The following is a 144,179-nucleotide window of genomic DNA, read 5'->3' on the forward strand; positions in this document are numbered from 1 at the left end:
AGTTTTACTCCACTAAAGAGTTGGTGCAAGAAAGTGAAGTAACATTTTATGATAAAAGTATTAAACTTAAAATGCCCCTAATTTATCAATCATTGTGTGACTGTTATAGCAACTGTCTGCACCCACCTCCTCTCCAATTGATGGACATGGCCACGCTGCCTTACTGACCCACTCCATGGCTTCAAGGCTCTGGCAATCCAGTCCTGTCGGCATCTCCCTCTTCCTGCTCAGTAATCCCGGCCACCAGAGTAATGATATCCCTTCCTTGCAGGCCGAGGTCTGCTTCCTGCTAGCAATGTCTCTCTCTGCCCATAGGGTGCATGTGCTCTCTCCGGATCTTAAAAGGCCATTGTGTGCACATCCTAATCTTCCCCAACTAATGGCTGATTACCCTGGGGTATTTTCTGCACCTTCCCCTGTAGGAAGGTGCTTGATCAAGGACTTCGAGTTCACTAGTTTCCTACAAAGGTAAGCTCTGTTTGTTTGCCTGTTCCGGGTACCGACTTCTGCTTGATTTCTGGATCCCCTTCTCCATCTGACCTGACTTCAGACTGTTTATCGTGTTGTCATTTGCTGACTGCCCTGACCTCGGCCTGTCCCTGACTATGGTTTTGTCTTTTGTATATATTAGGCTCAATGACCAAGTAGTGAAATACTTTAATGAAGTTGCACATGGTAGAGGTGTCGTCAAATACATTTGTATGCTTTTTGTAAACAAAATGTGTCCCTCAACTAATTTGGGGCTCATAATGTAACATCTAGAACTTTTTCATAGTAGTGCTGCATCTAAATAATATGCTAATTTAGTACCCCCATCTGTTACCCAGCCTGAAGAGCAGCTACAAGGTGCATCTCTCACTCTGGAGAATCCAGCATTATTTTAATGGGCATTATGTAATGCTTCATTTCCCCTACGGTTGCTCTGCAGGAGAATTAAACTCTTGCTGCTGAGTGATCTTATCATAAGAGAAGGTGAAACAGAATGCAGTCGGCACTCGATCTTGCGTACAGGTTGCAGCAGGAAGGAGCAAGCCCCACGTGGAATATGTGAAGGAATCCCGGCAACCGTATCTTACGTCAAAGTATATTGCTTTATTCTTAATCATTCAATATATGATAAAGACAGCGTTTCGGCACAAAGCCTTTCTCAGTAGGTATACCTACTGAGAAAGGCTTTGTGCCGAAACACGCTCTTTATCATATATTGAATGATAAAGAATAAAGCAATATACTTTGAAGTAAGATACGGTTGCCGGGATTCCTTCACACACTTACAAGGGAAGGCAGCACCACTCTGATATCACTGAAAATATCCTAAATAACCATTCAAATCAATCATGCCTTTGCTTCGAAGGTTCTACCAGAGATTTGCAGTATACAGTATGACATTCCTAAGCAATGCACAGCATATTCTTAACATGATGGTGGCCCAGGCTTGTGAATTTGGACACTGGATCTAGACTCAAAGCGGTTATTCACCCCTGTTTCTTTGGGGGCGGACCCCCTGGACCTCCAGGCTTGGCTGGACCAACAGGAGGCAATCATACTTACCTGATCCCCACCACTGGGTTCTGGCTCCTTCAATCCCCAACAATGCCGCTGCTGGCAGGTCTTCCCGTGTCTACATCCTCTTTCACACAGATCATATATCCCCCATATGCATGACACATGGGGGACACATCATTGTTGCAGCCAGTCACTGGCTGCAGCAGCCACATGACCCATGTCAAACCAGATGTTGACATGGTAAAACTGGTGAACAGCAGCATGGAAACGACAAAGCAGGAGCGCAATGGTGGGGAGCAGGTAAGTATTCTTCCCTCTGCAGGTCCGACCACAGTGGGGGGTTTACCTTAAAGACCCCTGGTTGTGAACAACCCTTTTAAAGGGCATTAGAGGGATTGGATGAGTTTTGGTCTCAATTAGGTCCTGTTCACACTGCCATTACAAAACTGTAGTGACTGGCATTACTGATGCCTGATACTGGAATTGTTAGCTTTAGGTGTTTAAAAAAAAAAAAAAAAAAAAAAAAGCTTAAAATGAACTAAAGCTTAGGTAGTTATACAGTAATAAAGAGAAAGAATATACAACAAGGCCATTCATTTCTGATGTGTACCTAACTATGTCAAATGTTACAGTTTTCCAATACACTGGTGCCCGGTAACTTTCACTTATTTCTGATTTTCTTGTGAACGGCTTGGCTGTACATGGAGATGTGTGCATAACTCCTGGATGAAATTGTTCCCACTTTGTGTATAATTCCTGATGATTTTTTATAAAAATGGATAACAACCACAAACTACAAACACAAGGTAAAAACAAAGGGAATTGTCACAAGCCAATGAATGAAACAACATACACACGGAGTTTAAAAGGAAGGAATAAAAGTACATTGATACTGTGTTACTTGTGTATTTACAGCACATATTCTTTTTTGGGATAACCAGATTAAATTGACAACGATTGCCAAAATCATTTTACAGTTTTCATACTTGTATATGTGTCATTAAAGATACATACATACACAATGGACACAATTTATCTACAGGAATTGAATCCTGGATCACGGAGGGTGAGATTTCACTCTGTTACAATACATGATAATGGTGTAAAAATAGCAAAGCAACATTATTTCAACTCAAAATGCATCTTATGTTGGTAAAAACACAAATAATTTGTTTCTGTGCCCCATTAAGAATGCCTTCTGGTCTGTCACCAGGACAGGTTCCCTTTAGCTTATATTACCTTACATTGTTCTTTCCAGGTTGAACTAATGCACAACTACAATGGGCCAAAGTGCTAGTCAAGGAAAGAGAAATAACGCCCTTTATTTTTAGAAGTTTTTAGAAGTCAAGTGTGCAGTTAAGAGTCGTGTGACCCCTGGTCTTTTGCTGGGGGTTTGTAGTTAGAAAGGGCATATGTTCCAAGCCATTACAAAGCCCTCTGCTTACCACTATGGAAGGCTGTTTAGTAGATACAATTGCACTTACTACAGCAAACATTATTGTAACCTGTTATAGATGTGGTGTATCCTTTGATCTCATCTTTAAGATGATGCACATGTTCTAATATAAGAGAATCTGATGCCTAAATGTTTTTTTTCCCTATGTTTTGGACCAATAAGTTAAAGTGTACATTCAGTGAAAACGCCATTGTGCTACAGACCTCTACTTGTTCTTAAAGAGGTTCTTCATGAATGATTTAAACCTTTGAACAGAACTTGCTGCCAGCACTTGCCTAGACGGATGAGGGAGTGGGGCCTCATTACACACTACGCTATGGCACTTGCCTATACTACATACTGGTGAGTTTTTCTCTCAGGCTGCTCAGTCATGATGGCGTATCATAGAAGGATCATGTTATTACCATCTTTTGTAGAGCAGTGTAGTGAGGTCCCACCCCTTTACTCCTAGACATTACAAGTGGTGGCAACCAGTCCTGCTCACATTCTAGGATCGATTACTGGCAGCCATTTTAAATAATTCTCAGAGAACCCCTTTAATTCACAAACAAAATGTTATTAATCATCAGCCTGTTTAAATCAGTGCCCAGGCTGCTGTAATCACAGGATTTTTTGGAACAATAATCTTTCTCTACAGACACACAAAGATTGTAATTCAATGTTTGGGTAACGTGTTCAAGATATAGCTATAGTCTCATTCAAAAGTTTGGACACATCTTTTTATTCCAAGTTTTTTTCGTCTTTTTGTTTTCTACATTGTAGATTCATATTAACTCTTTGAGGACTGGACAATTTAATTTTTTTGCCTTTTTATTTTATTTTAATTTTTTAACTTCATGCCTTCAAGGAGCCATAACTTTTTATTTTCTGTACACATAGCCATATGATAGCTTCTTTTTGAGGCAGAAGTTGTGCTTTCTAATGGGACCATTTACTATTGCAAACAATGTAGTAGAAAGCTGGGTAATTCCAAATGAGGCTAAAGTTTTATGGGTTTTGTTTTAACGGCATTTCCTTTGCAGTAAAACTGATTCATGCCCTTCATTTTCTGAGTACGATTATAACAATACCACATTTGTATAGTTTTTTTTAAATACTGAAAATAAAATTTAAACTTTGTAAAATGAATGTTTTCTTTTTATCACCATATTCTGACCCCCATATTCTGTATTTAAGTCTTTGGAGCTGCTTGAGGCTAATTTTTCGCGGGATGATCTGTAGTTTTTACGGATACTATTTTGGGAGGAGAGTTACTTTTTGATCACTTTTTATTAAATTTCTGGGAAGTGAAGCAACAAAAAAAAATGGCAAATCAGATTTTTTTTCCCGTTACTCTGTACGGAATAAATATTTTTATATTTTAATAGTAGAGGTGTTTTAGGACGCGAAAATGCCTATGATGTTTATTTTTATTTTTTTTTTTATCATTTAATCCGGGGGGAAAGGGGAGGGGGGCAATTCGAGTTTTTTTTAAAACTTCTTTTTTAAGCCCCAAGAGCTTAACAACGTGCAATCATCAGCTTGCCATTTCTATTTAGCAATGAAATTTAATCCATTACGAAACAGAAAATGTAATGCAATCCAAGGTAGTGCTGCCACCTGCAGGCCTACTTTGGAATATACCTGTGATAGGCACAGGACAGCAACAGCTACCCCGATGTCAGCGAGGGGAAATTGTTTCAGTTGACCTTAAAGGGAATCTGTTACCACCATCAAGCGTATTTAAAGGGAACCTGTCCCCTTCCCCGCCGCCCACAATTTTAAACCTGATGTGAGCGGGACAAAGTAATTTGGGCATATTTCAGCTTAGTAAATGACCCCTGAAGTATTTTCTGGTTTAACATTATTCTGATATCTTTTATATGTGTGTTCCTTCATCAAGTCTTCAAAATGAATCTACAAAGTAAAAAATAAAACAAGAAAACCAAACTTTTGACTGGTACTGTGTATCGCTATCTATTCCTGCATTTGGGAACTGTATTTCCTACGTAACTGACATCAGCAGAACAGAAGCAAAGGCTTAAAGGAATTCAAGTCTCCTAGACTGTCTCCCATTGAAATAAATAACCTGATCAGGCTGTAGGTAAATGAAGCTGACAACATACAGCACTGATATTTTTTAAGATCTACATTCTTCACATAACTTGCATTCTGATCCACCTGAAGTTCATCTATGTATTTTAGTCAGTGGATGTCAATATATATTCATTAGAGGTTCAACTCTTGTCCAGCCTTCTTAGGATACATAATTATGCAGCTTTCTCTACATGCTGACAGTTGACTGACCGGTCATGTAACCTCAATAAACTAGCCTACAAGTTCCACCAACAGAGATTCATTCGGAAACAGACAAAACCTTTTTAGATTTAGATTTCCTGAAAAGAGCTCATCACTCTACATAGTCCTGATGGCATCCATTATCAAAAGACTGTTATTGATTCGAACTTAAAGGGGTTCTCCAGGCATTATGAAAAATATAAGCATTACCATGCCACTGTCCCCGCTGCGAGCTCTTCCGCTCAGGCCCTAACTGGATGTGTGCTCTTCTTTTCCCGTTCAGCTGCATTTACTACTATACAGCTAACCAAGAAAAGAAAAGCACATATGTGGTTGGGAACCAAGCAGAAGAGCCCGCAGCCTGTGTGAGTGCAGCAGGGACGGCGGATAGGTCATCAATATCAGATCAGCAGGGGTCCGACACCCAGCACCCCCGCCGATCAGCTGTTTGAAGAGGAGGCGCGCGCCATGCCAGCGATGCCTCCTCTTCACGGTTTACCTTCTCGATGTCGCCTCTGCAGCGGTGAGCAGGTGTAATTACACCTAACCGTCCCATTCATTTCAATGGGACGAATCGTTCCCATACACTTGTATAGGAGCGATCCGTCCTATCGGCTTGCGTGTAATTACACCTGCTCACCGTTGCAGAGGCCACGGCGAGAAGGTAAACCGTGAAGAGGAGGCAGCGCTGGCACGGCGTGCCGGATATTGATGACCTATCCTGAGGATAGGTCATCAATATTAAAAGCTTTAACAAAAACATCCTTCCACAGTTCCGCAGACTGCTTTTTATTTTCACAGTGTCCAGAGAATCCCTTTAAAAACAAGTGATAAATGCTCTACAAGTTTTCATTAAAATGAACCTTTCACTTGATTTTCTACTCCTAAACCACCACCATAGTGTTATCCTGTACCTAGTGTATGAGCAGTGCACAGATGAAGCTGCGTCAAATCCTGCTGGAGCTGGCTTGTAATGGCCAGTGTATTATACATAGATTTTCTACATAATGCTAAAACTGTTTATATAAGGGAATGTTTATCAGGTTATAAACATAAGACTCTAGTGATGACTTAGGGGCAGAAAAATCAAGTGAAAGGCTCCTTTTAGGGAAAGTTTAAGGAAATCAAAAACTATAATTGATAAGTAAGTTCCTCCCATAAAATGTTACAAAACCATGATACTGTTGTCATGTCTAAGAATGTCTGATGTGACGGAATTTCACCAAAGACTTTCTAAACTTCAACACACTTTGGTCCCATAATTATTCCTATAACCAAACTGCTATGCACTCGATCTACCAAATCCAATCCATCTGGGGATTTTTCTACTGTCAATAACTGTTAGATGCAAGAGTTTTACATGTATTTCATTTGTTTCCCAATGTGGACATTACCAAGAGGACCTGGACCCAGAGCAGAAGCACCTCATCTCAGTAACCTGAGCCTACAAGTACCTACAACCAATTAAAATGGAGACAGTCTTTTAAAACTTACATTTGTTCTACAGAACACTGCATCTCACCCACAGAGTACAGAGGTGGGTATGTGTGGAAATCAAAAAATCAAGTCATTTAATACGCCTAAAGTGAGTTGCACAGGCTGCATTCAAGGTAATGTCAAGTAACCTAATAGAATGGCATATTTTCAGTCTGCCTAGTCCCTATTAGCTCAGTAGTCGCTTGTTAAATCATTTGCAGCAGATGCTAACATCGGATCTGAGCAGCACGGTCAGGCACCAAGGACACTGCAAGCTTCAGAGCAGCAGCGGGCAAATTACCCCATATTGATCAGTTTGCTCCTGCTTTTGGTGTAGAGTAGCCATGATGTTACTAGATGAAATAAGAAAACTAGCATTCCACTCAGAGCAAACTTCCCATTCTATCATCTCAAAGTGCGACGTTATTGGGCAACACTAGTTAAGCTGCTGGATGAACCGCTCATTCCGTTTTCAGTCTTCTGAAGTGTTCTGACGGCGCTAGGAACCTGTAATCCTGTGCATATTGTGATACCGCCACACCACACCTGGAACCAAAGAAAGACAAAGTGAATGTCACAGAATTTTTTGTTTTGTGGTTAAAGGCTATGTACACCTTCGGGGGCAATTTTTTTATGATTGCTTTTTACTCATTTTGAGCTAAAAATATTTTTTTCAATTGGTCTTTATTAAAGATATTGAGCCGTTCTGCCACAAAGGGTTAAGTGTCTAGCTGGGTGAATCGTACTTTCACTTTGTGTTGGTCATCTAATAACCCTGATCTCTAAGTTACTAAGGTCAAACACTTATTTAGGCCACATTATGATCATTAAAGGGGTTGTCTAAGTTCAGAGCTGAACCTGGACATCCCTCCATTTTCACCCAGCCCCACTGACTTGAGCATCGAAGCAGGTTATTCTCTGATGCTCTCCTTTGCCCTGCGCGATTAAAGGCATTTTTTGGAGATCCAGTGATGGGGCTGCCAGGAAGCCCGGTGACATCACCGGCACTGATGGGCGGGATTTAGCGCTGCCCTAGCCAGTAAAACGGCTAGGGCAGCGCTAAAGCCCGCCCATCAGAGCCAGTGACATCACCGAACACACTGCCGGGGGCGGAAGCTTCCACCCGGCAGTGTGTGTTATGATAAACAAAAGAGCCCGTGCCCTGCGCGATTTAGTGCAGGGCAAGGGAGCGCATCGGAGCATGAGATGCTCCGATGCTAGCCTCAGGGGGGGTGCCTGGGTGAAAATAAGGGTATGTCCGAGTTCAGCTCTGAACCCGGACAACCTCTTTAAGATAAGAATTGAGCTATAATGAGTGTTTATAATGTCATAGAACAGAGATATGGAGCCGTTAGCTGAGCTGCCTGACAGAGCAAAGAAAAAATTCTGAGCCTTCTACTAGAGAAACTCAAGGCTGCAGAGAGACAGGGGTTAAACACTTTTAATAAAAAAACAATTGAAAAATGTTTTCTATCTCAAAATGAGTACAATATAATCATCAAAAAATGCCCCAAAGGTGTACATAGCCTTTAATGTACTTATTACTTAGATAGCACTAACATATTCCAGTACTCTGTACAGAGATTAGCATCCTTTCCTGTCAATGGAGTTCACAATCTAATGTGCCTATCTCACACACATACAGTCATGTGAAAAAATTAGGACACCCTTTGAAAGCATGTGGTTTTTTGTAACATTTTTAATAAAAGGTTATTTCATCTCCGTTTCAACAATACAGAGAGATTAAAGTAATCCAACTAAACAAAGAAAACTGAAGAAAAGTCTTTTCAAGATCTTCTGTAAATGTCATTCTACAAAAATGCCTATTCTAACTGAGGAAAAAGATAGGACACCCTCACATGTATTCCCTCTTAAATTGGCTCAGATCTCACACAGGTATATCACACCAGGTGCACATAATTAGTAGATCGTTACTCTGCATGTTGAATGAGGCTTGCCCTATTTAAACCTCAGACATTTAGTTTGGTGTGCTCCTGACTGTTGAAGTGAGAGTGAGCACCATGGTGAGAGCAAAAGAGCTGTCAGAGGACTTCAGAAAAAAGATTGTAGCAGCCTATGAGTCTGGGAAGGGATTTAAAAAGATCTCAAAAGATTTTGAAATCAGCCATTCCACTGTCCGGAAGATAGTCTACAAGTGGAGGGCTTTCAAAACAACTGCCAACATGCCCAGGACTGGTCGCCCCAGCAAGTTCACCCCAAGAGCAGACCGCAAGATGCTAAAAGAGGTCTCCAAAAACCCTAAAGTGTCATCTCGAGAACTACAGCAGGCTCTGGCTACTGTTGATGTAGAAGTACATGCCTCTACAATCAGAAAGAGACTGTACAAGTTTAACTTGCATGGGAGGTGTGCAAGGAGGAAACCTTTGCTTTCCAAGAGAAACATCGAGGCCAGACTGACATTTGCCAGATATAAAGTTGACAAAGACCAGGACTTCTGGAATAATGTTCTTTGGACAGATGAGTCCAAAATTGAATTATTTGGACACAACAGCAGAGGACATGTTTGGCGTAAACCAAACACAGCATTCCAAGAAAAGAACCTCATACCAACTGTGAAGCATGGAGGTGGAAGTGTCATGGTTTGGGGCTGCTTTGCTGCAGCAGGACCTGGTCAGCTCACCATCATAGAATCCACGATGAATTCTACTGTGTATCAGAAGGTGCTTGAAGAACATGTGAGACCATCAGTTAGAAAATTAAAGCTGAAGCGGAACTGGACCATGCAACATGACAATGACCCAAAACATACTAGTAAATCAACCAAAGATTGGCTGAAAAAGAAGAAATGGAGAGTCCTGGAATGGCCAAGTCAAAGTCCAGATTTGAATCCCATTGAGATGCTGTGGGGTGACTTGAAAAGGGCTGTACGTGCAAGAAACCCCTCAAACATCTCACAGCTGAAAAAGTTCTGCATTGAGGAGTGGGGTAAAATTTCCTCAGACCGATGTCGAAGACTGGTAGATGGCTACAAGAACCGTCTCACTGCAGTTATTTCAGCCAAAGGAGGTAACACTCGCTATTAGGGGCAAGGGTGTCCTATCTTTTTCCTCAGTTAGAATAGGCATTTTTGTAGAATGACATTTACAGAAGATCTTGAAAAGACTTTTCTTCAGTTTTCTTTGTTTAGTTGGATTACTTTAATCTCTCTGTATTGTTGAAACGGAGATGAAATAACCTTTTATTAAAAATGTTACAAAAAACCACATGCTTTCAAAGGGTGTCCTAATTTTTTCACATGACTGTACATCCTAGGACCCAATTACATAGTAAGCCATGTAACCTATTGGTACAGTATGTTTCTGGTATGCGGGAGGAAACCAAAGTATCCCAGTCAGAATGAAACCCAGGCGCTAAGTTCTGCAATAACCATAACACTACTTTTTGTTCTTTTCTGCAAAAACGCAGCATGTTACATTTTGGGCAATAGTAAAATATAAACCAACTTACAAACACTGAGTTTGTTTGGGTGGTATTTTATGATCGTTTCTTGTTGTTCTTTTGCCCCTTGACATTTATTTTTGTTTAATCGCAGCCTGCTCTGTGTGGAATTATTTTTTTCAGGCATTTTCCTATAGACTTCTCTATAGGAAAAATAGACTTCTGCAAAATGACCACATAAATGTTGTTTGAATAAAAAAAATAAAAAATAAAAGCCAACCCAAAAAAGCTCGGTATGACAAAAAACCTATAGATGTATCCATTCAATTTATACTCAGGAAAGGGAATCTGTTACCAACATTTGCCCTTTATAAGTAATGCTACCATGCTGTTGTGCAGTCAGACTTGGTGTAAAACATACCTTTGGTATTCCTTTGTCAATTTACTTTGTCCAGAAAACAAGAGACCGTGGAGTTCCCACAGTGAACAAAATAGCTGCAATACCCTTACTATATACTGTGAAGAGCAGGCCAAGGCAGAGACCAGGGAGGCGACATTAGGAGTGCATGGGGGGAGGTTCTGGGCTCTGTGAATGGATGGCTCTTAAAAGGTTTGGAAACGCCATTCTGTGCATTTTGTACGTAATTTGCATATAGAATAAACATTGTTTTCTGGAAACTTTCTAAGAGCCCAAGTCTGCATATTCAGTGATTCGAAGCCCACCCATTCACAAAGCCAAGTACTTCCCCCATGCACTCCTAGCATGTCTCCTCCATGGTCTCTGCCTTGCCCTACTCGTCACAATAAATAATAAAGGCATCATCCTCATTATATTTGCTGTGCATGCGCAGCACAGCCAGTATCTTCACTGTGGGAGCACCATGGTCTCTCATTTTCTGGACACAGAAAATCAATAAAGGAATACCAAAGATATGTTTTAAACCAAGTATGACTGCACAACATCATGGTCGCATTACTTATATATGGCAAATGTTGGTGACATACTTTTTAGCAAATCTGACATGTGTCACTTTATGTGGTGATAACTTTAAAACCCTTTTACTTATCAAGCCATTCTGAGAATGTTTTCTCGTCACATATTGTACTTCATGACAGTGCTAAATTTGAGTCAAAATATTTCATTTTTATTTATAAAAAAATACCAATTTCACTTTTTAGGCAGATTTTCCATTTTAATCCATTTTTTTCCAGTAAAATAGCAAGGGTTGCCAAACAAAACTCTATTTATTGCCCTGATTCTGTAGTTTACAGAAACACCCCATTTGTGATCGTAAACTGCTGTATGGACACACGGCAGGGCGCAGAAGGAAAGGAAACGCTATATGGTTTTTGGAAGGCAGATTTCACTGGGATAATTTTAAGTAGCCATGTCACATTTGAAGACCCCCTGATGCACCCTTAGAGTAGAAACTCCCCAAAAAATTACCCCATTTTGGAAACTACAGGATAAGGTGGCAGTTTTGTTGGTACTATTTTAGGGTACATATGATTTTTGGTTGCTGTATATTACACTTTGTGAGTCATGGTAACTTGAAAAAAATAGCTGTTTTGGCACCATTTTTATTTACAATGTTCATCTGACAGGTTAGATCACGTGGTATTATACAGCAGGTTGTTACGGATGCAACAATACCAAATATGACTTTTTTGGGGTTGTTTGTTTCAGTTTTACATAATAAAGCATTTTTGAAATTTTTTTTTTTTTTTAGTGTCTCTATATTCTGAAAGCCATATTTTTTTTTATTTTTTGGGTGACTGTCTTATGTAGGGGCTAATTTTTTTTGGTATGGGATGACGGTTTGATTGGTACTATTTTAGGGTGCATATGACTTTTTGATCGCTTGGTATTACACTTTTTGTGATGTAAGGTGGCAAAAAAATTTTTTTTTTTTACACACTTATTTATTAATACATTTTTTCACCTGAGGGGTTAGGTCATGTGACATTTTTATACAGCAGGTTCTTACGGACATGGCGATACCTAATGTGTATACTTTTTTTAATTTAAGTTTTACACAATGTTTTAGTGTCTCCAGATTCTGAGAGCCATATTTTTTTTTTTTTTTTGGGGTGCGTAAGACTTTTTGATCACTTGGTATTATACTTTTTGTGATGAACGGTGACAAAAAATTGCTTTTTTTAAGCAGTTTTTTAATTTTTTTACAGTGTTGACCGGATGGGGTGGATCAAGGGATATTTTTATAGAGCAGGTTGTTACCGATGTGGCGATACCTAATATGTGTTTTTTATTTTACTTTTTCTATTTTTTACAATTTTTTATGTCTCTTTTTATGGGAAAGGGGCTTTTTTTTTTTACTGAAACAGATTTTTTTTTATTGTTAAAAACACTTTTATTTCACTTTTATAATTTTTTATTTTTGTCCCACTATTCAACATTTCAGGGACTGATCCCTGTTTCAATACAGCACAATACATATTGTGCTGTGTTGAACTGTCAGTGCTTTACACTGTAAGACGCTGACAGTTGCCTAGGTGACCCAGCCCTTGGGCTTCCGTAGCTGGCAGTCCCGATGCCTGTGCAAGGCATCGGGACTGCCCTAGCAACCATCGGGTCCCCGTCACCGCAGCACAGGTTGCCGCAAACCCCCTGTATGCCGCGGTTAATCCGCCGACTTTTGTGTTTTCACAGATGCTGGCAGATATAGCAGGTGCCTGGCTGTCAGTATCAGCTGGGCCCCTGCTGTTGATCGCGGCAGCGCATGTGGGGCAGCCAGTTAAACCTAGGACGAGAATGCTCGTCCTAAGGCGTTAAGTACGGTCAGTTAGGACGAGCATTCTCGTCCTAGGTCGGCAAGCGGTTAACCCGAACTGACTTACGCATACTGTATATACATAAGCGGTTGGAACTTTAAATATAGCACCTGCTCACGAGTGCACCCGAGGCTAATGTATGCAATCGACGATAATGTAGGCCAAATGTGACCACATCATCTGGGAGAATAAAAACTGGGAGCGCGCTCTCCTGACCGTACACCTGCTCTCCCTAGCAGGGCTCCATAGGAATTTAGTGTAATTCTCATAGACTCCAATAGCTAATGCACTGGAGGCTAGGTGAAACGCAATCTAATGAAGTAAAGTCTTAAAAAAAAAAAATATATCAAATCACCCACCTTTCCCCAAAATTAAAATACATAAACATTCAAAAAAGCAAAATCATAGGTATCGCCACATGCGAAAACACTTTATTAATTTATATATAATATATAAATATTTATTCCATACAGAAAACAGTGAAAAGGAAACACTCCAAAATGGCAATAAAAAGTACAGATCGCCCCCAAAAAATGAGCCCATACAGCTCCGTACACATAAAAAGAAAAAAGTTATGGGGGCAAGAATATGGTTATGCAAAGAAAAAATACCTTTTCCCAAAGTTTATATATATATTTTTTTGTATTAAAACACAAGAAAAATTATACATAACCCACAGAATGATAGTAACAGATCAGTTTTACAGCAGAGGAAACGCTGTAAAACCAAAACCCATAAAACTGTGGCAGGATTGTGTTGTTTTCTTTTTATAATTCCACTCTATTTGGAATTTTTTCCCTGCTTCCCACTACAAATGGTGCTATTAGAAAGTACAACTTGTTCCGCAAAAAAAAAAAGCCCTCATCCAGCTATGTGAAAGCAAAATTTAAAAAGTTATGGCTTTGGGAAGGCTGGGAGTAAAAACTAAAATGGAAAAAACTAAAATAAAATGGAAAATCGCCTGGTCTCCCTAGCATCGCGGGTGACGCTAGGGAAGCTCGTCCCCATTGTGGCCTGCTATTGGCTGCTTCCCCCGTCACCGGATGTTTTCATACACACGACAGGAAGATGCAGCGGCGGCCGTACAAATGTCAGAAGTGACGTGGGTGCCGGGGAGCAAGGTGAGTACAATCAGTGTGAGGGGCGCGGGCATTGGGGGAGGCATTAAAGGAGTTGGATAATCCCTTTAAATAATCTAAGTCTTCCTGTACATAGACATCTTTTGATCAGGTTTTCAGATGCCATTTTGAAGGTAAAACCAGGTGTGGATTTACAAAAGGGGAGAGGTAGAATCTCTCTCTCCTAATGATCCCTTCCTGATCGACACCTGGTTTTCGTTTCAAAACTGGATCAAAAAACCTGACCAAAACCTGAATGTGTACAGGCAGCCCAAAACAAAGATAAAAGCAGATCTGCTTATAAGAAAAAAAAAAAAAACTTCTGACTTGTGTGTTAAGACCCCCACCAATCTGTAAAACAAAGGGCCAGAAGCACTAAGCTGAGCGCCGTGCCCCTTTATTTCTGCGAGGATCTCCTAGAAGAGACCCAGAAACTTTCTATCAGTCCGTATATTGCTTGCTCTGCTCTCTGAGAAGACCCACTCAGAAGCTAAGGGGCACTGCCTTCAGCTAACTGCTCTTGTCCCTTTACCAATTGGTTGGGGACTCTGCATCTGGACCTCCACCAATCAAAACTCCTAAAATGTTCATAGCTCATTTTAGGGAATTACATTCTAAGTATTCTCTCTAATACACAAGTTGTGTCATGATACTTGCTACCGACATAACTGCAGCTTTTATACTAACCATGAATCCAGGGACAACTGGTTGTGTAAACTTTGTTTTAAAGCTATGCAGTAACTGCTTTTTGTCTGCGTTGTAAAATGAGAGATGACCTACAAAAAAGATGAATACATATATAAAGTTATAGTAGTATAATCAATTTTACAAATGTAACAAAGGTTGAAACAATTGAAATGTGTTTTATGCCATAATGTTATTCCTTATTGAAAATCTGGGGTATATCACATCAATAACAAAGACTGTGGCTACTATCTATCCACTAAATGCTTTCCTACTTGCCCAGTACTAATCTATACCAGTGTTTAACCTTTTTAAGCCAAGTACTTGTGACAAAAACCCCAACCTAGTACCCCAAGAAGCAATCAGTTAAAAATGCTAACAATACAAGGCTATACTCACACTGACGCCAGAAGCTCCATTAGTGGCCAACGTTGGCAATGCCATCAAATTTGATGGGAAGAACAGTGCAACATGCAGTGCTGTTCCTTCCCATCAAAGAAACAGACACCACGATGAAAGCCTGATGGATGATGGTATGGTTACAGTGCCTTCTGAAAGTGTTCACCCCCCTGGTGTTTTGTTTTATTGCAACCTAGAATTAAAATGCATTTGGGGGGGGGGGGTTTGATTTACACATGTCTACCGCTTTGAAGGTGAAAAATATTTTTTACTGTGACACAATAATTATTAGCTTTGTGAAGCTAACTTTTACTGCAATTACAGATTTATGTGTCTTGGGATATATCTCAGCACATCCAGACACTTATATGGGTTATGTCGGTGTCCGGTAGTCTTTGATTGAAGTCTGGCTCTGACTAGGCCATTCCAAGACATTTCAATGTTTTCCTTTAAACCACTCCAGTTTAGCTTTAGCAGTGTGTTTTGGGTCACTGTCCTGCTGGAAGGTGAACCTTCATCCCAGCCATAAATCTCTGGTAGACTGAAACAGGTTTTCCCTCAAGAACAGCCCTGTATCCATTTTTCCTTCAGTCTTGACCAGTTTTCCAGTCCCTGACCTCATCCCCACAGCAAGATGCTGCCACCACCATGCTTCACAGTGGGAATGGTGTTTTTTGGGATCATGGGAAATGTTCCCGTGATAGTCTTTTCTGACCAGAGAACCTTTTTCCACGTTCTTGGGGGGTGGGCGAACATGCGATCTGGTGAACTCCAAACATGTTTTCTTATGTTTTTATTTACCCTTGGCTTTTTTTTCGGGCCACTCTTCAATACAACCCCACTGTCACGGTCTCTCAGGTGACTGATGTCAGGGAATCGAGGAGATTGGCTGAGCGTGGAGGAATTTAACAGCCTCCTTGATTTCTTCTGATTCAGTGTTGATAGGGTTAACGACCACTTCCCTTTTCTCAGCTGTTGCACAGTGGTTATCACTTCTACCCTTTATAGTCTGACCCCACCCTTCTGACTATGCGGTAGATAGCTTCATTTGGGTTTGGCTGAGCTGGTGTGAGTTTTTCTCTGGTGTTCCTGCTCGTCCGTCTCTACAGAAGTTAAGTGTCGCGTTTGTTTGTGTTTGTTATATTCCCTGTTGTTTGTATCTGGGCCGGAGACAGAGACTTCCATTCATCCATCTGGGGAGGAATGGGTTGTCTCTGGTCCTAACCTTTTCCAGGGCCTAATAGGGATATAAAGGCCTAGGTATCCTGCATATGAATAGTCCTACCTTCAGGGTCTATTCATATTGATAGATAGTTAGGGCCTGGATTAGGGTTGTCTAGGAGGTGACCTGTTTCTTCCCTAGTTTCCAGGCCCAGTTACTGTTCCCCCCCCACACTGATCGTGACACCCACTTTGTGGAGTGTGCGGCTTATAATGGTCCTATGGACAGATAATTCCATCTTCTCTTTGGATCTCCTTCAGTGTTCTTGTTGGTGTCTTTGTTGAATCTCCAATGAATGCCCTCCTTGCTTAATCTGTGAGTTTTGGTAGAAAGCCTTCTCTTGTCAGGTCTGTAGTTGTGCCTTATTCTTTCCATTTTATCATAATGGATTTAATGATGCTCTGTGGGATGCTCAAGGGGTACCTTATTTAACTAATTATGTGACCTATAAATTTAATTGGTTGGACAAGATCGTATTTAGGCAGTTCATAACAAAGGGCTTGAATACATATTACAATACTTGCAATGCTGATACAGTGCTCCAGAAGAAAAAAAACTGATCATTTGGTTAAAAAAAAATAAACTGTCAGGCACAAAAAGGGTGAATTAAATAATTGCACAGCCCTAGGTACATCTGAAACCATATAAAATTTGCACCATGGCGCATACACATTCCTGTACAAAAGTCTCCAGTGGGAAGATACATGTGATCCTCTGGGGTGACCACGCACATTGCTCATATAACACAGGGACACACCCCAGCACTACCAGATCAACGTACTTGATGGGCACAGTGTTTCTCCCGAGTCAGGGAAAACATAAATAATCCTGCGTGAGCTGCCACAATGCCCTCCACAATTGGCCAACTTAAAGAGTATTCCAGTTGGTTCAATTTATCCCCTGTCCTACAACCAGGACCCTCACTACTCACGAGAACGGGGGCCCCGTACCCCCTGGAGCAGTCCCGGCAGCTCTATTCATTTATATGGGAGTTCCAGAGATAGCTGAGCTCTGTTATTTTCAGGGTAGCTGCAGGAAGTACGGGGCCCGTGTTCTCGTGATCAGTGGGGTCCCAGCGGTAGGACCCCAACCGATCTGATTTAAGTCCAGACTACTGTCCTGGATGAGCTGTACTCGAGCAGTCCCTTCAAACCGCCCAGTCGCTGCTTATAAATGTGAAATCTCCTTACTCACCGCTGTCACTCAATGGCTCTCCAGCACAGTGAAAGAATGAACTAGTAATATATTGCTGTGTCTCTCCACCTTCAGTACATATATTATTGTGACCTCTACTTTTTCTTTTTGTTCTCATCTATGGTGCATCCGCCCTGACATAATAGAACATACCCCCTGCGATACTCATAGCAGTGGTTGAAAATGGCTAATCTATATTGCCTAATATCCCATTCAGACATATATAAAATGAACCCAATACAATCAGTTCAATGAAAAATATTACCTCCATCAAAGTCACAGTATACACCTATTCTATCTGGTACTGCTATTTCCAGGGCTTTGGCTTTGTTGTTATGCTTTGCAGCAAATGTTGCCTGTAGCCAGTTGTTCACATGTAAGCACCAGCTTGTATTTGTCTTTCCGAGCTGGTCGAACTTGCCAATTGTTCTGTAGGAGATGCCCATGCTGTATGATTTGCAATCCTTTTGAGCTTTCACCTCCCAGTAATGTTGACCACTTTCGATTGCTGTGTCACCTGTTTGAAGGACCATTGAACAGCCATTACAAAAATCAAGTCGATGAATTAGTTAATCATTTCAGTGGCTAGTTTCACACATTACCTATGATAGGAGTATCTGAGATTTTTTTTTTATCTCCAAAGGACCTTTTTAGTTAAAACACTACCTCAGTCCATATGTCCTATCAGCGAATTTGGACATCATAGAAGGGGGTTGGCTTGGGATCCCATTCTATGAACCATAGGGGAAATCCCATAAAAGGCAGCAGCTCTATCTAAATGGTCGACTACAAAAAGTAATTGGGTGATGGCAACTTCCCCCAGAAAAAAAAAATCAACTCGACTCTTGGGAGTCAGGCTTATAGCAATCAGCTGATTGATGCTGCAGCTCCAATAGAGGCTGTTTGTGATAACAGGCTGTGGATGTTCGAAAGAAAAACAGGTCCTCCCTAAATATTGCATGACAAGGGCATTTGCTAAAGGAGAGCCTCAGTGTGTATACAGACTTGTGATAATACATTCAAGTGGAAAGTAAAAGGAAAAATTCCTAAGAAATGCAACTGCATCATGAGTAGCCGAATTTGTGATTAATAATGATGATTTGCCTGCTTTTGCTACGAATGTCATAGAAGCGAAAGGACTTGTGAACATTATATTGGTTGGACCGGGTAGACACTAAAGGAAAGTGTGAGGTTGTGAACGTTTATTTGATGCACCAAATACACACAGTGGTGGCTCTTCTTGCTGATGTCTTCTGGGCAACCCCTGACCAGGTTCCACTGCTTTAGGTATTGGTGGTAAACACCAACAAGTCACCAGAAGGATGAAGTGACACTTAAGGTGGGTATACACGGCTCAATGTTTGGACCAATTATCTAGAATGAACGTTCGTAGGAACGCTCATTGCAGATAATAAGCCCGTGTAAAGGTGCCACAGATCACCTGATGGACAAGCAAAATACTCATTCATTGGGTGAATTGATTGCTGGTGCAGACACTTCAATCATCATTTCAGGGCAGCAGATTGTGCTGTATGAACAGCGATCTGCTAATCAGAAACAATGGATCTATATAGGGACAAGTGATAGCAGTAGCCATCGCTCATCTCTATATGTAAATACAGCTTTTTACCTCCCCTGAACGCTTCCTTCCCGACAATCACCTGCTCCATCGGGCAGTGTAAACCTGCCGTAAGTCTAATGCTACAAAAATGTCTCAATTTATAATATTATTATGAACTTAATTATTAATAAAGCTCCACTTCAAATCCATAAACAGCAGATAAAGTGAAGGTCATATTAAAGAGACCCTTATAGACAGGGATTATACTTACCTTGCATGTAAATAGCAGTACTTACCCAGCACTGTATAAGATTCTCCTGTGAATCTGTCTCGGCTGCCTCTACCCATTGATGGCCGAGAAGTGACAGATGTTCTCTTCGGTGAAGGAGTCGCACTTCTACGAGGAAGAATCAAGACAAATGATATTTATGAGGAAATCGATAACTATACTATGTCACCAGCTCTTTTACCCTGGATATACTGATTAAATGCAGTGTTCTCCATTATTAAAGGGGTTATCCAAGAATTTGATATTGATGGTCTTATGCTCAGGATGGGTCATCAATATCAGATCGACAGGGGTCTGACTCCCGCAAACCCCCCCAATCAGTTGTTCGAACAGGCGGCTGCGCTCTGTAAGCGCTTAGGCCTCTTCCTAGGCCAGTGACGTCATTCTTGATTGGTCAAGTGGCCTTGGTGCAGCTCAGTCCCATTCAAGTGAATCGACCTGAGCGGCAATACCAAGTATAACCGCTATATAATGTACGTCACTGTGTTTAGTAAGCTGTGAATAGACCGCAGTGCTCGCAGGAACTTCAGTGAACACAGTGGCCTCTTCAAACAGCTGATTGGCAGAGGTCCCACTCCCAGGACCCCAGCCAATCTGATATTATGTTTCTTCTTGTGTCTTTCTGATAAAAAAAGGATAGTGCTTGCTCATCACACACATGATGGAGATTCAAAGACATCAGAATGATTTACAGTATATGTCCCTATTTTAAATGATGTTTTTAAGTAGTTTGTTCTGTTAATATTCCCCCAAAATTGTAGCCTCTAATTCTCCCACACCTAGCAATGCAAATATGAATGACATTGCTCTAGAACGAGAAGTCCCCATGTAATTTTATGATGAATCTTCCTCCATTAGCATTAGACCTAGCCTCAGCACATGGGTGATCATCAATAACTGAAGGCACAGGAGTATATTGATTCTTGTCAAAAATTACTGGTGGAGATGGGGGTGTGTGAGCTCTTTATTTTTTGTTTAGAGGAGGTTTACTTTATTCAGTGTTTTTCTATTAAAGGGGTTGTCTCATGAAAAATATTCCACATTTCTCAAACCAGCCCCTGGATCTGAATACTTTTGTAATTGCATGCAATTAAACATTTTGTATAGCTACTGAGTTATTCAGTAAAACGTATCTTTATAGCGCCACTTAATTTCTTTGACCTGCTTAGTTTCATCTTTCAACTACCTCCTAAACGGTGATAGGGAGAGCATGGACACGCCCCCTTATCTGCATCCCATGTGAGGTACAGGGCTGGTTCTAACTTTATTAGAAAAAGATTGTCATGGACTATATGATGTCTGATTTTAATTTATTTTAATCTTTTTAACAATTTACTATATTTATAAAGTGGTGATTTTACATATCTGGTCTTAGGTTAGCACGTGATCTGTACACAACTAAATGCAGGGAAGTTCTCGAGCCCAAGGTGATCAATGTGGTCATGGGTTTCCCTGGCAAAGCTTAAATGAACAAGCAGCAACACACCAATCAGACACTTCTATACACTGAGATTTATCAAACTGGTGTAAAGGAAAACTGGCTTATTTGCCCATAGCAACCAATTAGGTCCCACCTTTCAATTTCTAAAGGAGTTCTGAAAAATGAAGGGTGCAATTACAACGGGAGAGGCACACGTGGAAATACACACACACACACACACACAACAGGGACACTTCTTCGGCGCAACTATACAACCATGCGGATGTGGAGTTAAACTTCTTTTTATTTTTAGAAAATGTCGGAATTTTCGTTTCAGAGCAACAGAGCTCCTTTTTCAAGTCTGCTCCACTCTCAGTTCAGCTCCTTAAAAACTTCACTTCCTGGTCTGGGAAACATCCGGATTGGTGGATGCATGTAGCTTTAATCTTTCTGTCAAATCTGAAGGAACTGCTGTCAGATGCTTAGAACAAAGCCTTTGACTGTGGCATGAGAATGGCCTCATTGGCTTAACATTTATCACCCTTGGGGGTAATCAGTTTGAAATTCTTGGCTTAAAAATGTTGAGAACCACTGCTCTAGGAGACACAATAAATCCTGTGCATAATATTGAGAGCATCTAAGCATCTTCTTGACTAGACTGCCACATCAAATTATATGGCTACTAGTGTTGATCGAGCATGCTCGGCCGAACACCTGTTCGGCTCAAGCATCTCGATGCTTAGCACATGGCGGTACTTGGCCAAGTACTGCATGTGCTTGAGTGCCATGCTTGAGTCTCCTCCCCTCAAGTTTCTTGGCTGCTAAGTACTGCCCTCACTGTAATGCCAGTAGCCATGTTGGCTACTGGCATTACAGTGATTGGCTGGCCGGAACGCGTCATCGGGTGCTATATAGCACCCGATGACGCATGTTCAGCTCTACGTCGATCAGGGTTTCTGCCAGCACCTACGTTAGTGGCTCCAAATCCCACTTCTCCGCCTCCTCCTCCACTTCCACCTCCGAATTATCCACGTGCAGCACCTCTCAGTCATCAGTCGGTAGCTGGAAGCAGTGTAGCACTGCAGTGGGGAAGCAGCAACAGGCCGTGCTGAAGCCGATATGCTTAGGGGACAAACAGCACACCGCCGCAGAGCTGTGGCAGGGAATGAGAGCAGACTGAGATGTGGCTCTCGCTACTCAACCTACAACCAGGCATGGTTGTCTGATAATGGCCGTAACTTGGTGACAACTTTGGAACTCGGCAAGCTCAGAGACATCCCATGCCTAGCCTACGTGTTCAACCTTGTGGTTCAGCGGTTTATCAAAACCTACCCCAATTTGCCTGAGCTACTGCTAAATGTGCGCCGCGTGTGTGCACATTTCTGCCAGTCATCGACCGTTTCAGCCAGTCTGTCAACGCTGCAGCAGTGCTTGAAATTGCCAGTTCACCGGCTGTTGTGTAACGTGAGCACGACCTGGTACTCCACGTTCCACATGTTGGCCAGGCTTTGTGAGCAGCAGAGGGCAGTAGTGGAATACCAGCTGCAACATGGTCGTCACCTTTCCAGTCAGCTACCGCTATTCACAAGCGAGGAGTGGGCATGGATGTCTGACCTCTGTGAGGTTTTAAGAAACTTTGCGGAATCAACACAGATGGTGAGCGGCAATAACGCTATTATCAGCGTAACCATCCCACTTCTGTGTCTACTCAAACGCTCGCTGCTCACAATTAAGGACGACGCTTTGCATGTGGAAGAGGTGGAAATGGGGGAAGACACAGGTTGATAGCCAGACCACCCTCAGTTCATCTTCTCAGCGCGAATTGGACGATGAAGAGGAGCAGGAGACGGTGGCGGCAGAGTCCGTAGTTCCTTGGCCAACCAAGGAGGGGAGACAAGGGGAACACACAGCAGTTCCAACAGAGGCAAGGCAACACTCTCCAAAGCCTGGGACAGTTTCATGACACCCCGTCAGCACCCTCACTCTGATGCGCGGCCTAGTGTCACAAGGAGGAAAAGATTTTGGAAGATGGTAAAGGAGTACATAGCAGACTGTGTCAGTTCCCTCAATAATCACTCAGTGCCTTACAACTACTGGGTGTCCAAGCTGGACATGTGGCAGGCGCTCTACGCCTTGGAGGTGCTGGCCTGCCCTACCACCAGAGTTTTGTCTGAGCTGGTATTTAGTGCTGCTGGTGGCATTATAACAGATAAGCGTATCCGCCTGTCAACTGAAAATGCTGACAGGTTGACTCTTATAAAAATGAACAAGGCCTGGATTGACCATGACTTCTCTTATCCACCAGAGGAAAGCTGATGAACATAAAGGCACTTTAAATGTGTTGTTTATAATGTACTGAATACACTGTATTCCCATGCACCCTTTCCACCACAAACAAGTGTATACGGCTGAATCTTCCTTTTTTCATCCTCCTTCTCCTCTTCCATCATATCAACACATACTAATTTGTTGCATATAATGTTTTACAGGGTCAGCTCACCTGCAGGCCCTCGCATGTAATGTTTTACAGGGTCAGCTCACTAGCATTCCTTCACCTACAATCTTTTACATCAATCATAATTTTTCACGGGTGTGTATGATGCCCTCCTTTATGTGTAAAAAAGGGTGTATTGTAGTGCCGGTTCCATGTAATTTTTGGCAGCCCTTTCACTTAGCGCATAGGCTGTATGAGTGTAGAAGTCCTACTACCTGATCAATTGTACCACAATGTGAATGAGGCCCCCCTTTATGTGATATACAGGTTGTATCGGAGTGCCTCTTCCTTGTAATTTTTGGCAGCACCTGCACATTATATACAAGTAAATATACAGGAAAGAATGTTTCCTAACAATTTTTTCTCTAAAAATCGATTTTATCTTCAGTTTGGTGCGTATTATTGTCAGTCTGTAAAAGTGGAGTACTTCTCAGACATCATCGTTTCCAGCAGCGACCTGGGAGTCCAAGATGCATCCAGACATCCTCCCCATGCTGTTCCCGAACCATTTCAGTGGTGTTTCCATCTAATTTCTGACCTTTTCCTGTGAACCAGGCACCCTCCCCTCTTCAGAGCAGGGGGTGCCTGGTTTAATGCTCAGGTTCTCCCATTGACTTCTATTATACTCGGGTGCTCGATCAACACTAATGGCTACCTTAATGACAGTCATTGAATAAATCAACATTTTCCCCAAGTTACTACTGACATGCTATCTATCATATTATTTTAATGTTTATTATATTACTTCTAGTCAGCAACAATATTCACAGCAGCAACAAGCTAAAGGCAAAATAATAAATAAAAAAAAGTCATTCAACAGGCCAAATTCAACTGTCACATTCCAAAAGCAAATGAAAGCTTGAGAAGAGGACTAGAACACAAAGTTTACTTACCAAATGAAAGGGTAGCATACGAAAGCATGAAAAAGAAATAAAGATACAAGCCAGGCTAAGAACCAAAACGTAACACAACCTGGAATATATGTTTTCAGTTTATGGAGCGCCCTCTTCGGGGGAGTCCTGCTTCCCTGGTATAGAAGGTGAAGGCAGGGCACTTCCCTAATATAGGAAATGATCATTTATGGGCAACATTTTCACATTGCTTAGGTTACCGCTTACAAGTGGAGGTAAATAATGCGTTTTAAATGTAACCTATGAAGTCAGCAAAGTATGTGCCCATAGACGATGAATATATACAGGGGAAAAAAAAAAGTTACATTTCCAGCAACAGAAATCCAGCAGCCTGCCAGAGATAAAAGAAAGCAACTATTTTTTAATTAGCAAAGTAATGTTGAAGGCTTATGTACTTAGAAATAAGCTGCAAATAAGCTTGTAAATAGGACCAGGCTTAATGACTGTAGATACCTGTAGCCTTCCAGATTTGTCAAATGGCTCAGACATAGCCGAGATGTGTTAACCTGTGACATGGAGGTAGCGTTTATGCACGTACCATTATCTCAGACATCCCCAAACGTTCAAATGCCTTTGCGATATATACAGGACAAACTTTCAAATATACTTTGTTTCATTGTCTCAAGATCCCTGTTCGCTGTCAGTGAACGGAAACATGCATTGTTCACCACCAGAGGCGGATCATGTGCTGCAGATCTGTTCACAGCAGTTTAACCACACCGTGTGTGAATTCCATCATAGATTTCCATTTCCTACATGCTACTAATTTGAATGATGGAATCAAAATCATTATTTCTGTAGATCAAACCCAAGACGAATGCTTTCTGTGATCTAAGGAAAGGCTGGCCAGACTGTTTGCATGGAGTATTAAAAGGAAACTAGTGTTAGAAACAGGTTTTATGCTAGAAATTCCAGGCAAGCCAGAAGATAGGTCCTAGTGCTAGTCATATCTACATTCTCGTCACCTGGGGTTGTTCTTCAAGGTAACATGGCCACTGTCAGACAACAGAAACAAGCACAATGATGAGTTACTTGAAGAGTACATGAGCAGATTGATGATATGAATAGAGATGTGTCAGTCTGCATTCCAGCACAATCGTATATCCACTTTTATTGGTGTCAATTTACTAAGGAAGTAATATTGAATAATCCCAACATATTGTTTGATTTCAAGACAGGTGGGAGGGAAAATGTACCATAAAACCCTGACAGCCACCAAGTACCTTCAAGAATTTTTGAGGATACGGTCAACGTAGTAGTAAAAATAAAACTTTGTGCTTTAAATATGATTCTCCACACTTGAATGTCATTTCTATGTCTAAATACAGCTAAAATTGTGTGTTAATTACATTTTTAATAAGAACCTGAGCCTTTTCTGTATTGACACAGAATTAAATCATCAAATTCTGTCTGCTCACAAGAACCACAAGGGGGAGCTTAGGAGCTGACTGCATACTGTTTATTCACTAAATTCAGTAACAAATGTTTGCACTAAGCTCCCCCTGGTGGTGAATTGTGTATACACAGGATTTGGAGCTCTCTAACAAAAAAAAACACTATTAATAAATAAATCTGCCTGGAGTTTTGTATTGTAAAATGACAGCTTATTAAAAGATGGAAATATGCTTTGGTGATATTTGTCTGTAATCACAAATTTTCACTGTTATCTATATAGACAGAATATGAAAATAAATATTTACATGACTGCAACGGAAACATGATTATTGGTTTTATTATACTCCTCATTCACTTAATTTAAAGCAATCAAGTCACTATAATGAAAAGAACGCTAGGTGTGTCCATAAAGGAGCCCATAGCCTCAATGTGCCCTCTACACTGTGCATGCCTACCTAAAAATCCACTAGAAAATACAGTTGCAAGAAAAAGTATGTGAACCCGTTGGAATGATATGGATTTCTGCACAAATTGGTCATAAAATGTGATCTGATCTTCATCTAAGTCACAACAATAGACAATCACAGGTTGCTTAAACTAATAACACACAAAGAATTAAATGTTACCATGTTTTTATTGAACACACCATGTAAACATTCACAGTGCAGGTGGAAAAAGTATGTGAACCCTTGGATTTAATAACTGGTTAAACCTCCTATGGCAGCAATAACTTCAACCAAACATTTCCTGTAGTTGCAGATCCGACGTGCACAACTGTCAGGAGTAATTCTTGACCATTCCTCTTTACAGAACTGTTTCAGTTCAGCAATATTCTTGGGATGTCTGGTGTGAATCACTTTCTTGAGGTCATGCCACAGCATCTCAATCGGGTTGAGGTCAGGACTCTGACTGGGCCACTCAAGAAGGTGTATTTTCTTCTGTTTAAGTTATTCTGTTGTTGATTTACTTCTATGCTTTGGGTCATTGTCCTGTTGCAACACCCATCTTCTGTTGAGCTTCAGCTGGTGGACAGATGGCCTTAAGTTCTCCTGCAAAATGTATTGATAAACTTAGGAATTCATTTTCCCTTCAATGATAGCAATCTGTCCAGGCCCTGACGCAGCAAAGCAGCCCCAAACCATGATGCCCCCACCACCATACTTCACAGTTGGGATGAGGTTTTGATGTTGGTGTGCTGTGCCTCTTTTTCTCCACACATAGTGTTGTGTGTTTCTTCCAAACAACTCAACTTTGGTTTCATCTGTCCACAGAATATTTTGCCAATACTGCTGTGACATCCAGGTGCTCTTGTGCAAACTGTAAACGTGCAGCAATGTTTTTTTTTGGACAGCCGTGGCTTCCTCTGTGGTATCCTCCCATGAAATCCATTCTTGTTTAGTGTTTTATGTATCATAGATTCGCTAACAGGGATGTTAGCATATGCCAGAGACTTTTGTAAGTCTTTGGCCTCATGCACACGACCGTTGTGTGCATCCGTGGCCGTTGTGCCGTTTTCCGTTTTTTTTCACGGACCCATTGACTTTCAATGGGTCCGTGGAAAAATCGGAAAATGCACCGTTTTGCAGCCGAGGCCGTGATCCGTGTATCCTGTCCGTCAAAAAAATATGACCCAACGGTTCACGGACCCATTCAAGTCAATGGGTCCGTGAAAGAACACGGATGCACACAAGATTGGCATCCGTGTCCGTGATCCGTGGCCGTAGGTTGCTTTCATACAGACGGATCCGAAGATCCGTCTGCATAAAAGCTTTTTCTGATCTAAGTTTTCACTTCGTGAAAACTCATTTCCGACAGTATATTCTAACACAGAAGCGTTCCCATGGTGATGGGGACGCTTCTAGTTAGAATACACTGCAAACTTTGTACAAGACTGCCCCCTGCTGCCTGGCAGCACCCGATCTCTTACAGGGGGATATGATAGCACAATTAACCTCTTCAGGGGTTAATTGTACTATCATATTCTCCTGTAAGAGATCAGGGCTGCCAGGCAGCAGGGGGCAGACCCCCCCCCTCCCCAGTTTGAATATCGTTGGTGGCACAGTGTGTGCCCATCGCCCCCCCCTTCCTCCCTCTCTAGTTAAAAATCGTTGGTGGCACAGTGTGCGCCCACCATCGCCCCCCTCCATCTCCCCCCCCCCCCCCATCATTGGTGGCAGCGGAGTTCCGATCGGAGTCCCAGTTTAATCGCTGGGGCTCCGATCGGTAACCATGGCAACCAGGAAGCTACTGCAGCCCTGGTTGCCATGGTTACTTAGCAATAGTACAATAGTAGACGATTCATACTTACCTGCTTGCTGCTGCGATGTCTGTGACCGGCCGGGAGCTCCTCCTACTGGTAAGTGACAGTTCTTTAGCAATGCACCGCACAGACCTTTCACTTACCAGTAGGTGGAGCTCCCGGCCGGTCACAGACATCGCAGCAGCAGGCAGGTAAGTATGAATCTTCTACAATTGTACTATTGCTAAGTAACCATGGCAACCAGGGATGCAGTAGCTTCCTGGTTGCCATGGTTACCGATCGGAGCCCCAGCGATTAAACTGGGACTCCGATCGGAACTCCGCTGCCACCAATGATGGGGGGGGGGGGGGGAGATGGAGGGGGGCGATGGTGGGCGCACACTGTGCCACCAACGATTTTTAACTATAGAGGGAGGAAGGGGGGGGGGGGGGCGATGGGCACACACTGTGCCACCAACGATATTCAAACTGGGGAGGGGGGGGTCTGCCCCCTGCTGCCTGGCAGCCCTGATCTCTTACAGGAGAATATGATAGTACAATTAACCCCTTTAGGTGCCGCACCTGAAGAGGTTAATTGTGCTATCATATCCCCCTGTAAGAGATCGGGTGGTGCCAGGCAGCAGGGGGCAGTCTTGTACCAAGTTTGCAGTGTATTCTAACTAGAAGCGTCCCCATCACCATGGGAACGCCTCTGTGTTAGAATATACTGTCGGAAATGAGTTTCACGAAGTAGCTCATATCCGACAGTATATTCTAACGTAGAGGCGTTCCCATGGTGATGGGGACGCTTCAAGTTATGTTCGGGTGTCCGCCTGGCCGTGCGGAGGCAAGCGGATCCGTCCAGACTTATAATGTAAGTCAATGGGGACGGATCCGTTTAAAGATGACACACTGTGGCTCAATTTTCAAACGGATCCGTCCCCATTGACTTGCATTGTAATTCAGGACGGATCCGTTTGGCTCCGCACGGCCAGGCGGACGCCAAAACGACTTTTTTTTCATGTCCGTGGATCCTCCAAAAATCAAGGAAGACCCACGGACGAAAAAACGGTCACGGATCACAGACCCACGGACCCAGTTTTTTCGGACCGTGAAAAAAAACTGTCGTCTGCATGAGGCCTTTAGCTGACACTCTAGGATTCTTCTTCACCTCATTGAGCAGTCTGCGCTGTGCTCTTACAGTCATCTTTACAGGAAGACCACTCCTAAGGAGAGTAGCAGCAGTTATGAACTTTCTCCATTTATAGACAATTTGTCTTTCTGTGGACTGATGAACAGCAAGGCTTTTGGAGATACTTTATAACCCTTTCCAGCTTTATGCAAGTCAACAATTCTTAATCGTAGGTCTTCTGAGAGCTCTTTTGTGCGAGGCATCATTCACATCAGGCAATGCTTCTTGTGAAAAGCAAACCCAGAACTGGTGTGTGTTTTTTATAGAGCAGGGCAGCTGTAACCAACACCTCCAATCACATCTCATTGAATGGACTCCAGTTGGCTGACACCTCACTCCAATTAGCTCTTGGAGATGTCATTAGTCTAGGGGTTCACATACTTTTTCCACCTGCCCTGTGAATGTTTACATGGTGTGTTCAATAAAAACATGGTAACATTTAATTCTTTGTGTGTTATTAGTTTAAGCAGACTGTGATTGTCTATTGTTGTGACTTAGATGAAGATCAGATCACATTTTATGACCAATTTGTGCAGAAATCCATATCATTCCAAAGGGTTCACATACTTTTTCTTGCAACTGTATGCAGCATAAAAACCCTCCCACTTTATCCCATAAGGTTAAAAAGTGTCAATCCCCGTCCTGTGTTCCTCTGTGAAATAATATTCTGCTGCATAAATAATGATGTGTTATGGCTTTTCTGCAGCAGAATGTCTCCATTTATTTTAATGGGGAATGTAATCTGCACCGAAATCTGCATTAAAATTCACAGAGAAATACACATCCTAATCCACAGGTAAAAATCTTGTGAAGGCACCCTAGTAAGTATATCTGGGCTCAGCTTTGGCTTTGCCATCAGCACACTGTTATAGCAGTTTATAAACTAGCATAGACATCTCCAAATGCAAATCACTGATGAAGTCGTTTTTAAATCCACATGATATAAGACTACACTAGGTGCAAAACTGTGCTGTAGATTCTTTGAAAGTCATATTCCGGACATATCATGTAGCCTACACAGGCTATGTCCACATACAGTACTGCACACAGTGATTGGCAAATTGACACATTCCCATTGAACAGGATAAGTATGTGGTGAACCAGCCAAATCCATTTCTGCTTACCTGCCTTTGTTCTCTTTTCCTTTCACTTTACTTTCTTGACTTTTTCCACCCATCGGATCCCATTCTACATAGGAGTCCTCGACTTTTAAGTTAAGATGGGACGATGTGTTGTCCAGGCCGAAGATCAGTGCTGAAACACAATGTATGGATGGATAACCTTCACTCTATATTGGGCTCTTCAGGATATTACAGAAACAAATGCCTGACATGCATTTATACTACGAATCGCCGATTGCAGACATTAGCCCCTGGTGTCTGCTGTTTAAAACGGCAGAAACCCGGTTGCTATGGCGCCTGCTGCTCTTGCGAGTGGGCACCATCTTCAAAACCCAACTTCCACCATACATGTATGGTGGCAGTCGGGAAGGGGTTAAAATTCATAGACGTATATAGCTTTAGAATATCGCTCACTAGAAAATGGAATAGGGGGAAGAGGTATTGCATACTATAGTGCTATTTATTAGTGGAATCGATGGGGCTGTGATTGAGAAAGGGTTAACAAGAGCTGATGAGCTGCTGCCCTCACACGGAAACTGAAATGACCAAAGCTGGTCTGGTTTGCATTGATGTAGTTATTTCCATGTCTTTTTTTTTATTATTTTCTTAATTTGTGCGATGGCTAGCAAAATATTTCAATTTGTGTCCTAAATGAGGTAAAAAATATATTGGTAGACAAATAAGGGTGACTAAAAAATACCTTTGGAATGCCCCATCACAGAAAGAGTTAAACAACTCTCACAGATGCCGAAATGTAGAGATAAAGCCAAAAATGGACAGAGACACAACTCTGGTCTTTTCTCTAACACTTGCTAGTGCTCACCAGTAGTCTGCCTGGCTGCTACTAATGTGAAGTGACTCGTTGGCGTGAAAGCTGGAGAACACGATGACAAGTCTTCAGCCCTCTCTATCTTGGCCTGATTACTGTAGTTTAGACATAATCCCTCAGGGTAAATTAGTTTCTACTAGAAAGAATCTCTAGAAAAACTCCTAGAACTGGAACTAAACTCATCTTATCAATGCCACCAGTAAAGGGGCTTCTAAGGAAATAAAGTACAAACCCCTCAAATATCCTTTATTCTAAACTATTAATCGGGCATGAACATGTGTGACTCCAATGTGTGGGATCTTCTCATATGTCATACATACATGTGATAATATCACCCTAATGATGTTTGTAATCTGGGGACAGCGCTCACACCCTTTGGGGGTCATTTACAAATATTTTTACACCAGCTTTTGGTGTAAAAATAGTCAAAAGTCCAATTTCTGACCAGCTTTGCAACTTAATATTAAGTGATATAGCCAGTGTAGAAACATTTTCAACAGTTGGGCGAGGCAGGGACATTGGAGGCCTTGACGGGACTGGGACTAAGGGCGAGTTCACATCGCGCTTTATGCCTCCATTTGAAATATACGTTGGATACAAAACCGTAGAACACCACAACGGTGAATGGATGCCACTGGAATCAGTCTGAGGCACCTGTTTAACGTATACGTTTTTTCTATACGTTAAACGGATGGGAAAAAAACATGTGAACCGAGCCTAACATGTACTAACATATACGCCTGGAAACAGGCAAACGCGTTGGTGAAAAAGAGAGGGCTGGAGTCGTTTTTTCCGCCAGGCGCAAGGCTGTCTTAGATTAGCGAAGTTTATAACGCAAGGGGAAACAAAGATCAGCGTGAAAACTAGTTACGAATTTCATTTCTACAAAGCAGTAAGCCTGGGACCATTTACTTTGAACAATGGGAGAAATGTATCAAAACTGGTGCATAGGAAAACTGGCTTAGTTGCTCACAGCAACCAATCAGATTCCAACTTTCATTTTTCGGAGCTCCTTCGGAAAATAAAAGTACAAACTAATTGGTTGCTATTGGCAACTAAGCCAGCTTTCCTTTGCACCAGTTTTGATAAATCTCCCCCACAGTGCCAGATTTTCACAGAAACCTCTAGGTTGCATTTACACTCAGTTTGCAGTCTACATCGGTGGTATATGTTGACAGTATTTCCCAACATACTGGTATACCTGCATCCCATGAAGTGCATGCTTTTTACCGGATGCCTCCACATAGTTGATTATGCTATTCTATACAGCAAATAAAAAATTACATATACCAGCCTAATGGAGGCCAAAAGGGGACTCTTTTGAACTCCACTGGATCCTTGGCGGGACTATGGATTTAGTTGACCTAGACATCATGGGCTTTCCCAGGACACACACCACCAAACACACAGTGTGAATACACAATAAGTAGTGACAAAGGGATAGAGTTATCAAAACTGATGTAATGGAAAACTGGCTTAGTTAGCCATAGCAGCCATTCAGCTTCCACCTTTCATTTTTCAAAGATCCTTTGGAAAATGAAAGGTGAAATCTGATTGGTTGCTATGAGTAACTAAGCCAGTTTCCCTTTGCACCAATTTGATGAATCTCTCCCAAAGCACTTGAGCACAAGCTTCACTAAGATGATCTATTCATATGTACTTGTGCCATATCAATACAAAGGATTCCCTCTGCAGAAGATCCTCATTATTTGTACAGTAGTTAGCTTCATGATAATCAGTGTCTTTCTACAATTCTCTGCACTACAGTACAGTTTCATATGTCCCCCTGTCTGAAAGAACTACTAATTCTGTTCATCATGATACTACCAGTCAAAGAAGGAGAGCATGCCAGAAGAAGAGAACTGCTAAAACCATGGAGACACTCACAAAGTCATGCAAGACAAGAGGAGAATGAAATGTACGGTCTATTGTGCAGTGAGATCTATGGGCACTAGAGTGCATGCCCCTAGAGGCTGTCACCTTCAGAAATCAGACAGATGATAATCCAAGATAACTAACACATGGCTGGAACAAATATTAAGGGCTATGTTGTTTTTATATGATCAATAAGGACATAACATAGTAACAGAGTTTAGAAGGCTGAAAAAAGACATCTGTCCATCCAGTTCGGCCTGTTATCCTGCAAGATGATCCAGAGGAAGGCAAAAAAAAACTGTGAGGTAGTTGAACTCTTTTAGTGAACTCCCCATCACCACCTCCTCAGGCAGAGATCCATAGTCTCACTGCTCTTACCGTAAAGAATCCTCTTCTATGTTTGTGTACAAACCTTCTTTCCTCTATATGTAGAGGGACATAGGGAGAGCGCCTCTTTAGCAGAGGTTAGCAAGCTAGTTTCATGGATAATAGGCCATTTAACGATTCAGGCTGCATGTTTCTATACCTTTGGTTTCCAGTGTGATGGGATCGGAGTATTCCCCTGCTACAGCCTTGTTACAAGCACGTACTCTAAAGTTCATAAACTTGGAGTCGAACTTCAAACCTGTAGGTGAATACAAAAAAACTAAATGTGGGGTTGCTTTTTTGTAATCTTCACTATAATCATTTTATTTAACATATAAAACATTTTACAATGGAATTGTTTTATACAGCATATATTACCCGCCCACAGGGAGGATACAGCACCAGAACTAGTACACAGAGAAAAATATAAATATAAATATGATGGAAGAACTGGCTAGAGTAAATGATGCCACACACAGGCTTCCCAACTACTATTATATGTAAGGAACCCTTAGAAAGAAGTTTGTTCTGCTGAAGAGCTGAATGTCAAGAAAAAAAACAAGCAGCTATTTCTGCAAACTTTAAAGGGTAACTGTCATGGTTTTTTTATTTGCTATTTATTAGAGCTAGGCTCTGTCCAAAAAGTGGCACAAACTGGCACATCTATGGTTTCTACACATTTTTCCAACATGCTCAACAAGGGGCGCAGCTTTGCAGTAAGGGGATAGAGAGAGTCATAGGAAAGGGGCAGGCATCAGATGTGCCCTTATGCGCCAAAAATCTGCCACAATTGTGCCTCACAGCAAGCCAACCAATAGCTGGTATAGAGCCATAGAAAAGCGTCTATCCCTGCCTCAAATTTATCATCCAGCTGGGGCACGGTGGTAAATCTGGTGCAGATCTATACAGCCTGGCTAAGCTTAAAGGGGTTGTCTCATCATGAACAATGTGGGCATATTGCTAGGATCTGCCCCCATTGTCTTATAGGTGCGGGTCCCGCCGCTGGGCCCCGCACCTATATCGAGAACGGAGCCCTGAAAGTGAAGGAGGGCGTATGGGCAGCCGCCATCCATTCATTTTCTATGGCGATGGCGAAAATAGCAGAAAAGACATTTGTGTGCATAAAGCTCTCACAGAAGTTTTGCCACAAATCTGTCTTTGTCAAAAACTTTTTATTACTTTTCACATATAGTGAACATATAAAATAAAATTTCTCCATACACATATATGCGCATACTTTTCACATACATCACAAACAATGACAAGATGCGAAGCATTAGATTCAGATAACAAATGATGCCTAGAGAAATACATTCCGCTGTATAGTCACAAAAATGCATAGACATACATATACCCTTCCCTCCCTCCCTCCCCCCAACCCTCAACTCGTCTGGATGCACCTCCTACCTCCTATCAATATTATCTCCACTTAAAAGTAGTATACTCCATTCTGTCTAATTAGGGAACTTTCAGTTTACCCAGGGTAATGTCTTTTTGTAAATACCACTCAGTGTGCTTAAAGTTATTCATGAGCTCTCGCGTTTCCTCCACTGACAAATGCTTTGCAATAAACTTTGACCATTTGTTTAAAAAGGACGTCGAGCTTTTGTCTTTATTCGTTTCTGCGTCTAATTGATCCATTAACATGAAATATCGCATTAAGCTATAGAACTCCATCTTTGTAGGAATTCGTGGGTCCAGCCATTTTTGCAATAAACATTTTAATGCTACCAGCAATACCCCATCTATTAGTTTAGGCACTTGAACTGTTTCTGGAAACACATGAAATAAAACAACTTCTGGCTCACATGGCAGCTCAATATGCCAGGTGTCTTTGATCCATGACAACAGCCATTCCCAATACTGTCGTGTCTTGGGGCAAAGCCACATCCCATGGTCCAGATCTGCCTTTTGGAGGCTGCATTTTGGACACCTATTTATCCAAGTCTCACTATTCCTTGAATTATTTATGTTGAAAGCATATATTGCCCTATGCATTAGCTTCAGCTGGGTTTCCCTCCATTTCTCACACACTACTGCTTTCCTTGTCCTAATCCACCCCATCATTATTCTTTCTCTCCATCCCTGATTTACTAATAGTTTACCCCACCCTCCACCAATAGCTGCAGCCGTTTTATCATTTTCACTGTCCCTAAGTTGCTTATATATGTCAGATAATGACCACTTATTGCCTATTTGTTTGAGTAAAGCATCAAAACCATTTATTTTACATTCCGATGCCACTTGTTTTAATCTGGACTTACAGAAGTGCATCATTTGGTAAAATTGTAACTCCTGACCTCCAAGGAGACTATATTTTTCCTTTAGTTCCGGCAATGTGAGGTACCTTTGCTCTTGATCATGCAACAGATGCTGTAGAGTTGTTATCCCCTTTTGTTTCCACTGTTGAAATAACTTATTATTGTTTCCTGCTTCAAATTCTGGATGAGACCATAGATACATATATTTGGAGGATTTAAAGGATAAGCTGTACAGTTTTCTCACTTCTTTCCAAGCAATAATAGTATCCCTCAATATCATTGAGCTTTTAATATCAACTGGTCTTGAAGCTAGGTGTGAGTGCATAAGTGCTCCCAAGTCCCATCCCTGAGCTAGTTCTCTTTCCAGTGAAACATTCGAATAATAGGATGTTTTTGCCATCCAATCCCTACAATGTCTAAAGAGACTGGCTAAATTATATTTTCTAAGATCCGGAAACCGGACTCCTCCCTTTTCTACTGGTAAATATAATTTCCGTAGGGCTATCCTCGCTCTCTTTTTGGCCCATATAAATTTCGAAAATGCCTTGTTTAATTCTTGTATATCCCTATGCCTAATTAAGATGGGTAATGTTTGCATTGGATAGAATAATTTGGGGACACTAACCATTTTTATCAGATGACACCTACCTAGTAACGTCAAGGGTAATGACTGCCATTTCTCTAGTTCTTGTTTAATCTGTTTCATCAACGGTATATAATTAAGATTATATAAAGAGTGAGGTGAGGGCCCAATTTTGATACCCAGATATTTAATATGCTTCTTTGCCACCATTGCCGGACAATTTTGCGTTGTTAGATATTTCTTTGAGGAGGCGTTGCCAATATACAATAGTTCACACTTATCAATGTTAGCTTTAAAACCCGAGTTCTTCCCAAAATCTTCAATTACTTCAAATACTTGGTGAATATCTTTAGAGGGACTTGCTAGGAATAGAATTACATCATCGGCAAAAAGTGACATCTTTACCTCTCTCGAGCCTACTTTTATACCCTCAAAAACTTCTGATTTTTCCAAGTATCTAGCTAACGGCTCTAACGCTATGTTAAATAACAATGGTGACAGGGGACATCCCTGCCTTGTCCCCTTTAATAACGGGAAGGATTGAGAAAGGAAACCTGGCAGTACTATTTGTGCCTTAGGGTCCGTGTATAAGGTTGTTATATAGGTTCTAAAGGCCCCTTTGATGTTCATTGTATCTAATACCTGCGCCAACCACCCCCAATTCACACTATCGAAAGCCTTTTCAGCATCTATTGTGAGAAGTGCAGGCGACTCACCCAGTTGCGGCTTTCTATTAACATAATCCAGGACAGCCAGCACCCGTCTCATATTGAACACTGCAGACCTGCCTTTTACAAACCCCACCTGAGACGGTCCAATTACAAATCTGTCTTAAGTGACTATAACATTAGGATGAAAGGTTCTCTATAAGGGCTCATGCACACAACTATGATCAGCCCGGAAAATGCAGTCTGTGTGTCGGCTGGATCTCCCGGACTGACCGCGGCTCCCATGACCCCAGCTGACTATTACAGTGTTTTATGATATAGTCAGTCTCCATCTGATCAGGCGTCTATTGGACTGTAGGAACCTCATCATGTCAGTACAGTACAATAGCCCCTAATCAGATAAGAATGGACTGTATTATAAATTACTATGAAGCAGTCAGTTTGGGTCAGGGGAGCCGCGGCTGTGATAAGTCATCTGATGTCTTTACAAAGGTTATCTTAACATTATAAAACCTTCAACCAAGGCTCATACACATGCCGTTCTTAAAGCTATGTCCAACAACTATTACAATATTATGGATTATGAACGACGGCAGTTTTCCGGTCCCCATACTCCACTTTCCTAAAGCTAATTTATAATAATTATTGAGGAGCGCAGCTTCAGAGTGCAGGTGTGCTGGTGGCAACTACTAGATGTGTATATACAGTGAAGGCTTCCATTATATAGCTGATCTGATGCCCAAAAATAATTTTCTTAGAATATTTAACTCAATGGTGTAGGTTTACTAATAGTGTCATACTTTGCACTGTCTAAGAATAAGAATCACAGTTTGGCACATGGACCTTTGTAAATTTGGAGTATCATAAATCCTGTGCCAGATTTACGCTAGAATTCTGGTCGTGTGCCAAACATTTATCCATGCGGCAGAATTTTGTCTGTGCACCTAAAATTTGTCCATGTGGCAAAAAAAAAACTGTCTAGTCTAAGTTTACACCACCTTGCCATAGTTTCACTCCAAAAATCCACCAAAATGCTGGCGCACAGAGGTGCATTTGGGCCACGCCCCTTTCCCAGCAAAGCCACGCCCCTTGTTGGAGGAGGCGTAAAATGATTAGAAGAGCATGTAAACAGTTATTAATTGTGATGCATGCACACCATTCTACTGGTGCAATATGTAAACCTGCTCCTATATGTACCAAAGTGGGGTATGAGTTAAACTTACCAGAAAGCGTGTACTCTGTTCCCTTTATATTATCAACCGTCTCCCAACACCTCTCATCTTTAACCCTTGGAAGGCCATCATAGTTTGTTTTCCTATATTCCAGAACATAATGGTCGATCTTGTTGTCTTCTTCAGGCATTCTCCATGCTACCGTCACACAATTATCAGCTACTAGACAATCTGCTGGATCGATCTCTGGCGCTTTGGGCACTGGAAAAGAAAAATAAGGAAACCTATTTTTTTTTTTTTATTTCATGAAAAGCTATTTAGATAATTACCCCCGAGATCAATACTGGTCAAGTTACTGTAATTCACAGGATAGTGCCAGGCTGAATAGAAGGCCAGCTTAGACATCAGTGGACACTGCATACTCCGGCTGGCATGAAGTTCATTTAAAACACCACACAGATGATTGCTATTTCATAATATAGAAGAAGAAGAGTTTTACAACCACGAGGATCTGCTAAATGACTAATGTGCTGTAAAACATAGAACCTTATGTAGACAGTTTTGGAAAGAAGGAGCGGTAATAAGGTTTCTGATGCCTTTATGCTTTAAGCAGTGACAGACGTAAAAGGACAGTGAAGGACGGAGCCGGTATACTGTTACACAATTAGCATACTTCACCATGAAGAACATGAGCAATGAGATCATCAGACCCGAAAAGAACAGAATTATTTAACAGCAGATAGCCGGCTGTTTTATTAAATGGCTGGGAAAGTGAATTCCAGTGAAAGCGTTACACCAAATGTATGCATTCTTCACCTGGATATTGTCACATTTCTGGTAATATGGTCTAATTCTGGTAGACCACCTAAGCAGGCAAGAGACATTCACTTTGAACAATAATATCTATAGGAAGCAAGCAGCTGCCTCGGTGTGTATTAGTGGTGGGAAGGACATGTAGAAATCAGCACTATATGGGTGCACTGTACAATGTATACAGTCAACCAAGCGGTCATTTATTAACATTAAAGGGAACCTCTTATATTAAACATGGTGTTTCAGCTTCAGGCAGATTGTTATAGAGCAGGAGGAGCTGAGCAGATCGATATATAGTTTTATAGGAAAAGAGTCAGTAAAACTTGTATTTCATTCATTTTAAATTCTTGCTTATTCTGGGCTTTGAAGTCCAGTAGACGGTCCTATCAGTGACTGACAGCTATCTCTGTATACACAGTCATAGAGGGAAGGCTGTCAGTCACTGATAGGACCGAATCCTTGTCTTCAGTCAGTGACTGACAGCTATCTCTGTATACTCAGTCATAGAGGGCAGGCTGTCAGTCACTGATAGGACCGTCTACTGGACTTCAGTCAGTGACTGACAGCTATCTCTGTATACACAGCCATAGAGGGCAGGCTGTCATCACTGATAGGACTGTCTCCTTGTCTTCATTCAGTGACTGACAGCTATCTCTGTATACACAGTCATAGAGGGCAGGCTGTCAGTCACTGATAGGACCGTCTCCTTGTCTTCAGTCAGTGACTGACAGCTATCTCTGTATACACAGTCATAGAGGGAAGGCTGTCAGTCACTGATAGGACCGAATCCTTGTCTTCAGTCAGTGACTGACAGCTATCTCTGTATACACAGTCATAGAGGGCAGGCTGTCAGTCACTGATAGGACCGTCTCCTTGTCTTCAGTCAGTGACTGACAGCTATCTCTGTATACACAGTAATAGGGGGAAGGCTGTCAGTCACTGATAGGACCGTCTGCTTGTCTTCAGTCAGTGACTGACAGCTATCTCTGTATACACAGTCATAGAGGGAAGGCTGTCAGTCACTGATAGGACCGTCTGCTTGTCTTCAGTCAGTGACTGACAGCTATCTCTGTATACACAGTCATAGAGGGCAGGCTGTCAGTCACTGATAGGACCGTCTCCTTGTCTTCAGTCAGTGACTGACAGCTATCTCTGTATACACAGCCATAGAGGGCAGGCTGTCAATCACTGATAGGACCGTCTCCTTGTCTTCAGTCAGTGACTGACAGCTATCTCTGTATACACAGCCATAGAGGGCAGGCTGTCAGTCACTGATAGGACCGTCTGCTTGTCTTCAGTCAGTGACTGACAGCTATCTCTGTATACACAGTCATAGAGGGAAGGCTGTCAGTCACTGATAGGACTGTCTCCTTGTCTTCAGTCAGTGACTGACAGCTATCTCTGTATACACAGCCATAGAGGGCAGGCTATACTGTTACACAATTAGCATACTTCACCATGAAGAACATGAGCAATGAGATCATCAGACCCGAAAAGAACAGAATTATTTAACAGCAGATAGCCGGCTGTTTTATTAAATGGCTGGGAAAGTGAATTCCAGTGAAAGCGTTACACCAAATGTATGCATTCTTCACCTGGATATTGTCACATTTCTGGTAATATGGTCTAATTCTGGTAGACCACCTAAGCAGGCAAGAGACATTCACTTTGAACAATAATATCTATAGGAAGCAAGCAGCTGCCTCGGTGTGTATTAGTGGTGGGAAGGACATGTAGAAATCAGCACTATATGGGTGCACTGTACAATGTATACAGTCAACCAAGCGGTCATTTATTAACATTAAAGGGAACCTCTTATATTAAACATGGTGTTTCGCCTGGCCGTGCGGAGCCAAACGGATCCGTCCTGAATTACAATGCAAGTCAATGGGGACGGATCCGTTTGATGTTGACACAATATGGTGCCATTTCAAACGGATCCGTCCCCATTGACTTTCAATGTAAAGTCTGGAGTTCTTTTATACCATTGGATTGGAGTTTTCTCCAATCCGATGGTATATTTTAACTTGAAGCGTCCCCATCACCATGGGAACGCCTCTATGTTAGAATATACTGTCGGATATGAGCTACTTCGTGAACCTCAGATCCGACAGTATATTCTAACACAGAGGCGTTCCCATGGTGATGGGGATGCTTCAGGTTAGAATACACTACAAACTTTGTACAAGACTGCCCCCTGCTGCCTGGCAGCACCCGATCTCTTACAGGGGGATATGATAGCACAATTAACCCCTTCAGGTGCGGCACCTAAAGGGGTTAATTGTACTATCATATTCCCCTGTAAGAGATCAGGGCTGCCAGGCAGCAGGGGGCAGACCCCCCCCCCCCCCTCCCCAGTTTGAATATCGTTGGTGGCACAGTGTGCGCCCCCCATCGGGCCCCCCCTTCCTCCCTCTAATGTTAGAAATCGTTGGTGGCACAGTGTGCGCCCACCATCGCCCCTCCCTCCCTCTATTGTATTAAATCGTTGGTGGCACAGTGTGCCAACCACCATCGCCCCCCCCCCCTCCCTCTATAGCAGTAACAACATTGGTGGCAGTGTGCGGTCTCCCATTCCCCCCCCCCCCATCATTGGTGGCAGCGGAGTTCCGATCGGAGTCCCAGTTTAATCGCTGGGGCTCTGATCGGTAACCATGGCAACCAGGACGCTACTGCAGTCCTGGTTGCCATGGTTACTTAGCAATAGTACAACAGTAGAAGATTCATACTTACCTGCTTGCTGCTGCGATGTCTGTGAACGGCCGGGAGCTCCTCCTACTGGTAAGTGAAAGGTCTGTGCGGCGCATTGCTAAAGAACTGTCACTTACCAGTAGGAGGAGCTCCCGGCCGTTCACAGACATCGCAGCAGCAAGCAGGTAAGTATGAATCTTATACTGTTGTACTATTGCTAAGTAACCATGGCAACCAGGGCTGCAGTAGCTTCCTGGTTGCCATGGTTACCGATCGGAGCCCCAGCGATTAAACTGGGACTCCGATCGGAACTCCGCTGCCACCAACGATGGGGGGGGGGGGGGGGGGGGAAATGGGAGGCCGCACACTGCCACCAATGTTGTTACTGCTATAGAGCAGTGTTTCCCAACCAGTGTGCCTCCAGCTGTTGCAAAACTACAACTCCCAGCATGCCCGCACAGCCAAAGGCTGTCCAGGCATGCTGGGAGTTGTAGTTTTGCAACACCTGGAGGCACACTGGTTGGGAAACACTGCTATAGAGGGAGGGGGGGCCGATGGTGGTTGGCACACTGTGCCACCAACGATTTATTACAATAGAGGGAGGGAGGGGGGGGCGATGGTGGGGGCACACTGTGCCACCAACGATTTATTACAATAGAGGGAGGGAGGGGGGGGCGATGGTGGGCGCACACTGTGCCACCAACGATATTCAAACTGGGGAGGGGGGGGGGGGTCTGCCCCCTGCTGCCTGGCAGCCCTGATCTCTTACAGGGGAATATGATAGTACAATTAACCCCTTTCGGGGCCGCCCCTTAAGGGGTTATTTGTGCTATCATATCCCCCTGTAAGAGATCGGGTGCTGCCAGGCAGCAGGGGGCAGTCTTGTACAAAGTTTGCAGTGTATTCTAACTAGAAGCGTCCCCATCACCATGGGAACGCTTCTGTGTTAGAATATACTGTCGGAAATGAGTTTTCACGAAGTGAAAACTTAGATCAGAAAAAGCTTTTATGCAGACGGATCTTCGGATCCGTCTGTATGAAAGCAACCTATGGCCACGGATCACGGACACGGATGCCAATCTTGTGTGCATCCGTGTTCTTTCACGGACCCATTGACTTGAATGGGTCCGTGAACCGTTGTCCGTCAAAAAAATAGGACAGGTCATATTTTTTTGACGGACAGGATACACGGATCACGGCCTCGGCTGCAAAACAATGCATTTTCCGATTTTTCCACGGACCCATTGAAAGTCAATGGGTCCGCGAAAAAAAACGGAAAACGGCACAACGGCCACGGATGCACACAACGGTCGTGTGCATGAGGCCTTTCTGTCACTATTTTATGCTGCCCTCAGTGAGATCAGCATAACATTGATGACAGGTTCCCTTTAAGCAAAAGTGACTTTAATATTAGCCTCATGATAAAATCCATCTTCTCAGCTGTGTAGGGAGAGTCTCAGCCCTTTGAACATTTAATGGAATAAGTGTCTTCACACACGGTAGATTTTGTGGCAGAAAATTCTGCGACTAAAAATCTGTTCCATTCACTTAAACAGAGCTTGCAGCAATCCATGCTCTTGCTTCCCCATTCAATTTAATGGAACTGATTTTCAGTTGCAGAATGTTTGGCCCAAAAAATATGTCACGTGTAAAGGCACCTTAAAACTGTTTTTCATAAGTGACAGACTAATCCACTCAATGGGAATTGTAATGCAAGAGGGAAATATAGATCCATTGGTAAATGTGTGCAAAATGTATTCCTCTCATTTTAGGACACAATCAGGCACAGAATCGTCCCAAGCAATAACATTGAGAGATTCTATTCACTGCTATAAATCCAATTACCTGGTAAGAATTTTAAGGACTGGAGCATTTGCCGTTCCTGGGAAAAATCCACCATCAGATGTGTCATGTTGTCACTGAGCTTTGGTTTCAGTGAGAGACGGAAAGCTGCAGCCATTGTGACCCTACGGTTAAAGAATATGGAGGAAGGGACAAGACATTGTTATTTCTATTCTGTAAGGTTACCTGTACCAAAATACCATATTGTGAGAGTGCCAACTGTTATAGACCAGTAACTGAAACATATGCCCTGGTAAAGCGACTGGTACTGACTGCCCACTGAAGGCAGTAAAGGGTACTACCTACTAAGTGTGCAGTCCATGGGGTAATCAGAGAAGAGGCAGATATTCCTTTTAGGGCTGGTAATAAAAGCTGCATACTCCTCTATGGGCAGACTCCTCTAATGGGCCAAATTTTCAGTAACCAAAGATGCAAATGCCCTTTGGCCAAAAATATACATTTTGGCACGACATAAATTAGCAATTACCTTTAAAGTTGGAAGGTTCTGGATTATTATTATGTCTATGGCCTCTTTTAATTAACACATCCATCATACTGTGATTTATTTTACATATTTAAATCTTCAAAAACAGCACTTCATTTTCCTAGTAAAACACTTTCACTGAATGAGGTTCCACACTTCAGTCACCAGTCTCTGCCAAATTCTTTACCTTATCGTCAATGTTGTAATGGCATGGGGAAGTCCTACAGCACCGCAACATCTCCACTACAGGGAAAGAAGGTCCGTCCTATTGGATTTTTAAATGCCCTGTGCTTTGTTCCTTTAGAAGTAAAGTGTATCCCTCTCACTACTTAAAGTTTTTTTTTGAGACTTATACTGATGGTCATCAGTATCTGATCGGTGGGGGTCCGAAACTTCGCAGCCAGTCAGCTGTTTGAGAAGACAAAGGGCGCTCACAGTAGCGCCACAACCTTTTTTAGCTATACAATGTACGGCACTGTGCCTGGAGAGCACAGAGAAGAGCGCACGGTTCCCGGGTGCCAGACACCCACCTATCCAGAGGATAGGTCATCAGTATTAAAGTCTCAGAAAAGCCTTTTAAATAAAACATGCATGCTAAGATGACCCAAGGATGCAGGTCAGTATGGCAACTGGGAGAAAGTGAAGTCGTCTCTGCTAACAGGACTAGAACCAGAAGGAAGAACAGACGATAAAGGTTATTAATTAGATGCCATACTTAAAGGGGTTCTCTGGGAATTAAGAAAATTCAAATACTTAAATATGACTTCATTATAAATATATTCCCAAATACCTTTCATTAGTTAAAATGGCTCATAATGAGCAATCATTAGTAAAATAAAATGTCCACCATCCTACTAGTCCACACAAAGCTTGTCCTAATTACATAGGAGGACAAGGTAAAGAGCTGCACCATCTTCCTCTCTTACTTGTCAGGGATTATGATCCTGAATACAGTTTATTATGATCTTCGGATGAATCTCTGTAGGAATGGAGTTCATTAGGAGACATGAAGTCCAGAGGATAGTTGGGTGTAGAAAATGAGCAGCAGCTCTTGTATGCAGTCTCCATTACCATGGCCCCAAATTACCAGTCCATCCTCTCTAGACTTCATATCTACTCATGTACTCCATTCCTACTAAGATTCAGCTGAGAATCCTATCATCTGTATTCAGGATAATAATCCCTGACAAGTATGAGAGGAGGATGAGGCAGCTCTTTACCTCAGTGTTGTAAAGTAACTTGTCCTACTGTGTGATTAGGACAGGTTTTGTGTGTACTAATGGGACGGCCATTTAATTTCTCTTAATAATTTCTCCCTAGACAAAATGAACCATTATAGCTAATGAAATGTATTTAGGAATATATTTATACTAAAGTAATATTTAAGTATTTTCATTTTCTTAATTCCCGGAGACCCCCCTTTAAAGGGGTTGTGCATTGTAATGATATTGATGACCTATTCTTGCGATAAGTCATCAATATCAGATGGGAGGGTCCAACTCCTAGCACAGCTGCTGATCAGCTTTTTAAAGAGGTCATAGCGCTTGAGTTTACCTGCGTGCCGTCTAGCTGTTAGCGGCAGTGCAGTGTAATTACATCTACTCGTCCTATTCACTGGAATACCAGACACAATCACTTTAATATGAATATTCCATTTTCATTGAAATCTTAAAATCAGAACTTGTGCCATGAGTCAAAATAATTTTCTAATGTGTCAAAAACACATTAGGGAGGATCATAATGGTGATCTCTGTGATCTTAGGCAGCAACCGATTTCCGGAATGAACGTCTCTAAGGAATAATAAACCCTTTGGCTTCCCTCTTACTAACACAACAGTCCAAACAACCCATTACTGAAATCCATAGTAATTTGCGTAGCATGTTTTATCAGCTTTACTTCAACAGAAATCTCTGTGTGGAGCCAAAGGGCTATGTGGTTGGACAGTCTATTAGACAAAATGTCACAGCATATGAAGGCTACATATGAAATATACAAACAAAGACATTTATGGTTAAAAAATAGAAAAAGAGGATAATGGTACAGTACCTATCCTTGATCTGTCTGGCAGCCTTGGTGCAAGGAGAGAGAAAGCAAAATTAGTGTATCCATGCAAGTGAAGGAGGGCAGCAAACTCCATGCAGGATTTTAAAGCAGAACAAAATAACCCCTCACACCCACATGCTGCACACAGGTAAGTGGTCATTATGCAAGCCAGTTCTTCAGAAAGACAACAAACAGCCATGTTAAACAAGTTGTTAGAAGTAGTTAATCATCAGGCATCAAAGGAAAGATAACATGACATAAAAAGTGTTTTTTTAATATTTTGAACTTGGGAAAAACAGAACTGGCATGTCGCTAGGAAAAGCCTTCAGATCGCTGGGGATGTAACTGCCAAGACCCACAGTGATCTAACCCATAGACTTATCCCTGCACAGTAGGTGGTTGACAGGAAAAATTAGTGGGCCCCCCTGCCATTTCGTTCAGGATGATCAATAAAATTCCATCATAACTATTATATCGACGGCCTGTACCTGCCGCCGTTTTGCTCTCTCTGGCAGGCATGAGAGCTGCTCTGCTCACCTAGCCCTTTACTCCCATGCTGCTGCGGACAGCCCCATCGGCCTTCTTCTCCTCTTTTCCAGTGGGCCCGGTCGTTGGAGCAGTCTGGCAGCGCTTCTCACTGCTCATACAGCTTGCCCGTGCACTCCCTTCTACTCCTACGAGGCCAGCGCGCCCACTTTAATCTTCCCCAGTCTATGGTGGGCTATGGGTCCTTAAGGTCTGTGGGAGGTTACCTGAGCAACAGGTTATAGTCTGCTAGTGTCCTACAAAAGGTATGTTGTTCTATGTTTGTCTGCCTATGTACTGACTTCTGCCTGTGTTCTGCATTTGACCTTCACTGCCTGACCTAACCTCTGACTGCTCTCCGTTCTGATCCAGATCTAACTGCCCCGACCTTGTATTGTTTATCAGATTGCAGAAACTCTGCCTGCCCTGACCTAGGCCTGTCCCCGACTACACGTTTGCCTGATATCTTGGTGTTACACACAGGTGTTTCATGACCCCTGTGGGTAAGCCATCACCAGAACTACTCCAAGAGGCAGCAGCAGCCGCCTGGTGGTTCCCCTGCAATACAGTCCAGATCCCCATATAAGGGTTAAAGGGTGAAAACCAGGGGAACCACTTACATAACGCCCTTAGGAATAGCCCCCAAGCCAAATCTGTTAAAGTGGCACAGCAGTTCCACATCCGCTTTATAACAGTAACTACTTTCCCAATTCTGCTTATTGACCATGGAAGCAGTTTACGTACACTGTCACCTGAGTGCTCTCACTGCACTACTTTCTGGTAACAAGACAACCCAGCAAAATTCTGAATTTTACTTTAGGAAGGCAAGCTTGCAACAAAATGCAATAAGAGCAAAGAAAAGTATTCCAAATTTACTGACATTTTATGTCCATTTTAGCTGTGGACTGTTATTCATTGCTGTTTAAAAGGTGACATTTTCCTTTCTGACTATCCTGGTGAAGGACAGAGTGAAATGATGTATGGGGACACTATGACAAGGTGTTCTTCTTTATATTTACCAGTTTCCTATGACTGGGAAGAAATGTGACAAGCATTGTAAACAATTCTTTGCACGTCTCTTGTGTTTGATTAGTGATGTCATCCCTACGCTCCACTGCTTCTCAATGCCGCCTGCTAAGCTATTCATTGTGCGCTTTACCGTCCATCTGTAGAACATTTAACAGCCAGCCATGTTTCAAATACTAGGCAGAAACTTGCCTGCATTTCTGTGATCTAAAGTTAACATTTCTAAAAAAAAATATTGTAAAAATTCCTCCCCCCCATAGTATTGCGCATTTGTCATAAAGTAATATTTTAAGATACAAGGTGGAAGAGATGAATTTCACATTTTTAGGAGTCTAAGAAGACCTTGCTAGCAGACCTTTTCCTCTTGTCAAACATCCCCAGAAGGCGTTAAAATGAAATATTTTCTATCTGTATTGCCTGGGAGCGCACTAGAGAAGATGCTGTGCAGGGTGAGTAATATATTGAAAATTGAGGCACCCGCTGCACATTTATATAGTCACCAAAAATACTGCTGTGGAGATTACTGGTAATATGAATATTATACCCTTCCCAGTAACTGATTCAAGGGAGTCTGTCACGAGGAAATCCAAAATATGGGATATTTTTCAAAACTGGTGTAAAGGGAAACTAAAACCAATCAGATTCAACCTTTTTATTTTGCAAAGGAGCTCTGAAAAATGAAAGGTGGGCTCCGATTGGTTGCTATGGACATCTAAGGCTGGGTTCACATCACATTTTTTAGCCTTCCGTCAGAAGTATACGCCAGGAGGACAGAAGGCTGTAACATGTCCCACTGTATAGGCATACCCCAGGGTTGTCTTCTCCTCTGCAATCAGCCTGCCTCAGGAGTTCCTTTGACCACTGTACTGTATGGGCAGTGATGTCAATGGATCACTCTGAAGGGTCTGTTTAACAGAGGCCAGTGACGGATGCCATACAGAGGCATCCGTCACCCATAGGCTATTATAGCCTCCATTAAAATGATCCTTTTGTTTACAGGACACTGCAGGATGGAAAAGGGCAATCTACTACGTCCACCAGCTAGACGGAGGGCAAAAGGATGCTCTTTTCTCCTCCATCTTTCTAATGAAGCCCTATGAACACGTTTAGCGTGTACATCTGGAGGTTTCCTGACATACCAGCTAAATGTACAGTATAAACTTGTGATGTGAACCCACCCTAAGCCAGTTGTCCGTTACACTACTTTCCATAAATCTCCCCGAATGTTGTAGAGATAGCTCAGTGGAATCTAATGATACCTTTCTAGAGAAAAAATACAGTAAATACATATTCAAATGAGCAGTTAAGTGCACTGAGGATGAACACCAGGCCACTCTGTGCACCCTTGCTCCTCCTGTTTCCTCTGCCAGTCCCTTCCTCTCCCTATCAGTGAAAAAGGAGAGTGAGGAACCAGGAGGAGCCTCCAGGTGCCTCCATCCTCTGCACGTTTTCTCAGCCATTCAGCAGAGCCAACAGGGGTGACATGATACAACTTCCAGCAGGGATAGCTCCTTTGGAATATGAAGTGCCTTGTTTCCAAAATGTTTAGCAGTAAAATTCCTATTTGTTTCTGAATCTAGTATTTGAAAAGGTCATTTTGTGGGTGCAATTAGTTTTGCTTTGAAAAGGCATCATTCAGATACCATCATCAAGAGAAGCCATAATGTTATTTTATCACCCTGAAACATTACCATGTCAGTCTTTCAAAATATCATTAATAGCATTATACGTTTTTAAAATTCTACCTGCTCTACAATAATGAGAAAGAGTCGATGGGCGTTCACACTGTATGATGTCTGGTGTCCACCCAGCCCCTCCAGTCATCGCCCAAGCCACACATGCGCAGTGCATCGATGTTTACTGTGATACAGCTTTTCACAGTACACCTTGCTCCTCTGAACATGCTGGAGGAGTATAAGGCAATTCCGGAGATTTGGAGAAGCCCGGTGCTGATTATCTATGGTGAATTTGTGGATGTCAAACAAGAGTGGCAGTGTTGGACACCTGCCATATAGTGTAACCACCCACTTGACTTTTCACAAGTCGTGAACATACAGCATTTTAAGAACTGATTTTAGCACTTTTGATAAGCAAGTCTGATAAGACTGTCAGGTCCTCTCTTGGCATGGCAGTGGTTTAGAGTGGTAAAATGACTTGGCAGTTACTAAACTGGCATGACTTTCTTTAGGCTTAGGGCTACACAACGACTTTGGCCGCAACACACGTTGCACTCCACTGTAATCTTTGGTCGGGCGGTCTGTATTGCGACTAATGAACATAAATGGGGTTGTGTTGTGACCGATAAGTTAAAAAGCATTAACTAACATATGGAAATGTCTAAATATCAAAGCGAGCAGGGATTTTTTTTTATTACGTACAGTGTGGTTGGGTTCTTAGATTAAGCACAGAGTAGTGCCACAGTTATATTGATTGTAGTGAAAGACCAGTGACAGTTGCCTGGCTGTCTTGTTGTGCCCCTGAATACACTCAAGCATAGGTTGTTCATGCTCCTATGAGTAGCATCACCTAAGACTAAATGTAAAGACTGTGTGAAGAAATATGTCTTTTAGGTTTCTTTTCAAAGTCACACATTTCATTACCTTGGTAAATTCCTCAGGCTCCTTTATGTCCATAGACCGTGAAGCAAATTCTAATAGCTCCTCAGAGCTTTCCAGGGCATTTGTACATTGGGACAGCTGATTCTAGAAGAGTATGGAGATAGAAGAGGCAATATAAGTGTGAGATTTGAGGTACATTATATCATTGAGAAACAAAAACACTAACACTTAAAGTCTGGTATGTTATTTACTCAAAATGCTCAGATCTTCAGCCCTGTCTTGTCCAAAATAAAATAGAACAATTCTGATTTCGAGCCATCATCTCACACTAAAACTAGATCCATCACTTAGAAAGACAATTTACCTATCATGTTTTTGGATAGTCTGAGAAAACCAGGAACCCACAGAAACATTTAGAGAACATCCAAACTCCTTGCAGATGTTGCCCTTGCCTTGGTTGGGTTCACTCTCAGGATCCTCAAATTTTATTATCCATGTGCTGACATTTTGGAACCTAGGTTTGATGGCAGCAGCATCATGGGGGAGATTTATCAAGACAGGTGCTTTCTGCACTGATCTTGATATCACCTTCACGCCTCATCATAAATTGGGCACATCCTCTGGCAGTCCGTGCGCCTGAACAGAAATCTATGACAGCTCAGAGCTGCCATACATTTCTGGCTTAATTTGCAGCAGAAAACTGGCATAAATGAAAGTAAATTTGGCTCTGCTGTTGGCAGGGCTTTTTTTCTGGCGGAACGCACCAGAACGGCGTTCAGCCACCTTTTGACATCGCAGCCTGCCATGCTCCAGCATCGCAGGCTGCGATGTATCAGCGGGGAGGCACTGGGAGGAGGAGCTGGGGGCCGGTGCGTTCACTGTGCTCCGGCCCCGCTGCTCCAGTAGTTATAAAATGTGTAATTCAATTAAGGCTACTTTCACATTAGCGTTCGGGGCTCCGCTTGTGAGTTCCGTTTGAAGGCTCTCACAAGCGGCCCCGAACGCATCCGTCCAGCCCTAACGCATTCTGAGTGGATGCGGATCCGTTCAGAATGCACCAGTCTGGCAGCGTTTATCCTCCGCTCCGCTCAGCAGGCGGACCCCCCGAACGCTGCTTGCAGCGTTCGGGTGTCCGCCTGGCCGTGCGGAGGCAAACGGATCCGTCCAGACTTACAATGTAAGTCAATGGGGACGGATCCGTTTGAAGTTGACACAATATGGCTCAATTTCAAACGGATCCGTCCCCTATTGACTTTCAATGTAAAGTCTGGACGGATCCGTCTGAGCTACTTTCACACTTAGAATTTTTTCTAAAATATAATGCAGACGGATACGTTCTGAACGGATCCCATCGTCTGCATTATATGAGCGGATCCGTCTGGGCAGACCCCAGACGGATCCGCTCTGAACGCAAGTGTGAAAGTAGCCTAATAATGATTCATGCTGCCCCCTCTGTAGTATAACATTCAATATATCCTACTCACAGGGCTACTGTTATATCGTAATGCAGGCCGGCCGGGCAGACGAGCGGCAGCGTGACTGACTGACGTCACGTGCCTGCCCGGCCTACTTTATGAATGAAGCAGGCGGCGCAGGCACGTGACGTCAGTCAGTCACGCTGCCGCTCTTCTGCCCGGCCGGGGGGCAGCATGAATCATTATTAATTGAATTACACATTTTATAACTGTACTGGAGCGGCAATGGGGGGGTCTGTGGATGACACTGTTAAGGGGGGGGGTCTGTGGATGGCACTGTTATGGGGTGGGGGGGTCTGTGGATGGCACTGTTAAGGGGGGGTCTGTGGATGGCACTGTCATAGGATGGGGGGGGTCTGTGGATGGCACTGTTATAGGATGGGGGATCTGTGGATGCCATCCACAGATCCCCCATAACAGTGCCATCCACAGATCCTCCACCCCATAACAGTGCCATCCCCAGATCCCCCATTAACAGTGCTATCCCCATCTGGGGGGTTTCTTTGCTAGGCTGGACTTTTATAGCCCCCCCAAAATTTTACTTGCATCCCTGTTCTCTAAAGGAGCGGTTTTAGGGGGCAGTCCTAGGGGTGGGTAGGGGCGTGGCCAGGGGAGGGGGGGGGGGGAACGCTACCTTCTTGCCCGCTGTTGGAAAAGTGGCGAGGGCAACATAAATAAGGGGCACTTGTGATTTGTTTTTTTGTTTTTCAAAAAGTCGCAAACACACACTTTGTGAATTCTTAAAGCCACTTTTCTGGTGCAAGGGAGATGATAAATCTCCTGCTATGTGTTGTTGGGCAAGCATAATTTACATTTATCACTAGCTCCAAAGTGATTTTTGTGCAATAAAGGCTGGACAATAATGGGTAGTCATCAGAAACTAACAAATTACAACAATTATGTCTATGTGTAATCAGGGCTTAACGGTGACTACATCAACTTTCTTCTCATGTATGTATATATGTGTGATTCACAGAGGACATAAAGGTCACATAAAGCAGACTCTCACCTGTAACTCCTGGGTTTTGTGGGCCTGTTCTTGCTTTATATTGTTAGTCATGCTCTCCTTCATCTCATCCAGCACTGAGTAAAGGCTATCAAACTCTTCATCTAAGTCTGACAGAACTTTGGTAGAGTTCGCCTTAAAAACAAAACCAACACAGATATGGCTACTTTCACACTAGCGTTAATATTTTCCAGTATTGAGATCCGTCATAGGGTTTCAATACCGGGAATAAAAAGGCTTCCGTTTTGTCCCCATTTATTGTCAGTGGGGACAAAACGTGACTGAACAGAAGGGAATGCTCCAAAATGCATTCTGTTCTGTTCTCATACCGGAGAGCATACTGCAGCATGCTACAGTTTGCTTTCCGTCCTGGGATGCGGAGCAAGAAGAATCCGCCATGAACCACAATGCAAGTCAATGGGGACGGATCCGTTTTCTCTGACACAATAGAAAACGGATATGTCATACATTGACTTTCAATGGAGTTCATGACGGATCCGTCTTAGGTATGTTAAAGATAATACAACCGGATCCGTTCATAACGGGTGCAGATGGTTGTATTGTCAGTAACTGAAGCGCTTTTTACTAAACCCTGCCGGATCCAGCAAAAACGCTAGTCTGAAAATAGCCTATCACCAAGCACTTTTTTATAGATTCATTTAATTAAGTCCTTTAAGATTAATAAAATACGATGCACATGCACAGGCTCAATGTATACTAGCACTGGCGAGTTTGTTCTTCTTCCCAATTTTAACTAAACCTTCTGATTTGCTGGAGGGCATTAAAGGGGTTCTACAGTTTGTTTTAACTGATGATCTATCCTCTGGATAGATCATCAGCATCTGATCGGCGGGGGTCCAACACCCGGGACCCCCGCCGATCAGCTGTTTGAGAAGGCAGCGGCGCTCCAGCAGTGCCGTGGCCTTTTCACTGTTTACCGCAGGCCCAGTGGTGTCACGACTGGTATCAACTGGCCTGGGCGCGGCTAAGCTCTGTTCACCGGTCAGATGCTGATGATCTATCCAGAGGCTAGATCATCAGTTAAAACAAACTGCAGAACCCCTTTAATTTAAGCACCAGGCAACCATTTTCCCCCTGTTATATTTCACAGATGCCCATTCTACATAAACATTCCTTTGGGAATTGCTCAAGAAGTCAATTACAATAGCAGAAGGCACCCGGCTCTCTGATCTGGTTAACAGTGCCAGACGATGGCTTGTGCAATGGCCTTTGTCAACCCATTAGTCATCACCATATAAATAGCTGTCTGACGCCTATTAGCCAAATAGGACACCAGATGCAATGTTCCTATTGACTTCAAATACGACAAGTAGAAATGAATGTAGGATGTCTAAAAGGAAAGCTGACCGGGCATTTAGAGGAAATTACAGTTGAAAATTAGTGGCATCTGGCAATGCTGTATCTACTAGAACTTACGACATGCAAATCACCAGAAATGGACTTCAGGGTACTGAAGTCCGAGGATAATATGGGTACATTCACAAATAGCAGTTAAAAACAGTTAAAGGCCTCATGCACACGACCGTATGCAATTTGCGGTCCGCAAAAAATACGGATGACATCTGCGTGCATTCCGTATTTTCCTGAACGGAACAGCTGGCCCCTAATAGAACAGTACTATCCTTGTCCGTAATGCAGACAATAGGAGGAAAGGAAATATGGAAACGCAATGCACACAGAGTACCTTCAGGTTTTTTTTGCGGACCCTTTGAAATGAATAGTTCCGTATACGGTCCGCAAAAAAAAAAAAAAAAAAGGAACTACGGAACAGACACGGAATAAAAATACGTTTGTGTGCATGAGGCCTTACTGTCAGTTTTTCACGGCTCTATTTTCACTGAAAAAAAGTTTATAAAAAAAAGTCCTCTTTCCACTGTCCTGTTTTTGATGGCCGTTATTCATGGCCCCTTTAAAAAAACTTCCATGTGTATAGAACCATGAACTGAAAGCAGAACAGTTTTTCATTGTCGTGTGAATTAGGGATGAGCGAATTTCATATTTTGAAATTCGAGTTCAGGTTATAGTATAATCTGAATTGCGTTATGAATTCCGCTACCACGGACCATAACGCAATTCCATGACGGAATGCCTTTAGAGGCATTCCGTTATTTATTCCGTCATAATAGAAGTCTATGGGCTGCAAAACGGATCCCTATGCAGGTGAGAACTCCTGCATAACGGAAACTGGACGGATCCGTTATTAAGCCCATAGACTTCCATTATGACGGAATGCCTCTAAAGGCATTCCGTTATGCATTCCGGCATGGAATTGCGTTATGATCCCTGGTAACGGAATCCATAACGCAATTCAGATTATACCACAACCCGAACTTGAATTTAAAAATATGAAATTCGCTCATCACTAGTGTGAATGTAACCTAAAACTTTCACCTCTTTGTCAATGAATTGCTCCAAAGACATACCGATAGGAAATGTAGATTGTGAGCCCCATTGGGGACAGTTGGATGCTAATGTCTGTAAAGCGCTGCGGAATATAGTAGCGCTATATAAGTGCATAACATAAATAAATAAAAATAATAATATTTACTACTACAACAGTTGTTACCGCACTGTGCCCATGTCCTTCTGAACATGTGACTTCAGATTTTGTGTTATACCATGCCAAGTAGGCTCGAAAGCTTGCTATTTTATTATCTATTCGGTGAGCCATTAAAAGGTAACACATAAAACACTCATTCTTTTACAGTGAATGGACCTGCAGAACTTAAACGGGTTGTGTCCCTTCAGCAAGTAGCATTTATCATGTAGAAAAAGTTAATACAAGGCACTTACTAATGTATTGTGATTGTCCAGATTGCCTCCTTTGCTGGATTCATTTTTCCATCACATTATACACTGCTCGTATCCATGGTTACGACCACCCTGCAATCCATCAGTGGTGGCCGTTGTGCACACTATAGGAAAAAATGCCAGCCTCTCTGGTGGCCGGGACCGTGGGTGATCACATAGACTGCTGCTTTTTCCTATAGTGTGAAAGCACGACCACTGCAGGATTGCAGGGTGGTCGTAACCATGGATACGAGCAGTGTATATTGTGATGGAAAAATGAATCCTGCCAGGCAATATGGACAATCACAAAACATTAGTAAGTGCCTTGTATTAACTTTCTCTATGTAATAAATGCTGTTTGCTGAAGTGAGACAACCCCTTTAAGGATATTACTACCGTTCTGCGATTTGACACTCACCTGCACACCTTTAAGGACATGACTTAATGTGTCAATAAAGTTCTGTATTTCATCATTTTTATTTGCAAGTGTAGTAATGATCCTCTGCAAAGCTTCCTACAGACAAAAGAAATGTGAATTAGTATTAGAAATGTAATACAGGTAATAATTTCTGTTAAGGGGGTTCACGCTGCCCGATGCTCGGGACGATTATTGTGAATGAACGTTCTCACTAACACTCATTCCCGATAATCGTCCTTTCTAAAAGTGCCGCAGGTCAGATAATTTAGCTGCTGCAAAAATAATTGTGTCACCCAATGAATGCGCGTTCTGCCGCTTCTTCAGGTTAAACGATCGTTAAGGCTCCATTCACACGTCCGTGATGTGTTGCGGACCCGCAACACACCAGCCCGGCACCCCCATAGAAATGCCTATTCTTGTCCGCAAGCTGCGGACAAGAATAGGACATGTTCTATCTTTTGCGGAGCTGTGGACCCGAAGATCGGGGACGCGCTCCGCAATTGCGGATGCAGACAGCACACTGTGTGCTGTCCGCATCCATTCCGTCCCCATAGAGAATGAATGGGTTCGTACCCGTTCCGCAAAATTGCGGAATGGATGCGGACGTGTGAATGGAGCCTTATGCAGACGGCTAAATAATCATTTCAGGGCAGCAGATTTTGCTGTCTAAACTCCCCAGAAACAGTGTAGGTGATCGCTGCATGTACATACAGATCTTCACCTCCGTAACAAACAGGCAATTGTCGGGAAGGTACGGTTCTTTCCCACCAAGTATGTTCTCAGTTGCTGAATGTAAGGGCTCATGCTCACAACCGTATGTATTTTGTGGTTCGCAAAACACAGATCCGCCAAAAATACGGATGACGTCCGTGTAAATTCTGTATTTTGCGGATCGGAACAGCTGGCCCCTAATAGAACAGTTCTATCCTTGTCCGTAATGCGGACAATAATAGGACACATTCTATTTTTTGCAGAACGGACATACGGAAACGGAATACACATGCAGTAACTTCAGTTTTTTTGCGGACCTATTGAAATGAATAGTTCCGCATACGTTCCGCAAAAAAAACTGAACGGACATAGAAAGAAAATGTGTTTGTGTGCATTAGCCCCAAATGCAGCATTAGTATCTCCATGGAAAAGAGGAAAGGGGCTATACACACTTATGGACGGTACCTATAGTGAATGCTTCTATTGAGGGATGTAACAGTCTGAGATTCTAGCGTGAAATCACAGATTACAGAGCAAATCTTATTATTCTGCCATATAAGCGATAATCCCTCCTAGGACAGTTTAATCTACAAACCATGCTGGTGCCAGAAGAGCCCTTACTGTGAAGCTGCACGTCAGCTAAGGACTTACCTAATGAGCAATTTATTTAATAGAAGTTATTAGCAATATTGAAGTAGGCCTCCACAAGCATAGAACTGGTTAAAGGGAGGGAAAAGATGACAACAGCACTGGAACACGTATGTTAATTCCTCCCTTAAAACAAATGTTTTCATAAGAAACATGTTTGATTTGGTGGATATGCACAGCAGCAGATGGTGGTAAACTGCGATCTTCAGCACACTACCAGGATACACTTAGAAAGAAGCCAGGAGCCAGTACATTAATAATACAGGAGCCAGCATGATCATTTAGGAAGCCTAGGAGACTATACAGTTACTGACCTCATTGTAATATTTGTTAGCAGCACTAACTCCCTGGTTGGATACCTTTCAAGACATCATTTCACCAATAGTATGTGCTAATTCTTGCTTATACCTGGTTTTTCATAGTAAATTATTCAATCCGGTAATCGGGCCAAAGGTCAGGGCAGGCACAACAGGGTGAATCCGAGAGTCAGACAGGGGTCAGATCACACAGCAAAGGTTTAAAGTCCGATAAGATTGTAGTACAGCACACGGGAGATCAGAATGTAGCATAGCGCAGTTTCACAGGGAACTAGCAAGCTATAAACACTATTGCTCAGGCACCTTCCCATAGGGAGGTCAGCCATAAGCTGGGACAGATTTAGGCGTTCTTGCCCTGGCCCTTTAAGAGTCAGAGAGAGTGCACCCGCTCTATGGGCAACAAGAGTCACAGCAGAAGAGAAATCTGCAGCCAGAATGGAGTGGCCGAGCAGCGCTACTCTAGTGGCCATTCCCACCGGGAAGAAGTTGGGAAGAGTCGATGGAAACATACCACAAGAAGACGAGAGCAGGGGATGGAGTGAATGTTCCGGCAGCGGAATAGGCAGGCATAGACTGTCGGTATTATAGCAACCACTAAGGTGGGGCTCAAATACAGTATTTGTATTCTCCGGAGCAGGACGCAACAGAAGTATGTGTAGTGCATGCAGCGTTTTCTGTCCAGTGTCAGAACTAATGTGCTGGATGCTATGAATGATCCCACAGAAGACTGTGGGATCAGTTCTGCCATCAGTCTGCTTCCAGTGTTTCTGTACCGTCCACGCTGTAGAGAAGTGGATGGCCATGTATATGTGAACTCAGGATGAACATCTCCAATCACTGTAGGTAATTTCATTCCTGCATCAGGCACCAGGCTTCTTCATTCCTGGTGTACCTCCATCTAGGGTTAGTTCACACATGCCCGTTAATTAATGTTGATTCTGTCTTCCAAAACTGCATGTAGAAACCTGACTGTGTGGCCGTACCCTAAGATCAGTACCCTATCAAATGACATGTGTGTAATCCTTGTGCAAATCTGCTGCACACCCATAGCACATCCACAGCAACACTGCCCCTGGGTTCTCCTCTGGTTATGTTGCAGTATTCATCCATTGACTTCTATAGGGAATAGTGTAACCATAACTAATCCAGCCTAATGGCTTATGAACTAATGTAGTTCTGTGCACTAGGCACTCTGTATGCGACTGTACGGTGCCTATGTGATATGTAATAAGACGTTTTACTGTACACTTACATATATAGAATCCATCAGAAAGAACCTGTATGGTCAAATATGGGCCTCAGTGTGAAATGCTAATAACACTCCCTATTTTAGTGCAATGCCCTCACTTTAGGTGCTGCCAAATTCAGGAGTGGATCATAACAGGAGAGAAAGCATAAAAGATAGATAATACTTCTCTTTTCTTTAACCCACTCATGGTTTTAGCTTCAAAAACAGCATCAGAAAACAAGTATTTCAATAGGAAATCTGTAAGTTAAACATACTGTATTTGTTTTTTCCCCACTTGCAGTTTTAAAAATTGTACCACAGAATAAAAGGAAGTGTCCTGACCATTTTGGACACAGAATCCATATCCATTTCCACTGATAATGTGCAGGAATGAAAATCCTTGCCGAAACACTGAAACCATGTAAAAAACGCATCCGAAAAAAATTGCATGCAAAAAAAGTGATGCAGATTCCACATCAGGTTTTTTCTCTCTCTGAAAATACTCTGTGTGAACATACCCGTAGGCCTCATGCACACGACTGTAGCAAGTCTGTGGCCGTATTGCAGCCCGCAGACAGCAAGTCTGCACCCCGTATCACAGATGTAGACTCATTCACTTGAATGGGTCTGCAATCCGGGAGATACAGTGCGGTGCAGAACGGAGGCACGAATCGGAAGCCCATAGAAGCATTACGGAGTGCTCCCATGGTGTTTCTGTCCGTGCATCCGCACTGCAAAAGAGTTGTGCATTCCAGTGCGGACTGTCAGATGCGGATCGCGGACCCCATTCAAGTGAATGGGTCCAAGTGTGCAGACAGCGGGCACACGGTCGAGCCAGTGCATTGCGGCCCACAGCACAGGCATTGCCGGCACATGGCCCTTAATACTGTAGCGTTTCAGAGCAAAACATTGCTGCTAGAAAGCAGGGAACCTATGGTAATTTCATGTTGCCTGTCATTCGGACGGCATGAATCTGCGGGTGGGTTCACTCTAAATACACCTGAATGTATGAGATCAAAGCAGGGAGAATACTATGTAAACGTGTCCCTATATCACTGTTACCTCCTGGACCAGTCATGTTTTATAAATTACCGCTGTTCTTTCTATTTGGACAATACAGTAATAACTGGGGCTGAATTAACATTACAGATGAGAGCACTATATGGCAGCTCACTGCTCTGTATTCAGACTGCTCACCAGCAATGTACCCCTGCAGATCAATCCTACTGAATATATAAAGGCTTGCCAGTCTATACATAGCACTGATAAAGGGGAAGTGGGCAGCGCTGTGCAGGTAGGTGGGTTTGTGCGCTTGACCTTACTTGCTAATTCCTCTCCGTGCATTATGTACACATGGATTCCATCCATAATCGGCATGCTCTCTAGGATAAGTAAATGCACAGAGGGCTTCTGGACAGTTTCTGGTTTCCCTGCATCACAAATAAACCACTTGGCTCCAACGTTACAGCAGCTCCTCTATAAATAACCAAGTCCAGTGCACTCAGGTCTGTCCGTGTGCCATGTCTTTTATAGGCAGCGCTATTAGGTCAAGTCTATCCCATAGGTTGCTTGTGTATCGTAACCAGGCTCCTACAACGTTAGGGTTAGGCTTCATGCATACAGCATGTGCAGATTTTGGTTCGAAAACCACAGATCCGTAAAATATGGATACCTTCCATGTGCATTCTGCATTTTTCTTAGTAGGAAGAGCTATTCTCCTCCACAATACAGACAAGGATAGGACATGTTCTACAACTTGTGGAGCGGCTATATGGATACACAAAAATAGGTGTGAGCATGGCCCCACGGAAATGAATGGGTCAATGTGGTATCTCCAAAATTTCACACAGATGAAAAATACAGTTGTGTACATGAAGCCTGAATCACGTATCAGTGAGTGACGGATGTGTGCTATGTTCTCCACGGAATTTTATGGGTATATTCAGACTTCCGAGCAAAGCTTGCACTACCAAAACTTGGACCAAGCACACTCATAAGTTTACTTTCACACTAGCGTTTTTCTTTTCCGGTATTGAGTTCTGTCCTAGGGGCTCTATACTGGAAAAAGACTGATCAGTTTTATCGTAATGCATTCTGAATGGAGAGTAATCCGTTCAGGATGCATCAGTTCCGTCCCTTTTACGCTTTTTGGCTGGAGAAAATACTGCAGCATGCTGCAGATTTCTCTATGGCCAAAAATCCTGAACACTTGCTGGAATTCCGGATCCGGCATTCATTTCCATTGAAATGCATTAATGCCAAATCCGGCCCCAAGTGTTCCGGCAAAACGGATCCAGTTTTGCGGTCTGCGCATGCGTAGACCTTTAAAAATGAGAACAAAATAAATACCGGATCCGTTTTTCCGGATAACAACTGGAAAGAGGGATCCAGTATTGCAATGCATTAAGACGGATCCGCATCCGGATCCGTCTCACAAATGCATCAGTTTGCGTCCAGATTGCCGGTGAGGGTAACTGCCTGCCGAAATCCTCTGCCGCAAGTGTGAAAGTACCATAAGGCTATAGGTCTGTGTTTATTCTGTTTTCATGGACCACTGCTAGAAGACGTTCTGCAAGTCCCCTTATCGACCTAGCAGTGCACATGAAAAACAGATGGCACATGGAGGGCAAAATACAGACACACGTACGGAAAACGGACTGTTTTTTCAAAGACAGAAAACAGACATAAATGTGTTAATAAGGCCTAAAGGGCCCTTTACATGGGCCAAGAATCCGCCAGATTTCTAACGAGCGTTCATAGGAACACTCATTAGCAATTATCTTGCGGTGTAAAGGTGCCACCAAGTACCAGATGAACGAGCGAATTGTCAATTGTCGTTTGCCAGCAGTAGATTGTGGAAGTAGGGTTGGCAGCACTGACCAGACCAGGATGAGGATGGCTTTTTAAAAAAAAATTAACCCTTTGTGACCATTGTTTTAAACAGCATTATTCAGAAAACCCCTTTTAGCATATTGTGTAGACACTCTTATGCCACCTACTTGGGAGTGCAGGCAGCTGTACATAGCGCCATAAACGTATGTTCAAAGGGTACTTTGCTATCATTAACTGGTGACAGATTCCCTTTTAGTGTGTCCTAATGGAATGAAAAAAAACCTACAGGAATTTTCTGGGTCTTTTATATTTATCACCTATCTTCCGTATAGGTCATCAAAACCTGATCGGTGGGGGGCTGACTCTTGGCACTCCCACTGGTCAGCTGCTTACCAAGCACAGCGCCACTTCAATGGGACTATGCTGTTCTTAGGCCATGTGACAAATGAACGTGACGTCAAAGTCCTAGTAAGAGGCCTTTTTAAGGCTAGGTCTACACAACGACATTAGTCGCGCGATAGGGCGCAACATTTGTCGTGCGACATTTTGTTGCACCAATGTCACGCGTCAATTTTTAGAATGGCAGTCTATGGTGTCGCACTGCAACATGCGACACGCTGCGACTGCGATGCAAAAGTCGCAGAAAAATCCATCTCAAATAGATTTTCTGCGACTGTTGCGTCGCAGTCGCAACATGTTGCATGTTGCAGTGCGACACCATAGACTGCCATTCTAAAAATTGTCATGTAGACCTAGCCTAAAACAGCTGAGTCGGACCCCCAACGATGGGATATTTATTCATCTCAGAAAACCCCTTTATAAATTACTGTATACATTTCAACATGAATTATATGGCATCACATGGACTGCTCTATAGGCTTGAAGAAAATGTATACAGTCCTATACAGGATGACAGACACCCTCACAATGTATTATTCTTCAACACTGTACGTCCGGTCACCTTAGCAGTGGAAAAGTGAAGGCCAGCAATGACTAGAATGAACATCTCTACGAGACCTCTAACTAATGAATGCGAGATTAAAATGGATTTGTTCCTCACGGCAGATGAGTGTGTTAATTGAATTACTCCAAGCTTCCCTTACATCTCCAGTCACAATGACTAATCTGGTCAACTTGGCAAATGTAGTATTTCTTATGTTATTAGCCAACTGCCTCTTGTGATAACATCATGCAGACATGACATTCTTTGTCTGAATAAAATATCAGCAAAGCCATTTCCAGAAACCTAGAAGTAGGTAAATTCTTATCAAAAGTTTTTGGCAACAGCAGGCACCAAGCTGCATCACAACCGTGCACTACACACAAGCTGATACAAACGGCAACAATCTCTAGAAGTCCAGAACGCACAAGCGAGGATGGCTAGATGTCCTGCCTAAGGGCGTATTCCCATTTTGCTACATTTATCAAACCCAGCATACCAGGAAATTGTCACTATGCCTTTTGCGGATCCGCAAAATAGGGGTACTGGTTGCATCTGCATTTTTTGTGTAACCATTGACTTTAATGGGTCCGTGGTCCACATTTTGTGGCCAAGTATAGGAGATATTCAATGAACATATGGATGTGGAAAGCACACAGATCTGGACCCACTAAAATCAAAGGGTCCGCAAAACAAATGCAGATGGCACACGGACAGCATCTGTATTTTGTGGATCGGCTGTTTGCGGACCACAAAACAGACACAGTTGTGTGTGCATGAGGCCTTAAAATGTTGTTAGCACTACAAAAAGTGGGTGTGTTGTTGTTGGACCTCACTATGGGGGAATGGCCTCATAGATAGGGATGAGCGAACTTGTGTTTCAAGTTCAGCGTACAAGTTTTGGGTTATCTAAGAATTCCATTATGGATTTCGCATCCACGGAAGTTATAAGTTATGGTCCATGGTAGCGCAATTCATAACGGAATTCTTAGATAACCCAAACCTTGTATGCCGAACTAGAAAACAGAAGTTCGCTCAACACTACTCCTAGACTGCACCTCTTAATAAATTAGGCACTTCATACTCCCAGACAAACTAGATCACAACTGCCCTATGAAACACCAGTCTTGACAAATTCCCTGAATTGAAAGTTATCCGATTGCCTCTCCTTCCCTCTCTCTGTGATTCTCCTGAATTAAATCACCAAAAATTCTGTCAGAATGATATTTTTTATTTTTAGTTGAATTTCCAAATTTTAGGATCAATTCACTGCAAAAATATCTGGACCAAGGTACAACCTTGTTAGGAAGCTTCTTAACCAGAGGTGGACACATAAGGGTCCATTCACACGTCCGCAACTGTGAATGGGTCCGTGAACCGTTGTCAGTAAAAAAAAAATAGGACAGGTCATATTTTTTTCACGGACTGGAAACACAGATCACGGACGCGGATGCCAAACGGAGCATTTTACGATTTTTCCACGGACCCATTGAAAGTCAATGGGTCCGCGGAAAAAAACTGAAAACGGAACAAAGGCCGCGGATGCACACAACGGTCATGTGCATGAGGCCTAAGAGTCCATTTACACGTCCGCAACTGTTTTGCAGTCTCAGTCTGCAAATTGCAGATCCGCAAAACACGGACACTGGCCATGTGCGTTCTGCATTTTTCGGACCGCACATGGCCGGCACTATAATAGAAATGCCTTTTCTTGTCTGTGGATGCGGACAAGAATAGGACATGTTATATTTTTTTGCGGACGTGAAAATGAATGGATCTGCACCAGTTCCGTAAAATTGCGGAACAGATGCGGACCCATTTTGCGGACGTGTGAATGGACCCTTACTCTAGGCTTTACACGCCAGTAGGCGACAGCAGAAAATCCCCACCCGTATGGACTATCTGGAAAATGTTTACTATATACACCCCTTTCTATCATCCCATGCATTCTCCACATGGTGAATCTGGTGGGCTGTGAGACCACGCCCCCTCCGTTAAGCCTTGCCCATTTTTGTGAGAATAGTCGAATGCACCAATGATAAACCTGCTCCTATGAACCTGTCATGTCGTGAGGTAACAGAGCTGGCAAACAGATCTGCTCATGTGGACTATGAAACACAAGAAGGGCCATTTATCAAGCTGTTTATACCACTATTGTAATTTGTGGCATTAAAATTTTGGAAATGATGGAGCACACCATATTTCCATCATAATTTGTGACTTTTTGAGCTTCTCAACAGTTTTCGAAGGCTAGTTTCACACTAGCGGCAAGGGACTCCGGCAGGCTGTTCTGGCGGGTGAACAGCCTGCCGGAGGTCCGTGCCGCTAGTGTGAAAGTACTCTAAAGTGGCAAGAAAAAGTGGTGAGGCTTAGCAGGAATGGAGCCTACCGCGGCCTGATGGATTTCTTATAACTATTTACTATACATCATATCTAGGGATGAGCGAATAACTTATGAAATTAATTTATACTGTAAAAAAACATTTCCCGAACTAGGGTACCACTTGGAACCGAACCCTGGTTCGCAAAATGTTTTTTTTACAGTATAAATTAATTTCTTAAGTTATTATGCGAAGTCTCGCGAGACTTTGCGAAGCAATAACTTCGGCTCATCGTAGCCAATACATTCTAATACTGTACGGAGCTCCTGCTCCGTACAGTATTAGAACCAGAGGTCGCGCTACATTTTTTCTGGAAGAGTAAAAATACTCCTCTTACCATTTTTGAGGAGTATTTTCAGCCGATGAGGAGTACGAAAGTTACAGTAATTCAAATAGTTAATACGAAGGCCTACATAACATTAAGGAGTTGCTATGTATGCAGGGAAACCATTACTAGTGCTCTAGAACTGTCTTCCATGCATAAATAGCAAATTTAGACAATTTTAAATTTAGCCGAGGTCACTGTTGCGCTGAAGGGGTCGGTACCACTGAGGTCACTGTTGCGCTGAGGCGGTCGGTACCACTGAGGTCACTGTTGCGCTGAAGGGGTCGGTACCACTGAGGTCACTGTTGCTCTGAGGGGGTCGGTACCACTGAGGTCACTGTTGCTCTGAGGGGGTCGGTAACACTGAGGTCACTGTTGCGCTGAGGGGGTCGGTACCACTGAGGTCACTGTTGCGCTGAGGGGGTCGGTACCACTGAGGTCACTGTTGCGCTGAAGGGATCGGCACCACTAAGGTCACTGTTGCTCTGAGGGGGTCGGTACCACTGAGGTCACTGTTGCTCTGAGGGGGTCGGTACCACTGAGGTCACTGTTGCGCTGAGGCGGTCGGTACCACTGAGGTCACTGTTGCGCTGAGGCGGTCGGTACCACTGAGGTCACTGTTGCGCTGAGGGGGTCGGTACCACTGAGGTCACTGTTGCGCTGAGGCGGTCGGTACCACTGAGGTCACTGTTGCGCTGAGGCGGTCGGTACCACTGAGGTCACTGTTGCGCTGAGGGGTCGGTACCACTGAGGTCACTGTTGCCTGAGGGGTCGGTACCACTGAGGTCACTGTTGCGCTGAGGCGGTCGGTACCACTGAGGTCACTGTTGCGCTGAGGCGGTCGGTACCACTGAGGTCACTGTTGCGCTGAGGCGGTCGGTACCACTGAGGTCACTGTTGCGCTGAGGGGGTCGGCACCACTGAGGTCACTGTTGCGCTGAGGGGGTCGGCACCACTGAGGTCACTGTTGCGCTGAGGGGGTCGGCACCACTGAGTCACTGTTGCGCTGAGGGGGTCGGTACCACTGAGGTCACTGTTGCGCTGAGGCGGTCGGTACCACTGAGGTCACTGTTGCGCTGAGGGGGTCGGTACCACTGAGGTCACTGTTGCGCTGAGGGGGTCGGTACCACTGAGGTCACTGTTGCGCTGAGGGGGTCGGCACCACTGAGGTCACTGTTGCGCTGAGGGGGTCGGCACCACTGAGGACACTGTTGCGCTGAGGGGGTCGGCACCACTGAGGACACTGTTGCGCTGAGGGGTCGGCACCACTGAGGTCACTGTTGCGCTGAGGGGGGTCGGCACCACTGAGGACACTGTTGCAGTGATTTTATGAGGTTTAAAGGGTTTGTCCTGTTCTGGGGGTAATGTGGCTGATGGGGTTATGACTTATGAACAGACTGTGGCTGCGTCCTCTAATTACAGAACAGGCTGTCTCCGGTTGCTATAGGTAACAGCTGTACTGTACTCCTCAGTCCTCATGACGCACGCTGCCTGCACATTAGGAGCTGTACACTACAGATAAGGGCGGGAAACTGAAACGTTGTCAGTGACACAACACTCACCATGCTGCCGGCCGTCACTTATGGGTAACCTGTGCGAAATGTGGCGTTACCGAACAGTTACTACTAGCCGGGCTGGTCCCTGACAGGGCTCACACCGCGGACGAGCACCGCTATAGCTCACATATCCATATGTGTTCATAGCCGGATTAGGCTCATACAGCATGTGAGGCTGAACAAGTTAAAACAAGGCGCTGCAGCAAGGCCACTTACCCCGCCGGTGACGATCGCGTGCGCCTCCTTCCTTACTTCAGAGCGGTGTGCCATAAGCTCCGGCAGCCCGCTCAAACTGACCAATCACTAAACTCCTTACTGTAAGGAGCTTTGTCATTGGTTGTTTCAGGCAGCAGCCACATCGCTGCGCTTCCCGTGCCGTTCACAGCGCTCACTGCACTGATGAATGGCAGGGAAAAGTCTAAGGCGTATTAGTACGCCTAAGGGTCCATTCACACGTCCTGTTTTTTTTCATCCTGAAAAACGGTCCGTTTTTTGCGGATCCGTTGTTCCTGAAAATGTTTCCGTATGTCATCCGTTTTTTGCGGATCCGCAAAAAACGGAAACATGTATACATTTCAATAATCAAATAAAGTTGTTTGGATTTCTTTGAAAAAAAATTGAAAAAAATAAAAATAAAAAATTTGTTATGTGTTTCCAGGAACGGAATCCGCAAAAAACGGATGACATACGGAATGACATCCGAATGTCATCCGTTTTTTGCGGATCCATTGACTTTGTATTGTACCAGGATCCGATTTTTCAGGACAAGAATAGGACATGTTTTATATTTAAACGGACATGCGGAACGGAACAACGGAAACGGACAGCACACATTGTGCTGTCCGATTTTTTCCAGGACCCATTGAAAATGAATGGGTCCAGATCTGGTCCTGATCTGTTCCTGAAAAAACGGAACAGATCAGGAAAGAAAAAACGGACGTGTGAATGGACCTTAGACTTTTTCCAGGGAGTAAAATGACGCTTGTCATTATGAAGCTTGTTTATGACGCTTGTACAGGCATTATTGCGACCTCTGAATAGAACAAAGTTTTATGCGAATCTCTATCGCTCATCTCTAATCATATCTCAAGTCTACACTAGCCACTAGATGGCGTAGGTTTCAGTTTCTGGCGCATGGACTGACAGAGATGCGCCTCATTTGTTAAGAGGGATGAAGACTAGCGCATGGGAGTCAGTCTAGATAAATCTATCCCAGTGGTTATCCAACTTTATCTACATTTCAGACCCTCTCCTGCAAGCAATCACACAAGACGTTATTATCACGGGAAGTTGCGGCTGGTTATATGAATGCGCTTCTTCAGTTAGACTCTGTTCACACCTAATGTATCCACAGGACCCCGTTTACCCCTGTATGCCAATAAAGGAAGGAAAGAAAAGTCACTGTTAGGCCTCATGCACACACATAGTTTTTGTCCACATCTGCATTTTTTGTGAGTTGGATGCGGACCCATTCATTTAAATAGGGCTGCAAAAGAGGAGGACAGCACTGTGTGCTGTCCCTATCCATATTTCCGATCCATGCCCCTTTCTTTTCCGTTTTGCGGACAATAGGCGTTTGTAAAATGCAGAATGCATGCGGCCAGTATCCATGTAGACATATATTTAGATTTAGAGGATTATAAATGTGTCTTCATCATATGGTTCTCGGAATAAAAATGTCATTTGTCACAGTCCTTTAGATGGAGACAAGCATGCCATCAATAACGGAGGAGATTGTCCTACCACATTACGTAGGAATGACCAAATCAATAGCCAGGACGCTTTCATTAGAAGCAATGGTATCCATAATGGAGCAGTCTGAAAATACTGTGATCCAGGGAATTCAGCAGACCACATCTGAAGGCTCTAGTAGCTCTTCCTTCCCTCCCCCTCCCTCCATAAGCCAAGTGAGCCAAAATTGCCCTTGGAATATGAGGAACTTTTGACTTAATGAATATTAGTCTTTTTTCAACCTAGTTATAAAAAAGAAAAAAAAAAAGAAAAAGGAGTCTGTCAGCAGTTTCTACACAGGAGCTGGGGTGTCACTGTGAAGTGCTCACCAGATGTTTTGATACGCGCGATGGGGAGATGCAGCGGCAGCCATGCAGGAATCCACAGGGACGCGGGTGCCGGGAGAAGGTAAGCATGCTCTAGAGGTGGGGCACGAGAATTCTGCCTCATTGAGAGGACTGTGTGGACCACCGGCCCCTCCATGCTGAAGGTCCTAAGCAGCAGTAAAGGAATTAAAACCTCCAATTAACTGCAGCTGAGGGACCTTTTATGATGGCATGAGTGGGAGGGGCCAGACTAAGAAGACTATGCTGCCGCCACCAGTGTACAGATAATTGTATGGGTCTATATACAAGCAGCAGAACTGAGTGTGTAAATGCAGCAGAGCTGTGTGCAAGCAGCAGTACTCTGTGTGTGCTGCAGAGCTCTGTGTGTGTATAATGTGTGTGCTGCAGAGCTCTCTGTGTGTGTATAATGTGTGTACTGCAGAGCTCTGTGTGTGTATAATGTGTGTACTGCAGAGCTCTGTGTGTGTATAATGTGTGTACTGCAGAGCTCTGTGTGTGTGTATAATGTGTGTACTGCAGAGCTCTGTGTGTGTATAATGTGTGTACTGCAGAGCTGTGTGTGTATAATGTGTGTACTGCCGAGCTCTGTGTGTGTGTGTATAAGGTGTGTACTGCAGAGCTGTGTGTGTGTGTGTATAATGTGTGTGCTGCAGAGCTCTGTGTGTGTATAATGTGTGTGCTGCAGAGCTCTGTGTGTGTATAATGTGTGTGCTGCAGAGCTCTGTGTGTGTATAATGTGTGTGCTGCAGAGCTCTGTGTGTGTATAATGTGTGTGCTGCAGAGCTCTGTGTGTGTATAATGTGTGTACTGCAGAGCTCTCTGTGTGTGTATAATGTGTGTACTGCAGAGCTCTGTGTGTGTGTAATGTGTATACAGCAGAGCTCTGTGTGTGTGTATAATGTGTGTACTGCAGAGCTCTGTGTGTGTATAATGTGTGTACTGCAGAGCTCTCTGTGTGTATATAATGTGTGTACTGCAGAGCTCTCTGTGTGTGTATATAATGTGTGTACTGCAGAGCTCTGTGTGTGTGTAATGTGTATACAGCAGAGCTCTGTGTGTGTGTGTAATGTGTATACAGCAGAGCTCTGTGTGTGTGTATAATGTGTGTACTGCAGAGCTCTCTATGTGTGTATAATGTGTGTACTGCAGAGCTCTGTGTGTGTATAATGTGTGTACTGCAGAGCTCTCTGTGTGTGTATAATGTGTGTACTGCAGAGCTCTCTGTGTGTGTATAATGTGTGTACTGCAGAGCTCTGTGTGTATATAATGTGTGTACTGCAGAGCTCTCTGTGTGTATATAATGTGTGTACTGCAGAGCTCTCTGTGTGTGTATATAATGTGTGTACTGCAGAGCTCTGTGTGTGTGTATATAATGTGTATACAGCAGAGCTCTGTGTGTGTGTATATAATGTGTGTACTGCAGAGCTCTCTGTGTGTGTATATAATGTGTGTACTGCAGAGCTCTGTGTGTGTGTATAATGTGTGTACTGCAGAGCTTTGTGTGTGTATAATGTGTGTACTGCAGAGCTCTGTGTGTGTGTAATGTGTATACAGCAGAGCTCTGTGTGTGTGTAATGTGTATACAGCAGAGCTCTGTGTGTGTGTAATGTGTATACAGCAGAGCTCTGTGTGTGTGTGTGTACAGCAGAGCTCTGTGTGTGTGTGTGTGTGTACTGCAGAGCTCTGTGTGTGTACTGCAGAGCTCTGTGTGTGTGTATAATGTGTGTACTGCAGAGCTCTGTGTGTGTGTATAAGGTGTGTACTGCAGAGCTCTGTGTGTGTATAAGGTGTGTACTGCAGAGCTCTGTGTGTGTATTAGGTGTGTACTGCGGAGGTCTGTGTGTGTGTATAAGGTGTGTACTGCGGAGGTCTGTGTGTGTGTATAATGTGTGTACTGCAGAGCTCTGTGTGTGTGTGTAATGTGTATACAGCAGAGCTCTGTGTGTGTGTGTAATGTGTATACAGCAGAGCTCTGTGTGTGTGTGTAATGTGTATACAGCAGAGCTCTGTGTGTGTGTGTAATGTGTATACAGCAGAGCTCTGTGTGTGTGTGTAATGTGTATACAGCAGAGCTCTGTGTGTGTGTAATGTGTATACAGCAGAGCTCTGTGTGTGTGTGTAATGTGTATACAGCAGAGCTCTGTGTGTGTGTGTAATGTGTATACAGCAGAGCTCTGTGTGTGTGTATAATGTGTGTACTGCGGAGGTCTGTGTGTATATAATGTGTGTACTGCAGAGCTCTCTGTGTGTGTATATAATGTGTGTACTGCAGAGCTCTGTGTGTGTGTATAATGTGTGTACTGCGGAGGTCTGTGTGTGTGTATAATGTGTGTACTGCGGAGGTCTGTGTGTGTGTATAATGTGTGTACTGCGGAGGTCTGTGTGTGTGTATAATGTGTGTACTGCCGAGCTCTGTGTGTGTATAATGTGTGTACTGCAGAGCTCTGTGTGTGTGTGTGTGTGTGTATGTGTGTACTGCAGAGCTCTGTGTGTGTGTATAAGGTGTGTACTGCGGAGGTCTGTGTGTGTATAAGGTGTGTACTGCGGAGGTCTGTGTGTGTATAAGGTGTGTACTGCGGAGGTCTGTCTGTGTGTGTATAATGTGTGTACTGCAGAGCTCTGTGTGTGTGTGTGTGTGTGTGTGTGTGTGTGTATACTGCAGAGCTCTGTGTGTGTGTATAATGTGTGTACTGCAGAGCTCTGTGTGTGTGTATAAGGTGTGTACTGCGGAGGTCTGTGTGTATAATGTGTGTACTGCCGAGCTCTGTGTGTGTATAATGTGTGTACTGCAGAGCTCTGTGTGTGTGTGTGTATGTGTGTACTGCGGAGGTCTGTGTGTGCGTATAATGTGTGTACTGCGGAGGTCTGTGTGTGTGTGTGTGTATAATGTGTGTACTGCGGAGGTCTGTGTGTGTGTGTGTGTGTATAATGTGTGTACTGCGGAGGTCTGTGTGTGTGTGTGTGTGTATAATGTGTGTACTGCGGAGGTCTGTGTGTGTGTATAATGTGTGTACTGCGGAGGTCTGTGTGTGTGTATAATGTGTGTACTGCGGAGGTCTGTGTGTGTGTATAATGTGTGTACAGCAGAGCTCTGTGTGTGTGTAATGTGTATACAGCAGAGCTCTGTGTGTGTGTGTGTGTATGTGTATACAGCAGAGCTCTGTGTGTGTGTATAAGGTGTGTACTGCGGAGGTCTGTGTGTGTATAAGGTGTGTACTGCGGAGGTCTGTGTGTGTATAAGGTGTGTACTGCGGAGGTCTGTCTGTGTGTGTGTAATGTGTATACAGCAGAGCTCTGTGTGTGTGTGTGTGTGTGTATACAGCAGAGCTCTGTGTGTGTGTGTAATGTGTATACAGCAGAGCTCTGTGTGTGTGTATAATGTGTGTACTGCAGAGCTCTGTGTGTGTGTGTAATGTGTGTACAGCAGAGCTCTGTGTGTGTGTAATGTGTATACAGCAGAGCTCTGTGTGTGTGTGTGTATGTGTGTACTGCGGAGGTCTGTGTGTGCGTATAATGTGTGTACTGCGGAGGTCTGTGTGTGTGTGTGTATAATGTGTGTACTGCGGAGGTCTGTGTGTGTGTGTGTGTATAATGTGTGTACTGCGGAGGTCTGTGTGTGTGTATAATGTGTGTACTGCGGAGGTCTGTGTGTGTGTGTATAATGTGTCTACTGCGGAGGTCTGTGTGTGTGTATAAATGTGTGTACTGCGGAGGTCTGTGTGTGTGTGTGTATAATGTGTGTACTGCGGAGGTCTGTGTGTGTGTGTGTATAATGTGTGTACTGCGGAGGTCTGTGTGTGTGTATAAATGTGTGTACTGCAGAGCTCTGTGTGTGTGTATAATGTGTGTACTGCGGAGGTCTGTGTGTGTGTATAATGTGTGTACTGCAGAGCTCTGTGTGTGTGTATAATGTGTGTACTGCAGAGCTCTGTGTGTGTATAAGGTGTGTACTGCAGAGCTCTGTGTGTGTGTGTTCCGGCAGGTTAACAGCCTGTCGGATGCGCCCTGCCAGTAGTTCACGTGTGCCCCTGGACTGCTGCTCCGTCCCCATTGACTATAATGGGGGCGGAGTTCCGGTGGCAGCACGGCAGCGCACGGTGAGAAGCCGCCGGACTAAAAGAACGACAGAGGCAGTACTTTTAGTCCGGCTGCCTCTCGCCATGCTGCCGCTGGAACTTCGCCCCCGCCTCCATTATAGTCAATGGGGACGGAGCAGCAGTCCAGGGGCACACGGAGTCCCCTGCTGCTAATGTGAAAGTAGCCTTACGTGGTGAAAACGGGTAAGGAGAGTCCAAATTGAAAAAGAAGAAAGCGTGGGGAAGATGAAGCGTGGGGATTTTGTACATGAGGTAAGTAACCATAAAAACTATAGTAATCCCAGAAAACCCCTCTAAAGTAACAGAGTACACATCTACTTTCACACTAGCGTTCAGGGCTCCGCTTGTGAGTTCCGTTTGAAGGATCCGCTCAGAATGCCTCAGTCTGGCACCGTTTGGCCTCCGCTCAGCAGGCGGACACTTGAACGCTGCTTGCAGCGTTCGGGTGTCCGCCTGGCCGTGCGGAGGCAAACGGATCCGTCCAGACTTACAATGTAAGTCAATGGGGGCGGATCCGTTTGAAGGTGACACAATATGGTGCAATTTTCAAACGGATCCGCCCCCCATTGACTTTCAGTGTAAAGTCTGGACGGATCCGTCTGAATACAAATTACACTTAGACTTTTTTCTGAAATATAATGCAGACAGATCCGTTCATCGTCAGCATTATAGGAGCGGATCCGTCTGTACAGATACCAGACGGATCCGCTCCGAACGCAAGTGTGAAAGTAGCCTAACAAGGAACATTACCATCTGAAGGTCCAGCACATTTCTACAACTGCAGAGAGCGCTATGAAATATCCTACTGTATGGATATATATAGCGAGGCAGATGAAACCCTATTCTGGATCGGCTATTATGAGCATGTGACTGTAGAGTTTTCCATCCTAGCTACTGGCTGTAATGCTCCTGTCAAACCACCGCCAGATGCAGACATATCTATAGTCCTATAACGTTAATGCGGACAGCCTCTCTTTAGTTCAGGACATGTGAACAATGCTCTATCAAAGCTGATGTCATTTCCCTGACTTAGAGGACTAGCAGCCATACAAGAAACAGGACACTTTCTATTGCGGTGGAACCAGAGTGACCTCTATTAGCTCTGCCGACTGGCTTACACATATGCGTTTCTCTTTTCCGGTATTGTCTCCATTCATTGTCAATGGGGACAGAACAGAATGCTCCAAAATGCATTCCGTTGCGTTCCCATACCGGAGAGCATGCTGCAGTTTTCTCTTCGCCACGGGCTGCGGCCTGACATACAATGCAAGTCAACGGAGACTGATCCGTCATGACCCACAGTCACCGTTTTCTCTGACACAAAAAAAAAAACGGAACCGTCCCCCATTGACTTTCAATGGTTTTAATGCCGGATCCTTCATGGCTATTTTAAAGATAATACAAACGGATCCGTTCATAACGGGTGCAGACGGTTGTATTATCAGTAATGGAAGCGTTTTTGCTGCCCTGCTAGCGTGAAAGTAGCCTTACAGAAAAGGGAGTGGCATATATATATATCAAAGGTTTTCAAAGGGATTGTCCAGGTTAATTTTTAAAAGGCACTATAGCTACTAAAATAGTAATAAAAAAACCTGATACTCCCCATCCGGAACCCTCTTTGTTACAGCACAGCCGCTCTGTCCTCCGTCTGACTGCAGTGGTGACTCGTCTGTACGCGGCATGTGACCCCGCAGCCAATCACCTGTGGTATCAAGCATATACCACTGAGGACAGTTACTGGCTTACAGTGGTCACATGCCGCATGAAGGGGGCATCATCACTGCCAAAACATGACATCATGGCTGCAGCAGCTTCAGAGCTGACCCCACGGGGGTTCAGAGTGGTGAATGTTTTATTATTTTAATACCTTCACTGCCTTTAAATTATTTTTATTTGGGCCACTCTTTTAATGCCATTTTCACACAGTCAGGCCACTGTGTTTCCATTTCCAAACCAGGTGTGGCTTCTACACAGAACAGGTGCAGATCTCCTATCTGTGGAGGCTTCACTTCTGGTTTTGGCTCACAATTACCGATGAAAATCACAGATCGAACCCTGACCAAACACTGACTATGTGAAAGCGGCCTCAGTGGTTCAGTAGTGATTTTCATCAGTTATTGTGAGCTAAACCAGGAGGGGGTCCTACTCAGAGATAAGGCATAATGAAAGGTCTGCTCCTGTTCTGCGTCTTTGATCCGCACCTGGTTTTGACTAACAATGGCCTTATGCACGCGGCCGTTGTTTTGGTCCGCATCCGAGCCGCAGTATCTGCGGCTCGGACGTAGACCCATTCACTTTAATGGGGCTGCAAAAGATGCGGACAGCACTCCGTGTGCTGTCCGCATCCGTTGCTCCGTTCCGTGGCCCTGCAAGAAAATATATAACCTGTCCTATTCTTGTCCATTTTGCGGTCAAGAATAGGCAGTTATATCAATGGCTGTCCGTGCCATTACGCAAATTGCGGAACGCACACGGACGCCATCTGTGTTTTGCGGATCCACAATTTGCGGACAGCAAAACACACAACGGTCGCGTGCATGTAGCCAATCACTGATGATAATCACTGACCAAACACTGACTGTGTGAAAGCAGCCTTAGCCTCTCATGCTCTCATTTACTGTGATAAATACAGTAATATATTTCATATTGTCACTAGTGGGCAATTCTCAACTTCAGATACCCACAAGTACTCGTGCCAGCCTTGCCAACGGCAGCAATTAACCCACCTACGTATGTCTAGCATTGCAACTAGTGCAAAACCAATACCGGGCTGTGTATACCCACATTTATACCAACTTTTCTAACAGCCTGTGGGCCAGCGCTGACCTCTCCTAGGTCAATCCCATGCCACACCCCGAGCATGCCCATATTGTGAAGGACAACCCACAAGGTGCACGTCTGAAGTCCAAGCAAGTGCCCACGACATTCCCAGGGCGATTATATGCCATCTACCTATCCACTTACAATAGGCACCCACCCTGTGGCATCCTCGCCAGGATGCCAATTCTGCAATAGCAGATGAGACCAGCTGGGCATACCCCACACAAGCACCTGCTCCTGGTGCATAATGACACAGGAGGAAGGCAAGGCCATAAATGCTCAGCCACCATCACACCCCTGACACCCACCCACACCCAGTGCAGACAATAAGTGCAAACTCATCCACCATGCTAGGACCTAGACATCAATACCAGGGGGCACTGACTGATGCCAGCACTACAGGGGGCACTGACTGATGCCAGCACTACAGGGGGGGGAGAAGCACATGATTTGGGAGGATGCCGGACCAGACACAGACACATCCGACCCACGCCCATGATGTGCCCGCATCCTCTGTGCCACCCATCACCATGCAGACAACTGCACCTATTGTCCCGCACACCAGCAGCAATGAATGAGCGGGCTGCTACTGCTGTTTATATACATGAACGTGAGCTGGACAGTGCAGCACGGCTGGCACCAGTGCGGGCAGGGGCAGATGCACCGATATAAATAACATGCAGCTTACTTTCTGCGTATCCATTGCCAGGCCCGGCTCTTCCAGGCTTTGTACAGGAGGATGCGTGAAGTGGAGAAAGAATAGCTGACTGGAGAGGATGCGGAGCGAGCAGCCGCAGCTCCGCCCCCTCCTCCTCCCGGCAGGTCTCAGAGCACAGGACCAGCTAGAAAGGAGAGCCACCACCGAGACGTTGGAGGACCGAGACAGAGCGCCTCCCGGCTGTACTATAGAGTACAGAGATGCTGCTAAGAAACTACGCCCATGCGACGAAATCAGCGGAAACCATTTTGTTTAAGGGCAATTTTTTTTATTTTGAGGATTGCTGGGAAGAAAAGTGTGGGGAAAGTGGTTTTCTTTTGTATACGTTTCATTTTCTTCCATTTTCTGTCTGCCTTTCTTTTCTTGCTTCTTCTTTGTCTATTCTGAACCTTAGTTTATATACATAAGGTACCCATTAATACAGATTTAGACCCATATAATACAGTGCCTTTATTAGATGACAAGCCCTATTGTTCAGCCCATTTCGCCCACAAAATCTAGCCTCTAAGGAGCAACGGGGGCGTTGCCATTACTCCTAAAGACTCGTCTCCCTCTGCAACTGCCACGCCCTGGATATTTTCGCTGCCTGGCCCTGTCAATGAAAGTGCACGGGCACAGAAGTTGCAGAGAGAGCACAGCCTCTAGGTGTAATGGCAAAACCCCGTTGCTCCTAGAGACTCATTTGCATATATTAAAACATCATTTTCTCAGAATGTGAGCACATATGAATAGTGATGAGCGAACTTCTGTTTTAAGTTCGGCGTCTAAAGTTCGGCTTCCGGTTAGCGGAGAATCCCGATATGGATTCCGACTTCCGTTGTGGTCCGTGGTAGCGGAATCAATAATCGGCCATTATTGATTCCGCTACCACGGACCACAACGGAAGTCGGAATCCATATCGGGAACCATATCGGGATTCTCCGCTAACCGGAAGCCGAACTTTAGACGCCGAACTTAAAACAGAAGTTCGCTCATCACTACATATGAACAGATGCCTTCAGCCTCCAGGTGCACATGTTAGGTTACTTTCACACTCGCGTTTTGGCTTTCTGTTTGTGAGATCCGTTCAGGGCTCTCCCAAGCGGTCCAAAACTGATTTGTTTTGCCCTAATGCAGGGATGCTCAACCTGCGGCCCTCCAGCTGTTGTAAAACTACAACTCCCACCATGCCCTTCTGTAGGCTGAAAGTTGTAGGCTGTCCGGAAATGATGGGAGTTGTAGTTTTACAACAGCTGGAGGGCCGCAGGTTGAGCATGCCTGCCCTAATGCATTCTGAATGGATAAGGATCCATTCAGAATGCATCAGTTTGCCTCCGTTCTTCCTCCATTCCGCTCTGGAGGTGGACACCGAAACGCTGCTTGCAGTGTTTTGATGTCCGTCTGACGAAACTGAGCCAAACGGATCCATCCTGACACACAATATAGGTCCATGGGGACAGATCAGTTTTCACTGACACAATCTGGCCCAATAGAAAACTGATCCGTTCTCCATTGACTTTCAATGGTGTTCAAGACGGATCCGTCTTGGCTATGATAAAGATAATACAAACGGACGTTTGTACTATCTGAACTGAATTATCTGTGCAGATCCATGACGGATCCGCACCAAACGCGAGTGTGAAAGTAGCCTAACGGCAGTTTCATAGGTACAAATCTGCTGACAGATGCCTTTTAACATGGGGTATTATTTGACACCAATGGTCTGATCATATTTTGAGCTTTGCAATTTTTTTTTTTAATAAAACTTTTCCTGTCATGTTTTGAGGCAAAGGCTTCATTTGTGAACAGTCTAATAATTGAATGAGCTGTGATGGAGAAGCCATGTAAAATACATTCCTTACACCTATTTTAGTGTTACACCCGAACCGTGCAGTCCTATGTAGGAGCCAAGTTTGCACTGTTATCTCTACTAGGGCTCATGCACATGGTCGTTGCCCGGCCGTGCCCATATTGCGGCCCGCAAACAGCGGGTCCACAATATACGGTCACCATTCACTTGAATGGGTATGCAATCCGGAAGGTGTGGTGTGCAACGGAGGCACAGAACCCCATGGAAGAACTACAGATTGCTTCCACACGCAAATCCGCACTGAAAATCTGCACGCAATCCTGATCATGTGCATTTACCCTACAAGATTAATTATGGACAGAAGGGATAGTGTATCATAGGCTTTACTGATGTTTGTGTGTTTGGTGCAACTAGTTTAATGATGTGGTCCGGATGCTAGTAAATGTCTGGGTCGTGATGTCAAAACAGTAGCTACATGGGGTATTTAGATGGGGGAGCGCTCATCTTCTCACTCCTTTTCAGGAAAAGAAAAAACCCCATATGAGACAATTAGAAAGCAAGTACGCTCTCTAAGGCCTCATGCACACGACAAAACGGGGTTTGTAGGTCCGTGATCCGTGTCCGTTTTTTCTTCTGTGGGTCTTCCTTGATTTTTGGAGGATCCACGGACATAAAGAAAAAATTGTGTTAATTGTGCGTATCATAGCCCCCTGTAAGAGATCAGGGGCTGCCAGGCAGCAGGGGGCAGACCCCCCTCCCTCCCCAGTTTGAATATCATTGGTGGCCAGTGTGCGGCCCCCCCCCCTCCCTCCCTCTATTGTATTATCATTGGTGGCCAGTGTGCGGCCCCCCCTGGCCCCCCTCACTCCCTCGATTGTATTAATATCATTGGTGGCCAGTGTGCGGCCTCCCTTCTCCTCCCCCCCCCCCCCCGATCATTGGTGGCAGCGGAGAGTTCCGATCGGAGTCCCAGTTAAATCGTTGGGGCTCGATCAGTAACCATGGCAACTAGGATGCTACTGCAGTCCTGGTTGCCATGGTTACTTAGCAATATTAGAAGCATTATACTTACCTGCTGCGCTGTCTGTGACCGGCCGGGTGCTCCTCCTACTGGTAAGTGACAGGTCTGTGCGGTGCATTGCTTAATGATCTGTCACTTACCAGTAGGAGGAGCTCCCAGCCGGTCACAGACAGCGCAGCAGGTAAGTATGATGCTTCTAATATTGCTAAGTAACCATGGCAACCAGGACTGCAGTAGCGTCCTGGTTGCCATGGTTACCGATCGGAGCCCCAGCGATTAAACTGGGACTCCGATCGGAACTCTCCGCTGCCACCAATGATCGGGGGAGGGGGGGGAAGGGAGGACGCACACTGGCCACCAATGATATTAATACAATCGAGGGAGTGAGGGGGGCCGCACACTGGCCACCAATGATAATACAATAGAGGGGGGGGGGCCGCACACTGGCCACCAATGATAATACAATAGAGGGAGGGAGGGGGGGCCGCACACTGGCCACCAATGATAATACAATAGAGGGAGGATGTCACCACCAGACATCTGAGAAGCTCTGACAGACGTTCTTTAGAACCTCCTGCTTGAGGTTCCTTTTGTTTTGCTTTCGTTTTCTCATCTTGTTAGCCTCTCTCAGCTGTCATGTAGTTGCACTGATTGCATCCCTTTAAATCCCTTCCCATACTGCATCACCTTGCGGTTTATACTACTTCCTGGAGTGTGTGCATGCTGGATGCTACTACTGAGTCTTCTACAGATAAGTTTGTTCATTTATTTGGGTTTTCCTGTTTGCTGGATCCTAGGTGACCCTGACTCCCTCCGTATTAAGTGTAGGGAGCCGGTGGTCGTGTCCCCTCACTATTATAGGGTGTTCAGGTTTCATACAGTCAAGGAACGAGGATATGCAATCATCTACCATAGAGATTTTTGCATAGGCTGAGCAGTAAGGGAGAGAGCCAGGTCTGTTACAGGGCTTACCCTCTGGTTCCTTAGTTTTGGATCCAGTCAGTCGGATCTTCATTTTGTGTCTTCTAGTTTCTGTACACCTTCCGTGACAGAGGGAGGGGGGCCGCACACTGGCGACAAATGATAATTACAATAGAGGGAGGGAGGGGGGCCGCACACTGGCCACCAATGATAATACAATAGAGGGAGGGGGGGCCGGGGGGGCCCGCACACTGGCCACCAATGATAATACAATAGAGGGAGGGAGGGGGGCCGCACACTGTCCACCAATGATAATACAATAAAGGGAGGGAGGGGGGTCAGGGGGCCACACTGGCCACCAATGATATTAATACAATAGAGGGAGGGGGGCCGCACTGGCCACCAATGAAATTAAAACTGGGGAGGGAGGGGGGTCTGCCCCCTGCTGCCTGGCAGCCCCTGATCTCTTACAGGGGGCTATGATCCGCACAATTAACCCCTTCAGGTGCGGCACCTGAGGGGTTAATTGTGCGGATCACAGCCCCCTGTAAGAGATCGGGTGCTGCCAGGCAGCAGGGGGCAGTCATGTACACAGTTCGTAGTATATTCTAACTTGAAGCGTCCCCATCACTATGGGAACGCCTCTGTGTTAGGCCCCTTTCACACGGGCGAGTATTCCGCGCAGATGCAATGCGTGAGTTGGACGCATTGCACCCGCACTGAATACCGACCCATTCATTTCTATGGGGCTGTTCACATGAGCGGTGATTTTCACGCATCACTTGTGCGTTGCGTGAAAATCGCAGCATGCTCTATTTTGTGCGTTTTTCACGTAACGCAGGCCCCATAGAAATGAATGGGGTTGCGTGAAAATCGCAAGCAAGTGCGGATGCGGTGCGATTTTCACGCACAGTTGCTAGGAGACGATCGGGATGGAGACCCGATCATTATTATTTTTCCTTATAACATGGTTATAAGGGAAAATAATAGCATTCTTAATACAGAATGCATAGTCAAATAGCACTGGAGGGGTTAAAAAAAATTACAAAATTATTTAACTCACCTTAGTCCACTTGATCGCGTAGCCCGGCATCTCCTTCTGTCTCCTTTGCTGAACAGGACCTGGGGTGAGCATTAATTACATGAACAGGACCTGTGATGACGTCACTCCGGTCATCACACCCCAGGTCCTGTTCAGCAAAGGAGACAGAAGGAGATGCCGGGCTACGCGATCAAGTGGACTAAGGTGAGTTAAATAAAAAAAAAAATTTTTTTAACCCCTCCAGCGCTATTTTACTATGCATTCTGTATTCAGAATGCTATTATTTTCCCTTATAACCATGTTATAAGGGAAAATAATACAATCTACAGAAAACCGATCCCAAGCCCGAACTTCTGTGAAGAAGTTCGGGTTTGGGTACCAAACATGCGCGATTTTTTTCACGCGCAGAAAAATCACGGGTGTTCCTGTAACGCACCCGCACATTTTACCGCAACGCCTGTGTGAAAGGGGCCTTAGAATATTTTGTCGGATCTGAGTTTTCACGAAGTGAAAACTCAGCTCTGAAAAAGCTTTTATGCAGACGGATCTTCGGATCCGTCTGTATCAAAGTAGCCTACGGACACTGATCACAAACACGGATGCCAATCTTGTGTGCATCCGTGTTTTTCCACGGACCCATTGACTTGAATGGGTCCGTGAACCGTTGTCCGTCAAAAAAATAGGACAGGTCATATTTTTTGGACGGACAGGATACACGAATCACGGAGGCGGATGACAAACGGTGCATTTTCCGAGTTTTCAACGGGTCAGCAGAAAATCACGGAAAACGGAACAACGGGTGCACACAACGGTCGTGTGCATGAGGCCATGGTCTTTCAGAGGGATTGAAAGATGCATTTGCCTTTCATGAGAGGCCTATTTCTTTGGACTCTGCTATGTCTCAGGCCGTTCGTATTGATTCTCCCGATTTCAAAACTCATAAGGAACATTTACGTCAGGTCTTGCTCATCTTGCGGGAGAATAAATTATATGCGAAACTGGAAAAATGTGTGTTTGCGGTTCCAGAAATTCAATTTCTGGGGTTTCTTCTCTCCGCTTCTGGTTTTCGCATGGACCCCGAGAAGGTCCGCGCTGTGCTTGAGTGGGAGCTTCCTGAGAATCAAAGGGCGCTGATGCGTTTTTTGGGCTTTGCCAATTATTACAGGAAGTTCATTTTGAATTATTCTTCTATTGTTAAACCACTCACTGATATGACCAGAAAGGGGGTAGATTTTTCTTCTTGGTCAGTAGAGGCGCGTAAGGCTTTTTCTGATATCAAGGAGAGTTTTGCTTCCGCTCCCATCTTGGTGCAACCTGATGTTTCTTTACCCTTCATAGTTGAGGTTGATGCTTCTGAGGTGGGTGTGGGGGCAGTCTTGTCTCAGGGTTCCTCTCCTGCCAATTGGCGACCGTGTGCCTTTTTCGCAAGAAAACTCTCCTCCGCAGAGAGAAATTACGATGTGGGAGATAGGGAATTGTTGGCCATCAAGTTGGCTTTTGAGGAATGGCGCCATTGGCTAGAGGGAGCCAGACACCCTATTACCGTATTTACTGACCATAAAAATCTGGCCTACTTGGAGTCAGCCAAGCGTCTGAACCCGAGACAGGCCAGATGGTCGTTGTTCTTTTCTAGGTTTAATTTTGTTGTCACGTTCCGCCCTGGAGTTAAGAATGTGAAGGCAGATGCCCTGTCACGTTGTTTTCCGGGAGGCGGGAATTTTGAACACCCGGGTCCCATTTTGGCTGAAGGTGTGGTGGTCTCTGCTCTTTTTCCTGAATTGGAGGCAGAGGTGCAGGCAGCCCAGTCAGAGGCTCCTGATCTTTGTCCTCCTGGGAGGTTGTTTGTGCCTCTCGCTTTAAGACACAAGATTTTTAAAGAACACCATGATACGGTCCTTGCTGGGCACCCGGGGGTAAGAGCCACACTGGATCTCATCGCTCGGAGATTCTGGTGGCCTGCGCTTCGTAAGTCGGTTGAGGGTTTTGTGGCAGCCTGCGAGACTTGCGCTCGTGCCAAAGTCCCTCATTCACGGCCATCAGGTCCTCTCCTTCCCTTACCCATTCCTTCCCGTCCTTGGACACATCTGTCCATGGACTTCATAACGGACCTGCCTCGTTCCTCGGGGAAGACTGTGATTCTGGTGGTGGTGGACCGTTTTAGCAAAATGGTGCATTTCATCCCTTTTCCTGGTTTGCCCAATGCTAAGACGCTGGCGCAGGCATTTATTGATCACATTGTCAAGTTGCACGGTATTCCTTCAGACATAGTCTCTGATAGGGGCACGCAGTTTGTTTCCAGATTCTGGAAGGCTTTCTGTTCTCGCTTGGGGGTTCGGTTGTCATTCTCTTCTGCTTTCCACCCGCAGTCGAATGGCCAGACAGAGCGCGTCAATCAGAATCTGGAGACATATCTGCGTTGTTTTGTGGCGGAGAATCAAGAGGATTGGTGTTCTTTTTTGTCCCTTGCTGAGTTTGCTTTAAATAACCGTCGTCAGGAGTCCTCTGATAAGTCACCATTTTTTGGTGCATATGGGTTTCATCCACAGTTTGGGACTTTCTCGGGAGAGGGGTCTTCTGGTTTACCTGATGAGGACAGATTCTCCTCGTCTTTGTCATCTATTTGGCAAAAGATTCAAGATAATCTAAAGAGCATGAGTGAGAGATATAAGCGTGTGGCTGATAAGAGACGTGTGCTTGGTCCGGACCTGAATGTTGGTGATCTGGTGTGGTTGTCTACCAAGAATATCAAATTGAAGGTTCCCTCCTGGAAGTTGGGTCCTAGGTTTATTGGGCCTTACAAAATCCTGTCTGTCATCAATCCTGTTGCATACCGTCTTGATCTTCCTCAGACTTGGAAGATCCATAATGTTTTTCATAAGTCCTTATTGAAACCTTATGTTCAACCCATTGTACCCTCGCCTTTGCCTCCTCCTCCGATTATGGTTGATGGGAATCTTGAATTTCAGGTCTCTAGGATTGTGGATTCTCGTCTTGTCCGCGGTTCTCTTCAGTACCTTGTTCAGTGGGAGGGGTATGGTCCTGAGGAGAGGATGTGGGTCCCAGTGACGGACATTAAGGCCTCTCGTCTCATCAGGGCTTTCCATAGGTCCCATCCTGAGAAGGTGGGTTCTGAGTGTCCGGAGTCCACTCGTAGAGGGAGGGGTACTGTCACAACCAGACAGCTGAGAAGCTCTGACAGAGGCCTTTCAGAACCTCCTCCTTGAGTTTCTGTGTTGTGGTATTCAGCTCCTCCTCTCGTTAGCCTCTCTCAAGCTGTCATGTGTTGGACTAATTGCTTCCCTTTAAATTCTTCCCCAGAAGGCTTTTTCTGGGCGGCTTATACTACTTCCTGGAGTGTGTGTGCACGCTGACTCTGTCCTCCTGTTTGCTTCAAAGCTAAGTGTTGTACCTTTATCTGTTATTTTCTGTTTGCTGGATCCCAGGTGACCCTGACTCCCTCCGTATCTTGTGTAGGGAGCCGGTGGTCGTGTCCCCTCACTATTGTAGGGTGCTCAGTAGGGATCGACCGATATTGATTTTTTAGGGCCGATACCGATACCGATAATTTGTGAACTTTCAGGCCGATAGCCGATAATTTATACCGATATTCTGGGAATTTTCATTTTTGAAAAAAAAATTAAAATTCCCACAAATCTGCTGAAAATGTATGTTTATTGTTAATGTGTATTTTTATTTTTTTGTAAATCTTTCTTTTTCATTTATATTTAATATATTGGTGTTTTTATTTTTATTACTTTTTTTTTTTTTAACTAACTTTTAGCCCCCTTAGGGACTAGAACCCTTGTCCTATTCACCCTGATAGAGATCTATCAGGGTGAATAGGAGCTCACACTGTCCCTGCTGCTGTGTGCTTTGTGCACACAGCAGCATGGAGCTTATCATGGCAGCCAGGGCTTCAATAGCGTCCTGGCTGCCATGGTAACCGATCGGAGCCCCAGCATTACACTGCTGGGGCTCCGATCGGAGGAGCAGGGGAGAGTGAATCCTGTGGGGGGCGCACTGCGACTGGGTTGAGGGGGGGGGGCGCACCACTGCTTAATACTGGGGGGGAGGGGGGGGCGCACTGCGCCACCAATGCTTAATACTGGGGGGGCTTGGGGGGGTGGGGCGCACTGCGCCACCAATGCCTAATATTGGGGGGGAGGGGGGGCGCACTGCGCCACCAATGTCTGATACTGGGGGGCTTGGGGGGTCGCACTGCGCCACCAATGAATCTTAATTTAATATACAGGAGGCGGGAGCTGGCTGCAGGATCACATAGCCGGCTCCCGACCTCTATGAGCAGTAGCTGCGATCCGCGGCACCTGAGGAGTTAACTACCGCAGATCGCAGCTACAGCTCATAGAGGCCGGGAGCCGGTGTTCCGGAATTTTTTGCTACCCGGAATAATCTGCTACCCACGTCACTTCCGGTAGTGACGTGGGAGGTGTGTCACCTACCTCGGCTCCTCATTGGCTCTGCCGGGGGTTGGTGGCGCAGGCGCAGAGGATTCCCAAGTAGCGTGAACGCGCCGAAGGTAGCAGAAAATTCCGGGCCACTGCGCATGCGCGAAAACGACGGCCGAAAGTAGCAGAAAATTCCGGCTTCGCGCATGCGCAGTGGGCCGGAATTTTCTGCTACCTTCGCCTCCTACTGCGCCTGCGCCGAACCTCAGCGCAGCATGCGAGCCTGTTATACTCGCGCTTGCGCATGGACATGTAAAAATTTGCAAACCATTTAACTGACTCGGCACTATAGCTGACACTGATTTGGGGGCACTATGGCTAGCACTGATATGGGGCACTATGGCTGGCACTATATGGGGGCACTATGGCTAGCACTGATATGGGGTACTATGGCTGGCACTATATGGGGGCACTATGGCTAGCACTGATATGGGACACTATGGCTGGCACTATATGGGGGCACTATGGCTGGCACTGATATGGGGCACTATGGGTGGCACTGATATAGGGAACTATAGCTGACACTGATATGGGGGCACTAGAGCTGGCACTGATATGGGGGCACTATGGGTGACACTGATATAGGGGCACTATGGCTGACACTGATATGGGGGCACTATGGGTGGCACTGATATAGGGGCACTATGGCTGGCATTGATATGGGGGCACTATAGCTGACACTGATATGGGGGCACTAGAGCTGGCACTGATATGGGGGCACTATTGCTGACACTGATATGGGGCACTATGGCTGGCTGACACTGATATGGGGGCACTATGGCTGACACTGATATGGGGTACTATGGGTGGCACTGATATAGGGCACTATAGCCGACAGTGATATGGGGGCACTAGAGCTGGCACTGATATTGGGCATTATGGCTGACGCTGATATAGGGGCACTATGGCTAGTGTCAGCCATAGTGCCCCCATATCAGTGCCAGCTCTAGTGCCCCCATATCAATGCCAGCCATAGTGCCCCTATATCAGTGCCACCCATAGTGCCCCCATATCAGTGTCAGCCAGCCATAGTGCCCCATATCAGTGTCAGCCATAGTGCCCCAATTCAGTGCCAGCTCTAGTGCCCCCATATCAATGCCAGCCATAGTGCCCCTATATCAGTGCCACCCATAGTGCCCCATATCAGTGCCAGCCATAGTGCCCCCATATAGTGCCAGCCATAGTGTCCCATATCAGTGCTAGCCATAGTGCCCCCATATAGTGCCAGCCATAGTGCCCCATATCAGTGCTAGCCATAGTGCCCCCATATAGTGCCCCATATCAGTGCTAGCCATAGTGCCCCCATATAGTGCCAGCCATAGTGCCCCATATCAGTGCTAGCCATAGTGCCCCCATATAGTGCCCCATATCAGTGCTAGCCATAGTGCCCCCAAATCAGTGTCAGCTATAGTGCCGAGTCAGTTAAATGGTTTGCAAATTTTTACATGTCCATGCGCAAGCGCGAGTATAACAGGCTCGCTTGCTGCGCTGAGGTTCGGCGCAGGCGCAGTAGGAGGCGAAGGTAGCAGAAAATTCCGGCCCACTGCGCATGCGCGAAGTCGGAATTTTCTGCTACTTTCGGCCGTCGTTTTCGCGCATGCGCAGTGGCCCGGAATTTTCTGCTACCTTCGGCGCGTTCACGCTACTTGGGAATCCTCTGCGCCTGCGCCACCAACGCCCGGCAGAGCCAATGAGGAGCCGAGGTAGGTGACACACCTCCCACGTCACTACAGGAAGTGACGTGGGTAGCAGATTATTCCGGGTAGCAAAAAATTCCGGAACACCGGCCATGTGATTCTGCAGCCAGCTCCCGCCTCCTGTATATGAATTAATGTGAGATTAAGCTTCATTGGTGGCGCAGTGGCCATAGCTCCTCCCCTCCTCTTGTCCCCTGTCCTCCCATTGGCTGGAGCGGCAGCAGCACAGGGGGAGGAGACACTGCTCCTTCTCCCCTGTGCTGCTGCTGAGGGAACACGGAGAGCGCTGTCAGCAGCGCGATCTGTGTTCCCAGGACGTTATCGGAATATCGGCAAAATAAATGCCGATACCGATAACGTTCAAAATCCTGAATATCGGCCGATAATATCGGTAAATCCGATAATCGGTCGATCCCTAGTGCTCAGGGCTTTATAGTCAAGGTTCGTGGATATGCAAACCTCCACCATTCGGATCTTTGCATAGGCTGAGCAGCCAGGGAGAGTGCCAGGTCTTCTGCAGGGGTCTCCCTTGGTTCCTTAGTTTTTGGATCCAGCGAGTCGTTTATACATGTTGCTTTGCCTTGTTTCCTGTACACCGTCCGTGACAGTACCACTCCTAAAACATACCTTATTTGACCAAAGTCAGGTATCCAGCCAAAAAGCCAGTCCCACCAACCTTGGTCAACATATTGTTTTATATGTTTTATCATCTCTAGAGAGGAGATTCACAATTTTCTGGTAGCTGTAGGGAAGTGTCTCTCGTGTGTCGTGTCTGTATTGCCGGGAATAGTGATATCATTGTTCATGTCAACCTAGCTATTGGACAGGGTCCCTCTGTAATATATGCCGGTATGTATGTGTAACTAGAATTTCCACAGGCCAATACCCATCCTGTTGGTAGAGGTACATGTTTATCTAGGGATGGTACTGTTTTGGTAATATTACATTGCATATTTTTCCCTGATACTATCTTTTTACAACTACCTAGATCTCTATCACAAATACTTGGCTTACTCTTGTTCTGCATGTTTGCTTGTATGCAGGGAGTCAATAATGTCTCATCACAGGTGAAATTATAACATATTTCTGCCGCTGTAACAAGACCTGTAATTATTTCTATCATATTACTTTGCAGAGTCTCATATGTATAACAGTTATAGCACGCATGATAAGGATTTATATATCCATATCTAACATCGTGACCCTCCAAGTCAGTGTCATTCCATTGGGAATGTAGGAGCCCCATCCATACATATACTGGGGTGGGGACTGCTACCAGACATGTCTCCAAAATGTTAGATGCAGATAAAGTGGTTCGGAGACAGAAATCAGTTTAGTTCAGAGTTTTGGCCAGGTGCAGCCATAAGTTCTCCGTTGTCTTCCACAGATTGTCTTCCCCTCTGCATTCCGTTTTCAAATATGTCTGTCTGTTACACAGTCGTGGGACAGTAAGTAGGAGACACAAAATTGCAAGTATTAAGGCACTGTATCTCAGCCATCTCGAGGAATTTCCTGACTGCGTCATCCCGTTGGGGGTCAAGGCTGTCTGCCTCCGTTAGCACCCCTTCTGTATATTCTTCGAGGTCAAGGCTGTCTGCCTCCGTTAGTATCTCTGGGCCTTGTTGGAGGTCAGGGCTGTCTGCCCCCGTTAGTACCTCTCTTTTCTTCACTTACTTAATCCTTGTGGCGTGGATCCACGTGGGCGACTGTTCAATGAGGACTGCTGTTCTGGTGATCGCGACTACCTCGGTGGGTGGTCCGTAGGTGAAGCTTCCTGGTTCCTTTCCCTTCTTTAAGATCTTGATCATCACCTGGTCGCCTACCCGGAATGGATGGGTTGGTTCCTGTGAAAGAGAAGGAGAATTACAAGCAACTTCTTTTTGTTTTTCAGTTGTACTGAGGACCTTGATCAGATTAGTAACATACCCCTCTCTGATCAGGTCCAAATCCCCTTCCTGCACTACCAGGGGGCGTCTTGCCCATGGTGTGGGGAAAGGCCTACCCATGAGTATCTCAATGCTATTTATGTCCTACTCCGTGAAAATGTGCTATTAAGATGGAAGCACTGTGTTGAGGAATGCATAGCTCCCCCTCTTTACAGAATAATCCTGTCTTAGGATTTTTCTGCAATACTGGATAACACCAGTCTTACTGTTCCTGTTCAGGGGCATGCCACTGAAGATCAGTAAGCATTTGCAACATCTCAGGGGTTGGAGGTGCCAGACATGGCATCTCCCAAAGGTTACACAAACCTGTGAGGTTGCATTTGGCCACTCGTTTCGCCACCTCATCTGCCAGCGCATTGCCCTGTGAGACATGATCCTTACCATCTGATGCCGTGAATCCTCTCCTCTGCCAAATCAAACCATGGTCTCACACTACCCCATCTGTGTACCTACTATCCGTATGTAAAATACATGCCCTAGTGAGTGTAATGAGCTCAGCTGCCTGCTGTATTGAGTGTGGATGCCCTTGAGTAGGCCCACAACCTCATGAGTGGTGTGCAAAATGGTGTAATGTCACATTGTGAAAGAAGTTGTTAACTCTACCATCATAGCACAGGCTGCAAGAGAACACAGACATGCCGGCATCCCTTGAACAGGGGTGGGCATTACCTTTGAGAAAAAACGCACAAAAACGCAACTTGCCTCTGTTTTCTCGTGTCAGTACACCCGCCATGGTTTTACAATTTTGGCGTGCAAACATGTGGAAGGGCATATTATAGTCAGGGAGGTCCAGCCCTGGACTCGACATGAGTGAACGTTTCAAAAAATCAAATGCATTGTACATTTCAGAAGACCATTTAATCAAATCTGGATTTTCATCCAGAGTGGCTTGCCTCAAAACATTGTCATAGTAGGAGCAATCAGGAATCCATTGTCTACAGTAGTTTATCATACCAAGGAAAGACAACATTTCTTTCTTGGTGTGCGGGGTGACCAAACCCGCAATAGACTGGACTCTTTCTGCGCTGATTCTCCTTTCAACTTCTGTGAGGACCATGGTTTTAACATTGCTTGGAGGACCATGCTGTACACTACAGGTGAATCAGCATATCCCTGGGGCATTCTGCACCAGGTCAGTTGACATCTGTCAAAGGAAAAAACAAAAAGTAGTCTGGTTATCTTATCAACTGGGATAGAAAAGAAAGCATTTTTCAGATCTATCACACTGAACCAAACAGCGTCTGCTGGAATAGCAGATAATAATTGAGTGACATCAGGTACAACAGGGGCTATTAGGCACAATGATGTTGTTGATGGCCCTTAAATCCTGTACAAAGCGGGTAGTACCATCTGCCTTTGTCACTGGATTCACGGGCGTGCTGTAGGGTGAAATCACCTCTTCCAGGATTCCCTTTTGTAGGAATTCTTCTATCATTGGCCTAAGTCCATCAAGTTTCTCTTTTGACAGCGGGTATTGTTTCTGATATACTGAGATGACACCTGGTTTCACAGTGGCTGTGTAAAGTGTGCAATCTATGAATCCTGTGTCATATTCATTTAAGGACCATAATGCAGGATTAATGTTATTAAGTTCTGGGTGATCCTGTATGTTTGCAAAAATCAGTGGCCCCGGTGTAGAGATTGGAATGAGACCTAAGTGTACTCTTATGCCCTGATTCTTTGCTGATACCTGCAAGTCAAGCTTAATGAACAAATCTCTCCCTAATAGGCTGACTGGGCAATCTAATATAATGCTAAATACATGATCTGTGATGTATTCCCTGTCCATAAGAACAGAGCTCTGATGTTAAGCACAACACTTAACATGTAACACATAACTCCAAACATTGAAACAAACAGATCGGACAATACAGACATGAACACACAAAGGGCCCATAAAAACTTTTCATTGACTTCAATAAATAAAAATGTACAGCTTGATCAAGGCTGTTGGCACCAATAAAAACCAAAAACTTCCAAGAAAAAATAAAAATAAATTCTCAATGTGCATGTTATTCACATTTTCATGTACTCATTTTCACAAACAGCTCATAACCACGCCCTTACACATAAAAACGGAATTGCACACACAGCTCTGCTAAACATCTCAGTCTTCGTACATTTTTCAACTCCTCTTACAATTCAAAGCCACACTCATTCACATTCCACTGAATCATATATCTTTCAATCCAGTCACACAATTTCTTTGTTACATTCCAAAACTTGTAGCACAGACAAACACAGCTTTCCTGGAAACAGATATCCACACCACACCCAGAATTGCTAATAGTCGGTCACTATTAAGTTACTTTTTCCAATATCTTCTGGTCTTCACTCTGTGATTAATCAACTCTTATAAGAAGACAATATACATATTATAATCATACAGTACAGTAATTTTGTTAAAACCCAAATTATCTTATATGCCATATGGTTTCAGTTTAGTGTTGCACACATCATCACTTACTCTATATAATCCCCCTTCCCCCCCTTTCCTTTGCCTTGCGTCTCTTATCTCAAGAATGTTTTATTTGTTTAAGGCAGGAGAAGTAAATCCGTCTATCACAGAACGTTCTACTTAAATATTATCTGAATAGGGACTTAGAATGGGTGCAACCTTAGATTGATAGGATTGGACATGGGCACTTTCTTAACTCCAATGCTGGAGTCCTGTCTGTAAGATCTATAGATAACACAGGTTAGTATCTTCACAGTCTGCAGATGCATTACCAATTACCAGCCTCCTCCCCCTCCCCCCCCCCCCCGTATGGAGGGGGTGTGCCGGCATACATACATAATTCCTCTGGGTAGCCATCTTATATGCTTCTGGCATATGTAAAAAAACAGTGAACTCTCATCTTCCTGAAGCCTGGGTCACCTATGATATAGATGGACACTTTTTACCACTACTCTGTGAGGCCGGCTATAAAAGGTCATAAAGGCTATACCAGGCCCAGCTCATCCTGTCCTTTAAGATAAGATCAGCTCACTGTCAAGCCTGGCTGGAGCGTGACGTCATTAATTTCCATGTCTGGTTTGAGGAGAGCTAATAGCCCCTTAATTAGCTCGGGGCATAAAACCAGTCTACTTTCATATTTCATTTATGAATCAACTTATGCTCTTTCTGACACCAGATCCAGGCTCTACAGAGTATTGTGGTTAATTGGGTATCAAATATGACTAGAGGATGTGATTCTGTAGCTGACCTATGGGTGGTAGAAGAACTACAGATCCCAGCATTACCGTGTGTGGTCTCATTCTGTATGTAAATAAATAAGGATCGCAAATATGTATTCTGTATAAAAATATGCCGATGTATCAGGGAGATACAGGCTTAAGTATAATCCTCATTGTAGGAACTGAACTTTGATGGGGTCATAAAACACTTGGGGGCCAATCCCTAGGCTTCACAGTCACTCTGCTGCCATTGGCTGACAGGAGTAAGTCTCCTGCCCATGGGAGAGTTCATAAAAATCTGTGCACAAGGACAGAGGAGAGAGACCCATGGAACATCACCAGACACTTAATTGGACATTGACGGCATATCCCTGTATCAGAAGAACTTTGAGGGTCTCCCCTGATACATACTGAAAAGGGGTTTGCAAGGATTCAAAAAGGACATATGAACGACCATCTGAAACCCTCCAGAGAAACTAAGTATTCTTTCATCTTTTTCCCTTTCATTTGAACTGTCGTGATTATTTATATTGTTATTATTATTCTGTAGATTTATAGTCATTTTCATTAGATTTGTATGCACTGCTTTTTACTGCTTAATAAAGATTATAAAATCTAAATAGCCAAGTCTTCCATATTCTAAGCTGCTGAACAACGTACCTTGCCTTTGAAGAGACGTTACCAGGTAGTTAGTTAAATTGCATTTAGGAATTGTAGCGGGGGGTGATTGACTGCGGTTGGTCAGTAAGTGATATCCGGTTCATCCACTGATCTGTGTGATAGTGAATGACCCGGATAGTCGGCTCGTGGACCGGGAACCCACTTGGTGGCAGTTACCGAAGTATAGTGGGGGGTGTTAGCCGAATGGTAATACCCCGGTCACGTGAGGTCTCTGTGTGTGCGCAGACTCCGTCACAGACCACTACGTCACAGCTGTGGGATCCGGAGCGATCGGATCCATAGTTCGTGACATTTTCTGGTGGCAGCTTACGGGATTCTGTATGCTTAGAATATTAGTGCATGAAGTTATGTCCATAACTCTGTACTAAAGGATTGAAAAATTCTGGAAGACGAAGCACAGTGCATTAGTTTTGATAGAATAATAATTCACGACAGTACCCTCCCCTCTCTCTTGTTTTCTGTCCTATCTTTTATTTGGCAATAATGTCCGAATCCGTGAATTATGATGTCATGAGCGTGGCTGATATCACAGCTCTGTGTGAGCACAAAGGCATCCAAGTATATGGGAAAAATAAGACTGTCCTTATCCAGGAGTTATGTGCACGGAGGAGTCAAGAGTCATCCCTGCAGGATTCAGAGAATGGAGGACACTCAGGGGCCCCTGAGCCAGGTGACCCCTTCCAGAATGAGGATGATGAACTGGGAGGAGGACAGCCTGCTGGGGCTTGCAGTCCTCTAGCTGGACATAACTCTGTCTCTATGCCATCCCAAAATGGTCTGGACCAACTAATGCTCAGTAACCCGGACTTATATTTTCGGCTGCTGGAGGCACGTCGGGCAGAGCGCCAGGCTGAGCGCGAGGCTGCAGAACGGGAAGCTGTCCGCAGGCATGAACTGGACATGGCCCGAGTACAGCTTCAGGGGTCCGACCGGCATGCTACATCCACAGGCCCATCCCTGATGGTTAAGCCAAAACTGCCTGTGATGGAGTCTGAGAACTGTGACATTGATCTTTTCCTGCATGCTTTTGAAACCTCATGCCAGCAGTACCAGGTACCAGAGCCACAGTGGGCGGGACATCTAATGTCCGCACTGAAGGGCAAAGCTATGGAGGCCCTGGTCGGACTACCATTAGCAGAGCGTACTAGTTACGCGGTCATCAAAAAGGCTATTCTGGTCAAGTACCAGCTGACTCCAGAGACTTACCGTTTACGGTTCCGGTCCCTGCGGAGAGGGCCCGGAGATACTTTTATGGACCATCTGGGCAAGTTGCAGACCACCCCTCACAGAGGACACCAAGCAGTCCCTGGCGGATCTGATGGTCCGAGAACAGTTTGTCTCCAATTGCCCCACGGATGTGCAAAAATATGTATGTGAGCACAAGCCGAAGAGTGCGCGAGAGGCGGCCGAGCTAGCCGATGAATACGTCGCCATGCCCAGCACTCGGGCATTCAAAGACACTCTGTCCCGCCTGGGAGGAACCTCTTCATCTGCTTCTTCCTCCCGGCCAGCTTTGTCGATTCCTGTCCAGCGACCCTTTCACAGGCCTGCACAAAGACCCGAAGGAGTCAAGCCAGCACCGACAGACGTGCGCAAGTGCTATGCGTGCGGCAAGCCAGGACACCTCAGCCACTTGTGCCCGGAGAAGAAGACAGCACCCCCTGACAAGCTTGCCCGCAACCCATCATCTGTGCTGTTGGTGAATGGAGCTGCAAGACACACCGCAGACAACCTACAGTCGGTTACTGTGGGCAACCGGTGCACCACAGGCTTCCGCGATACAGGAGCCGAAGTCACACTAGTTCGGCCTGAACTAGTGGATGACGCAGACCTTATTCCCGGCAAAAGCCTCACCATCACAGGAGTTGGGGTTGTGAGCCCTAATGTTCCCCTAGCTCGTGTTTTCCTTGATTGGGGGGCTGGGAGTGGAGTAAGGGAGGTGGGAGTCTCTGCGGAGATCCCCACAAATGTTTTATTAGGCACTGACCTAGGACGATTGGTCTCGTGCTACGTGCCCCCTGGAAGCACACAGGACTCACCCGTCCCTATGGAGGTCCCTGGACATACCGAGGTACTGTGCAAGGATGTTTGTGTAACATCAGATAACCTTGGGGATGGACCGCGGGAGGTGGGAGGTGGGGTGTGTGGGAGCAGTTCTCCTATGACAGGAGATGTAGAGGGGATGGCGGGTGTATGTACACAGGTAGCGGACATGTGTTTAACTGATTCAAGTTGTGCAAATGTTAAATGTGATGACATTATTGTGCCTGTGTTGCCCGTCACTCGCAGGGCTGCAAAAGCCGCAGCGGAATGCTCCATTGGGGAAGAGCAAGTGGAAGTGTCCCCTTCCACCGGTTCGGACCCCGTGGACTTAACCGCGTCAGAGCCTCAGCCACTGTCCCTGTTCGCCACAGGACAGCTGGCTGGGACTTGTAGTGCCGCCTTTGAGCAGGCCCTGCGAGATGACCCTACCTTGGAGCAGCTAAGAGGGTTAGCTGCCAGCCCTCCCACTGAGGGAGACAAATACCGAGTGTGTTGGGACAATGGGAAACTGTATAAGGAGGACATCTCCCACAGTGACAGTAGGGTGGGGCCACTCAAGAGGCAGCTCATTGTACCTGTGCAGTTCAGGGAACAATTACTGCAAGTGGCTCATGAGATCCCCTTAGCTGGTCACCTGGGAATAACCAAAACAAAGTCCCGGGTGATGCAAAAAATTTTCTGGCCTGGCCTCGGGGCAGATGTCGCCAAGTACTGCAGGTCCTGCGACATCTGTCAGCGAGTTGGCAAAGCATTAGACCGTCACCGAGCTCCATTGAATCCCTTACCGATAATTGATGAACCCTTCAGGAGGGTGGCCGTGGACATCATTGGTCCACTGGCCATCCCCAGCAGTTCGGGTAAACGGTTCATATTAACCCTGGTGGATTACGCGACGCGCTACCCGGAAGCAGTGGCGTTATCCTCCATTAGGGCGGACAAGGTTGCGGACGCCCTGCTGGGGATCTTCACAAGAGTGGGGTTCCCAGCTGAGCTTCTCAGCGACCAAGGACCTCAGTTCATGTCTGAACTAATGCAGGGGCTCTGTAGGAAAATACAGGTGAACCATATCGTAGCCAGCCTTTACCACCCACAAACAAACGGCCTTTGTGAGCGCTTCAACGGGACGTTGAAGCAGATGCTGAAGACGTTCGTGGAGGCGCAAGGGAAGGACTGGGAATGATATCTACCTCACCTGCTATTTGCCTACAGAGAGGTTCCCCAGGAGTCAACCGGGTTTTCGCCCTTCGAACTCCTGTATGGTCGACGAGTAAGAGGTCCCCTAGACCTAATCAGAGAGTCTTGGGAAGGCAAGGTTGCCGGAACTGAAGTCTCTGTAGTAGACTATGTCCTCAGGTTCCGAGACAAAATGGAGTCGCTTGTAGGTCTGGTACAGGAGAATATGGTGCAGGCCCAAAGCAAACAGAAGCAGTGGTATAACCGCACTGCCCGAGAGAGAATCTACCAGGAGGGGCAGAAGGTCTATGTCCTGCTGCCAATGCGGCAAAACAAACTGCAAGCTGCATGGGAAGGGCCGTACCCCATTGTCAAATGTCTGAGTAAGGTAAATTATGTGGTGGGCCTTGGAGAGGGAGGTAGGAGACAGAAGACGTTTCACGTCAACATGCTCAAGGAGCATCACGAGAGAACGCCACATGTTATGCCGGTTTGCAGCCTGCCCGAAAGGGAGGAGGCCGACCCCCTACTAGATCTGCTAGCTGACACTCGAGAGTTGGAGGTGGACTTAACCCTCAACCCTCAACTCTCGTCCCAGCAGATATCTCAGGTCTTAGAATTGTTGACGGCTCACCGTGACACTTTTACAGGGAAACCCGGGAGAACACACCTTGCAGTCCATCATGTGGACCCAGGCACACATGCTCCCACAAAGCAGTCCGCCTACCGTGTCTCAATGGAGGTCCAGGCAGACCTCAGGAGGGAGATCAAGGAGATGAAGCAGCTCGGGGTCATTCAGAAATCCCACAGCGCTTGGGCCTCACCGGTGGTTCTGGTCCCGAAGAAAGATCAGACAACCAGGTTCTGTGTGGATTATCGGAAACTGAATGCCATCACAACCTCGGATGCTTACCCCATGCCCAGGATTGATGAACTGTTAGATAAGTTGGCAGGAGCCAGCTACCTGACAATCATGGACCTGAGCAGGGGGTATTGGCAGATTCCCCTGACCTCGGAGGCTCAGGAGAAGTCGGCCTTCATCACCCCTTTCGGCTTATACGAATTTACTGTAATGCCGTTTGGGATGAAGAATGCGCCAGCCACCTTTCAAAGGCTTGTGAATGACTTGCTGGAAGGACTAGAAGAATGTGCTGTCGCCTATTTAGACGACATTGCCGTGTATAGCCCCACATGGAAGGAGCATCTGGTGCACCTGTCGCAAGTACTGGACAAACTTGCTGCGGCTGGACTAACTGTTAAGCCTAGCAAGTGCCAGCTGGGCATGAATGAGGTCACTTACTTAGGCCACAGAGTAGGAGGAGGCACACTGAGGCCTGAAATAGAGAAGGTGAAAGCCATTACGAGATGGCCAACACCTCTCACCGAGAAGCAGGTCATGTCTTTCTTGGGAACGGCCGGGTACTATAGTAAGTTCATCCCGAACTATAGCGCCCTGGCCAAGCCTCTGACAGACTTGACCAAGAAGAAGCTGCCCAGGATGGTGTCATGGACGCCGGAATGCGAGCAAGGCTTCCAGGCCCTGAAGGATGCACTAGCCAGTGCTCCTGTGCTTCAGGCCCCAGATTTCACTCTGAAGTTTGTGGTCCACACGGATGCTTCCGCCTTTGGTCTGGGTGCAGTCCTGAGTCAGGTGAACCAGGCCGGGGAGGAGCATCCTGTACTATACCTGAGCCGTAAGTTACTGGCCAGGGAGACCAGCTACTCCACAATAGAGAAGGAGTGTTTAGCTATTGTGTGGTCCCTGCAAAAGCTACAACACTACCTGTATGGACGCAATTTCACAGTGATCACTGATCACAATCCCCTCAGCTGGTTGGCACGTCTCGCAGGAGACAATGCGAAACTGCTGAGATGGAGCCTGATTTTGCAGCAGTACAACTTCACCGTGCAGCACAGAAAAGGTAGTTTACATGGAAATGCTGACGGGTTGTCGCGGCAGGGAGAATCGGCCGGAGACGGCTGGGTTGCTGTGGAATAGGCTTGTGGCCATTTCCCCAGGCAACCTTTTAAAAGAGGGAGGTGTGCCGGCATACATACATAATTCCTCTGGGTAGCCATCTTATATGCTTCTGGCATATGTAAAAAAACAGTGAACTCTCATCTTCCTGAAGCCTGGGTCACCTATGATATAGATGGACACTTTTTACCACTACTCTGTGAGGCCGGCTATAAAAGGTCATAAAGTCTATACCAGGCCCAGCTCATCCTGTCCTTTAAGATAAGATCAGCTCGCTGTCAAGCCTGGCTGGAGCGTGACGTCATTAATTTCCAGGTCTGGTTTGAGGAGAGCTAATAGCCCCTTAATTAGCTCGGGGCATAAAACCAGTCTACTTTCATATTTCCTTTATGAATCAACCTATGCCCTTTCTGACACCAGATCCAGGCTCTACAGAGTATTGTGGTTAATTGGGTATCAAATATGACTAGAGGATGTGATTCTGTAGCTGACCTATGGGTGGTAGAAGAACTACAGGTCCCAGCATTACCGTGTTTGGTGTCATTCTGTATGTAAATAAATAAGGATCGCAAATATGTATTCTGTATAAAAATATGCCGATGTATCAGGGAGATACAGGCTTAAGTATAATCCTCATTGTAGGAACTGAACTTTGATGGGGTCATAAAACACTTGGGGGCCAATCCCTAGGCTTCACAGTCACTCTGCTGCCATTGGCTGACAGGAGTAAGTCTCCTGCCCATGGGAGAGTTCATAAAAATCTGTGCACAAGGACAGAGGAGAGAGACCCATGGAACATCACCAGACACTTAATTGGACATTGACGGCATATCCCTGTATCAGAAGAACTTTGAGGGTCTCCCCTGATACATACTGAAAACCGGTTTGCAAGGATTCAAAAAGGACATATGAACGACCATCTGAAACCCTCCAGAGAAACTAAGTATTCTTTCATCTTTTTCCCTTTCATTTGAACTGTCGTGATTATTTATATTGTTATTATTATTCTGTAGATTTATAGTCATTTTCATTAGACTTGTATGCACTGCTTTTTACCGCTTATTAAAGATTATAAAATCTAAGTGGCCAAGTCTTCCATATTCTAAGCTGCTGAACAACGTACCTTGCCTTTGAAGAGACGTTACCAGGTAGTTAGTTAAATTGCATTTAGGAATTGTAGCGGGGGGTGATTGACTACGGTTGGTCAGTAAGTGATATCCGGTTCATCCACTGATCTGTGTGATAGTGAATGACCCGGATAGTCGGCTCGTGGACCGGGAACCCACGTGGTGGCAGTTACCGAAGTATAGTGGGGAGTGTTAGCCGAATGGTAATACCCCGGTCACGTGAGGTCTCTGTGTGTGCGCAGACTCCGTCACAGACCACTACGTCACAGCTGTGGGATCCGGAGCGATCGGATCCATAGTTCGTGACTGGGGGGTTGATTCCTCAGGGGGGTTTCAGTAAGGGCACATTCCAGAGAGAAAACAGGAAAAGTTCTTGTAGAACTACAAGTGAAATACTGACTTTTGAATGTTACAGCAGATATTGTGGGGGAAGGGATGCCACATGGCAACTTCTTTGTTCTCTGTAGGATTCAAAAATCCTCCATCTTGTAATAAGAAATGCTACTCATTTCTCCAACCCTCAATTTCTCCCAGTCACTTCCATGTTAGTATTTATAGTTCAAAGAATAAGTGAGACAATCGCTGTCAGGACTGCCTGTACAGCACTGAAATAGTGCCGACAAGACCTGTCAACTGATCAGTTGATTCGTATCTTAATGTCTCTCTATACTCTTTGGACCCCTATCGACTATTGTTGTTTCGGATCGCCACTTGCGTTCATATTTTCAGGGTCAGCAGATCACAGATCCTAGCCGAAAAAATGGGGCGTATAACGATTCTCCACAACAAACAATTTGACACATTAACAGTAGTCAACCCAAAATACATCAATTTGACAATAACAGTGGGATATGACCGTACACTTACCACCCGGTCAGTATTTCACACAAACAGATAATCTTATCACTTCTAAAATACTTATACTATATATATACAGGGAGTGCAGAATTATTAGGCAAGTTGTATTTTTGAGGATTAATTTTATTATTGAACAACAACCATGTTCTCAATGAACCCAAAAAACTCATTAATATCAAAGCTGAATATTTTTGGAAGTAGTTTTTAGTTTGTTTTTAGTTTTAGCTATTTTAGGGGGATATCTGTGTGTGCAGGTGACTATTACTGTACATAATTATTAGGCAACTTAACAAAAAAGAAATATATACCCATTTCAATTATTTATTTTTACCAGTGAAACCAATATAACATCTCAACATTCACAAATATACATTTCTGACATTCAAAAACAAAACAAAAACAAATCAGTGACCAATATAGCCACCTTTCTTTGCAAGGACACTCAAAAGCCTGCCATCCATGGATTCTGTCAGTGTTTTGATCTGTTCACCATCAACATTGCGTGCAGCAGCAACCACAGCCTCCCAGACACTGTTCAGAGAGGTGTACTGTTTTCCCTCCTTGTAAATCTCACATTTGATGATGGACCACAGGTTCTCAATGGGGTTCAGATCAGGTGAACAAGGAGGCCATGTCATTAGATTTTCTTCTTTTACACCCTTTCTTGCCAGCCACGCTGTGGAGTACTTGGACGCGTGTGATGGAGCATTGTCCTGCATGAAAATCATGTTTTTCTTGAAGGATGCAGACTTCTTCCTGTACCACTGCTTGAAGAAGGTGTCTTCCAGAAACTGGCAGTAGGACTGGGAGTTGAGCTTGACTCCATCCTCAACCCGAAAAGGCCCCACAAGCTCATCTTTGATGATACCAGCCCAAACCAGTACTCCACCTCCACCTTGCTGGCGTCTGAGTCGGACTGGAGCTCTCTGCCCTTTACCAATCCAGCCACGGGCCCATCCATCTGGCCCATCAAGACTCACTCTCATTTCATCAGTCCATAAAACCTTAGAAAAATCAGTCTTGAGATATTTCTTGGCCCAGTCTTGACGTTTCAGCTTGTGTGTCTTGTTCAGTGGTGGTCGTCTTTCAGCCTTTCTTACCTTGGCCATGTCTCTGAGTATTGCACACCTTGTGCTTTTGGGCACTCCAGTGATGTTGCAGCTCTGAAATATGGCCAAACTGGTGGCAACTGGCATCTTGGCAGCTGCACGCTTGACTTTTCTCAGTTCATGGGCAGTTATTTTGCGCCTTGGTTTTTCCACACGCTTCTTGTGACCCTGTTGACTATTTTGAATGAAACGCTTGATTGTTCGATGATCACGCTTCAGAAGCTTTGCAATTTTAAGAGTGCTGCATCCCTCTGCAAGATATCTCACTATTTTTGACTTTTCTGAGCCTGTCAAGTCCTTCTTTTGACCCATTTTGCCAAAGGAAAGGAAGTTGCCTAATAATTATGCACACCTGATATAGGGTGTTGATGTCATTAGACCACACCCCTTCTCATTACAGAGATGCACATCACCTAATATGCTTAATTGGTAGTAGGCTTTCGAGCCTATACAGCTTGGAGTAAGACAACATGCATAAAGAGGATGATGTGGTCAAAATACTCATTTGCCTAATAATTCTGCACTCCCTGTATTAGTGTTGAGCGCGAATATTCGAATATCGAATTTTTTTCGCAAATATCGGCACTTCGCTAATTCGCGAATATTTCGAATATAGTGATATAAATTCGATATTTCGATTTTTTTTTTTTTTTAATTGTTATATTTTTTTCTTTCCCACTTCCCTAAAGTTGTTCTTACCTGTCCTTTGGATTCCTGGCTTCCTGGCTGCTCCAGTCAGTGCCCGTTGCCACTTCTGCCAGCTTCCGTGCTCATGGAGTGTCCCCATCACCATGGGAACGTCTCCATATACTAGAATGTACTGTCGAATTTGAGAATTACGTTGAAATCGCAATTCGATTATTTCAAGTTATAATAATCGAATTTCGATTTTAACTTAAAGGCTACTCTCCTATTGAAATAGCAATGCGATTAATTCAAGTTATAATATTCGAATTTCGATTTTAACTTACCACTGCTATATTCCATATTAGGCTAGAATTAACGAATATGGAATATAGCAGTGCTAAGTTAAAATCGAAATACGATTATTACAACTTGAATTAATCGAATTGCGATTTCAACTTGGACCTGGTTTACTATGGTTGGCTTGGTAGAATTAGCGAATATGACGAATGTATTCGTCATATTCCACAAAACGAATATAACGAATGTATTCGTCATATTCCACAAAACGAAGATAACGAAGTATTCTGCATCTTCGTTTTAGCTACCTATTCGTCAACTTCGCTAATTCTAGCAATCATATAGGAAAGTTTACTATAGAGACAGCTAAGTTTAATTCGCTATGCGATTATATTACTTTGCTTTTTTTTTTATAAATAGAATAATTATAATAATTATCAGGTATTATAATTATTCTATTTTTTATTTTTTTTTAAAAGCAGTCATATAATCGCATAGCGAATTAAACTTAGCTGTCTCTATAGTAAACTTTCCTATATGATTGCTAGAATTAGCGAAGTTGACGAATAGGTAGCTAAAACGAAGATGCAGAATACTTCGTTATCTTCGTTTTGTGGAATATAACGAATATATTCGTCATATTCGCTAATTCTACCAAGCCAACCATAGTAAACCAGGTCCAAGTTGAAATCGCAATTCGATTAATTCAAGTTGTAATAATCGTATTTCGATTTTAACTTAGCACTGCTATATTCCATATTCGTTAATTCTAGCCTAATATGGAATATAGCAGTGGTAAGTTAAAATCGAAATTCGAATATTATAACTTGAATTAATCGCATTGCTATTTCAATAGGAGAGTAGCCTTTAAGTTAATCCAAGCTTGTAATCTTCTGTTCCCTGAACAGTATTTCTTCATAGTGCACTTTATTTCTCATGATATGGACGCCTCTTACAATCAACTTAGCTCCCTGAGCTATTGTATTTCTTCATAGTGCACTTATGATATGGACTCCCGGAGTCTCTTACAATCAACTTCAGCTCTCTGAGCTATAATTGCTTGTGCCCCAGACACAGCAATCTACCGAAATCATAAATAGATGGTTCAACTTACTTGGATGAGATTTTGGTCAGTGCCCCCAGGTCCAAGGAGGACAAAAATTGATGTCTTTCACTGTGGACCTGAGGATGAACCTCCCAATCCCGGAAACACGAGCCCCCAGCTGATGGGCAAAATACAGACCCCTTTACCTTTGTGTCCCTGTCAATGATCTCGGTAGTAAGCTTGGATTAAGTCTTGAACTGGTACCAGGAGGGTGAATAAGAATGACAGACATGTGCCTTGTTCCAATTCACTCTAGTTTATTGCAGGGGAGCAACAGTTGATATAGGAGGGGTTGAACTTTCTTTACATCCAATCATATGTTAGCATTTATCTCAACCTATACACATGAGCTCTGCATTAACATAATAGATGACTCATAGTAACAACATTTGACCAATCAGGTATGGACACATAGGCTACCATGCATCAGAGCTATGATAACCCTATAAGGTGAAACTGTTAAAACCAACAGGAATGTTTGGGTATCTTGAAACTGCTCAGGAAGTTTCTCACATTCCAAAGGGGGAAGGGAGATCTTGAAACAGATGTACTGGTCAGATGTAATCCATAATACACGTTTACTTAGAAAGACAAAATGGAGTTACCTATATCCCCTCAGTTCCATATACAGACCGTATACGGAACGCAAAAAACGGCCCGTAAATGGGAAAAAAAACGGTTGTGTGCATGAGGCCTAACTGAAACATTTTTTTCATAGCCACATAAACCATTAGCGCTGATGTGAACTAAGCCAAATTTTACATGCATAGAAGTCCATGTTAGGCTCCATTCACCATTGCAGATTCCATCAAAAATACTGGACAAAATCACGTAGCATGGTGTGCTTCTTTGTCCAGTAAAATGCCAAGTTTTCCAATGGAAACTGAATCCCATTATGGTCAGTGGAGTCCATCAGGTGGTGTTTGTTTCCATCATGTGATGGAAAGGTCACTTCCATTATTTTCATTGTGCAAATGTGAACCCAGCCTTACCCCTCCCCTGGTCTTATGTACAGTTACACAGGGATAGAAGGATCTATACATCTTTTTATTATTGATGGTATACCTAGGGTCATGACTAGGCTTGAGCAAATCGAGATTCGGATCATAAGATCCCAAGTTGATTCGTTCACAAAATTCATTTAGGGGGGTACTATCTCTCCTTAGGGAGAGAGCGCCTTATTCAGCGTAAGGAGACTTAAAGGCCATACATGCTCCTCTGGAATTCTGGGAGGAAAGGGATGCAAATGAGCTCTTAATAAGCTCTGCCTCTAATTCCACCAGATGTAAGGCAGCTATCCTATAACTCAATGTTCAGCTCTTTAACCACCTCAGGACCGCCGTACGCAGGATCACGTCCTGGCGGCGGTCCTGTTATTCCGGGTGGACGCGCTGGTGCGTCATCTCGCGAGACGCGAGATTTCGGTCAAAGCCAGCCCGCGCATGCGCATCGCGGGCCGGCAAAAGTTAGGGTTGTATTTCGTCACCAGCCTGCCAGCCAAAAATCAGAAGCCAGTTAACACTTTATATTTATAAATATAAAGTGTTAAATGGCTTCTCTGCTCCTCTGCTGGTCCTTTTGGTCGGTTGGTCTCAGCAAAGGAGCAGGCATCACAGTGAGTAGCCACCAAACACTACACTTAGCCCCAGATCACCCCCCAGCACCCCAATTAACCCCTTGATCACCCCTTGATCGCCCCTGTCAATCACCTAGTGAAAGGGAAAAAGGTGATCAGTGTAAACTGTCACTTTTTTTTTCCACTGGTATTGACTGATAGTTTTAGGATAGTTTAGGCCCCTTGGTTAGGAAGTTTAGCGATCGTTTAGCGCCCAGCCCACCGCACCGCAGTCACTGATTCGCTGATTAGCGTGTCGCTAATCAGCATTTGTACTTTTATAGTATCTGTAAGTGATCAAAACTGATCACAGTCAGATCTATAATAGTATTAGTGTCACCTTAGCTCACCCTCCACCGAAAACGCTGTATTTGCCCGATTAGGCCTGATCGGTTGCCCACACGTGCGTTCACCCACGCCAGCCCCGCTGCAGTGACAAAATGTATTTATTTTTTATCACTGCACAATCACTTTACAAGCGCTGCGGCAATTAAAAAAAAATCCGTTTTGATATTTTTTATCAATCGCAGTGGCCTCCGGTACCGTATATGCCGGCGTATAAGACGACTGGGCGTATAAGACGACCCCCAACTTTTACACTGGTACTGTACTGGTAAGGTACTGTACTGTACATCACTTGCCCTGATTGGTTGGGCTGGTTGTTGTATACAAATCCTGCTTGGATTGGTCAGCTCTCCCTGCCTGCCCAGCCCTCCCTGTCTCCAAAAGCAGTACATTACTGCATCCCACCACCATCCCTGGGTACCTCTGCCATCCCTGCATCCCACCACCATCCCTGCATCCCACCACCATCCCTAGATACCACTGCCATCCCTGCATCCCACCACCATCCCTAGGTACCACCGCCATCCCATGGTATCACCACCATCCCTGCATCCCACCACCTTCCTTGTCCTCCCTCCCTGCCTCACAGACCCTAAACATGTGCCACCTATACCCTGAACATGTTTTTGTTATGTTATTCTTCATATTCACATTCACATATGCACATCTGCGCCGCACTTAGATATGCCGCACGGAGATCTCGCACATGCGCAGGAGCGAGATGCGAGCGGCCGTGAGGATCCCGTGTATCCACGCTCACCGCATGAAATCTCGCACATGCGTAGGAGCGAGATGCGAGCGGCCGGGAGCATGGCGGTACAAGGAGCATACAAGGTACAGAGCAGGGGGGAGGCATACAAGGTACAGAGCAGGGGGCGGTATACCAGGTACAGTGCAGGGGGGGCATATGCCGTGGGTTACATCGCAGCTCTCAGCTGCTGGGGATACAAGGCAATAGCCCGGGCTCTCTCTGTTGATAATTCGGGCGTCCCGGCACTGCAGCGCCCGCCATACCCGGCGTATAAGACGACCCCCCACTCTAGAAAATATTTTCTAGGGCTCAAAAGTCGTCTTATACGCCGGTATATACGGTACTTCGCTAGCCTCCCATTTGTTAGACAGGCTTGCTTTTTTTCTTGGGTAGTCTCAGGGAATACCCCCTAAATTTAGTAGTCCAAATGTCAAACAAGGGGTATTCTTCTGAAGAGGCCTACAGGATTCTGACCCAGTCGGATGAGGAATGGGAACCCTCATCTTACGAATCCAGCGGGTCAGAATATGAACCTGTAGAAAGCAGTGGCAGTCTGACCCAAAGTTCGGACGAGGAGGTTGAGGTCTCTGATAGCACCAGGCGTACCCGGCCCCATGTTGCTAGACCACAGGTTGCGCAGGATCGGCTTCAAGGGCAGCAGAGTGGGGCTGGCGCTGTCGCATTACGTGGTGAGGCATACACCAGCAGCGCAGCCCATCCTGGACCTAGTACCAGCACTGCCGTACAACATGGTGAAGTGGCGAGCACCAGAAGGGCAGTTGAAGCTGGTACGGTGGCACGTGCAAAAGTTACCCCGTCGCAGCCACCGCACAGACAGGCCCGTAGACCCCCTAGAGTCCCTGAGGTGCTGGCAAACCCTGATTGGCAGTCCCCAACTTCAGCTGCACCATTAGTTCCCCCTTTCACCGCCCAGTCTGGAGTTTGGGTTGAGACAGCTCAGATCGGTTCGGCCCTGGGATTTTTTGAGCTGTTCTTGACTGCGGAGCTCTTGGACTTAGTTGTGGCAGAAACAAACCGATATGCCACTGAATTTATAGCCGCCAACCCGGGAAGCTATTATGCCCAGTCTTTCCGGTGGAAACCCGTCCAAGTTTCCGAATGTAAAATTTTTCTGGGCCTTCTCCTCAACATGGGTCTAACCAAAAAGCATGAATTGCGGTCATATTGGTCCACGAACCCAATTCATCACATGCCCATGTTCTCTGCTGCCATGTCCAGAACACGATTTGAGACCATCCTGCGTTTCCTGCACTTTAGTGATAACAGCACCTCCCGTCCAAGAGGCCACCCAGCTTTTGACCGGCTCCACAAAATTCAGCCCCTCATAGACCACTTCAACCAGAAATTTTGTATACCCCTGAGCAAAACATCTGCGTAGACGAGTCCCTTATACATTTTACCGGGCGCCTTGGCTTCAAACAATACATCCCAAGCAAGTGCGCCCGGTATGGGGTCAAATTGTATAAGCTCTGTGAAAGGGCCACAGGCTATACCCACAAATTTCTGATCTATGAGGGTAAAGATCAGACCCTGGAGTCGGTCGGTTGCCCTGACTACCTGGGGAGCAGTGGGAAGACAGTTTGGGACTTGGTGTCACCCTTATTTGGCAAGGGGTACCATCTTTATGTGGACAATTTCTACACAAGTATGCCCCTCTTCAGGCATTTGTTCCTAGAACAGATTGGCTGCTGTGGCACCGCGCGACCTAGTCGTAGGGGCTTCCGCCAACGGCTCGTTACCACCCGTCTTGCAAGGGGGGAGAGGGCTGCCTTGTGTAATGAAGAACTGCTCGCGGTGAAATGGAGAGACAAGCGTGACGTTTACATGCTCTCCTCCATTCACGCAGACACGACAATCCAAATTGAACGAGCAACCAGTGTCATTGAAAAGCCCCTCTGTGTCCACGACTATAATTCGCACATGGGAGGGGTGGACTTCAATGACCAGATGTTGGCTCCTTATCTCCTTTCCCGCAGGACCAGACGCTGGTATAAGAAGGTGTCTGTATATTTAATTCAATTGGCTGCATATAATAGTTTTGTTCTCTACAGTAAGGCTGGGAGAACAGGATCCTTCCTCAAATTTCAGGAAGAGATCATCGAGAACCTCCTGTATCCAGGAGCTTCCGTGGCCCCATCCACCTGTGTAGTGAGCCGTCTACACGAGCGACATTTCCCCAGTGTCGTTGCTGGTACCTCAAACCGACCGCCACCCCGAAAAAAATGTTGTGTCTGTAGCAGGAGTGGAATAAGGCGTGACACCCGCTATTTCTGTCCTGACTGCCCTGACCACCCTGCACTATGCTTAGGGGAGTGTTTCCGGAAGTACCACACACAGGTACACTTAGCATAGGGATTGCATCTCACAGGACAGGCACACAGGGCTATTAGGGCCCATTCACACACAGCTGCTGCAAACCTCTCCTTTCACCTGGGACAAAGTGCATAATGTACTTCGCCACATCTTTGGGCAATTTGCGCTTTGCACATTGTCCCAGGGGGAAGGAGAGGTTTGTCCTAGAAAGGTAAAAAAATTAAAATAAATAAATAAATAAATCAATCACCAGTAAGCAAAAAAGTTAACGTTCAGTTCAAAAAGTTAAATAAAGTTTATATGTTCTTAATGTTATTATAAAGTTAATAAAATGTATTGCGTTGCGGCCTGGTTTTTTCTTTTTTGTTTTGTTTCTTTTTTACCTTCCAGGTGGACCAACCGATCGACTAGCTGCAGCACTGATGTGCATTCTGACAGAAGCATTGTGCTGCTGTCAGATTACACACAAGTCGGTGTATGCGGCGCTGCAAGACGAGATTTCTCCTCTGCAGTAAAAGATACGCTTGCCGAGGCATATGAGCTGAGGAGGTGGTGGTGTTCATATGCTTTGCCAAACACTTTGTATATAAAAAATTATAGTAAAAAATCCCGCCAATGATTTATTCATCCACATCGATTGATGTGAATGGAGAAATCGGGTTTGCCAGGGCATACAAGCTAAGTGGGTATGGATCTTGTGCGGAGCTCCTATGTCCTGGCAGACGCCTTTCCCCTCCTTTTTTTTTGGCAGAGATTTTTTCATCCACATTGATCGATGTGAATGAAGAAATCTGTGCCGTTCATTTTTTCTTTCAGCCCAGAGGCTGAACGGAAAAAAAATATCTCATTACCTGTATGCTCAATATAAGGAAAATAACAGAAACTCCTAATGCTGGCCATACATGTAATAATTGCGGAGACCCTCAAATGCCAGGGCAGTACAAACATCCCACAAATGACACCATTTTGGAAAGAAGACACCCCAAGGTATTCGCTGAGGGGCATATTGAGTCCATGAAAGATTGAAAATTTTTGTCCCAAGTTAGCGGAAAGTGAGACTTTGTGAGAAAAAAATATAAAAATATATTTCCGCTAACTTGTGCCAAAAAAAAATATTTGATGAACTCGCCATGCCCCTCATTGAATACCTTGGGGTGTCTTCTTTCCAAAATGGGGTCACATGTGGGGTATTTATACTGCCCTGGCTTTTTAGAGGCCCTAAAGCGTGAGAAGTCTGGGATTCAAATGTCTAAAAATGCCCTCCTAAAAGGAATTTGGGCACCTTTGCGCATCTAGGCTGCAAAAAAGTGTCACACATGTGGTATCGCCGTACTCAGGAGAAGTTGGGGAATGTGTTTTGGGGTGTCATTTTACATATACCCATGCTGGGTGAGATAAATATCTTGGTCTTTGTATAAAAAAAATGGGAAAAGTTGTCTTTTGCCGAGATATTTATCTCACCCAGCATGGGTATATGTAAAATGACACCCCAAAACACATTCCCCAACTTCTCCTGAGTATGGCGATACCACATGTGTGACACTTTTTTGCAGCCTAGGTGGGCAAATGGGCCCACATTCCAAAGAGCACCTTTCGGATTTCACAGAGCATTTTTTACAGATTTTGATTTCAAACTACTTCTCACGCATCTGGGCCCCTAAAATGCCAGGGCAGTATAACTACCCCACAAGTGAGCCCATTTTGGAAAGAAGACATGCCAAGGTATTTCGTGAGGGGCATGGCGAATTCCTAGAATTTTTTATTTTTTGTCACAAGTTAGCGGAAAATGATGATTTTTTTTTTTTCTTACAAAGTCTCATATTCCACTAACTTGTGACAAAAAATAAAAACTTCCATGAACTCACTATGCCCATCACAAAATACCTTGGGGTGTCTTCTTTCCAAAATGGGGTCACTTGTGGGGTAGTTATACTGCCCTGGCATTTTAGGGGCCCAAATGCGTGCAAAGTAGTTTGAAATCAAAATCTGTAAAAAATGCCCTGTGAAACCTGAAAGGTGCTCTTTGGAATGTGGGCCCCTTTGCCCACCTAGGCTGCAAAAAAGTGTCACACATGTGGTATCGCCGTACTTAGGAGAATTTGGGGAATGTGTTTTGGGGTGTCATTTTACATATACCCATGCTGGGTGAGATAAATATCTTGGTCAAATGCCAACTTTGTATAAAAAAATTGGAAAAGTTGTCTTTTGCCGAGATATTTATCTCACCCAGCATGGGTATATGTAAAATGATACCCAAAAACACATTCCCCAACTTCTCCTGAGTACGACGATACCACATGTGTGACACTTTTTTGTAGCCTAGGTGGGCAAATGGGCCCACATTCCAAAGAGCACCTTTCGGATTTCACAGAGCATTTTTTACAGATTTGGATTTCAAACTACTTCTCACGCATCTGGGCCCCTAAAATGCCAGGGCAGTATAACTACCCCACAAGTGAGCCCATTTTGGAAAGAAGACATGCCAAGGTATTTCGTGAGGGGCATGGCGAATTCCTAGAATTTTTTATTTTTTGTCACAAGTTAGCGGAAAATGATGATTTTTTTTTTTTCTTACAAAGTCTCATATTCCACTAACTTGTGACAAAAAATAAAAACTTCCATGAACTCACTATGCCCATCACAAAATACCTTGGGGTGTCTTCTTTCCAAAATGGGGTCACTTGTGGGTTAGTTATACTGCCCTGGCATTTTAGGTGCCCAAATGCGTGCAAAGTAGTTTGAAATCAAAATCTGTAAAAAATGCCCTGTGAAATCCGAAAGGTGCTCTTTGGAATGTGGGCCCCTTTGCCCACCTAGGCTGCAAAAAAGTGTCACACATGTGGTATCGCCGTACTTAGGAGAATTTGGGGAATGTGTTTTGGGGTGTCATTTTACATATACCCATGCTGGGTGAGATAAATATCTTGGTCAAATGCCAACTTTGTATAAAAAAATTGGAAAAGTTGTCTTTTGCCGAGATATTTATCTCACCCAGCATGGGTATATGTAAAATGATACCCAAAAACACATTCCCCAACTTCTCCTGAGTACGACGATACCACATGTGTGACACTTTTTTGCAGCCTAGGTGGGCAAAGGGGCCCACATTCCAAAGAGCACCTTTCGGATTTCACAGGCCATTTTTTACACATTTTGATTTCAAACTACTTTGCACGCATTAGGGCCCCTAAAATGCCAGGGCAGTATAACTACCCCACAAGTGACCCCATTTTGGAAAGAAGACACCCCAAGGTATTTCATGATGGGCATAGTGAGTTCATGGAAGTTTTTATTTTTTTTCACAAGTTAGTGGAATATGAGACTTTGTAAGGAAAAAAAAAAAGAAAAAAAAATTCATCATTTTCCGCTAACTTGTGACAAAAAATAAAAAGTTCTATGAACTCACTATGCCCATCAGCGAATACCTTAGGGTGTCTACTTTCCGAAATGGGGTCATTTGTGGGGTTTTTCTACTGTCTGGGCATTGTAGAACCTCCGGAAACATGACAGATGCTCAGAAAGTCAGAGCTGCTTCAAAAAGCGGAAATTCACATTTTTGTACCATAGTTTGTAAACGCTATAACTTTTACCCAAACCATTTTTTTTTTTTACCCAAACATTTTTTTTTTATCAAAGACATGTGGAACAATAAATTTAGTTAGAGAAAAATTTATATCTAGATGTCATTTTTTAAAAAAAAATTTACAACTGAAAGTGAAAAATTTCATTTTTTTTGCAAAAATTTCGTTAAATTTCAATTAATAACAAAAAAATTAAAAATGTCAGCAGCAATGACATACCACCAAATGAAAGCACTATTAGTGAGAAGAAAAGGAGGTAAAATTCATTTGGGTGGTAAGTTGCATGACTGAGCAATAAACTGTGAAAGTAGTGTAGTGCAGAATTGTAAAAAGTGGTCTGGTCATTAAGGAGGTTTAAGCTAGGGGGGCTGAAGTGGTTAACTAAGCCTTGAGACATGACTTGGATATTAAATAAGCCAGCACATCATCTGCAGACAGCTGTTTCAGGGTGATTGCCCCTCATCAGTGCAGAGCAAAGTATACTGACTAGAGAGAGGTCTGTCAGGGTTAGGGGGGTACTATCTCTCCTTAGGGAGAGAGCGCCTTAATCAGCATGAGGAGACTTATAGGCCATACATGCTCCTCTGGAATTCAGGTGACTGCAATCACCCCGAAACAGCTTTCTGCAGATGAGGTGCTGGCTTATTTAATATCCAAGTCATATCTCAAGGCTTAGTTAAAGAGCTGAACATTGACTTATAGGATAGCTGCCTTACATCTGGTGGCATTAGAGGCAGAGCTTGTTAAGAGCTCATTTGCATCCCTTTCCTCCCAAAACTTCATTTAAAATGCTGTTTGCATACAGCAATAGAATGTATTGGCCCCATGGAGGAAAAAAATGTGTCTTGCCTGAAATCCCGCAAGACTTTGGCAAATAACTTTGGTATTCCTATCTGCTTATTCAAAGACATTTTAAAGTGAGAATCTAAAGTCGGGTTCAGTACTGGCTAGTCCAAAGCCCATTTCAAATTCCTATTTTAAAATGTTTCTAAGTAAGCATATAGGAATACTGAAGTTATTTACCAAAGTCTCGCGCCACTTCGGCAGAGACAAATGTTTCCTCCATGGAGCCAATACATTTTAATGCTGTACGGAAACAACATTTCAAAGAAAGCATTTGAACGAATCAACTTGGGATCTATGATCTGAAGCTCGATTCGCTTAAGCCTAGTCAAAACCCTAGATAGAGCATCAGTACTAAACATGAAATAAAGTAGAAACCATAAATACCTATGGTTAGGGACTTCGGATCTATAAATGCAAAATTTGCAGCAGTGTGCGTTACGCACCAATATTTTTATGCAATATTATATGTGGTAAAAGTAAAGATGGGCACTCTAATATCCGGAATCACCAACCAATATATATTTATTCAGGATAAAAAATGGCATGAATAACAAAAGCATAACATTTTTGGATCCAATGACTAAAATAGGCCTAAATACATTATAAACTGTAATAAGACTAATAGCTGGTATAGCCGCCAAGAATGAAGCTGGTACTGAGCTGCCTTTTTAGGTCCAGCCTAGCTACACATATGGACCAACGGCTATTACAATGAAATCGAGTAGGTATTCAAATAGGTGCCTACAAATAATATATAGTCCCCAAGTGATATATTTCTCATGCGCAAAAAAAGGAGACCGACGTGAAATAAAATATAGCAAATGTTCCAAATGAGAATTAATCCAAACAAATCCAAGGAGAAAAAATATATAAAAGTGAAAATATACAAAATTGGCAAAAATATTTGTGAGCACTTCTTAATCGTGTAAAGAATCCAAATAGAATATAGTGTTGCTGTGTTTAGGTAGGTAATAGTCAATCGCTACTTAAAGTGCATAAACTGCCTGTATTCAAGGGCTTTATAGTAGCAGCTCCGCAACTGTTGCTCGTCCCTCCGGCTAAAAAGATTTTTACTCCGGTAATAAGGTCTCAATTATTTGAGTCAGTGTTGTACACTCTCCACATTCGACCCGAGGTGAAGGTATATGCAGTAAGTGATTACCAATCGTTGTTATTTGTAGGGGTACTCACACTTAGTGCTGCTCTCTGGTCTGTAGCGTCGCTGCATAGAGGGCTTACCTCGTGTGTGGAGTAAGGAGGTACCTTGCTGGTATATCTGGGCTATATGGTCCGCTTTCGCTGTTATCCGCGAGTATCCAGAGCCGACCGCAGTTCACAGGTCTCACTCTGTTCAGATCGTGGGCACAGTCTGGACTTGTCTGCGATGGGCGTTTCTCACCCCTCCATGCAGTTGATTTAATTATTCCAGCTGGCTTCTGCTGTCCGTGGGTTACCAGGCTATGGCCAGTAGACCTGGTATCAGTTTATTTAATGAAAGCGCTTTTTCTAGATAGCAATGAAATCTAGTTTTGCCGGTTAGCTGCCAGGGTCAGTTTCCTATTCGTCCACGCCAGACGCGTTTCGAAGGTTAGGCTACCTTCTTCCTCAGTGGCTTTAGTAAACTGCCTGGCTATCCGGCTTTTATTCCTCTGGCTATCAGGAGGGTTCTTTGTTAACCCTGAAATGGATCTGGCGGATCTGGTATCCTTTTAGTCATATGTCTTTTTCAATGTGCAGTTTTTGATGCGTTTTTTTTTTCCCCCCCATAACTTCCTGCGTTTTTATGAGTCCACACTTGCTTTAATTTATCACTGACATTACAGTGAATTGTTTTTGCGAAAACTAATTGCATTCTTAATAGTCTTTCCTTTCAAAATATATATGGCTGACTCTTTCCTTTCAACATGTATATGGCTGACTCATATAACCTAGCGACATATAAGTACTTATTATTAATAAAATATATAATCACATAGAATATCACTAATAGGATTTCCCTATCTAATATAGAGGCTGGTCATAATATGCAGCTTTTAATATTTATTCTATATGAGAGAGACACAAGGTATGAATACATACATCTAAAATTCATTTTGGTTTTATGGAAATATATATAAAAAAATATATAAGAAGTAATAGAAAATAAAATAGTTTTTAGTCTAATTTTTTTATATGTTTTAATAGTTGCTTTATTTGGTGATATAAAAAGTAGTAAAAAAAAGTTATTTTTATTTATTTTAAAAAAGGTTATTCTTTAATAAAATCTTTTTTGGATATTTTAAACAGAATATAAATGATCTACTAGAGACTGGGTAAGGGGATCCCTATTATGGGGGCTGGCAAATGATCGTCAATCCCATATGGTTCCTTCAGCGCATGCTATATTCAGGTGTACAATGGTGGTCGGAGGGGTGTGGTATCTGATTTTATAGCTGCTAGAGTATGTTGTCTGATTTTATAACAGATGGTCACTCAAGGTGTATATGGGCCGGAGGCCTCCCGACCAGGGGGGGGTCATAGTGCTGGTAATCAGCCTGACTAGTACCCTCCGTGATCCGGGGGCATCCAGCCCATTAGAGGAATCCAAAGATTTTGAGTTCAGCATTTAATCCGGCTGGTGTCAGACTGCCGAACTCGAAAATTCGCCTTGATTCCACCCTGGACATTCGAGCTATGTGGTTCCCTCCCCTCCAATGCCGATCTAACTGTTCAAAGGCTGCAAATTTCAGGGTTTTTGGATCCTGATTATGGATCAGTTTAAAATGTCTGGACAATACATGCTTTTCGTATCCTTTTTTTATATTATTTATATGTTCCGCTATTCTTACTCTTAGTGGTCTTTAGTTCTACCTATATATTGTTTGCCACACATACATTCTATTATATATATGACATTCGAGCTGTCGCATGTTAGAAGTTGTTTTATTTCAACAGAGAAGGCATTTTGGGTTGAGTTCACTCGTGTGGTTTTTCTAGCAAAAGATGTAATTTTGCAATTCACACAGCGACCACATCTGTGAAACCCACTACTTTTTAGCCAGTTGTTAATAGGTCCATTGGACCCTAATTTTTGTTTGATTGATGACGCTACTTTCAAACCCAAATTGGGTGCCTTCGTATACACTATATCTGGTGTTGAGGGAACTAAGGGACCTATGATTTTGTCCTTCTGGATCAGATGCCAGTGATTTTTAATGATCCGCTCGATTTTTTTATATTGTGTGTTATACGGTAATATTATACGGAATTTTTCTTCATTGGTTTTTGGCCCACTATCAGTCTGATTGGGCACAAAAAACTGATTCCTATCCATTTCCCTGACTTTTTGCAGGGCTTTGTCCACCACTAATTCTGGGTAGTTTTTGGCCAGAAATTGGTTTTTCATATTGGTGGCTTCCTCTTCAAATTTGTCCTCATTAGTGCAATTCCTCTTGATCCTCCGGAATTGTCCTGTGGGTATATTCATCAGCCAGGAAGGCAGATGACAGCTTGAGTAGAGGATGAAGCTGTTTTTCGCCACTTTTTTCTGATAGGTGGTACACACATAGTGGTCCACTTGAGTGTTGATCAGTAGATCAAGGAACTCTGTACTATCTTGGTTAATGTTGGACGTGAATTTAAGATTGTAGTTATTATTATTAATCTCTTTAAGGAAGGTAGATAAATCCCCTTCATCGCCCTGCCAGATAAAGATGACATCGTCAATATAGCGCTGCCAGAGCACCAGATCCGACCCCAGCTTGGGTAGTATGGTCTCTTGTTCCCACTGTGCCATGAACAGATTGGCATAGCTGGGGGCGAATCTGGTGCCCATGGCAGTGCCCCGAATCTGGAGGTAGTATGTCCCCTCAAAGAAAAAATAGTTGTGTGTGAGTATATGTTCTACACCTTCCACCAGGTAGTCTATTTGTCTGATATTGAGATTCCCATATTTGTTAAGCTGCAATCTCATGTTATTCATGCCCTGTTCATGGTTGATGATGGTATAGAGCGATTGAACATCCAAGGTCCCTATACGCCAATGTGGCTCCACCTTCAAGTTCTCCAATAATTGGACAACTTGTGTGGTGTCTTTAATATATGCAGGGATGTTCTTGACCGTAGGTTGAATCAGTCTGTCAATATAGTGGGATAAGTTGGATGTCAGGGACTCTATACCAGATATTATCGGCCGACCTGGTGGATCAGTCATGTTCTTATGAATCTTCGGGAGACAATAGAAGACGGGAAGTCTCTGTTGGGTCCCCAAGATGAAATCAGATTCCTGTTTCGTTAATAGACCTCCATTCAGGCCTTTTTCACAAAATTGGTTCAATATTTTTGAGAATTCCTCTGTGGGGTCCCTTGTAAGTTTCCTATAGGTGGTTACGTCCCCTAATTGTTTCAAACACTCAGCATTATATTTTTCAGTTTCTAGGAGGACAATTGCTCCCCCCTTATCCGCAGGGCGGATGGTAAGGTTGTTACAGCTTTGTAGTTCTTTTATTGCATGGATTTCCTGCATAGTTAGATTCCTTCTTCGTCCGCATTTGTCCGGTATCTTCCTCAACTCGGTCTCTATATTTTTCTGGAAAGTGGATATCTCAACACTAATCTCTTGTCTAGGGAATTTTTTAGACCTCATTTTTAGTTCTGTATGTTTAATTTCTCCATCCCTATGTTCATTTGAGTTTGTTATAATCGGATTTTAAAAAAATATTTTTTCAGACAAAGTTTTCGTATAAACTTCTCCACCCCCACATAGGTGTCAAATTTATTCAATTTTGCTGTTGGTGCAAATTTCAGCCCCTTGCTCAGCAGTCTTGTCTGGTGATCAGTCAAGACTACTGAGCTTAGGTTCACTATGGCTTCCTTCTCTAACATCATCTGTGTCTGTTGTGGGGTCCTCTTTTTTCTTTGGCCCCTTCGTGTCTTCCATTTAGATCTCCTTGTTGTTGTCTGTGTATCCCTTCTCTTGCATATCTGGGTGTATGGTAATGTCTGTTCTGTAATGGCCACAGTCTCTGTTGGGTCTCGTAGTTCTCTATTTGATGGTTGTGTCACAAGAACATGATTGACCCACCAGGCCGCCCGATAATATCTGGTATAGAGTCCCTGACATCCAACTTATCCCATTATATTGATAGACTGATTCAACCCACGGTCAAGAACATCCCTGCATATATTAAAGACACCACACAAGTTGTCCAATTATTGGAGAACTTGAAGGTGGAGCCACATTGGCGTATAGGGACCCTGGATGTTCAATCGCTCTATACCATCATCAACCATGAACAGGGCATGAATAATATGAGATTGCAGCTTAACAAGTATGGGAATCTCAATATCAGACAAATAGACTACCTGGTGGAAGGCGTTGAACATATACTCACACACAACTATTTTTTCTTTGAGGGGACATACTACCTCCAGATTCGGGGCACTGCCATGGGCACCAGATTCGCCCCCAGCTATGCCAACCTGTTCATGGCACAGTGGGAACAAGAGACCATACTACCCAAGCTGGGGTCGGATCTGGTGCTCTGGCAGCGTTATATTGACGATGTCATCTTTATCTGGCAGGGCGATGAAGGGGATTTATCTACCTTCCTTAAAGAGATTAATAATAATAACTACAATCTTACATTCACGTCCAACATTAACCAAGATAGCACAGAGTTCCTCGATCTACTGATCACCACTCAAGTGGACCAATATGTGTGTACCACTTATCAGAAAAAAGTGGCGAAAAACAGTTTCATCCTCTATTCAAGTTGTCATCTGCCTTCCTGGCTGATGAATATACCCACAGGACAATTCCGGAGGATCAAGAGGAATTGTACTAGTGAGGACAAATTTGAAGAGGAAGCCACCAATATGAAAAACCAATTTCTGGCCAAAAACTACCCAGAATCAGTGGTGGACAAAGCCCTGCAAAAAGTCAGGGAAATGGATAGGAATCAGTTTTTTGTGCCCAATCAGACTGACAGTGGGCCAAAAACCAGTGAGGAAAAATTCCGTATAATATTACCGTATAACACACAATATAAAAAAATCGAGCGGATCATTAAAAATCACTGGCATCTGATCCAGAAGGACAAAATCATAGGTCCCTTAGTTCCCTCAACACCAGACATAGTGTATACGAAGGCACCCAATTTGGGTTTGAAAGTAGCGCCATCAATCAAACAAAAATTAGGGACCAATGGACCTATTAACAACTGGCTTAAAAGCAGTGGGTTTCACAGATGTGGTCGCTGTGTGAACTGCAAAATTACATCTTTTGCTAGGAAAACCACACGAGTGAACTCAACCCAAAATGCCTTTTCTGTTGAAATAAAACAACTCCTAACATGCGACAGCTCGAATGTCATATATATAATAGAATGTAGGTGTGGCAAACAATATATAGGTAGAACTAAAAGACCATTAAGAGTAAGAATAGCGGAGCATATAAATAATATTAAAAAAGGATACGAAAAGCATGTATTGTCCAGACATTTTAAACTAATCCATAACCAGGATCCAAAAACCCTGAAATTTGCAGCCTTTGAACAGTTAGATCGGCATTGGAGGGGAGGGAACCACATAGCCCGAATGTCCAGGGTGGAATCAAGGCGAATTTTCTAATTCGGCAGTCTGACACCAGCCGGATTAAATGCTGAACTCGAAATCTTTGGATTCCTCTAATGGGCTGGATGCCCTCGGATCACGGAGGGTACCAGTCAGGCTGATTACCAGCACTGTGACCCCCCCTGGTCGGGAGGCCTCCAGCCCAAATACACCATGAGTGACCATCGGTTATAAAATCAGACAATATACCCTATCAGCTACAAAATCAGATACCATACCCCTCCGACCACCACTGTACACCTGAATAAAGCATGCGTTGAAGGAACCATATGGGGTTGACGACTATTTCCCAGCCCCCATAATAGGGATCCCCTGACTCAGTCTCTATTATATTATTTACATTTTGTTTAAAATATCTAAAAAAGACTTTTTAAAAAATAACCTTTTTTACTGCTTTTTATATCACCAAATAAAGCAACTATTAAAACAAACAAAAAAATTATACTAAAAACTTTTTTTTATATTTCTATAAAACCAAAATGAATTTTAGATGTATGTACCCATATCTTTTGTCTTCCTCATATAGAATAAATATTAAATGCTATATTAGATAGGGAAATCCTATTAGTGATATTTTATGTGATTATATATTTTATTAAAAATAAGTACTTATATGCCGCCAGGTTACATGATTTAGCTATATACATCTTGAAAGGAAAGACTATTAAGAATGCAATTAGTTTTCGAAAAAATAATTCACTGTAATGTCAGTGACAAACTAAAGCAAGTGTGGACTCATAAAAACGCAGGAACTTATGGGAGAAAAAAAACGCATCATAAACTGCACAATGAAAAAGACATATGATTAAAAGGACACCAGATCCACTAGATCCATTTCAGGGTTAACAAAGAACCCTCCTGATAGCCAGAGGAATAAAAGCCGGACAGCCAGGCAGTTTTTACTAAAGCCACTGAGGAAGAAGGTAGCCCAACCTTCGAAACGCGTCTGGCGTGGATGAATAGGAAATTGACCCTGGCAGCTAACCGGCAAAACTAGATTTTATTGCTATCTAGAAAAAGCGCTTCTATTAGACAAACTGATACCAGGTCTACTGGCCATAGCCTGGTAACCCACGGATAGCAGAAGCCAGCTGGAATAATTAAATCAACCGCATGGAGTAGTGAGAAACGCCCATCGCAGACAAGTCCAGACTGTGCCTACGATCTGAACAGAGTGAGACCTGTGAACTGCGGTCGACTCTGGATACCCGCGGATAACAGCGAAAGCGGACCATACAGCCAAGATATACCAGCAAGGTACCTCCTTACTCCACACACGAGGTAAGCCTTCTGTGCAGCCACGCTACAAACCGGAGAGCAGCACTAAGTGTGAGTACCACTACAAATAGCAACGATTGGTAATCACTTATTGCATATACCTTCACCTCGGGTCGACTGTGGAGAGTGTACAACACTGACTCCAATAATTGAGATCATATTACCGGAGTAAAAAACCTTTTACCCGGAGGGACCAGCTACAGGTGCGGAGTTGATATTATAAAGTCCTTGAATACAGGCAGTATATGCACTCTAAGTAGCGATTGACTATTACCTACCTAAACACAGCAACACTATACTTTATTTGGATTCTTTGCACGATTAAGAAGTGTTCACATATATTTTTGCCAACTCTGCATATTTCCACCCTTATTTTTTCTCTTTGGATTTGTTTGGATTATTATTTTTCACTTGGAACATTTGCTACATCCCATTCCACGTTGGTCTTTCTTTGCGCATGAGAAATATATCACTTGGGGACTATATATTATTTGTAGGCACCTATTTGAATACCTACTCGATTTCATTGTAATAGCCGTTGGTCCATATGTGTAGCTAGGCTGGACCTAAAAAGGCAGCTCAGTACCAGCTTCATTCTTGGCGGCTATACCAGCTATTAGTCTTATTACAGTTTATAATGTATTTAGGCCTATTTTAGTCATTGGATCCAAAAATTTTATGCTTTTGTTATTCATGCCATTTTTTATCCTGAATAAATATATAAATATATATTGGTTGGTGATTCCGGATATTAGAGTGCCCATCTTTACTTTTACTATATTATTTTGATGCTTTGAGTGCGACATCTGATAGGTGCACCTGGCCATCCCAAATTAGGAGGTAGAGCCGTCCTTTATTTGACTTCTCAATATTATATGTGGACTGATGGAATTTGTGCCCCAGGGCTGCTTTTTCATCCCAGAACGGCCCTGCAGGACCTCCAGGTGATCCAAGGCTCATGGTGGAAAAAACGATTAAAACCTATGTTAGAGCAGAGTGGTGCAGAGTGTTAGTATCTGCATGCATACAGTACATTGCAGACACTAAGTTGGGGGAATTGCCTTGCAGTATTCTGACCATCGGGATCAGGTTATCATTCACTATAAAACATCTGTGTGAATGATCTGTTCATCACCCTGCCTGCATGTGCGTGTGTATATTGTATGTGTGTGTGTGCATTATGTGTATGTATGTATGTATGTATGTATGTATGTATATTTATGTGCCTGTATATTTATGAGAGTCTACATAAAATGGACACAGATAGAGGGACATGTGACTAGAGATGTCTATCCGCAACTGTCGCTGCATATGTGCTAGTTTCCTCTTCACATTCACAGGTCTAGGACAGTCAGGAGACCAGCACATATGCAGTGGGGTTCATCTGGAGGTGCAGCAAACATCTTTGACCATGCACGCTGTCATGGAGGAGGAGATACAAACCAATGGCCATGGCTCTGCCTCCAAAAGAATTTATTGGTAAGTTGCCTAGTTTAATGTTTAACACACATTTTGAAATAGTATGCTTAAAGTGGCCAATCCCTTTAAACCTATTTCTCTTTTCCTAATGATACATGTAAATGTTACATAGACACTCCCCTATCACTGCCCCTAACAACACCCAGCTATTTTATAGCTCCTCCCACCAGCTAGTTATATAGACACTCCCCTATCACTGCCCCTAATACCACCCAGCTAGTGTATAGCTCCTCCCACCAGCTAGTTACATAGACACTCCCCTATCACCGCCCCTAACACCACCCAGCTAGTTCATAGCTCTTCCCAGCAGCTAGTTACATTGACACTTCCCTATCACCGCCCCTAACACCACCCAGCTAGTTCATAGCTCCTCCCACCATCTAACTACATAGACACTCCCCTATCACTGCCCCTAACACCCAGCTAGTTTATAGCTCCTCCGACCAGCTAGATACATAGACACTCCCCTATCACTGCCCCTAACACCACCCAGCTAGTTTATAGCTCCTCCCACCAGCTAGATACATAGACACTCCCCTATCACTGCCCCTAACACCACCCAGCTAGTTTATAGCTCCTTCCACCATCTAGTTACATAGACACTCCCCTATCACTGCCCCTAACACCACCCAGCTAGTTTATAGCTCCTCCCACTAGCTAGATACATAGACACTCCCCTATCACTGCCCTTAACACCACCCAGCTAGTTTATAGCTCCTCCCACCAGCTAGTTACATAGACACTCCCCTATCACTGCCCCTAACATCCATCTAGTTTATAGCTCCTCCGACCAGCTAGTTACATAGACACTCCCCTATCACTGCCCCTGTATAGACATAACATCACAGGAAATAGGAAAGAATTGCAAGGACAAAGTCATGTGACTACAGCCAACAAACAGAAAATAGGAGGAAAAAAAGGTAAAAGAAATACACTGCAACATTACAGCTACCTTCATAAACGATCATTTTAAAGGCTAAGCAGAAAACCCCTTTAAACATATTTAGAATCCATTCACACGTCCGCAAAATTGGTCCGCATCCGTTTTGCAATTTTGCGGAACATGTGTGGACCCATTCATTTTCAGTGGGGCCGGAATGTGCTGTCCGCATCCACCCCCGCATTCACTTATGTTCATTTGCATATGTATCAAATCGTTTTTTTTACACAATAAAAGCACACAGAGCTATGGGGACTGGGTATTGCGGATGTACTAGCGTCCATCTAGCAACTCATGTCCTCAGCTCTATACCCAAAATCCCGGTGACAGGTTCCCTTTAATATACAGTTTAGATTCCAATTATAATGTGCATTGTAAGAGCATAATAAAAAGTTTTACATAAAGTAAAGAATATTGTATTAAACCTTTAACCCTTTGGATACCAATTTTTTTTTTTGGGCGTTTTCATTTTTCTTCTCTATTTTCCATGAGCCATAACTTTTTTATTTTTCTGGTCACATAGCTAATTATGGAATTGAATGTTGTGGGAAGCGGTAAAAAAAATTCCAAATGAGGTGGAATTGGAAAAAAAAACGCAATCCCTCCACCGTTTTGCGGGTTTTGTTCCCACAGCATTTTATTTACGGCAAAACTGACCAATCCCCTTCATTCTCTGGGTCAGTACGATTACAATGATACCCCATATGTATAGGTTATTTATGTCTAAATAGTGTAAAAATAAATTTAAACTTTTAGAATTATTTTTTTATTTTTTTATCACCATATTATGACCCCCATAACTTTTTTATACTTATGTCTACTGAGCTGTTTAGGGGCTCAATCTGTACTTTTAATTGATACCATTTTGGAGTATGCGTGACTTTTTTCTCACATTTTATTAAATTTTTTGGTGTAAGAGAAGCAATGAAAAAATGGCAAATCGGCCATTTTTACCCTTATTTCTGTTACACCATTTGCCGTATATTTTATTTATTTTTTTCTATTTTAATAGTATGGGCATTTTTTGTCACGGTGATACCCATGATTTTTATATTTATTGTTATTTAGGTATTTATTTTTTTATTATACGGAAAGGGTGATGTAAACTTTTATATATTTTTTTTATTTTTTTACTTTTTTTATTTTTTGTGATTATTACGTGATTATATGAAATTAAAGTTTTTTATTTTGGTTTATCAGGAATTTATTATTAGCTTATTTTGCTTACTTTTAATCATTTCTTATCCTGGCCTGCCATCTGGTGGCCAAAATAAGAATTGCAGTTTGAATACTGTTAGCTTACTCAGTAAGGCTCCTTTCACATAACTGTTTCTCCTTTCCGTTCTCCGGCTCCGTTGAGGAGCAGGAGAACGGAAAGGACGGATTCTGCAGATAACTGAGACCTAACTGAGCGTAACTGAGCCTAAAGTCCCCATAGACTATAATGGGGTCCGTTCGGTGTCCGCTCAGAACATGATTTTTGAGCGGAGACGAAAGTGCAGGACAAAAATCATGTTTTGAGCGGATACCAAACGGACCGTGCGAGCGGGCGTCATTTTTACACATCGCACGAGAACTGTACATGTACGGCACTATTAGCCTAAGGGTTAAGGCATTTGGTGCGGATCCGTCATGTATCTGCACAGACGGATCCGTTCAGGTAAAACAACCATCTGCATCTGTTCAGAATGGATCCGGTTGTATTATCTGTAACATAGCCATGGATCCTTCTTTAAAACCATTGAAAGTCAATGGAGGATGGATCCATTTTCTATTGTGCCAGATTGTGTCATAGAAATCGGATCCGTCCCCATTGACTTACATTGTGTGTCAGGACGGATCCGTTTGGCTCAGTTTCATCAGACAGACACCAAACGCTGTAGCAGATGTCCGTCTCCAGAGCGGAATGGAGACTGAACTGATACATTCTGAGAGGACCCTTTTCCATTCAGAATGCATTAGGGCAAAACTGATCCGTTTTGGACCGCTTGTGAGGGCCCTGAACGGAAAGCCAAAATGCCAGTGTGAAAGTACAAACCGGATTCCAAAAAGTTGGGACACTCTACAAATCGTGAATAAAAACTGAATGCAATGATGTGGAGGTGGCAACTTCTAATATTTTATTCAGAATAGAACATAAATCACGGAACAAAAGTTTAAACTGAGAAAATGTACCATTTTAAGGGAAAAATATGTTGAATCAGAATTTCATGGTGTCAACAAATCCCCAAAAAGTTGAGACAAGGCCATTTTCACCACTGTGTGGCATCTCCCCTTCTTCTTACAACACTCAACAGACGTCTGGGGACCGAGGAGACCAGTTTCTCAAGTTTAGAAATAGGAATGCTCTCCCATTCTTGTCTAATACAGGCCTCTAACTGTTCAATCGTCTTGGGCCTTCTTTGTTGCACCTTCCTCTTTATGATGCGCCAAATGTTCTCTATAGGTGAAAGATCTGGACTGCAGACTGGCCATTTCAGTACCCGGATCCTTCTCCTACGCAGCCATGATGTTGTGATTGATGCAGAATGTGGTCTGGAATTATCTTGTTGAAAAATGCAGGGTCTTCCCTGAAAGAGATGACGTCTGGATGGGAGCATATGTTGTTCTAGAACCTGAATATATTTTTCTGCATTGATGGTGCCTTTCCAGACATGCAAGCTGCCCATGCCACACGCACTCATGCAACCCCATACCATCAGAGATGCAGGCTTCTGAACTGAGCGTTGATAACAACTTGGGTTGTCCTTGTCCTCTTTGGTCCGGATGACATGGCGTCCCAGATTTCCAAAAAGAACTTCGAATCGTGACTCGTCTGACCACAGAACAGTCTTCCATTTTGCCACACTCCATTTTAAATGATCCCTGGCCCAGTGAAAACGCCTGAGCTTGTGGATCTTGCTTAGAAATGGCTTCTTCTTTGCACTGTAGAGTTTCAGCTGGCAACGGCGGATGGCACGGTGGATTGTGTTCACTGACAATGGTTTCTGGAAGTATTCCTGAGCCCATTCTGTGATTTCCTTTACAGTAGCATTCCTGTTTGTGGTGCAGTGTCGTTTAAGGGCCCGGAGATCACGGGCATCCAGTATGGTTTTACGGCCTTGACCCTTACGCACAGAGATTGTTCCAGATTCTCTGAATCTTCGGATGATGTTATGCACAGTTGATGATGATAGATGCAAAGTCTTTGCAATTTTTCACTGGGTAACACCTTTCTGATATTGCTCCACTATCTTTCTGCGCAACATTGTGGGAATTGGTGATCCTCTACCCATCTTGGCATCTGAGAGACACTGCCACTCTGAGAAGCTCTTTTTATACCCAATCATGTTGCCAATTGACCTAATTTAGTGTTAATTGGTCTTCCAGCTCTTCGTTATGCTCAAATTTACTTTTTCCAGCCTCTTATTGCTACTTGTCCCAACTTTTTTGGGATTTGTTGACACCGTGAAAATTTGAATCAACGTATTTTTCCTTTAAAATGATACATTTACTTGGATTAAACGTTTGATCTGTCATCTACGTTCTATTACAAATAAAATATTGACATTTGCCATCTCCACATCATTGCATTCAGTTTTTATTCACAATTTGTTTAGTGTCCCAACTTTTTTGGAATCCGGTTTGTAGTCTAAATTGCATTAATTCAAAGCCAAGGTGTTGGCTGCAGAGATATCAGTTGGCTACGCGCTTGCGTTTTATATAGTGTACTACGTGTAAAGAATCCTACTGAGACAACCCTTCTGACACTCACATTTTGGAGGAGTTACATACCAGCATGGTTAAAGCAATGTTACGGTATCAAGTGCTAAAGTATCATGTAACATGCCATGTGGGTTTCCTCCGAGAGCATCACAGATGACCGTTCTATGTATAGCCTACATTTATAGCCTCAACAGTGTCAGGAAAGACAAAGGGAATTAATAATTATTTCACTGATCAAGATATTTACACTAAGGCCACTTACTGATTTTTATTGTATAAAGGCCTTATGCACACGACCGTAGTTTTAGTCTGCATCCCATCGAAGGTGGACAGCATACAGTCTGCTGTCTGTATCCATATGTCCGTTCTGAGGCCCCACATAAAAAAAAGTAGAACATGTCTTATTTTTGTCAGTTTTGTAAACAAGAATAGATATTTCTAACTAAGGGGAGGATGTGCGGGTCGGCAAAATGCGGAACGCACACGGACGCTATCCGTGTTTCGCAGATTCACGATTTGCGGACTGCAAAAACTGATACAGTCGCGTGCATGAGGCCTAATGCAGTAAAAAACTGGAAACAACATTGCTGTTTTATAATTAATAGCAAAAAAGTAAGAAATTAAACTTCTAGAATTTCTTTGACCAGTTCTTTTTTCTAAAATTCACCCAGCCAAATTGCAGGATCGTGATTGAATTCTTTTGAGGTTGGTCACAAATATATTATCCTTTTAGCTATCACATAGTATTTGTCACTGGGACCTTCTCTACTATCCACATTTCTAGATTTTGAATAGAATGACCCTAAAAAATAGTGTCTTAAAGAGGACCTTTCATGTTATATTAGATAAATACCTTTACTTGCTGGGTACCCCCCTGCCTTTTTTTTTTTTTTTTTATATCGCTAAGCCCCGCTGTGCCCCCCTATATATTTCCCGCTCAGTATGTTAATACTGGGCATCGGTACAGGGAGGAGGAGACGCCAGGGGTTCTCAATGGGCGTCTCCTTCTCCCTGGCTGTGCCGCAATCCAATCACAGCGGAGAGCGTCACAGCCAGGAAGAAAAAAAAAAGCTCACCTTCTCCCTGGCTATGATGCTCTCCGCTGCGATTGAATTGCAAGTAAAGATATTTATCTAGAATAAAAAAAAAATGAAAGGTCCTCTTTAAAGCATAACTATCATATAATTTCTTTTATTGTTTTAATGTATAGGACAAGTGATTTTAAAGGGACTCTGTCACCAGTTTCTAACCCCCCCTTTTAAAACTATTGTTCTCTCCATGGTGCCCTTGTCATTACAAAGCTGTTGTTATAAGATAAATCCGCCGTGTAGTTTTGATAAAAATCGCTTTTATCTAACCTGTCAATCTTCTGGATAAGGTGCCCAGGGCGTTTCTGAAGGTCTGAATCTGCTTCTCTCCGCCGCCGCCGTTGGTGCCCAGCTCCTCCCATGATCCTTTCAGCGCCACCTGGATGTAATGAAATCCGCCTCCGGCTCTCCTCAGTGCCCCCTCCTCCTTTTCAAAGATCCCGCGCGTGCGCACAGGCCTGTGCCTGATGCGCCTGTGCGGACTTTTAGATTCTGCCTCGTTGAGCGAAGCGCGCGCGCGTTCGCGCATTCGCACTTCGCTCAACGAGGCAGAATCTAAAAGTCTGCACGGGCGCATCAGGCACAGGCCTGTGCGCACGCGCGGGATCTTTGAAAAGGAGGAGGGGGCACTGAGGAGAGCCGGAGGCGGATTTCATTACATCCAGGTGGCGCTGAAAGGATCATGGGAGGAGCTGGGCACCAACGGCGGCGGCGGAGAGCGGCAGATTCAGACCCTCAGAAACGCCCTGGGCACCTTATCCAGAAGATTGACAGGTTAGATAAAAGCGATTTTTTATCTAAACTACACGGCGGATTTATCTTATAACAACAGCTTTGTAATGACAAGGGCACCATGGAGAGAACAATAGTTTTAAAAGGGGGGGTTAGAAACTGGTGACAGAGTCCCTTTAAATATTTTTTTTGTTGTTAAATTTATTAGGAAACTGCCTCTAAAGTGTTTCCCTGGCAAAAGTCTCACTGAGCATTACTAAGGAAATTTCAACTTCAGCATTCTTCTGTAAAGGGTGCTGTGAGATGCAGAGGCAGGTTTCTCAGCTTGCCTCTGGTCTCCCTGCCCCAGCTGGTTCATCCTCTAATTTCTACGAAAAGTCTCTGCCTATCCAACTTGCTGCCAACACTGATTGTGGGAACTAGTTCTCTTCTATCTGTAGCAATGACTGCTGACATGCAGGAACTTAACACACTTGGGGCTCATGCACACGAACGTATTATCGTCCCATTACTGACCAAAACACTAATATGTGAATGAGGCTTTAACCCCTTAAGGACTCAGCCCTATTTCACCTTAAGGACTTGGCCATTTTTTGCAAATCTGACCAGTGTCACTTTAAGTGCTCATAACTTTAAAACACTTTGACTTATCCAGGCCATTCTGAGATTGTTTTTTCGTCACATATTGTACTTCATGACACTGGTAAAATGAAGTCCATTTTTTTTATTTTTTTGCATAAGAAAATACATAATTTACCAAAAATTTTGAAAAATTTGCAAATTTCAACGTTTCAGTTTCTCTACTTCTGTAATACCTAGTAATACTCCCAAAAATTGTGATGACTTTACATTCCCCATATGTCTACTTCATTTTTGAATTATTTTGGGAATGATATTTAATTTTTTGGGGATGTTACAAGGCTTAGAAGTTTACAAAAACCCAATTTTTAGGGACCACTACAGGTCTGAAGTCACTTTGCGAGGCTTACATAATAGAGACCGCCCAAAAATGACCCCATTCTATAAACTACACCCCTCAAGGTATTCAAAACTGATTTTACAAACTTTGTTAACCCTTTAGGTGTTGCACAAGAGTTATTGGCAAATGGGGATGATATTTGAGAATTTCATTTTTTTGCCTAATTTTCCATTTTAACCCATTTTTTCCACTAACACAGCAAGGGTTAACAGCCAAACAAGACTGTATCTTTATTGCCCTGACTCTGCCGTTTACAGAAACACCCCATATGTGGCCGTAAACTACTGTATGGGCACACAGCGTAGAGTGAAAGGTGCGCCATATGGTTTTTGGAAGCCAGATTTTGCTGGACTGGTTTTTTGACACCATGTCCCATAAGTACAGTGACTGAGTCACACCACACAAAAACAAAAGTTTTAGATTTTAGAAAAACAGCTTTTTCTAAAATTAGATTAGTGGTATATAAGTCCCTATAAGACTGGAACAGTTTCATTGGAGTCCAGGAGAAATGGGACTACTTAAAAGTGGCACTATTGAAGGCAACAGAAAATTGCATTAGGCTTGTCAGTAAAAGCAAAAAAAGGAAGAGACCACTGTGGTACTCAGCAGAAGTGGCCAAAATCATTAAAAACAAAAAGATAGCATTTAGGAATTATAAAAAAAAAAAAACGAGGATGACAGACAAATTTATAAGATTAGGCAGAGAGAGGCCAAACAAGTTATAAGAGCTTCTAAAGCACAGGCAGAAGATAAATTAGCTCAGTCAGGGGAAAAAGGCGATAAGGCATTCTTCAGATGCATAAATGAAAAAAGGAAACTAAATCAAGGAATTACCAAATTAAAAACTAAAGAAGGAAAGTATATGGAAGAAGATAAAGAACTAGCTGACTGCCTCAATGAATACTTCTGTTCAGTTTTTACAAAGGAAAATGAAGGAGAAGGACCTCAGTTAGGAAAGAAGACTAATGAATCTTTTGACGCATGTGTCTTTACAGAGGAAGAGGTTCTAAGTCAGCTGTCTAAAATCAATACAAATAAGTCACAGGGGCCTGATGGGATACACCCAAAGCTATTAAGCAGTGAACTAGCAAAACCATTAACAGATTTATTTAACCAATCACTGGCAACAGGAGTCGTCCCAGAAGATTGGAAATTAGCAAATGTTGTGCCCATTCACAAGAAAGGTAGTAGGGAGGAATCGGGCAACTATAGGCCAGTAAGCCTGACATCAATAGTGGGGAAATTAATGGAAACCATACTTAAGGAGAGGATTGTGGACCATCTAAAATCCCATGGATTGAAAGATGAAAAACAGCATGGGTTTACTTCAGGGAGATCATGTCAAACTAATCTTATTGATTTTTTTGATTGGGTGACTAAAATAATAGATGGAGGAGGTGCAGTAGACATCGCTTATCTAGACTTTAGTAAGGCTTTTGATACTGTCCCACATATAAGGCTTATCAATAAAGTGCAGTCATTGGGCTTGGACTCCCATATTGTTGAATGGATTAGGCAGTGGCCGAGGGACAGGCAACAGAGGGTTGTAGTCAATGGAGTATATTCAGACCAAGGTCTTGTTACCAGTGGGGTACCTCAGGGATCTGTTCTGGGACCCATATTGTTTAATATCTTTATCAGCGAAATTGCAGAAGGCCTCAATGGCAAGGTGTGTCTTTTTGCTGATGACACAAAGATTTGTAACAGGGTTGATGTTCCTATGGGAATACACCAAATGGAAAAGGACTTAGGAAAACTAGAGGAATGGTCAAAAATCTGGCAACTAAAATTTTATGTTAATAAGTGCAAGATAATGCACCTGGGACGTAAAGACCCAAGAGCAGAATATAAAATCAGTGATACAGTCCTAACCTCAGTATCTGAGGAAAGGGATTTAGGGATCATTATTTCAGAAGACTTAAAGGTAGGCAGACAATGTCACAGAGCAGCAGGAAATGCTAGCAGAATGCTTGGGTGTATAGCAAGTGGAATTACCAGTAGAAAGAGGGAGGTGCTCATGCCGCTCTACAGAGCACTAGTGAGACCTCATTTGGAGTATTGTGCGCAGTACTGGAGACCATTTCTCCAGAAGGATATTGATACTTTGGAGAGAGTTCAGAGAAGAGCTACTAAACTGGTACATGGATTGCAGGATAAAACTTACCAGGAAAGATTAAAGGACCTTAACATGTATAGCTTGGAAGAAAGACGAGACAGAGGGGATATGATAGAAACTTTTAAATACATAAAGGGAATCAACAAGGTAAAAGAGGAAAGAATATTTAAAAGAAGAAAAACTGCTACAAGAGGACATAGTTTTAAATTAGAGGGGCAAAGGTTTAAAAGTAATATCAGGAAGTATTACTTTACTGAGAGAGTAGTGGATGCATGGAATAGCCTTCCTGCAGAAGTGGCAGCTGCAAATACAGTGGAGGAGTTTAAGCATGCATGGGATAGGCATAAGGCCATCCTTCATATAAGATAGGGCCAGGGGCTATCCATAGTATTTAGTATATTTTGGGCAGACTAGATGGGCCAAATGGTTCTTATCTGCCGACACATTCTATGTTTCTATGAAGCCCCCCTGATGCACCCCTAGAGTAGAAACTCCAAAAAAGTGACCCCATCTAAGAAACTACACCCCTCAAGGTATTCAAAACTGATTTTACTAACTTTGTTAACCCTTTAGGTGTTGCACAAGATTTAATGAAAATAGAGATACAATTTAAAAATTTCACTTTTTTGGCAGATTTTCCATTTTTATATTTTTTTTCCAGTTACAAAGCAAGCGTTAACAGCCAAACAAAACTCATTATTTATGGCCCTAATTCTGTAGTTTACAGAAACACCCCATATGTGGCCGTAAACCGCTGTACGGGCACACGGCAGGGCGCAGAAGGAAAGGAATGCCATACGGTTTTTGGAAGGCAGATTTTGCTGGACTGTTTTTTTTTTTACACCATGTCCCATTTGAAGCCCCCCTGATACACCCCTAGAGTAGAAACTCCAAAAAAGTTACCCCATTTTAGAAACTACGGGATAGGGTGGCAGCTTTGTTGGTACTAGTTTAGGGTACATATGATTTTCGGTTGCTCTATATTACACTTTTTGTGCGGCAAGGTAACAAGAAATAGCTTTTTTGGCACGTTTTTTTTTTGTTGCTATTTACAATATTTATCTGACAGGTTAGATCATGTGGTAATTTTATAGAACAGGTTGTCACGGACGCGGTGATACCTAATATGTATACAATTTTTTTTATTTATGTAAGTTTTATACAATGACTTCATTTTTAAAACCCAAAAATTTTTTAGTGTCTCCATAGTCTAAGAGCCATAGTTTTTTCAGTGTTTGGGCGATTATCTTAAATAGGGTCTCATTTTTTGCGGGATGAGATGACGGTTTGATTGGCACTATTTTGCATATGACTTTTTGATCGCTTGCTATTACACTTTTTGTGACGTAAGATGACAAAAAATTGCTTTTTTTACACCGTTTTAATTTTTATTTTTTTACGGTGGTCACCTGAGGGGTTAGGTCATGTGATATTTTTATAGAGCCGGTCGATACGGACACGGCGATGCCTAATATGTATACTTTATTTTTATTTATGTAAGTTTTACACAATAATTTCATTTTTGAAACCAAAAAAAATCATGTTTTAGTGTTTCCATAGTCTAAGAGCTATAGTTTTTTCAGTTTTTCGGCGATTATCTTGGGTAGGGTATGATTTTTGCGGGATGAGATGACGGTTTGATTGGTACTATTTTTGCGTACATGCGACTTTTTTGATCACTTTTATTACCTTTTTTGGGAAGTAAGGTGGGCAAAATTTCAATTTTCTCATAGTTAAAAAAAATTTTTTATGGCGTTCACCATGCGGGGAAAGTAACATGACCGTTTTATAGATCAGGTCGTTACAGACGCGGCGATACCCAATATGTGTAGTGTATTTTATTTTTTTCATTTTTATTCAGTGATAAATGTTTTTTTTTAATCTTAACTTTTTTCACTTTTTTTTTACATTTTTTGGACCCAGACCCACTTGGTTCTTGAAGATCCAGTGGGTCTGATGTCTGTATAATACAGTACAGTACTCTATATAGGGTTCTGTACTGTATTTTACTTTACACTTTGTCTGAACAGATCTATGCCTTTAGCATAGATCTGTTCAGCACCATGGACAGCAGGATGCCTGAGAAGGCATCCTGTTGCCATGGGAACCTTCCCCGTCTGCCACAACTTCGCAGACGGGGAAGGGTGAGAACGGGGCTGGAGGGGGGCTGGCGGGGGGCTCTCTCCCTCTCAATCGGAGGGCTGCAAAGGTACAGCAGCCCCTCTATGGAAGAGGGAGTTCCCTGACCCCTACAGTTAACCTTTTCCGTACGGACCGCGGTATGGAAAGGGTTAAACGGCTGACATCTGCACAGATGTCAGCCGTTTATACCAGGGTATCAGCAATATGCTGACACCCTGGTATAACCACTAGACGCCAACAAATTTTCAATAGGAGGCGGCCGCACCGCCCACCTCCCGCAACTGCCGCACCGCCCACAACCCCACCTGCACCACCCGCCGGCAATAAATCATGCAGGGGTGCAGGGGGGGTGCAAAATCGGCATTTTGGGCATTTCTGCAGTTTCTGATCCCCGCGGTCAGGGACCGCGGAGATCAGAAACTGCAGAAAGCGCAGCAAACCACAGGTCTGAATTGACCTGCGCTTTGCGGCGATCGCCGTTGTGACAGGATGCCGGCTGAATGATTTCAGCCGGCATTTCGTTGCGATTAACCCCCGGAATATCTATTTAAAGTTAGGACGTACCGGTACGCCCTGAGTCCTTAAGGACTCAGGAAATAGGGCGTACCGGTACGCCCTACGTCTTAAAGGGGTTAAAGGGGTATTCCCATCTCAGTGATCATAGGTTAAGTTAATAAATATGTCCCATTGAGCATTTTTGTAAATCTCCATTTCCAAGCGTTCCCCCTAAAATTTGTTGCCTCCTACCTCATTGTATATGTTTGGTATCCTATGGATACGGCCACCTCTTGGCTGCCGCATCCATGGGCCGCGCTTGCACAGAAGAACTAGCTCCATCCAGTGCCCGGCCTCTCCATGTCATTGTGAACGAGCACATTGCAGGGCGGCCGTGCATACGCTGATGTTTATTCCTTAGTGCCGCGGCTAAAACAGAGCCGCGCGTGCGCGACTCAATTTTAGCAGCGGCTCAAAAGAATATATATCTGCGCATGCGCGGCCGCCCGAAGACTGCCGAAACTACAGAGGAGCGTGAGGACGTGCCGGAGAAGGATCTTAGGACCGGAGGCAAGTTCAAAAAGGGGTTGGCCACCATACGCATAAAAAAAGAAAATAAATGGCCCCAGATAATAACTAAAGCCAAGAGGTATTAGTATAATGAGAGATAGACTCAGGGCCGTCTTTAACAAGGGGCAAAAGGGGCAGCTGCCCCGAGCCCAGTTGCTCCTGGGGGGCCCAAGGCAGCTGCCTCTTGAGCCCTGCTAGCCACTGCCCCAGGTGTCAGGCTGTCAGCTACAAAGGGGGTGCTTCCATGCCATGCCTGCCGGCACTCCAGGCAGCGTACTGTGAGAGCTGTGATTCTCTAGGACCTTAGATGACATCATCACCATGTGACCAGTAACCTAACAATATTACTGGTCACATGGCTATGAGGTCATCAAGGTCATTTCTACCAGGAGTGTTGCTGTAGAAGTTTGCCTTAACTGTGGAGCTTTTTTTGTGAAGATTACATCAGAAAAAGGTGACAGGGGCTGTTATGCTAATATACTGTAAACTACTGTATACTGTGGGGGGCTGTATACTGTGGGTGCTATATACTGTGGAGTGCTATACTGCTGTACTGTATAGTGTGGGGGGCTGTATACTGTATACTGTGGGTGCTGTATATTGTGGAGTGCTATACTGCTCTACTGTATACTGTGGGGGACTGTATACTGTGGGTACTGTATATTGTGGAGTGCTATACTGCTGTACTGTTTACTGTGGGTGCTGTATATTTTGGAGTGCTATACTGCTGTACTGTATAGTGTGGGGGGCTGTATACTGTGGGTGCTGTATATTGTGGAGTGTTATACTGCTGTATTGTATACTGTGGGGGGCTGTATACTGTGGGGGGACTGTATACTGTGGGTGCTGCATATTGTGGAGTGCTATACTGCTGTACTGTATAGTGTGGGGGGCTGTATACTGTATACTGTGGGTGCTGTATATTGTGGAGTGCTATACTGCTGTACTGTATAGTGTGGGGGGCTGTATAGTGTGGGGTGCTGTATCGTGTATAGTTTGGGGTGCTGTATACGGTGAGGTGCTATACTGCTCTACTGTATACTGTGAGGTGTTGTATACTGTGGGGTGCTATACTGCTCTACTATATACTGTGGGGTACTGTATAGTGTGGGGTGCTATACTGTATACTGTGTGGTGCTGTATACTATAGGGTGCTATACTGCATACTGTGGGTTGCTGTATACTATAGGGTGCTATACTGCATACTGTGGGGTGCTGGGGTGCGCTGTAACACTAGGGTGAGCCGAGCCCTGGTCTCCTTCCTGCAGAGCGTTGCCCACTTCCAGCCTGAGCCCAGAGCACTGATCCTGAGCCGCTGGAGTCTTCAGAACTGGAAGTATTTACAGTCATTCACTGTACTCTACCAGATGTGTGGATTTTTTGTGCGTGTGTTGTGGTGGAGGGCGTGATTGCCTGCTAAGGTGTGGGAAGGCGGGATCCAGGGGGCACAACTAAATTTTTGCCCAGGTTCCAATCAATATTAAAGACGGCCCTGGATATACTGTGTAAGTATAATTTTTCTAATGTGTTCAGCATAGTATGCTCCCGCAGATGACAGGCTGTGTGGGCGGAGCAGCTGCAAAGTGAAAGAAAAAATCCCAGCATGCATCACAGCAATGTCACAGAAGGTGTACAGGAAACTAGAAAACACAAAATGAATATACGACTGACTGGATCCAAAACTAAGGAACAAAAAGGGAGAGCCCTGCATCAGACCTGGCTCTCTCCCTTACTGCTCAGCCTATGCGAAAATCCCAATGGTAGATGATCGCATGTCCTCGTACCTCGACTGTATAACACCTGAACACCCTTTAATAGTGAGGGGACACGACCACCGGCTCCCTACACTAGATACGGAGGGAGTCAGGGTCACCTGGGATCCAGCAAACAGAAAAACACAAATGAATGAACAAAACTTATCTTGTAGAAGACTCAGAAGTAGGATCAGCATGCACACACTCCAGGAAGTAATATAAACCGCAAAGTGATGCACTATGGGAAAAGGATTTAGAGGGATGCAATCAGTGCAACTACATGACAGCTGAGAGAGGCTAACGAGATGAGAAAATGAAAGCAAAACAAAGGAACCTCAAGGAGGAGGTTCTAGACGTCTGTCAGAGCTTCTCAGATGTCTGGTGGTGACAGTACCCCTCCTTCTATGAGTGGACTCCAGACACTCAGAGCCCACCTTCTCAGGATGGGACCTATGGAAAGCCCTGATGAGACGAGTGGCCTTAATGTCCGTCACTGGGACCCACATCCTCTCCTCAGGACCATAACCCTCCCAATGAACGAGGTACTGGAGAGAACCGCGGACAACACGAGAATCCACAATCCTAGAGACCTGAAATTCAAGATTACCATCAACCACAATCGGAGGAGGCAAAGACGAGGGTACAATGGGTTGGACATAAGGTTTTAATAAGGACTTATGAAAAACATTATGGATCTTCCAAGTCTGAGGAAGATCAAGACGGTAGGCAACAGGATTGATGACGGACAAGATTTTGTAAGGCCCAATAAACTTAGGACCCAACTTCCAGGAGTGAACCTTCAATTTGATATTCTTAGTAGACAACCACACCAGATCACCAACATTCAGGTCCGGACCAGGCACACGTCTCTTATCCGCCACACGCTTATATCTCTCACTCATGCTCTTTAGATTATCCTGAATCTTTTGCCAAATAGATGACAACGACGAGGAGAATCTGTCCTCATCAGGTAAACCAGAAGACCCCTCTCCCGAGAATGTCCCAAACTGCGGATGAAACCCATATGCACCAAAAAATGGTGACTTATCAGAGGACTCCTGACGACAGGTTATTTAAAGCAAACTCAGCAAGAGACAAAAAAGAACACCAATCCTCCTGATTCTCCGCCACAAAACAGCGCAGATATGTCTCCAGATTCTGATTGACGCGCCCCGTCTGGCCATTCGACTGCGGGTGGAAAGCAGAAGAGAATGACAACCGAACCCCCAAGCGAGAACAGAAAGCCTTCCAGAATCTGGAAACAAACTGCGTGCCCCTATCAGAGACTATGTTTGAAGGAATACCATGCAATTTGACAATGTGATCAATAAATGCCTGCGCCAGCATCTTAGCATTGGGCAAGCCAGGAAAAGGGATGAAATGCACCATTTTGCTAAAACGGTCCACCACCACCAGAATCACAGTCTTCCCCAAGGAACGAGGCAGGTCTGTAATGAAGTTACAGATGTGTCCAAGGACGGGAAGGAATAGGTAAGGGAAGGAGAGGACCTGATGGCCAAGAATGAGGGACTTTGGCACGAGCGCAGGTCTCGCAGGCTGCCACAAAACCCTCAACCGACTTACGAAGCGCCGGCCACCAGAATCTCCGAGCGATGAGATCCACTGTGGCTCTTGCCCCCGGGTGCCCAGCAAGGACAGTATCGTGGTGTTCCTTAAAAATCTTGTGTCTTAAAACGAGAGGCACAAACAACCTCCCAGGAGGACAAAGATCAGGAGCCTCTGACTGGGCTACCTGAACCTCTGCCTCTAATTCAGGATAAAGAGCAGAGACCACCACACCTTCAGCCAAAATGGGACCCGGGTCTTCAAAATTCCCACCTCTCGGAAAACAACGTGACAGGGCATCCGCCTTCACATTCTTAACCCCAGGGCGGAACGTGACAACAAAATTAAACCTGGAAAAGAACAACGACCATCTGGCCTGTCTCGGGTTCAGACGCTTGGCTGACTCCAAGTAGGCCAGATTCTTATGGTCAGTAAACATGGTAATAGGGTGTCTGGCTCCCTCTAGCCAATGGCGCCATTCCTCAAAAGCCAATTGATGGCCAACAACTCCCTATCTCCCACATCGTAATTTCTCTCTGCGGAGGAGAGTTTCTTCGAGAAAAAGGCACACAGGTCGCCATTTGGCAGGAGAGGGACCCTGAGACAAGACCGCACCCACACCCACCTCAGAAGCATCAACCTCAACTATGAAGGGTAGAGAAATATCAGGTTGTACCAAGATGGGAGCGGAAGCAAAACTCTCCTTGATATTAGAAAAGGCCTTACGCGCCTCTACCGACCAGGAGGAAAAATCTACCCCCTTTCTAGTCATATCAGTGAGTGGTTTAACAACAGAGGAATAATTCAAAATAAACTTCCTGTAATAATTGGCAAAGCCCAAAAAACGCATCAGCGCCTTCTGATTCTCAGGAAGCTCCCACTCAAGCACAGCGCGGACCTTCTCAGGGGTCCATGCGAAAACCAGAAGCGGAGAGAAGAAACCCCAGAAATTGAATTTCTGGAACCGCAAACACACATTTCTCCAGTTTAGCGTACAATTTATTCTCCCGCAGGATGAGCAAGACCTGACGTAAGTGTTCCCTATGAGTTTTGAAATCAGGAGAAAAAATCAAAATGTCATCCAGATACACTAATACAAATTTCCCCATTAAATGATAAAAAATGCTGTTCACAAAATGCTGAAAGACGGCTGGAGCATTCATCAAACCAAAAGGCATAACCAAATTCTCAAAATGGCCCTCAGGGGTATTGAAGGCCGTCTTCCATTCGTCTCCTTCTCTGACCCTGACCAGGTTGTATGCCCCTCTTAGATCCAACTTGGAAAAAACTTTAGCCCCAACAATCTGGTTAAACAGGTCCGGGATCAGAGGAAGCGGATAAGGGTCACGAATTGTGATACTGTTCAGCTCCCTGAAATCCAGACATGGTCTTAAAGAACCATCTTTTTTCTTAACAAAGAAAAAAACAGCGGCAACAGGTGACTTCGAGGGTCGTATGTGTCCCTTTCTCAGACTCTCAGAGATATAAGCACGCATAGCGACCCTTTCAGGTTGGGAGAGATTGTATAAACGAGATTTAGGCAGCTTGGCGCCTGGGATGAGATTAATAGGGCAATCGTACTCCCTGTGCGGGGGCAAGTCCTGAACACCACTCTCAGAGAAGACATCCGAAAATTCAGAGAGAAAAGATGGTACAGTCTTAGTAGAAACCTCAGAAACAGATGTCGTGAGGCAATTCTCTCTGCAAAAGTCACTCCAACCATTTATTTGCCTCGCTTGCCAATCAATGGTGGGGTTATGTTTAGTGAGCCAGGGTAGCCCCAACACTAGAGGAGTAGGCAACCCGCTAAGGACGAAACATGACACATCCTCAACATGAGCATCACTCACAATCAAACGGATATTGTGAACTATGCCCTTTAATGATTTCTGAGAAAGTGGAGCGGAATCAATAGCAAAAACAGGTATATCCTTTCCCAAAGTGCATACCTGGAAACCATGAGTTATAGCAAATTGATTATCAATGAGATTGACAGCTGCTCCACTATCTACAAAAATCTCACAAAAAATGTTCTTGCTCTCTAGCGCCACCCTGGCAGGTAGGACAAAACGGGAACTACAAGCAAACGGAAAACCTTCAATTTCCGCATCAACCTTGCCAATGGTAACAGATGGAACATTTTTAAAGGATTTTTTCCTTTTTGTTTCTTTATTACTCTCAAAAAACTGCCTGAATCTCCTAGAGGGACAAACATTTGCCAAATGATTTATACCTCCACAACAGAAACAAACCTTCCCATGAGGGCTGAATCTTCTATTGTTAGAGGCAATCAAACCCAGCTGCATGGGCTCCTGCTCAGAAGGGGATTGACAGCGACTGAGACCCCTGTGCACATGAATGAGACCGCCGCACTGTCCTGGGATTGAGTATGACAGGAAGGAGTGATCTCTCCTCTCTCTCTAAGACGCCTGTCAATACGAACGGCCCGAGACATGGCAGAGTCCAAGGAGGTAGGCCTCTCATGAAAGGCAAATGCATCTTTCAATCCCTCTGAAAGACCATGGCAAAATTGACTTCGGAGTGCAGCATCATTCCAACCAGTATCAGCTGCCCATCTCCGAAATTCTGAACAGTATATCTCTGCGGATTGTTTACCCTGACATAAAAGACGTAGTCTAGACTCAGCCAGAGCAATACGATCCGGATCATCATATATCTGACCCAGGGCTAAAAAGAATTCATCCACTGAACGGAGGGGCCGTGCCCCCACCGGCAGCGAAAAGGCCCAGGACTGAGCGTTATCCCTGAGCAGCGATATGATGATCCCCACCCTCCGTTCCTCATCACCAGAGGAATGGGGAAGTAGGCGAAAATGAAGTTTGCAAGCCTTTCTAAAACGCACAAAAATCTCACTACCCCCGGAGAACGTATCCAGGAGCGAGATCTTAGGCTCAGAACAAGCTCCATGAACGCAAGCTGAACTGGTCACTTGAAACTGAGAAAGAGTCTTACGGAGATCTGCTACCTCCAATGAAAGACCCTGCATGCGTTCAGTCAAAAGTGAAACCGGATCCATGCTTGAGACGGTTTTGGCGGTTTATAATGTCACGGAAGGTGTACAGGAAACAAGAAAACACAAAATGAATATACGACTGACTGGATCCAAAACTAAGGAACAAAAAGGGAGAGCCCTGCATCAGACCTGGCTCTCTCCCTTACTGCTCAGCCTATGCGAAAATCCCAATGGTAGATGATCGCATATCCTTGTACCTCGACTTTATAACACCTGAACACCCTATAATAGTGAGGGGACACGACCACCGCCTCCCTACACTAGATACGGAGGGAGTCAGGGTCACCTGGGATCCAGCAAACAGAAAAACACAAATGAATGAACAAAACTTATCTTGTAGAAGACTCATAAGTAGGATCAGCATGCACACACTCCAGGAAGTAAGATAAACCGCAAAGTGATGCACTATGGGAAAAGGATTTAGAGGGATGCAATCAGTGCAACTACATGACAGCTGAGAGAGGCTAACGAGATGAGAAAATTAAAGCAAAACAAAGGAACCTCAAGGAGGAGGTTCTAGACGTCTGTCAGAGCTTCTCAGATGTCTGGTGGTGACAAGCAAGCATCTTCAGAGGAGTGGTCACATGACATCCCTGGCCAACTGTGATACCATAGTAACAACAGCACATCAGGTGTCATTAATCGCAGATGGAGAAGTGGTTTTGACGTCCAGGATATGATCAAAAGGACATTAGTCTGGTTTATACATTACCAATATATATCAGCATTAAACTAATAATATCAGGAGCAATATCATCTGAACTATTATCCTGATATATTCCTCCTATATACTGGACTACCAAACTGGCAACCACATAAGTGACTTTTTCACTTTAAAATGTTTAATTTTTTTTTTGTTTCTATTTTTATCCTTATTTTTAGTTTTTACCCTTATTTTTATATTCTATTTTTGAAGTTGATCAACTACAGCAAACAATGCTTATGTGATATATTATCTCTATATATAGTGGATGTCTGATAGCATTAACCCTAATGTTTCAGAGAGATTAGTCACACATCCACATATTTGTATGTGCACTTTATGTTTATAATAAATCTGTATATATTTCTATACCAGCCGACTATTCATTATATATACAGTGCCAGATAGCTGAGTGACCCCCAACCAATCCTTTATCTTTACATATATACATGTACTAGACATTAAATTACAATAACGGGCACTAGAACAGTAGTAGGAATAGTCTATATTAAATAGCAAGGGGACAGCTGGAACTGACTAGTGGTGCTGAGACTGCTTGCAGCGACTGGTGGCTGAGACTGCTGGCAGCAGCTGCTGTCCGTGGCTGACAGTGATGGAATTGTGCAGCTCTCTGATGCAGGACAGTAATGGCGACGCTCCGACGTGGAGAGCACATAATAACATGCAAGCGGCGGTGATTGGGCGGCGCGCAGGTGTGGGCGGCGTGCGGAGCGCCATGTGATGGTTGGTTGGTTCGCTGTGCATGTGCAGTTCAGTTATCAGACAACACGCACAGACAGGCAGCCCTGAGTACGCACACAAGGCTTTTATTATAAGAGATAGCTTGTACCATTGATTCCCTCAAACACAATGTATAATAATAAAAGCCCTGTGTGTCGATAATTAAACTGCGCATGGCGGCACACCGACCAATCAGCACACGGCACTCCACACGCACCGCTCATTACACAGCTGTACCCCGCACCAGGTGTCCACACAGAGGGACGGGGCTCCCGTTAGCTAACAGGCCGCAGTGCATGCCTCCGATTCCGCTGTAGAGCTCCAGCACCCGCGCCATCACCAGATCCCGCGGTCTCTTGCAGCTTGCACGCTGCTCCCTTCTCTTCCAGAGCCCGGGCACTTCTGCGTGAAGCTGCATGACGGAGGACTCGCTCCCCGGGGCTCAGCTCTGAGGATGTTCTGTGTATAGAGGCGGCGGCATCAGGTGCTGAGTGCAGGGGCTGCCGCAGGTTTGGTATTTGCCTCTAGTAGTAATACTCCTGCTCTAGTGTCCATCTATTAGTGATCCTGCCCCTGCTGCAGGTAACTCCCATCAGTTGCTCCTGCTGCAGGTAACTCCCATCAGTTGCTCCTGCTGCAGGTAACTCCCATCAGTTGCTCCTGCTGCAGGTAACTCCCATCAGTTGCCCCTGCTCCGGCTTCCCCCTTTCTGCTGCAGGTGTTCCCCAGAGTCCCTACTTTCCCTGCATCCACGGTGCTCCATCGTGCTGGAAAATGAATTTTTCTTCACCAAACTGTTGTTGGATTGTTGGAAGAAGTTGCTGTTGGAGGGTGTTTTGGTACCATTCTTTACTCATGGCTGTGTTTTTGGGCAAAATTGTGAGTGAGCCCACTCCCTTGGATGAGAAGCAACCCCACACATGAATGGTCTCAGGATGCTTTACTGTTGGCATGACACAGGACTGATGGTAGCGCTCACCTTTTCTTCTCCGGACAAGCCTTTTTCCTGATGCCCCAAACAATCGGAAAGAGGCTTCATTGGAGAATATGACTTTGCCCCAGTCCTCAGCAGTCCATTCACCATATTTTCTGCAGAAGATCAATCTGTCCCTGATGTTTTTTTTGGAGAGAAGTGGCTTCTTTGCTGCCCTTCTTGACACCAGGCCATCTTCCAAAAGTCTTCGCCTCACTGTGCGTGCAGATGCGCTCACACCTGCCTGCTCCCATTCCTGAGCAAGCTCTGCACTGGTGGCACTCCGATCCCGTAGCTGAATCCTCTTTAGGAGACTATCCTGGCGCTTGCTGGACTTTCTTGGATGCCCTGAAGCCTTCTTAACAAGAATTGAACCTCTTTCCTTGAAGTTCTTGATGATCCTATAAATTGTTGATTGAGGGGCAATCTTAGTAGCCACAATATCCTTGCCTGTAAAGCCATTTTTATGCAACACAATGATGGCTGCACGCGTTTCTTTG

At 44.1% G+C, this 144,179-nt stretch overlaps 1 protein-coding gene across 2 annotated transcripts; it reads right to left on the reverse strand.

The window, feature by feature from the left end:
- Positions 1 to 5,888: 5,888 nt before the first annotated feature.
- LOC122929471 (FSD1-like protein) lies at positions 5,889 to 76,372 on the reverse strand. 2 transcript variants are annotated; one of them, XM_044283061.1, is made up of 14 exons: positions 76,214 to 76,372; positions 55,593 to 55,688; positions 52,367 to 52,498; positions 49,925 to 50,026; positions 45,777 to 45,799; positions 43,249 to 43,370; positions 37,951 to 38,160; positions 33,376 to 33,474; positions 30,149 to 30,278; positions 25,165 to 25,194; positions 19,382 to 19,482; positions 17,790 to 18,041; positions 14,713 to 14,801; positions 5,889 to 7,261 (listed from the first exon to the last, which is right to left on the reverse strand). In XM_044283061.1, the coding sequence occupies exons 1-14, from the start codon at positions 76,226 to 76,228 to the stop codon at positions 7,139 to 7,141; spliced, it is 1,524 nt and encodes a 507-aa protein (XP_044138996.1). In that variant the 5' UTR covers positions 76,229 to 76,372; the 3' UTR covers positions 5,889 to 7,138. The 2 variants fall into 2 exon arrangements, with proteins under 2 accessions (XP_044138996.1, XP_044138997.1); XM_044283062.1 differs by lacking the exon at positions 25,165 to 25,194.
- Between the last annotated feature and the right edge of the window lie 67,807 nt (positions 76,373 to 144,179).

This window comes from Bufo gargarizans, chromosome 2 (assembly GCF_014858855.1).
Source record: "Bufo gargarizans isolate SCDJY-AF-19 chromosome 2, ASM1485885v1, whole genome shotgun sequence".
Lineage (NCBI taxonomy): Eukaryota > Metazoa > Chordata > Amphibia > Anura > Bufonidae > Bufo > Bufo gargarizans.

What these genes read in the sequence shown, in the direction of transcription:
- LOC122929471 (XM_044283061.1), bottom strand. An exon ending in ACAAAACCCAGGAGTTACAG is followed by an intron (nt 50,027 to 52,366) that starts GTGAGAGTCTGC and finishes ATACTCTTCTAG; the next exon opens with AATCAGCTGTCCCAATGTAC. An exon ending in CATCACACTGGAAACCAAAG is followed by an intron (nt 30,279 to 33,375) that starts GTATAGAAACAT and finishes ATTGTGTTTCAG; the next exon opens with CACTGATCTTCGGCCTGGAC.